Consider the following 144,179-nt stretch of genomic DNA (forward strand, 5'->3'; position numbering starts at 1 on the left):
TCCATGTAAGAAACAAAATTTGCTTTCATTATTGATTCTATTTTAAATTAACCCTCTTTCAATTTATTACACATCTGCCACCGATCTGCTCATGCGCGAATCACGTGATATGGACGGTCACGTGACCCCCTCCGTAGCGTTCTGTCACAAAAGCTGAAAGTTTTTTTCTGACTTTTATATTTATTTCCGTGTAAGATAATTTTTATTACAAAAACAGCTCAATTGTCAGAAACGGTCAAATCTCGGCATCAGAATGGGTGGATAAGAATATCTTTTCCAAAAATACGCATGGCGACCATCAAAACCCAAATCTTTTGTCTCTGGAGAGACGTTTATTCAAGGTGGAAATAGTATGGGTGCCTACTTTTTATCATATCTTATATGTTTTATATATATAAAGTAAACGATATCCTATATATTTATTAATTATGTTATTGTTAAGATATTCAACTATTTGGCAAAGTGTAAATTGGAGGTCTTTAATAGCAAATTGCTGAATTAAAAACACATGTCTTTTCAAACTTGTTTTCACTGGGCACTGTTACAAATATCATTTTTAACAACCTGTCGTCCCTCAGTATAACGATCAATCCAATCATCGTTTAAATTCATAGAGAGTTCTTTGCCTTAATTAAATGTGCAGAAATTATTACACCCTACTGCAAAGGATTTTCTATCATATACCATACATTTTAAAGTCGTTCGTTGAACGAGTACGACTGACACAATCACTTTTTTGTCACAAGTGACCTACATTGTACGTCATTTTCATGTTGTGACGTATCAAACAATTGCAAGGAGGAAAACCTAATTCAGCATATATGTGTATACCAATTTTTTTTTCTAATCTGAATTTTGGTTTTGTAGATATAGAGATAGTTTGCAAACTTTTTGATCACCCCTCGTATGTGTTAAAAAAGAGCATGGTACAGGCGATTAATGAGGAATAATTTGATGTTTCTTGTGAAAATTTGTTAGAGGAGCTTCCCTTCCAACCGAATATTGCTAGGAAAGATTTATGATTATTTTGATTTTCAACACAGATGTTGAGTGGAAAATACCCTTAGATTTGTCGGTAAGTTGAAGTTATTGTGAAATATTTTGTACCAGAGTAATAGTATAACTTTTCTAAAGCACATTTCTTGTTCTCAAGGATGCAACAAGTTTATTTACATGACAAAAAGTTAATAATGTGTTACAGGGCTGCTCCTAAACGATTCATGTAAAGCACTTTATAAAGGTAAAAACGACTGTCACGTGATCATCCAGATCATGTGATATCCTAACAAATATGTTCATATATAGCCTGGGGAACTCTATATGAATTGGCCGTATTTAGGTACATAACTTAAAAATAAAACTTGAAATCTACCTTGCAATGCAGTGTTACGTTTTAAAGGCATTTAAAGCTATGGGAAGCCTAAACAATACAGCGTGAACGTTTTGTATCTTAGAGTGTTTGACAAAATGAACACTGATGATATATTCATATTCCATTTGTAAACATATTTGTTGTTCATGTTTTAGGATTTTCTTTAAATCTTAATTCTTTTTGTTGAATGAAGGAAAAAAAAAATAAACAGCAACAATAAAAAAAAGTACCAAGTATATCATTTTAGCTTCATGCTAAGGAATAAACTTTAAAAACAGACGAGACGTTCCTTAATAATAGATAAAATTTTCCAAGAGTTTGTCATTGAAGTTTTGATACTTAAACATGTTTACTCACTAAAAAATGAGGTACCTTACCAGGCATTTCTGCAAGGCACCAGAGGTAGTTTTTCTTATATAATCCTTTTTGCAATTTCAAAGGTTTAAGTGTTTGTGTTTTTTAAAAATGTTTTGAAACTGGTTTAAAAATCAGAATGCTATTGAAATTTTGAATATTTTTCATACATTATGAAGATATACAAAACAGATATTGAGGAACGTCTCGTCTGACCTTAATGGTTGAATATGGTACTAAATCTGCATTACAAATTACTCCATCACTTCCTCGTGGTTCACTACATATACTTTTCCTGGGCACCTGATCCAGCCCTGGAATTTGTTGGGTCCATTATTTATTATATACCTACTGTGTATCACTCAATTTTACTGTTGAATTTACGTAATCACGTGACGACGTGATCAGACTTTCCGGATCACCACACTGTGGTTTTCTAAATCCATATCACCATTTCCTGAAACTGATGACGTAGTACACAAAAACGATGTTATTTTTCTTGCGCGTTAAAAAGTCCCTTGTAAGTATGCTTTGTTTTATGAATAAATGTTATACAATTGATCTATTTAGCTAGTTATGAGGGGGTCTATAATAAATTTATCATTATATAACAGTAACTTGATCCGAAGAGCCGTATCATGTTTCGTTGACAGGCGCGGATCATCAGATCAAACTCGACGATTCGCGTCTCGTTAGATCTGATGATCCGCACCTGTCAACTCGACGTGATACGTCTCTGCGGATCAAGTTACTGTTATAATGATATATATATTTTTTTTACTCGTTCAAAGTTTTGAATTGTTGATTTAAACAAATGAAATCTAAATCTTTTGCATTATGCCAATAAATGCTATACGATTCGTTGGAAAAAAATACAAAATCAATTTAAAGAACAAAACTTAATATTTATTCATGATACATTTAATTCTAAATTATAACACATATATTCCTTGACTAGCCTTATCAAATATTAATTAGTTCTTACCTCGTTGATCTTCAAAACCAAAACCAATGCTTTAATACAATCTACGCAGTATTCCTAGGGTTGTTGTGTATTTCAAGGTTGTCATAGGAATTTCAAGCATTGGTGTATTTACTAACCTACCCGAAATAATAGTTCTTTGTGCAGACGTGTCGTTTTGGTGGGTGAATATCACAGGCCTTTAAATACTTTGAATGTAAGTTTAGAATATAAGAAACATCAAGAATATTTGAAACCTGGCTTTCGAAACTGAAAATAAAAAAAATAAAGAAAATCCCTTAGAAGAATAGAACTGAAAACAGGTGCCTTTTATGGAATGCTTGTCACGAATTAGTTTATACATTGTGTTCTAAATGAGTAAACCATAGTTACCAAAGTAAATATAAAGTAAATATTCTCCCATATATTGACTTGTTATGACATTAATCTGAAAATGTCTTTTTAAAAGTAGGATTCGTTTTTCTAGGTAGATGTTTCTTAAATAGAAAAAATGAACAAAACAATCATATAGGTAAAACAAATAGGGTAATTTAAAAGAAGTTTGAAGGAGTTATAACTGAATAGTGAAAGTTGCATGAATAAAAATAATTTGGATAAGGTAGGTTAAGATTACAAAAGAAATTCGGTCTCTTTAATTCTTTAATGCAGTTGACAGCAATTGTTAGTCAGTACTTTCACACTTAAATACGCAAGTGGCGGATATTATTGGCGACAAGAAATGCATTATACACTTATCCCATGGTTGTGAGTGGGATAGCTCTTTTATCAAACCCGCGACAGAAACTATTCCCCGAGGGCTTGCTGAAAGAGCTATCCCACTCACAACCATGGGATAAATGTTTTATTATACTGATGTAAATTATAATTTCTAAGGTTTGAATTTTCTTTGGAATTAGATAATACTGCAAGAATGAGCCGAAATCCCGATGACGTCACAATGCTTCTGAAGTCATTATGACATCATCAGACTATGGTTTTATCTCTGGAAATCAAAATTGGCGTCAAACATTGCATGAAAACTTTCCGAGGGGTGGGTAGCAAAAACTATACCCCGGGGTATAGCTTTCTATGCGGGGAAATTTTCAGACTATGAAGAATAGTTATTTTACCCTCTGAACTTTATATAGGAAACATTTTAACAGAAGTATAATAAAGCACCTTATCCTACTTCTGATCTTTTTAGGGATCCGTGTTTGCTCTGCTCCCAATTTGCATTACTTACATGAATGCATAATTATTAATTCACATTAATATTACATTATTAAAATTTATCATGGGGGGAGTAAGCAACATTAAAATTTATAAAGGTCAAGACTATTACTCAAGGCAAAACCATGGTAAATAATCATAGCTGGGGGGAAGTATAATATTGCTTACTTGAACATACACTTTTTAAGCGGTTAGCGTATTCGCTAATCGCTTTATGGCAATTTTTATCTACACCGGAAACTCCTTAAGGCACTACGGAAACTTTAACAAAGCGCTACCTATGGTTTTTTTACTATTACTCGGCGTAATACGCCCTCTGGTGAGAGATTCACAAAATGCAGTGCATCTGTGTGTGAAAAGTGACTATTATGCTGAATTCTTATTAATATCATTATTTACCAACGCATTAGCAATACCCTAGAACACTAACTTCAAAGAACTAAGAATTGGGTTCTATTATAAACTCTGTAAATCCTGCAAGTGTTAGTTTATTTTTAGAAGTTGAACAATATGCATTAATTAAACAGCACCCGACATGAACAATTATAATTTTGACCTAATTATGCTACCGGGCACTGAGAGAACGGGTTCATTGCTGACTAAAGGGGTTGAGGGTTATTACTGCAAAACATCGGCGAATCTCTCAATTGATTTTGATTTTCCTTGCCAAAATATTACTGCATACCTTTTATTAACTTAAGTTAAATATCACATGAAGAAAGCTTGTATAAAACACTGAATACATCTGTACGTTGTACAGTTATAGAAACAATAAGATTACTTGCATAATGAAACGTTTGTTTTTTCTCCTTCTTTCTCTCTAATCAATTAAAAGATTATAAAAGCTTTGTTCCCAGGAATACATTCACTCAGTCTTTGATACTTTTATATTACAAACGATCACTTACTTTATTTTTTGAAAAAAAAAAATAATTGAACTCTGAACATACTAAAATTAATTTTTAAAAATTGGAAAAAATAAAAAATTCAATCGGCATCATGATCCTTTTCTAATAATCAAACGATATAGATATGCGCAGAAGAAAGAACCATAAAAAAAATCTTGACAATTAGCAAAAATTTAAAATTATATATAGTTAATGAGTATTTATTATTTTTGAAAATTTATTTAATTCCTATGGAAGGTATATAAGTTGTAAAAATACTTCTTATATTTGAATTTGTCCACCTTGTTAATAATTATTTTAAGCCTTTTAGAAGAAATAAAAATTAAGATACAGATGTTTACAGGTACATTGGTAGAAATTCGCACACTTGTTATTAGTAAAAAAAAATCAATGTAAACTGCTTATCCGACATATTGAAGAAAGTAACAATGATAACTAGATAATTCTTGCGATGGACAATTAAACTGTTTTTCATTCACTGACTTTTAGTGTACGTTTCAAATTTTAATGCTAGTATTGGTGGAGTTGACAACAACTTTCCTTGAAAAGTTTGTGCCAAAGACTCAGTATATGTCCCCTCATACATATTGTGCAAGACTCCCTTTTAAGGTTATTCCACTCTCACAATTTTATAGGTTCAAAGTACATAAACTGCATTTATTTTCATTTAATATACATTAAACTTTCCAATTATTGCAAAAAATGTATAGGTCACCATATTATTTAAGATGCAAAACATTAATAAACAGAAGTGTATGTCAACATAAAAAAATCGCACATTTTTTGTAAATAGTATTATGAAAAATATGTAAAAACTGGTTAAAATGCATAATTCTGATGCTGAGTGTTCCTAAATACTTCCTACGTAAAAGATACTTTTGAATTGTGAATATCAAGGAAACTATTTTACAATAAAGCAAATGCCTGAATGAAGAGACCTTGGAAGGAGTTATTGCCCTCGTCAACATGTTTTAAAGATTGAATAATTGATTAAATATAGAAAATATGCATTTATTAAATTTTTTAACTTAACAATATTTATCATTACACCTATTGTAAAGCATTTTTCCAAGAGATATTGTTCTATTAGGTATGAATTTAAACTAATTACAGTTTTTGCGAAAACCTATGACATCATAGGAGAGTGGAATTACTTTAAATGATTGTCATACATGTATATACAAATGTATCTAATTTAGTTTGAAAAGTCAATATGTACATTTCTTAAAACTTTATAACCTTGTTTACTTGTCTGTCTTCCAGTGAGAGAAAAAGTTCATAATATTAATAAACGGAAGTGACTTAGTACTCACACCTGCTGACCCGCAGTGAGCCTTCATAACTGAAGCTCTCTGAAATTAATTAATTCACAAATTCTGTGCTCATCCATCCGTTCTTCTCAGACTAGCCAGCTAAAGATCTAGTACAGTACTCCCAAGAATTTGAAGTATCATGTTTTTTTTAGTTTTGAGTTGGTTGCTATAGTAGCCTTTACAATTACCTAATTTCAGAATCAATAGAGCATGGAACACAATTAACTTTGTAACATCAACATATCTTTTTTCGTCCTGAACAATTTTGGACGCCACCAAGGGAGAAAATTTTAAAATTGAACTTCCTGTCTATTAAACTGAAAAAATCTCCTGTTGATCTCATTTTGAGACATGCATCTGTGACATCAGTATGGGATGTTATTGGTTTTACTATTTAGTAAAGTTTTACAAAACGTAGTATGCCTAGGCCTGTTTCTCTTCTCTGATGACCATTGAACAAAGATACTAGTAATTATGCATGCTTACTTCAATGCATTTTGTTGGTTGTTCTTTTATATATTAGATGAAAGCATGCTAACCGCTTTTCAGTGCTTTTAGTACATTGATTCAACTATGGAAAGGCGAATTCAAGTTCCTCAGAAGAGTCTGTTAGCATCCAACGTCGACAGATCAACGCTCTTTGTCTTCGTTGGATTGTTTGAGGAGTCAACTTAAGACTGTGAATATGATAGCATATTTTGCATTCTTAATCTCTGTAAATATGAGATCAAAGGACAAATAACGTCACAGTAAGGATTTTGAAAACAATATATATGTACAATTACATAACTAATACAATAAATCATATGCAGAACCCAGGCCTTTATTAAATCGAAGCGTATACTCTTTTGTATAGAATCAACTTGCAGACAACAAAGCTATATAGCGTATTAATTGACGTCATTTGTCCTATGATCTAAGACGATAGCAAGGTCGAGGTAAACGTATACCGGGTACCAGTATTGATGATAAAATGAAGTAAACATATAGTGGACTTCATATATATAAAAATAATTAAATAGGTTGTTTACACAGTACCTGATTTTGATGGTAGTAATGGCATATTTGTCACAGATCTAAAAATTTACGTGATATATTTATAGAAAAAAAGAATGTCACTGGACGAAAGCTTTAACATGCACAATGCTTAGTAAATGAATCATGTACAATTTATGTAAAATAACTTAATCTAATTTTGGCTATACAATAATTAATGAATGGTACATATAGTAGTGAAATCGCATTGCTGTTTATTTCCCCGTAAACGAAGTATCGGGGGTATATAGTTTAAGCCGTGTCTGTCCGTCTATATGTCTATCTGTCCAACTGTCTGTCTGTCTGTCTTTAACCTCCCCCGTAGCTTTTGTTTAGTGGAGCTGTGACATTCATATTTCACATCTGTATTTCTTATGACAAGACATTTCTTTGGGTACCACCAAATTTGACCTTTTGACCTAGACCTTGGAGTTTGCCTCGCTTTTACACAAAAATTTTGAACTTTTACTTTGGCCATATCTTTTAAACAGTAGATACCAGGACATTATTATTTGACATATTTATTCTTGTGGAAAGGCTTTTCATTGGCTACCAACAACCTTGACCTTTTCACCTTGACCTTGAAAATTTTTGTACGTATTAAAAAATTTAACCTTGGCTATAACTTTTGAACGATAAGAGCTAGGCTTTACATAATTCGCATATGTAATTCTTGTGAGAAGGACCTTTATTGGATGTCAAGAACCTTGACCTCGTAGACAGACCCCCAAAAAAAAAACAATCTTGACCATAATTTTTAAAGGGTTAAGACTTTTCAAGTTTCACATGTGTAATCCATGAGACAAGACCTTTCATTTGATATCAAGAATCTTGACCCTTTGTCCTTGGCCTTTGAGTTTGACCCAATTTTACCAAAAAATTACTTACTTTCACTTTGGACCTAATTTTTAAAAGTTAGATACAAGGAATTTCATATTTCAAATATCATTTTTTTGGGGGGGGGGAACTTTTCATTTGAAACGAAAAATTTTGACCTTTTGACCTTGACATTGGAGACTTTTGTACTTAGGAAAAAACTTTAACCTTGGCCGTAACTTTTGAACGATAGGGGCTAGGGCTTTCATTCTTCATATATATAATCCTTGTGAAAAGACCTTTCAGGGGATATCAACAACTTTGACCCTTTGACCTTGACCTTCGAGTTTGACCTATTGTGTTCAAACTTTTACCTTGACCATTACTTTTGAACAGTAGGGGCTAATTAAAGCTTTCATGTTTCACATATGAAATTCATGTAGTAAGACCTTTCCTTGGATATCGAGAACCTTGACCTTTGACCTTGGAGTTTGATCTACTTTTTACAAATTTTAACCTTGGCCATAACTTCTGAACGGTAAGGGCCAGCGCTTTCATACTTCCCATAGTTAATCTTCGAGAGAAGGACTTTCTTAAGAAACCAACAACCTTGACCCTTTGACATTGACCCCTGAGTTTGTCCTACCTTTAAAAATGTTATTCTTGGTCATAACCATTGAACACGTGGTACTAGGGTTTATATTTTACATTAGTATTTCTTGTGAAAAGGCCTTACTTTAGGTAGCAACATATTTGATTTGCATTTGAGAAAGGTTAATCTTTTTATATCTTCAATATACATTTGATATTTATTCCTTGTAAATGCAGCTTATAGTTTAAAAAAAAAAATGTCTTCAAAGAAAATGTGTGACATAAAATATAAGAAAATAGTAACGAAAGTAGCTACTGATTAGCAAAAAATCTATGTATATCGTTTATGATTACCGTATATACTCGCCTATAAGTCGGTCCGCCTATAAGTCGGTTGTCCTTTATAAGCTAATATTTCAGATGGACTGACCTCATATAATACCATTCTTTTTATAGCTCGCCTATAAGTCGGACACAGAGTTTTGGACCAGATATTAACTCCCAAAAAACCGACTTATAGGCAAGTATATATGGTATGTGAAACTGCAGATAAAATACTTGATTTTTTTTTTTTAATATTAATTAAAAAATCTGCTTCAAAACGTACATCACAATCGATACATTGACCGTGATGTGTTTATTATGAAATAAAACGGATCATGACGGGTGTAACTAATGTGTACTTTATCTCGCTGCACTGAGAATTCAAACTCAAAGTCTATGACGTCACTGACGTTATAATGCAGCTTAAAGAAAATGATGAATGGGTTTAGTATTGTCATAAATACGTGTTGGCAAAATCTTTAAAACTCTTCAATAGGATTTTTTTAAATAAATGTAAAAACAAAGCTCAATTTTAGAATAGCACTTACACAAGAACTGTTAATTTTAATGATTTTAACAGCGTTTAGTATTTACATCAAAAGAGACTATGACGTAATCTGTCATTTGAGTCATGTGACATGTGTCCTGTCTCCCCTAAAAAGTTCTTGGAGTTTAAAAACACCTTAGTATGTACGTTTATCTACATCTGAATTACACCTCTGTTTAGATATAGTAGCAGTGATAACTCTGGAATTTTCTAATTTATAGCTATTAATTTTCGTGAAAGTAAGGAAAGAGACTTGATAGAAAACTTATTTCAGTCATGAATGTATCTTTTGTGGTAATGATTTTAATTAAGATTTAGAATCCAGAATAAGTATTGTAATCCAAATTCATTTTGATTGTTAGGCGTTAAAAAATCAAACCGGTATTTGATGTGGAAGACTTTGCTCCTTCGAATGAGAGCAATTGATATAATTTACATTATTTTTTGCAGAATTTAATCCCATTTCCTCTAACATTCAATTAAAATAATGAGCCGAGTCAATGTGAATATAATGTACTAGCCTTGTCAGCTCGGACAATACTGATCTTATAATCTATCGAATTCTTTTTCTTAATTTTGGATTATTGAGGACAGAAGGGCAAATGGTTTATTTCATGTTGCTCCTCAATCGCCCAATCTGAGATTTCAACATTTATACGATTCTTTTAATCCATTTTGTCAAAGTTTGTGTTATTTATTTTTTTTCATTTTAGTCCATTTCCTGGTGAACTATTCAACAGAATTAATAATATTCATACAATTTTAACCTTAGTTAAAGGATTGGGGTTCAAAAAATATTGACCAAAGATTGAGTTAAAATCTGGAAAAAATGGAGAAAGGGGGTTAGGACTCTTTTGTGGTTAGAGATATTACTTATATTAATTATTCAATAATTCCTTCATTGGGGTAACAAGAAAAAATAGATTATTAGTTTAAAACCTTCTTCCTTAATATCTGTTGGTTTTAAAAGCCTATGATCCGAAGCATCTAAACATTTATATTCACAGATCCGAGCCTTACGGTATCAAAAAATCCAAATAAAATTATGGACATTCTTTGATTTTTTTTTTATAGACCTAAAAATATTCTCAGAGACAGCATAAAATTTTATGCAAATAAAAGAAAAACTGAATTGTTTCTAACCAAGATGTTGTACAATAGTGAATCAATGGAAACATTATATATATAATAGGTTAATTTTAAGACTAATATTCGTAACTAGGATAACATCTCTGGGTATTGTTATCATTCCCAACACATCAGTATTTCTGCACTGTGGACTTGAAATATATCTGACAATATCCACATTGTTATTTCTACCATATGATAGGACAAAGGAAAGTAGAAATGTTTTATTATTGTTTTTTTATATTATGAAAAAATAATTATTTCTTTCATATTTTATAATGCATTGAAGTAGAAAGTGTATATTTCATTTTTACACTCTGATTTTAATCTTCAAAAATGAGACTGTTGAACACTAATATTTTATTTCATTCCAATATTTAGATGCGTCTCGTTTAGTCCAGCAAATCCAGAATGGTATTGCCCTATTGAAAGAATGTAATATACTCTACATAACTGGACATAGTACAGCTTGGCAACTCTGTCTCCACTTGCGGGAAACAAATAACAGAAGAATACGTAAAAAGTAATTCAATGAAACACGAATTCTGTAACTACTTAGACATTGAACAGAAATTTTTAGACACTCGCCAGGAAAAGGTTTTAAGTCTCAACACTGTTTATTTCATTGATGGATGGGGTGGATTATGTAACTTTAATCCATGCGAAAAGCAGACTACTCTTGACACAATAAAAAGAATTGTCGCCGAACAACAAGAATCCACTGAAAATAAAAAGTTCGTTATAGGACTTCGCGCAGAGGTTCAAGAAAAATGGAGAGATGAATTTACATGTTGTGGAATACACATGGGAGAAAGTATAAGATTGCTGCTTGTTACTGGCTCAAAAGACAAAAGGAAAACCATAGAGGAAGAAATAAAATCGCTTCAAATGTCGTGTTTAGAAAATCATTGTTTATGTAAATCTCTAAACTGGCAAAAAGTGTCAGGAATCAATCAAGTACCTATCGGTCTATATCTGGTTCCAAGGTTATTGAGTTTAGACCATACATTGATAGAGAGTTTTTTAAGAAAGGACGTACGAAGGTCCATTGAAAGCAATGTGCTACCACTTTGAAAGGCTTATGGAAGGTGAAAAAATTTGGTCTTGGCTGCCATATTTTGTGTGTTTGGGTTATTTTGATGAAACTGAATTTAGACTAGAAATAGCAAAAGCTTTTGGCATTTCAAAAACCACACTATTTGTCGATGAAAGAATAAATAACTATACAACATCATTAGAAAATCTTGATTCGATGTGGTCAGAGAGATTCAGTGAAGAGAAAAACCTTGACAAAGGACAAGGACGAAAAAAATATCTTGTTTTCTGGCATAATTTTCTCTATATTTGTGCCTTTCACGCATGTTACAAAAAGTATCCTAGAGAGATAATGCGTTACTGTAATTTGGATGCAATCCTTCAACTAGTCCGTACAAAACGTTACACTGATCATGCTGATGGTCTCGCTATAGAAGCAAACGAAGCTGATGTGGATTTCTTTTGTGAAAAAAGATTGAAATATCTTGCGAATGACAATTCTATGGTAGAACATCCTTTATAGTCATAGACTGGAGAAGTCGAAAAAGCAAGAACAGAAATCAAACGATATTATATAAAAGATAAGGAGCTCACCAGCGATATGGTTTAAGAGTTAACTTGTATAATGACTTTGTGGTGTTGGGTTGTGTTTTTGTGCTCTCTTCAATCAAGTAATTTAATTGTAATGAACAAACACATGTTGGGTTGAAAAGGGGAGAATATTTAGGAAATAAAATGAAATGAATTTCATTGCTAGAAAGGAATCTTCGTAAGAGCGAGGGAGCAGCTTAATTATTAGTGCTTACCCTCTAAATTGAGAAAAGGAGTTGCAATTCGTAATTATTTCAAGCAAAAAATTATTATATGTATACAGTCAATTTGAATAGAAATCAGTCCATATAAAATCTAACGGGACAAAAATGAAGACAAGGAGAAAAATGTTTGCCTATTGATTTTTCTGATCCAGAATGACCTGCTCTGCTCTGGATTCTAGGCTTGAGGTTCATCAGCGTGAATATTTCCATGGCTGGGAAATAGCAAACTGTAAAATATCTAACTGTTCCAACTTCTCTGAACTACATATCATTAGGTCATCATACCATGTTAAGTCAAGTTACCGCACACTTAAGATCATATGACTTGGAAATAGCTTTTCACATGAAATGTAGATTTCATTCCTTGTTTAATTTAGGTGTCTGGATTGTTTTACATATATTAGCTCAGATTCTCTGTAATGATATTAAACATTCCAATATAATATTGCTGCTCTTTTGCGCCTACGTCATGCACATTTTTTTTCAAAAGCAAAAAGATGAATGTCTATTACACCTCCGTAGACAAAATGAGAATTTATGAGTCCTGTATATATTTGTCAGAGACACATGATTGATAAAGATAAATTGATGATATCATGCGTGAATCTAACAGAGAAGATTGTCTGCCAACTGAATTTTACTGTGGGCGTCTCTGAAATTTATCTAATTTTGTATAAATTTCGATAAAAATGGAAAATGATTCCTCTTTTGTTTAATTGATCGTAAAATATTTTCTTAAGAAGTTACATTCAGATTGCCCAGAACACTTTATGTGTAGCAAAGATAATTATAATGATTTGATTTATGTAATAAAAGATAAAAATAAATATTTCGCACATTTGTGCCAATGCCATTTTTTTTATACAAAATCAAGGATTCATTTGCAGTTCGTAACGTGATGAACAAAGCCATATTACATCCCAAATATGCCTTATTATAAAACATGATTAAACTCCTACACAAGCTTTAAGTTGACAGTAAATTCATGCATGATCCTAAATTAAATATCAATCTTATTAATAAAATGTAAATACTATTATGATTGTTAGTGCAAAGTAAGCATTCGAACAGCCTTAATATAGTGCGTCCTTTTAAAAATTGAAATTTTATTAAATGCTATTTTGAATATTTTTGAAATAGAGCATTATAAAAAAAACGGTCCTGCTTAAACAATTACTGGTATTTAATTATTACGCATTGTGAGTAGAATAATGTGTTATGGAGGAGTGTCCAGTTTCAAGCTCCCTATGCACCCTGAGCTAAAAGGTTCAATTAAAAATCCGTAGTCAAATCAGAAAGTAAAGTTTTTAAAACTTTCTAAAATTTTAGTAAACGAAGTTTTACATTTTCCATTCAAAAATCCGAAGTTAAATGAACCTTTTTCACTATATAGAGCCATACAGTAGAGATTCCTATCTTTGAGAAAGTCTTTAATAGTATACATAAAACATTAACTTGATAAAAAAAAACGATAGCTGCATATATCTCAGATTTTCTGTTAATATATGCCATTATCAAACTTTTGTTGTCATAATATTGTTTGCAGCCAATATTGATGGTGATATATGTATGTTGTTGATTTGAAATAATAGTTTATTTAGTTGATTACTTTGTGTATCATTCAGTTGCGTAATCCGGAAATCAATATATTTTTTGTACTTTAAAACTGTAATACATACATTGAAGCCATTTGTTTTCTTTGATTCTTAAACTATTTCATGAACGAAAAGAAGTTGGTATAATTATGGAATAACTGCATAGATTCATCGAAAGAAAAACCTCTTTGTGGGTAAAAGTGTAATAATTTTTTTTATTATACTTTCATGTTAAATACTAAAATCTGATTGGTTTAGACGCAGGTAACAATCCGTTCGATTACCCTGAGCCTTAGCAACACACGTGACAACGGGTAACACAACGCTAATGCCACATGCGTGGAAATTATGCGCGTACAGTTCACCGTAGAATTCTCAAAATGTCAGTTGCGTGTTTGAAAGAACCGGAATTAACTTGACGTCAATAAAAGCTTGCGTTCGATAAAGCTTATTTGAAAACAACAAACGACAGACGATACATGCTTGCGAGTGTAGGAAACATGCTTGCGAGCCAGAAATAACGAAACTTTATATGATAAATGACTCGAATTCGAGTATCAAACAAACAATAAGGAGATTAGTGAACCGGTGAGTGTGAAAGCTTTCTATACATGAACGTAAAGCAATCGACGTTTTTTTTTTTTTTTTTTTTCTTGCTGACGTCCTAAATCAATAAGACATTCAGTATAATAAAATAAATGGTGCCTGTTTTTTAGGGTAACATTTGAAATTGACACCCCTCGGAAAACCATTGTCAACCTCCGCTGACGCGTCGGTTGACAATGGTTTTCCTTGGGGTGTCAATTTCAAATGTTACCCTACAAAACAGGCACCATTTATATAATGGACAACTTCAAGTAACAAAGATTTCCGCTGTGATTTTTTTCTCTCTACTGACAAACCTTATACTCAATGAACATGATTATTTCTCGTAACTACGAATAGTATATATAAAGTGAACATAGCTGATAACTGACAAGTTGCATTACCTCCAATCATTATACATTTTTCATTGATTTCACATTCTTTGCTCGAATAGGGACCTGTTACATCCTTTAATAATATCAACAAATTAGTTTTAACTTTCTTCTAGCTTTATTTTTTTTTTGGCAGACCTGCCTACCCTTCCGTAATTTTCCGGGGTTTTTTTTTCAAAAATATTACACAATATACCATGAGTATATTGTTTTTACGCTTTGAAATATTTTAGTTAATTTAATTAATAAAAAGATTAATAAAGATTAAATAAAAGGCGATCTTTAATGGACACAAGTTGAACGATACTAATTGTAGAGGGAATCATTTCTTTAAGATATGATAAAAACCGATACAAAATAACACTAAATACAAAATAACACTAAATCAAATAACACTTGATATTAATGTGACGCAGAAATCAAAGTACTTAAATAGATATAGAGATATAATGTTTTCAAAATTTATCAAACTGAATCTATTTTATCAAGTAAATTGACCTTGTTCGAATCTTGCCGTTCACTGTATACCCATCCTGCTCCTTGCACTAATTTTTCTTGGGCAGTGATCCTGTTTTCATAGTTAAGTTCACAGTAATTCGCCCCTCTATAATAACTGACTGATTTACATCGAGTAGTTCTAAGGCATTCTTCAACACAGTCTAAAATGCTAAACTCCAGATAGGAGTTTATCATACATTTATCTAGTCGATATCCATATTGTAATTTAGAATAGCCTGTAACTAAACTTCCAATGGAAAGATAAGGTATTCTGAACAAACTATACAAGATCATCATACGTGCTAGATTACACATCCCTCTCCGGACACATAACTCAAAAAGCAGACTGATCAAAATATTTCTTTCAAAAATCGATTTGTTCTGTTTGAAAATCAGATAAGTTAAGTTCATTTATGTATCCATTTTGATCCATGAATTATTGATTGTAATTCCAAAGTAAGACTTCATTTGCGTTTACCTGCTCAGATTGCTTCAATTAACCAGAGTTATGTTTTTAATATTTAAACTGAATCCTTTTTTCAAGATGCAATCTTTTGTTCTCTTCGCATCCTGAATTTAAAAAGAAAAAGAAATACTGATGTCAGGAGTGATATTTAAGACAAAAGACATGCACACTAAATATTCACGTTATCCGACCTAGTACTGTTACTTATTTTTGTAGAAATTATTGCATGCATTAAAATCGTAAAAGACTTTCTTTTGCACACACGATCTCAGACGTCACTTTTAAAATAATACACAGAAATTTCATTAAAATTTATCTATAAATAACTCTTTTGTCTGGAAAACGCAACACCAACGACACCAACGACGTCTTGGTCCACCAAACTCATCTCCCATCGGACGACCAGTTCTTTTATCTATTAACTCTTTGTAAGAACCTGTGATCAATACAAATGTATTGTGTTATTCTTTTGTTTCGTACGAATAGGACCCGGAATCATGAAGCAGACCTAGACTTAAAAGTCAAATTTTCTATCGCCTGTAAATGTTTTATTAACTGTTGATTAAACATTTTAATGTGCAAAAACACAACTTTTCTGAAGCAATGTTAAAAAACATATTCCGGACTTCTTTAATATCTGCGTACAACGTGGATATTTTGACTGAAGCTCATGAGTCCGGGGCCAGTAGTCAAATCCCGCTTCACAAAAAAAATAAATGAAAATGGACACATGAATTAGGTCATACGAATATGAAAGTAATTACATGCATAGTTATATATTTAACAGCTTATGTTTTTTTCTTTCTTTCTTTTTTTAAGAATTTCAAAACAATTTAATCAGAACTTTGTAAATTATGCACTATTTTTATAAAAAAAACTTTTAAAAATTAAATTTACTTAAATATTTGACCGTCAAAATATGCGATTTGTCAGAATATTCATTTTCTTCTCAATTTTACTACAAATGACAAAACGATTACGATGGAAACAAAACAGCTCTGGTAGATTTTTTTTTTCAATCTGCAAATGCACATGTTTTATTGTTTTACATTTTTAATGAATATATAAGCACTGTTTTTGTCTAAAAATGTACAGGAAAATGTAGTTTTGAATTCAAGAACATTACTTTACTGATATTTTGACACCAAATATATATTATTATCTTTAAATTTATTTCAGCCACAGAATTTAGTTTCGTATTATTCTCCGATTTTCGTCTGATAAAGCCGCTTTTTATTAACATTTTTTTTTCTCTCGGTACCATGTTAAAGATCTTATTGATATCTACATAGTTTGTGCTTATACATGTTAACCAGCCTGCATACTAAGATCAAAAACATCTGAACGTCCAATTTTATCATCGTGCCTAAACTTATATAACATAGGGAGAGGGGTTATTCAGGTAGATGGCTGATTCCGATGCTCAACTTGCATTATTTACAAAAGAAAAAGAAAACTCATTTTAATAAACTTGTAGTTCCAGGCTCCAGAATCATTAAACACACGTACAATAATTCAGATTTTCATGGCCTATAAAATGTTAAATATTAAATATTGCATTTATCTCAAACCTTACGGAAAACAACAATTTTGCGATGCAATATATAAAAGAATATTGTCTTGCTTGACCTTTAAAAGATCATGATAAAAATGAAGATTTTGACTTAAGTCTCAGATGTCTTATGATCCCGAGACTGGATATTTAGCCCTGTTCTTTTTATATTTAAGGTTATATTTAATATTTCATGGTTGTAGAGACCGATCATTTCTTACATTTATGTGTCGTCCGTATGATGCAATGGTAAGGGTATCTATTCTACAGAAGTGGGTTAAAACGATGATTCGTGTTTTTACATTGCGGGTAAGAAGACTGATCTTTCGGATGAGACCATATAACCAGATGGCTCTTGTAGCAGTGGGTGCTGGCACGAACTACTTTCGTAGATCCCTCACTGGTCAATAGCTATGAGTGCCGAGAATTGACATATAAATTTTCATTTCTGCACCATCGGCATCTATTGATGCTAAAATCAAAACACAGTGGTAATATTTTTTCACATAAAAACATGAAATGTTCCTTGTTCTTTGTTGAAAAAAAAAATGAAAACAATACAATTTGCATAAATGAAGAATATTTGGAAACTGACATACATTTTACTATCCTTTGAGCTTTGTATACCCCATTACTTAGAATCAAAACTTACTTATTTACGAGGGGTGACAATAGGTTTCGAATTATTCACTTTTCCACTACTCCTAGAGACATCACAAATCGGAGACGAATAGGAGGTTTTAACCTACCTTTTCCTTCAGTGCACTTTATCATTGCATCCTTGTAACAGTATTTTAAATGCCCGATTCATTTTTCTGTGTATTCTCAATGCGTATAATTTTCGTATCGCCATAAGCCTTTTCATAATAAATCTCGCACATGCGCACAAATGCTTCCGGACGGCAAACTCATTTTGTTTATATTGGTGACCTTGTAACAACTATGTCAAAGCTTGAGAGTTTAAACAAGTTAAAAGTAAATGTGTTACGTAAGCTTGCTGAAGAGCACGGAATTAATGTTACTAATATTGCCTGTTGAATTTAAGTAAATCTTTAAAGTTAATGCAACCTATATAACATTTTAATAATTGAAGCTAGAATGATCTGTTTCAACCAAGTATATATACAATGATTGATTGTTTGTATACTGTTTAACGTCCCTCTCCAGAATATTTCACTGATATGGAGACGTCACCAGTGCCGGTGAAGGGCTGCAAATATAGGCCTATGCTCGGCACTTACGGCCTTTGAGCAGGGAGGGATCTTTATCGTGCCACACCTGCTGTGACACGGGGCCTCGGTTTATACGGTCTCATCCGAAGGACCGCCCCATTTAGTCGCCTTTTACGACAAGCAAGGGAGTGCTGAGGACCTATTCCAACCCGGATTCCAACGGGGCTATATACAGTGTAACGAAACAACATTTCTTCAAAAAATACTGCTAAAACCCTTTGGTTTAAACTACACTGAAACAAATTCAGCTTTAGCCTACAGCTACTTTAAAAGGGATAACATTTTACAAACACATGTTGTTTTAAAATATACGCACATACATGAATGATACATAGATAAGTAATCAGAATTTCAAGACATTAAGAGGATTTAATCAAGACAAAGAATCAAAGAATCTGTATGTTTTTGGTGTAAGCATACATAGTATAATTTCAAAGTCCGTTTCAATTAACTATATTTGTATTTACTTTCTGAAGGTTTTGCAAGGAGTAGAAGTTTGGAAAGCGAATCTCATGCACTGATTCCAAAGGGTTGGTATTAATTGGAGTTGAAGACTCGATATGTTAATCAGAAATTTAGAAGTAGTTAAACATGTTTTATCTTTATTTGGAATATATGTGGTAGGCTGTATTTGCTTTCTCCAAGTGCATCCGGCAAAAATAATAAATTGCACAAACATGACATAGCTTAGTACGTTGTTTGCTATTTCATGAAACCATTTTCTATGTTGGTTATAATTTTAATTTTTTAGCAAGTGACATCTGAACTCCTACAATTTTATAAATTGCTTTGATTTACTAATGCTTCAATTTTTTACAGTATCTTAGACTTTATACAAATTAAGTGAATAAATTTGCATGTTTTTGAATTATTATTAGGTCTTTCCACCTTTCTGTGGAAAGACCTCTTGAAATGCTTATGTTTATTAGGTCTTTCCACCTTTCTGTGGAAAGACCTCTTGAAATGCTTATGTTTATTATTATTATTAGGTCTTTCCACCTTTCTGTGGAAAGACCTCTTGAAATGCTTATGTTTATTATTATTTTTCTTCCCGGACTTTTGAAACCGCAAGACTTATCGAAAAACTTTATAGTTCATGAAACTGGAAATCAAAAATTATTCTGAAAAACGACAGCCCTTGTTTGAACTTTGACCCCTTTCGAAGTTATTTCCCTTTACGCAAGAAATGCTTGTTATCGCTACTCCTCCGAAACCGTAGACCGTATAGACACCAAACCTTCACTAAAGTCTTCGACTAATTGAGAGGACTCTGGAATCTATTCATTGCGAAAGTATTCGGTGACTCCTTCAATGAGTTATTGCCCCTGAAACTTTTTGAATTTTAGAAATTATTAAAAATTTTCAAAACGAGAAGTGATAGAGACATGGGACCAACTGCATAAGATTCATTGAGCTTTGAGCTTAAAATTCATGTAAAGGTCAAAGGTCAAGGTCATTCCAAAATTGAGAAATTGAGCCCTTTTTATATCTTTTTTGTCTTTTAACATATACAAACTGGCTTAGCATCATTAATATGTACTCTTAAAACTATTTTAAAGATTTAATTTGTATTCCGTAAGATTGACTCTATTAATAGTTATCGCCCTTTGTGCGGAAAACCTTGTTATCGCTACTTCTGCGAAACCATAAACCGTACAAATATGAAACCTTCACTAAAGTCTTCGATATTTAGATTTTCGGATTTTTAAAAGTGCCACAGATTTAAAGTATGTTTTAATGTTACCCTAAAGCCATATTTCTATTTTAGTTGTATGATAAAAAAACCATGCAATGTATGCATTCCCTTTAGTGTCAGGCGTGTTACATGTAGTTTTAGAATACTGAATGGTAAGATCAGTTTAGATAATTTCTACGTCTTGTAGTTAACAGTCACATGATTTTGAATTTTAAAAACATAATTATATATTACTTCTACTAAGCTATTTGAGGTAGTCATGGTATAAAACATGACAGAAATATACTTTCGTTGATCTAACGTTATGAAATATGATTGTCACAAGTTTATGTAAAAGCTTTCTTTTTTTTTTTAATGAAACTATTTTTTACACATCTATTTATGTTTTTCTTATAATTCAGACTGTTGCTGCAGTGTTTAATATATAATCTATAATCGTGTTATACAATGTGCAAGTCTTCCTCTGTACTAACACTCTCTCTGATAAAGCTTCTTTGTCTTGCTTTTATAAATAAAAAGATATCTATAATGGGTTTTTCCTGTTCCTTATCTGTGTATTTAATGTGTGAAAAGCAGTGTTTGAAATAACCGTGCGCCTGAACGCCGAAGAAGAACAAATTTCCCTGCAGGCTAACAGATTTCCATGTATCGACGCCCCACTGGACTTGTTCATATTTCTTATTAATTAAAATTCATCAATTTGATTATCTCTCCCTAAGCAAGTGATGATATTAGCAGTAAAGAGTTGCAAGCAAAATACAAGTAAAACTCGTTGTAAGGTTCGATGATCTGAATCCCGTTTAAACAAATTCATAAAGACAATTATTTTCTAGAGGTAGTACATTTTGTCTAAGGCATAACACTTTCACTAGCAGTCAGTCCTGCATGCCTAGCTATATTTACAGTGAGTTTCAAACTCTGATAAAAAGGTGTATCAAAAATTATACGGCTTTCTAGAGAATTGTAAACATTGTTTGTTAATGGCCCTACAGAGGAATTTAAATCCGTATTTGAACAATTCTTGCAAGAAAAAAATACTCTATAGATTTCTCGAATAAATGTATGTCCTCCTTGAGACATCCTCTTCTTTGTCTTTTAATTTTTGTCTTATTTACTTTAAATCGAAGCAGGCTACTAACAGATAAGATGATCTTACAGAGATTTAAAAGTCGGTATTTCGTATATTCTATGGCCGTTATACTGACCTTTTTAAGAAATATAACCTATCGTTTGTGCGTATTTTGGCTGTTATATCAATTGATAGGCCTTTGTTTTATACTAAATTTTACATTGAAATCGACCTGATCAATCTGTGGGGCACGTGGCGGCTGTGATCCGGAAACCAGGGTTGCTTACTCTTCCTAGGACATTGTTATTGCTTACTCTTTCTAGGACATTGTTATTACTTACTCTTATTACTTACTCTTCCTAGGACATTGTTATTACTTACTCTTATTACTTACTCTTCCTAGGACATTGTTATTACTTACTCTTATTACATACTCTTCCTAGGACATTATTACTTACTCTTCATAGGACATTGTTATTACTTACTCTTCATAGGACATTGTAATTACTTAAAGGACTTTCTGGGGTCCTTGTCTTATGCCCTTTTCACATAATTGAATTGTTTCCAGATTTCTGAGATAGATCACTTCTCGCTTTCTGCATTTAAGGGTGGTACACACGGTAGAGGTTGTCTTATAATCATGGAACTTACGTTTTTCCCTTACCGTTTGTATATCTTTGATACACGTTTTTTTTTCGAGCCTTAAAAGTCTGACCTATGAATAAAGCACAGTTCTTTTTCTTATTCTATACTTAGCTGACATTTTCTTAATTCTTATGAAAATCCATCACCCCAATATCAATCTCTATTTTTTACCAAATCATACACGTAGGAAGATTGAAGTAAACAAAAAGTATTTTCCAATAACATAATGAATGTGCCTCTTCTATTTGGCCTTCTCCCCTTTGAAGAAGTGTAAAATCATCGCTCATAAAAATATTTACAAAACCCATATTATTGATTCTTCTATTTCAAATGCACGGTGCATGGCTGAGAAACACGTAAAATATACACTAGACAAAATTGCTAATGCACCACCTAAGAGAAATAATATTTTACTTTTAAAAACCTGTATATGATGTATTTGATATATAAATAAGTAACTTTAATAAAAAAAAAAGACATATCAATGCCAAACCTTATAAATAACTATTATGTTTACTGAAGTATGACCAGTTCATTGATAAAATTAAAATTGAGTCTTTTCCATTTTCGAAGAAAAAAAATTCAATTTTTCCTTTGTATTTGTGTTATTTACATTTGTATCAATTAAAAACTCAGAAAAAAAGTTGCACCGTTTGCGGCGTTTGACGCCAGAAGAGCGTGCTAAAGTTGACAGTTTGGCGTCTGCAGTGGGTTTCTTTGAATAAATCTGTAAGTAATGAAAATGATAAAAAGCTTTTGAATTCCACTCATGATATATTGTTGCAAATCAATTAACAAACTTTAAAATGTTTACTATAGATAGCGACTGCATTAAGTTAGCAACATACATTAAGTTGAAAATTGTTCCACAAAACTGGGTCAACCGGAAGCTGAGTGGATTTGATATGGACACTAAGGCCACAGATTATAACAGGCGATATGATAGTCAATGACTGTTGTTATGTGATTTATAACTGTGGAACTACTCCCGTGGCAACCTCACAGACCACCTTTAGTGATCAAGAATTTCATATCTGGGCAAGAAATGGTGCGATACGCACATTGGAAATGGACAAGAAGGCCATCCAATGGTCTTTTCATGATACAGTATCAAGACATTTGTCAATCCCACTGTTTTGAAAATAATGGTATATTATATACACTAGTACCGACCACGCAAATGTTCAATTCACAATATATAGATATTGCATGTAGTTGAGTGTAACATTGAAAATTTTCACCTCTAGAAAACCATTGTCACCGAGGCGCAGCAGAGTTGACAGTGGTTTTCGAGGGGTGAGAACTGGCCTCAACAGGCTTCCGTTTGATTTTTATGATTGACTGATTAACACGTACAAATTTTTTTTTTAAAAATAAGAAAAAAGAAAAGAAATTAAAATACTGTAGAAGTACTTTTTACGCTATTATTAATATTACGGTATTAATTTAAGCTATGTACGCGGTCACAAATTTTCCGCGGAAATTTCTCCACGCGTTCTTAATATAATTGTAAGGCATAAAGTGATTGTCTAGGAAATCCGCGTACTTTTCTACATGCGGATTAAACAGAAATGGAGATTCCGTGGAATTATGATCCCGTGGAAAAAAGTACGTCTACAGTAGATTGATACACTTTTTCAAATGCTTCAAATTTGCAAAAAATTTAATATGATAGGCGTTGACGAAGGTGAATTTTGGAGTTTAGAGGGATAGACATCTCTGGATATACTGCAGAAAGAAAGAAAAACAACCCGCTTTCGATGTTTATTTATTTCTTATATGAACAAACAAAGGTCATTTATTGTTTAGATAAAATATCAATTGTGAAAAATAGAGATACTGTTGCAAATGCCTATACAGTACATGTATATTTATTTACATTTGAAACATGTATATGTAGAATATACGTCAAAAAATTCTAGATATTTCCCTGCACTTCAGTGATCGTAGGGGATTTTTAAAAGGCCAGAAAACCCATAAGCTATTTTTAAACAGTGTATTTCAGTCCATGACGCACGTTTTAATGATGTTTTATTTCTGACTTCCTCATTACCCTTTCAGTACAAAATGAAACGAAAATGAAAGTTAATGTATGTAGGAGAAAACCTCTTCTTTTCATCCATTTTTTGCGGAATTAACATACAATTTAATAGGTATTAGAATTCTATTTAAATGATAACTTTTCTTATATTGATAAAATCCTTTAACTTATTTTTTTCTGCTTATTATGCTGTTTAATAATTATATTTTATTTGCTATGGTATGCTTAGGGTAGGATGGTGTTTAAGTGGACACAATAATGAAATAATCGTAATGTACTTCTAACCTAGATTATTTTTTCTTGCAGTACATCAATTTATATGTATATTAATAGAAGGACTATATGTATTTACACCACTTATCGAGTTGTTACACACTATTAACAATTAGATTAGAGAGAGTCGAGCCAGACATGACATTCATAATTAATTAATTAATTCGGGTAAACTGTAGTTAACTCATTCAAATCGAAAATGAAACGTCATAAAATTAGTCAGTTCTATTTAATTTATTAAAGCATTCGTTAATTTTGCAGTTGAAGTATTGCTATAAAGCATATTGAATTCATAGGAAGAAAATGGATATTTTAACATTCCTTTTGATAATGATTTCCTTTACTGTTGGTAAGTTCATATAACATTTCCTCAATACTTAGTGATATAAATCAAACGAAAGTAACATATCATTCTAACGAAACAGAGAATTATTATGGACAATACCTTTAATATATTTGAGCATGACAAAAAAAATAAACAAAGAAACTATGATAGGAATTATTCATGCTTCAAACTTCTTCTTTATTCATTGTACATTTGAAGAAAGAAGTATTAAATCTGATGTGAAATTGCTAATCATCTTGTCTTTCTTTTTTCAACAAAGTTCCATTTTTATAAAAATAGGTAAATTTACTGTATTATTGCAGGTGACTTATCAACAATAATTTGCCCTTTGAATGAAACTGAATGGAATGTCAGGTCCAAAACGAAAGTATGTCAGGGCAAAGATGATTACCACTGTCTAGTCATGGAGGACGGGAAAACAAGGGAGGAGAAATGCATAGAAAGAACATTAATAATGAACGGTAAAAAACCCTAGTCTTACTCTTCTTAGAAACCCTCCACTGGTTAATACATTTTATGATTAAAAACTGGAAAATAAAAAAAGAACGCCAAACAATATTCAAAATTAGAAAATAGTGGGAAAAGACGTGGTTCAACTAGGAGATATGGGTAAGAAGTATCGGTAAATATTTGCATACACTAATAAAGGGCTGTGAGAATGAATGCACATTGAAATGAATATGAGGAAATATGTAGAAATTCTACAATTTTTTGGTAAAACTTTGGGCTTATAAACAGTTGACAGGTCGGTAATTAAGTTGACAAGTAAAAAGGAAGATAGGTCGACGGGAAGACATAATGTTTGATTGACAGGTCGATAGGTAGATGGGTTGACTGATTGTTTGCTTGAATGATCAACATGTATTCAGGTCGAGAGGCTGGCTGGTAGACAGTTAAACGAATTGACAAATCTACCTTTGTTTTAAGGAAATCAGTGTGCCAACGGGATGTCAACTTTCGATCTTTGAAAGATCTAGCAATTCGATGCCGACCTGCTGATTTTTATTTTCAGGGATAAGATTTAACAATAAGATGTCAACTATCGACCTGTAGACCTTAGTGTTATCACAACAGATTACGTTTCAAATTGATAACCATTTATGAAAAATTAAATGCATTTATTTAATGTAAGTAGGCAAAACACCCACTTTTTTATTTATAAAAAGGAACTATTGTTTTCCCTTTATTTCATATTTTAAGGATGTTTATCGGTCTTTCGGATCTACTTTTCCATATACCCTGGTTGAACCAACGTGCAATAAAATACCGAGAACGACATATATTAATTTGATTATAATTATTTATTGATAGGAAACTGTCCAATCTTCACAAATGATTACTATCTTCACTGGAGGACTTGTAATAAAACTGGTTGCCCTAGCATCCCTTACAGAAGTGACGAGGTGTACAATTGTAAGAATATATTATTTTGACGATGTGAAAAAATAATAGAACTTTTTATCATTATTATCATAAATCAGTGCATATATATATGTGTAGGACTACAAAGTGCGAATGGACTCCAAAGTGTAAGTCCCATGGTCTGCGCCAAACCCCGATGGTTTGACACGCAATAGTCCGATGATGCTCAAACTAGTTAACGCTGATGACTTCATTATAATACTGTGCCAAACTGTCATGCGTGCGATGCCAGGGTCACTATGCTAAGTTTAAACTTTATTTCTCGGATAGGTACGGATCTTACCCTAATTGCTCGAAAAGTGTGTAAAATCTATAAACAAGATACCTTGGGTGGGTGAGATGTGTTTCTCCACACCATTGGACTTTGGCGTGTCAGACCATCGCACTTTAGCACAGCATGTCTTATGAAAAACAAGCAATTGGATTTTGGCATAACTCCGATTTTGGCGTCCGTATCGACAACAGATCATCGGGGTTTGGTGCAGACCATCGGTGATTGGCAAGACCATCGGTCTTTTGCGTCACCATTGGATTTTTGAGTCTTTAATATACGTATACATGTATATAATTTTGGCAGTTCCTGTTTGTTTTGAAATTGAAAGTGAAGAAAACAACCTTCATTGGAGTCAGCAATCAAGGTAATATTCTTTATAAAGATTTTGAGCAGTCAATATATATTTAGAAATAGGAACATGCAATATACAGGGGAAAAGAAATCTCTTTTATGTTTTCAATCAATGGCTTTACGGAAGTTTATCAGTATATAAGCAAGGAAGATGAACATCCCTCAAGAGAAAGGTGAAAAAATTCTAACTTCATTTATTAAATTTCGCATAAATTGTCGTAAAAAATAATTTCCTGAAATGCATTTGTACAGCACACGGATAAATTTGAAATATATGTTAATTAATTAGGTAGTGCTTTGTACTTGTCATCATTTTTATTCCTGCTTGATGTGTCTTCCTTGCTCAGACTAAAAAAAAATCTTTTATGCACATCTTGTCATTAAATCGTAACATCTAACTTTTCCGTTGAGAAATTATTTAGTTTCTCCCTTGAGGATGTTTAACTAATATATTGAAATTAAAGCTTTACAATCTTATTCGCCTTAATGATAAATTGGGTTTACAGCTGAACAAGAAATATGCGTTTATTAAAAGCATCATAAAAGTATAGGAAAAATATATTTTTCATGTATTTGCATTTTATCGTGATTTATTTATTAGGAGCAAGGACGATGCATTTGCCTTAAAAATTGGCTTACCACTTGGGCTCATACCAGCTGTATTGGTGATATCTATTGTGGTGATTTTAATAATTAAGAAGAGACGACAAACCCTGAAATGTAAGTATTATATCTTATACCTCTATTTCTTAATTGTATCGGGGTTAGGCCAGTGAAAAGTAGAACCCCGAATTTAATGGGAATTAATCTGGTCAAGATCCAACTACAAGTAGTATTTTTTACGATCATATGTCCCTTACTTCATGATTACGACAACTTTCATTTTCATGACTACTAGATAGAAGCTTTTAGCTCATCTGAGACAAAGGCTCAAATGAGCTTTCCTGATCAAAGAGTGTCCGCCAACCTTCTTTCGTCTGTGAACTTTTTTTTGCTTCATCTGAAGAACCAATATCCGAATATCATCAAAACTTGCCAAAATGCATCCTTGAGGAAGAGGATTTGTTCTTGTATTGAAACATTTTTCGTAGTACGGAAGCCCATAAATCAAATTCGTTATAACGATTTTTAGAATTCGTTATAACCAATTCAAAAATTCGTTAAAACAAATTCTTGAATTGGTTATAACGAAATCAAGAAATCTGTGATAAAAGATTTAATTCGTTATAACGAATTCAGTATATCTGTAATAACAAATTAAATTCATTATAACAATTTAGTGAATCTGTTATAACAAATTAAATTCGTTATAACAAATTTAATGAATCTGTTTTAACGAATTAAATTCGTTATAACGAATTCAATGAATCTGCTATAACAAATTAAATTCGTTATAACGAATTCAATAAATCTGTTATAATAAATTAAATTCCTTATAACGAATTCGAAAAATCGTTATAACGAATTCAAAAATATTTTTTGATAGGTCCTAAATGGGCTTCCGACATTTTTGACCTAACATTTTATATTTGATTTCATGATTACTATTTTTTTTTTCTTCGATTACGGAGTGTGTAGTTTTTGCCCTTTCCGTCTCTATGTCTGCCTATATCTCTCTCTGTCTGTCTATCTGTTTGTCTGTTTGTCCACCAAAAACTTTAATATTGCCCATTACTTTTGAGTACACCTAGATGGTGCTATGCATGACTATGCATGGCTTCCATATTTCACAGGTGTATTCCTTGTGACAAAACCTTTCTTCGGGTACGACTAAATAACAACAATGAAACTTTTCTTCAATGCAAATTTAATACAGTTGTACCAATTTAAAGGTCTCGTAACAAAGAATACACATGTAAAATAAAAAAGTCATAGCTCCACTAAATTAAAAGTTATGGGCAAGGTTAAAGTTTTTTGTGGATAAAGAGACAAACAGACAGACAGTGAGACAGCTAGACAAACAGACGGACAAGACAAAAATTGTATACCCTCAAATCTTCGATTATGGGAGCATAAAATACAATGATAGTGTTTATTTTATTGAAGGATTGGTGATAATGTAAAGTAATAGGGATTCATAAAATTTAATTCCCGATACTGTTAGAAAGTGGAATTCCCTTCGTCTTAAAAAAAGAGAGGCAACTTCTATCAAAATTTAAAAAAAAAAACTATCTGCAAAATAGTTATGTAAAACCTCAGAAATATTTTTTTCTTATGGAAAAAGGTTTTTGAACATAATTCATACAAGATTAAGACATAATTGTATTTTAAATTCCGACTTATATAGCTGTAACCTAATAACCAGTCCTAATTGTTCTTGTGGACTACTAGAAGATGCATATCATTTGTTTTTTGTTTGTAATATTATGTAAAAGCAAGACATTCCTTAATGAATAATCTATTATCATTTGATTATTTACATGTTATAGATATACATTTAATGCTATGGGGCGATGATTCTCTAACAGTTGGACAAAATTTTGAACTTTTCAAGACTATTCAAACTTTTTTAAATTAATGTGGTCGTTTTTCAAACTAAGTTTAATACTTTTTTCTCTTACCATCTCAAATTACATTTGTTCATTTGAAGAATATATTCTTTTCTATTGCTACGATGTTTTCAATGTATGCAGTAGACTGCATGTATATATGTTTTTTTTCTTTTTTTTTTTTTTTTTTGGCAATTTTACAAAATGTTATATATTTGGAGAGGACTATATAAATTACTGAACTTGTGTCTGATCATTTTGACTTTGTCAATAAAATATGTTTAATTCAAAAATTAACATGATTAAGTTAAAAAAAATCCGTTAGTTCAGGTTTCAACTAAAGGTGTTATGTTTTTGCAATAAATGATTATGTAGTTTTTTTCTATAATAATAACAAACTACAAGCATAATAAAAAAAGTATACGCATATCACTTTATCTCTGAAACATGTTTGATGAGGATGTACATATATAATTTTTGAAATGAGATTTTAAAGCGATATGAGCTGCATTTTTGAAAATTTTATTTTGCTAGTAAAATATGCTATTATGATTCATTTCTATGTAATTTAAACCCTTATGACCAATAAGCCCAAAATAAATTTTTACAATGTTTCAGAAGAAATATTTCTGTACGACCGAATATACAGATTTATATAAGAAATCATTATTGAACAATAATTCAATTTTGCTTCAATCAAAGCTAATAAAAAAAATTTCCATAGCAAATATGAACAACAGAAGTTTATAAATCTTTATTTTTCTGTCATTGAAATAGTTAATTACAAATTTGCAATAAAATTTTCCAATGTCAAACATGAAGCTCATATTGCTTTAAGTGATGCCAAATAAAAAACATAAATTATAGTACTTATAGAATCATTTTATTTCTCTAGGTCAAGATTCATGGCAACCCAAATTGCATTTATTTGCAGGAACGTAATTTTCCGTTGGTAAATCGAGTAAACAAAAAATCAATAAATATTAAATGTTCATGGGGATGTAGTTATTGGAGAGGGCGTCATAATACATGTTACTATGTGACAGTTAATAAAGTTGTCTGCTAATGCTTTACTGTGTTGTATTCGTGTTTTTAATATATAGCAAGGAAATAATACATTCTGTAGGTCTTTCTGGATTTCGGAGGAATGATGATGATGATGATGATGCAAATGATGTTCCTGAATTGAGAAAGCTGGTAAAGAAACGTAAGCATGATTGAAAAGGAATATTGTCCATATGGATTTTTTTTTTTTCGATGTTAATAATGCTCATGTATTTCTAAATATTTACACAAGTTTATTTTTTGTCGTTTTACCTTTAACGATGTATTCTGCTGATTAATCTGAGATGTCAGTCATTTTTACAGAACTCTTTGGGTTTTATCCATTAAAATGATCGCAATAATCCTATGTTTTGACCACTTACTCTAGCTCCCTATTATCTATTCACGTTTTCATTCTTTGTTGTTTTGAAATCCTTCTAAAAATATAAAGAAAATTTTAATTTTAGATCATAAGCTTTTTATTAATTTTTTTATTACTTGTTTATGAAACATTTTAAGACGTCTGGTTTCCTGCAAATTTTCAATGCCTTATATCTTTAAATATTCATATTTTATTTTTTTTTTCATTCTTATCTGTTGTTTCAAATGCTGAATACGTCAAGTTAAAGTACCAGAATTGAAAAGATAAATCCAAGTTATCTCAGCATAATTCATTCTTTATGTGTTTAGAAACATTTTGGAATTATTTTTAAAAAGGTCTGTTATTTAAAGTCCTCTTATTCATTATATTCACTATTTCGATGACGGATCCTGTGAGAAATAGATGAAATGTAATATAGGTGTCAATTCTGGATAGTTTTTAGTAAAAAAATAAATACATTGAAAAGATAATACCGTATGGATGATTGAAATTTTGATATTGACATATTCATAACTTTAATATACAAAGGAAAAATTGGGCTGATAAAAAACCTGACCTGAAGTTCCTCGAGAATAATTTCATTTCTTCACATTTTGATAAACTAAAGAACATATCTATCATTTCCTGATTTATAAACTTAATTAGACATATCCAATAGAAATACATATAACAAATCCAGTTCTTAAATCTGCGAATGAGATGGTTAAGAAAGAACATGCACCACCCCCTGTACTTATGTTTTTCGGGCCGGGGGGGGGGGGTTACTTAAAAATGAGTTCAATCTCGAATAGTATGGAATAATTATATAATGCTAGGGAATGTCCCTTCAATTTTTTTTAAATGGCATATTTTTTTTAGCTGAGTACATAAGCATTGCTGTCGACCACCTGAAAACAAAGAAGATAATTTACGTTATCGGACAACTAGGTAACTCAGTCTCCACTTCAGGGAAGAAAATAACCAAAATATATGCCAAACGTCATCAAATGAGCGATCACTATTATAATTACCTTGACATTTCTCAGAAATTTTCTGAACATTGTCCTGAAAAAGTTTTTAAACGTAAAACTGTGAATTTCATTGATGGATGGGGAGGACTGTGGAATGAAAATCCTTGCGAAAGAAAGAGAACTCTGGACATATTGGTTCAAGTTGCTGAACAAAGCAAATCACTTGATAATACAAAGTTCGTTTTTGGCCTTCGCACAGAGATTCACGAAAGATTGAAAGATGAATTACTGAAGCAGGAGATTCGTATATCAGAATATGAGAGAGTGTTGCTTGATAATAGCTCAATTTACAAAAGAAAGAAAGTAGTAGAAGAAATAAATTTGCTTCAGAATTCGTGTTCAGATGGCGGTTGTGGTTGTAAATCTTTAACCTTCGAAAGGGTGTCAGAAATCGATCAAGTACCGATAGGAACATTTTTGGTTGTTAAGTTAATGAGTTTAGATCATAAGATGATTCCAGACTTTTTAAGGAGAAATATAGGTCCACTCAAAGCAGTGCAAAACCTTTTTGAGGGTTTAATGGAAGATCAAACCTGGCCATGGCTCCCATACTTCGTTTGTTTAGGTTATCATGACAATAAGGAATTTAAACAAGAAATAGCAAGTGAATTCGACATTTCGGAAGACATGCTGTCAGAGCCTGAAAAAGTTGCAAAATACACAAAAATGTTGGATAAGGATAAACTTGCTCCGATGTGGTCGGAAAGATTCGATCTAGAAAAACCCAAAAAAGATGAAACACGAGAAGTACGCGTCTTCTGGCATAACTTTCTTTACATCTGTGCTTTTCATGCATGCTACAAAAAATACCCGAAACAGATGATACAGTTTTGCAATCTTGATGCCATCCTTCAGTTAGTTCGCCCTATGAGTCATCCTGACCCCCTCGCTATTATAGCATGCGAGAAAGACATAGATTTGTTTTGTGAAGAAAGGTTAAAAAATCTTGCAGACGACAGTGTATTTAAGGAGCATCCGTTAGTTCTAGACTGGAGAAAACGGAAAGAGTAAACACAGTACACAAATTGTCTTGGTTTCTCTAAAGCAAAAGTACTGAGAGGAAAACCTAGTAGACAAGTTTTGGAATCTGTAATTATGCGTTTAAGGTATTTCACTTGTGAAATTTGTTAAATCAAGGATTTATTGAGAAGTATATTTTGGATAAGTACTCATATAGAGTGACTCAAAATCGCAGAGAAAATGGGGGGTCAGTGTTCATCTTACTGATCTACGGTACAATGAAGTTGACCTTTTTGCACTAAAATTTTAACTCTTTGGTTAATTACTTAAACCTTTATTATATTTTATCAGATGTAACCATGGAAAAAAATATTATCTTATTTTACGTAAAATATTTTGAATAATATTTATCATTGAAAAAATCTTGCAAATTAATGCGCGTTAGCCGTAGATGGATTCGAATGTGAAACGACCGGGAAGCGTTTAATACTCTTCCTTCTTTGTTATTACATATAACATTACAAAAATCAAACAATATTTTTTATTAAACTATTCTTTAAAAATGTATGCTGTTGCTACCCCAGTGTAAAATTTTCATTTGTGGAAAAGGATGACTTAGAATCATGCAGTGCCGATTTTTGCAACGCGGGCTTAATACTGTAACGATATTAATACCGTACGTCGTCCAGAGCTTTTAATTTTACTCTGGTTAAAGTAATTGTAAAAAAAAATGTATGCCAATGAAATAACAAACCCTAAGACATTATTTATTCTCGTTGTTATTTTTTTAGCAGTTCGTTCAGTCTGGAAAAGAGTTCTACATTGCGCTTCACAAAATTTTAGGTATGCTGGCTGCTCCGCCCTTGACGTCAAAATCCATTTTTTTCGTTGTTAGCAGATTTCTCTACCGCGCTTAATTTTTTTTACGATCTCCGTATTTCGAATCAAAATTCTATCAAAGTTGCACAACATGAATTTGAAATAAAGCTGAAAAATTATACACTTAGACTGAATTATTTTCGTTCTTTTTATGGATCCACTAAGAGTTAGAACATTGGTATTACATATTTTCAATATCTGATTTCGTGACTGCTCCGTGTATCCCTACTATTGACGCATTTACATACTAATATATACATTTGTGGTATCTCTCCATTATGTAAACATACAGAGAGAAAATATCTTCAATTCTATATGAAGTTTGTCAGAGGTCAGAGGTCAATACGTGACCTAATCACACGGCGCAATAATATCTACCGGTACATAAATCATAAAATGACCTGCTCTAATTGCTTTCGTGTATAAATATGAATAAAATAAGCAAGTAAAATGATAATTATTTTATTTTAAATGTAAACAAGTATTTCATACAGTTTTTGGGCTATCGATTCAATCTGTGTACGTATAGAGAAAACTAGGAGCCTAGCGTTTGTTTACATTTTTCTTCACTTTTGTCAGCTGCACAGTCTCGAACATTCATCCTTATTTTTTGAGTATACCTTTGGTTTAATTTTCTTCATAAACTTTTATTTTATATTTAAATTTTACATTGTTTTACTCACGATAAATGTGTAAATCTGTTGGAAAATTATATCATTGCAATCATGCCATGAACAGCTGCCAAACTCCTCGGCGTTTTCGTAGTTCAATATAAAGCTGTCGCCAGTGTCTCCGTGTTTATCAGTGTTTTACGATAAGTATGCCTTTAGTTACTGAAACCGTGGATTATTTTTGATCAAATTGCAAATAACTGGCTCGGACAAGTGTCTCAGTCCATCGGATCTATCCATCCCTTTCCAGAGACCGAAATTCCTCCAACTTTTTATCATCAAACTTCGGACGTGTTTCTTGTGTCTCTTCAGCATCGATTATCATTTTCACGAATAAAATATTCCCAGACAACAATCTGTTCACTATTACTGATCACAAGTAGCATTTCACAAAATATTCCCTTCGAAATAGATTCCTTAGCCTAATAAATTTGAAGCGTAACCGCCATGCAAGCCGATTTACACCTTGCGTCATTTTTCCAAATCTACGACGGACGGTTAGTGCAATAATTTAAATTCGAAAATATTCAATTGTCTGTCTCAAATGTATATATAAGTAATAAATAACAAGTTTATAAAACTTCAATGGGAATTGAAGTGGGTCGGTACGTGATCAAATCTTCTCACAGGATTTGATCACGTGACCGACCCACTTCAATTCCCATTGAAGTTTATAAACTTGTTATTTATTTCTTTATTGTAGAGAAAATATTTAATATTTGTAAAATATTTCTTGCTTTTATTATTCTTAGTGTATCTCAAACGTATTTGCAAATTTTCACCGAAAGACGTTCATTAGAAAGCAAAATATACACAATGTCTCAATAATTTTCGAACAGCCCTCGTATTCTACAATTTATCAAAAGATCAGCCAAGCTCCCGTTTTATTTCTGAAAATGTAAGAACAAAATGGAATATCTTTTGGTAATCTGAACCATGACAATAGTTCAAAGAGAATGAAATTGCTATACAAAACACTCTGAAAAGGAGCGATGATGATCTTTTTATACCCCCCACTTGAAAAGTGGGAGGGTATATAGTGATCGGTATTTCCGTCCATCTGTACGTCCGTCCGTCCGTCCGTCTGTTACGCTTTATCTCTTATCCGCAACTCCTCTTATACTACTGAGTGAAATTTAATGAAACTTTCATAGAATCTTTATTTCATATTGCCATTGTGCACCTCCTATTTTACTTTTTTGTTCGACACGTATTTTAAGTTTCCCATAGCAAAACATGGACATCGCCATTAAATGTTTACCTATGACGTCACATATAGAAGCTTCTGGATAACATTTGATAGTATGGGTTATTACTCTTTACATATTACCGTAAAACAATAAATAGCAACACAAGGACATTATGGGAGGCGGGGGGTATTCTTGAGTTAGCTCATTGCTCACAGTACCTCTAGTTTATAATAAAAAAAAACGCAGCGTACTTGCACTGTACACTGATTATTTAATACCAAGATATCCCTCAGTTAAAACTGAAGTTCCATCAGATGTTCAAATTAATCTGTCTCTTCATGTTGTATTGCTTCGATTGGCTTTTATAAAGTGTGTGATTCGTTTCTTATAGGTTTATTTTTCGATGAACAAGTAATGTAAATAATTTAAAACAAAAAAATAGAACACAAAACATGGAGAGATTTATAATCGATCACTCCATTTTCTTCCTTTGACAAATGCTTTCCTATGATCATATTTGACTATATTTGGAGAGAGCTGCTCAGCTTCTTTCTCAGCATTAAAAAAAGTATTGTGGTCGGGCTTCGGTTATTGTATCCTATGAATATGCATTTTTTATTGTACCTTGTACATTTTGATTAAATAAGATTAAATGTATTCCTAAAGACCTATAAGTATGTTTGACATTTTTCATGCATTCTATTTATTTATTTATTTTATTTATTTAGTTTACATGTAATATGATGTGATATGTTCCCTGTAGGTGATAAACTAGTATGTAATACTCTACTTAACTGCAATATACTTAATATTTGCATTTAGTAAGCAATGACATAATACTTCTACAATTACCATATTCCATGAAAATCATGTTCCCTTTTACTCGCACATTTAAGACAACCATTTCGTAAATTATAATACATGAAATTATACCGTTTTGTATTATATCATATTTTGGCGTATTCTGCAGCCTATGTTATCAAAGTTTTATTATTTATTTAAATGCATGTTGTTCTTGAAATAAATTCTTAAAAAAGAATATCACAGTGTATATTTGTCTTTGAAAGAAATTAAACAATGTTTTGCATGCATTGTCAAATGCAGTATTTAGTGCTATGCAAAGTTAATTTGTCAAGAAAATGAAAAGTTACAACTTCTTACTAATAAGCATACAGCTACAATTCAGACCACAATAAACTTATTATATATAATATATGGTAATCTAACAACCAAACTCTATGATAAACTTGATGACTATAACTTTTCAATCATCAACTTCCCTTACTTATGCAACAATATGTATTACCTTAATCACCTGCATACGGAGTTTATATATCTCAGTTGATTCGATACGTAAGAGCATGCTCTACGTATGAACAATGTCTTAAACGGGGTAAATTATTGACAAAAAAGTTGATGAAATAAGAATATCAGTGTGTAATGTCGCCTTGTTCTATGGTCGATACAATGAGTTTGTCAGCAAATACAATTCATCATTGAGTTAAATGCTGACAGACGTTTTTCATACTAATGGTTAATCCATTATTAATACAGTGAATTGACGACAGATTTTTCTGTTATATCCCGATCATGACAGAGAGCAAAAAGCGGGTGTGACCGGTTGGCAGAGGATGTTCACTCCTCCATGAGGTGCCATATCCCACTGTTACAACGCACTTTGAAAAATTACGCACTTTGAAAAAAATTTTCAAAGTGCGTTGATTTTTGGGACCAGGTTAACGCACTTTGAAAAATTTTTTCAAAGTGCGTTGAATTTGGGACCAAATCAACGCACTTTGAAAAAAATTTTCAAAGTGCGTTAAGACTGTACATCATAATTTTACACCATGTCAACATTTAACGCACTTTGAAAAAATTTTCACGAAACAAAAGGAATTAGACTTATATTTTAGAAATAGACAACAGTATTACCCCCTCGCAACGTATGATGGGATATAGTGATGCGATTATGTGTGTTATTACTTTATGTGTATGTTATTTTTTTCTGTGTGGAATTGATGTAATTTGTATCGCGATCGATGTCAAATGCTGCCTTGATTTACTGAACATGCTTTTTGGGAAGGAATGCTCCGCTTTGCGATGCCCTTACTTTGATGTGTTTCTTTCTAAAAACTGATGGATTGAAAAAAACCAAGAAACGGAAAAAGAAGAAAAGACTGGCTGAATTAAGGTCTATCAGCTCAACTCTTTATCATTCCCACCCAGATGTATCTATTTCTATAACTCGTAAACTTAAGTGTCAATGATATTTGAAAAAAAGAGCATTCTAAATACAATATAAGCACTGTACAAGGAAGCCTGTAGTAAATCGAAATTTTTTTCTTTTAAATCTCAAAGTCTATTTTTGTTCATTTTCAGGAAAATCAGAATATTAATTACATTAATTACATTTAATTATATTAAGTACCTGTCTGCTTTCGATGTTAATTTGATACCATATCTGATAATCTCTCTGTTAACCTCCAGGTATTTAACTTACATGATATTTTCATAGGAATTGTTCATTTAACATGTATCTAATATCTTTTCTCATGTTTTACGCAAATAAATAAAGCATATATATTAAATTAATAAAATACAATTATTTAGTTTTAAATAGCTTCAAAATTGGTGAAAAATAAGCATTTTTTTGTCTATAAACATATGCCCCCCCCCCCCCCCCCCCCCCCCCCCCCCCCGTGAAACACATAAAGCTTTGGCATAAATTTGTAAAATAACAGTCCATATTATCTGTAAAAAGGAATTTTTGTTTCACGGGGGGGGGGGGGGGAAGTTGTTTAAAAAATATTTTCAGTTTTCCGTTGATTTCTATAGTGGAAAACACAAGTTTTGCCAAAATTATAGAGTTATCTCTCTTTGGTATCCCAAATAAGTAAAGTTTTATGAAAATTCATATAATTATGTATAAAAATTTTGAGAATCATTCCAAGATGTTAACTTTTGAGAATTGACTTATAGATGGCGGAAGAATAATACTATCGTTCGTAGTTCTTTACGACCTTGAATGTTGACCTTTTGACCCCAAATTCAAAAGGGGTCTTCCTAAGGCCACAGGGATTCTGTTATGTTAAATTTTATTGCAAAAGCTCAAAGGGTTCTCGAGATATCGTGTGGAAACGAAAGCGTTACAGACAGACAGAAAGACGGACGGACAGACAGACAGCTAGACGGACGGACGGACAGACCCAAATTAATACACCCCCCTCTTTTCAAGCGGGGGACAAAAAGTATCAAATCAGGTTCAAATGATAAGTTATCATACTTAAGATTTGTAGTAATATTGACTAAGCCATGCAGAATTTTTTTTTTTCAAAGTGCGTTAATATGGTCCATATTAACGCACTTTGAAAAAAAAAAAATTTTTCAAAGTGCGTTAACCTGGTCCCAAAAATTAACGCACTTTGAAAAATTTTTTCAAAGTGCGTAATTTTTTCAAAGTGCGTTGCCACATCCCACCTTTGATGTTTGGAGGTCCGTATTTGCTCTGCTCCTATATTGTATTGTTTTATGGATTTTTGCTATCTCCATATGTTTCATAATATTTTGTTCTATCACAACAGCAGACAAATGTGTTATTTATCACTAACAAAGTCTCTTTATCCATTATCTTCGTTTTATATATTGTCATGGGGAATTTATTTCTGTTGGAAAAAAATGGACTTGCAATCTATTTTTTTCATTAATTATGGTTTTTTCGTTGTTTTATAAATTTTCATCACAACATAAGATCCGCCCGCTATTGATCCTATAGTTAACAGCGCTCCTCCGCTCAGCCCCGTGGCTCCTACGGACATTAACCACGCCCCCAAAGATCCTGCAGCCACTCCTGTACTCTTGAACCCCGCTGTATGCAACAAGGCAGGTGCGCCGATCGCCGCTCCTCCGCCTACTAAGAATCCGCCACCAAGAATTTTTCTGTATTTTTTCACTGGAAGAAAAAAAAGTTTTAAGTTGATCTGATCTCTTAAAATAAAAGATAAAATATATGTTTTTTATTGATTTATGATTTTGTACATAAATAATTCTGTACAGTGAATGCCCTTTTAACACATTTAAGCAACATACGTGTACATTGTATCACGTGATGAAACAACACCCTTAAGTTTACTGAACGTTCACTGAAATGCTTGGAAAGGTTACTGAAGGCATACATGTTACTCTGTCATTCATTATCATTCAGAGGACTGTCAGTCATTATTATTGGCAGAGTTTCATGCTACATGTATGTATTTTTATGCGCCGGGATCGAAAAATCCGAGGCGTATATTGTTTTTGTCCTGTCTTTCTGCCTGTCTATCTGTTTGTCTGTTTGTCTGCAAACTTTAACCTTCGCCATAACTTTTGAACCATGAATAATAGAAACTTCATATTTAATATGCCTACTTCTCTAATGAAGCTCTTTCAAATGACACCAAGTCAATGACTTTGTGACCTTGACTGTGACCTATATCCTAAAAATAGAGGGTTTTTTTTGCAAGCTTTAACCTTTGCCATTACTTTTGAACCACAAAAGATAGAGACTTCATATTTGGTATACATACAACACTTATTAAGTTTTTTTAAAAGACACCATGGTCAATGACCTTGTTGCTTTGGCTGTGGCCTATGAGCGAAATATAGTTTTTTTTTGACGGCAAACTTTAACATTCGCCATAACTTTTGAACGAAGAAAGATAGAGACTTGATATTTGGCATGCCTACTCCACTAATGAAGCCTTTTCACAGGACACCAAGGTCGATGACGTTGTGACCTTGACTGTGTCTTTTATAGCTATTTTGAACCTTCGCCGTAACTTTTGAACCGTGAAAGTTAGAGACTTCTTATTTGATATATATATACTTCACTAATCAAGATCTTTCAAATGACACCAAGATCAATGACATTGTGACCTTCACTGTGTCCTTTATGCTAAAAATATGTTTTTTTTTTAATTTGCGGTGTTTCACAAACACATCTTGTCTTACTCTGGTTTGGTTCATCCTTCGTTGTAGGGGATTCTGTAGAACCTTTCTTGGTTCTGGCAGTCCCTTCACCTTTATCTGAGTTATAACGAAGTAATACATTCAGTACAGTTAAATGTCTGTCGTTAAGCCGGCATTCTTTTAATAGTTTTCCTCCTACAGAATAACTGGAAGATAAAGAAAGAAATGGCCATGTTAGGCATTCTGTAGTTCTTGAACACAAATCTCTCTCTCTCTCTCTCTCTCTCTCTCTCTCTCTCTCTCTCTCTCTCTCTCTCTCTCTCTCTCTCTCTCTCTCTCTCTGATCTGTATATTCAGTGTAATAAAAAAACATTAAATAAGAGCATATACTAAAGTATATGCATGGAAAATAAGTTTTTTTTACAGAGAATTGTTAAACACAAAATTATACACCAATGATATTATGTACAGATGATAACATTCTTTGTAGTACTGTGAAATATTTCTTACACTTGTGTAGTAAGCGACCTCATTCCGATGAGTGACACTTGTCTGTTATCTATTCCAACACCATTCATCAAACATCGGCCGTTTCCGTCACCATTCGGCAAACCTTGACTGACTCCGTCACCTTTATCTCATTATGAGGTACGAATCGACCGAGGTACAAGCAAACAAGATCACATGGTCTTTTTATTTGTCGCCTGCATGGCGCAGTGTAGCAATTGCTTAATTATATGATAAAACACTCCTCAATTAATGATAAAAATATTGTCTCTGATTAAATTTCAACCTGTACATGCTGTAGTTGAAAATGATTACATGACAAATAATTTGTCATGTAATCTTTTTCATCTTCTTTTTGAAAATTAATAAAAGACAATAAAATAAAATAAAGGAAATTTGGGATTTAGAATAACTTTTTGATATTTCATACATCGAATGGTCTTAACTGAATTTTACCCGTATACTGCCATTTGTTTTGACTTAGTTGGCTCCAAGTGCAAACATTGCATCATGTTGGAATCAAGTCTTGAAAATGTGCCGATTATAAGTGTTTGCGATCTCTTTTTGAATCTGACTGTAATAAAGAAAATATAATATTCACATGCTAAGGATTTAGTGCTTGAAAATGCAGGAAAATGAAAGAATTAATTAAGGAATTAATAATAAGAAGGCAGTTATATCTCTTGATCAAAAATGGCTTGATTTTTAATCCATTTTTTTTTAAGTTCAAATGTGTCCAGGAAATTATAAAGTGTCAATCTTCCTCCTGTAATAAAGCAATTGCTTGAATAAGTTTATTTCTGATGTATAGAATTTTATAACTCTGCAGTCTGCAGTCATTAGCCATGCCAAGAATCCTACGCAATCTTTTTCCACAGTGAAGGAGTCAACATAGTTAATAAAAGTAATTGATACATATTACCCATGACATATACATGTGTTCCCTAAACGCTGGCAAGACAATTAACGACAGCAGATTTGAGGGGTTGGACCTTAAGTTTTCAGTTTTCTTACTTAAAGAAAAATAAAATCTACTTCTGTCAGGAAGTAGCCTCCTAAAGTTCCTGTCAAAAACCTTTATTTACCGGTATTAACAAAGACTTAGTACGTAGAATGCGCCAGACACAGCTAGGCACCGATGTTGTAAAAATAGACAGGAAGGAAAATATTTCATTAAATCAAAAGAAGAAAAAAATATGTGTTAGTCTTGTCGCATGAGCCCTTGCACGTCGTGAAGTGCAAAGGATCATGGGATAAGACTAAATTATGTACCGGTGTTGTAGAGTAGGATTTCCCCCATAGCCAGCTTTCCCCCCGGAATTTGTATTTTAGAGTAGGATTTCCCCCCGAGGGGATATTTAACACCAGAGCCAAATCCCACCATTCCTTTTCGGAGTAGCCCCCCCCCCCCCTTTCTGAAAGTATTGCATTATCAATTAATATACTTGTCCCCTACCATGAAATCTAAGTAGAAATTGAATATTAATGCAATTATTCCGTAAATATTCATTGAAGTGGAACGAAATGGAAACTTGAAACTCACAAACCATAGTAGCTCAATATCACATATTCAGTACATGTGTTCAATACATCCGGTCACCATATAATAAAAATGGGACACTTGTTACAATGTACCGCCCCTCTCCCCTTCAAAACATAATTACAGCAATTATATTTCATTGGGGGAAAATTGGCTACGGGGGAAATCGTACGTACTCTATAACTACTTCACAAAGTAGGACCCCCCCCCCCCCGGAAAATTGACCCTGGCGTGGGATTTCCGTAGGAGATATCCTGCTCTAGATCCAGTTTTCCAGAGGAAAATCCTACTCTAGAGCCAGTTTTCCCGAGGGAAAGATTTTAGGGGGGAAAGCCTACTCTACAAGACCGGTATATGAAAAGTTCTATTGACTACACGTTCTTTCATCGTGTCCGATGTAAATTTAAAATAGGGGGAAAAAAAACTTCGATATGGAAACACCTTGAAAGGCATGTAATTTTTACTGAACAATAAGTCTACTACGATAATTAATTTAACTTTCTGTATCTTTTATTTAACTTTTTCATCTTCGTATGATTTGAATAGATCCCCCCCCCCCCAAAAAAAAGGGTGGGGGGAGCTTACAAAAGCTTCTGAATCAACATAATATAAGTATCTTAGTTTTAATTAAAAATCAGCAACACTTAAGATCCCTCCCTCAAAAATGCTGACATTAATTGCCTCGCACATATCAAAAACGATGTAGGATTAACTGGTGTAGTGATTTGAAAGATAATTATTATATAAGAATTTATCATATAACAAACCTTTGGGGCATTGAGATTTTAAGCATTCCCAAATTGTGAACTTGTGTTTACTAAAAAAAAAATGGCATGGAAAATTATGTAGTTCTTGATATGCCTAAAAATATTATGGTGGTTTTAGTGCAATTTATATGTGGAATTTCATCACTACTATATACAGTGTAATAGACCGGTAGATATCATGGTGAATCTGTTGAGGATCGAATTTGCACAGTTTGCTCTATAAATAATGTTGAAGACGAAATTATTTTTTTTATTCCACTGTTCTTTGAACTCTGAATACAGATCTTAACTTTTTGAAAACACTGGTTTTACTAGTAATCAAATGACATGGTTTTAGGTAGATATACTACACTGTAATATCAGTCAAATTTTCCTCCACGGGTTGCAAAATATTTGTATTTCTCCTTAATGCGAAGAGAATCATTTATTTTCAGAAAATTAGAAGTTTAAAACGTGTTTTAATGTCATATTTATCTACACCAGACTCTATGTACTATAGCATACCGAATATACTTACAAAATTAATGCATATATATACGAGGGACGTTCAATAAATAATGTCATCGGGGCTCGGAAAGAGGCAAAAGGCGCTTTTTAATGATTTCTTCTTCATGATTTTACTTATTAATCTCTTTTGATTAAAATAGATGTCCATTAAAGTTTTTATTTAATTTCTGATTGTATTTAGAACACATTTTTGGGTATGACCCTTAGTATACTGGAAAAGAGCAGATCCAATGATTTCCTGGACTTGTTTTTTTTTTTTCTCTCTGAAAGGTGGTTTTTTCAAGTTTGGAAATAGAAACAAGTCAAAAGGTAAAAGATCTAGCGAATATTGTTAATGTGAAAAAATATTAACTTTTTTTTTATCCCGAAAACCCCTTTACTCTTCAGGGGTGCAGGGTTTGGACGCTGTCATGAAGAAATTTAATGTAGTGGATTCCTGATTCTAGGTCCTTCGTCTAATAAACCTTTCGATTTTTTTGCAAAAAGATTGCTTTCTAGACTCCTCCAAAAATTAAACTGTCTCCACGAATACGAAATTGAACAACAGTACCACTAATATTTAAGAAAATTGCATATAAATCTGTCTTTGTGTTCTTGCATACCTTTGCTCTTGTCGGACCATTGCTGTTTTTATCAAGTACAACTTATGGTAAATTTTGTATTGAGTGTTTTAAGCAGTAGATTCATGTTCCAATATCTATTTGAATATGAAACAAACTTGGATAACAACAATTACTGATATTTTAAAATAATTGTTAAGACATTCCTACACGCTGTCGTTTTCACTCATTTTTCAAAATATAGGGTGATCTTTGAGTACCAAGCTTTTTTACGTCAAACGTTTCTTCAAAACATTGTAAACTACTCCCGATATGATGTATATCAAATTTGCCATGTGTCTTAAAGTCAGTCACACATCATCAGATATTATTTGTTGAAATTGGGCAAATAGTAAATAAGTTGTTATAATTTTTGTTGGCAAGGGCGGTACCCATTTTTGATGCCCATTATATAATTTTTTATCATTGAAATCCACTTGCTTATTTGTCTATAAAACAGGCATTGGATGAAGTAAATGTCACATATTTCAGTGAAAATTTCTTTTTGTTTTTAACACGTTTTACAGCAGCTTTAATGAAGCTTTTATTTTCACTCTAGTTTACTGATTCTTTACCATTCATTTATAATGCAGTGTCTCGAATAGCCCTTGTTTCCCAGCTTCTCACGATGAAACTATGTGATGAAAAGTGGTCACATAAACTGTTATCAATTCATTAAAGATTCAATAATGAGAGAAAGTCTAACTTAATGTCATATGATTTCTATGTTGTATGTCATCGAGCTAATGACATTATTTATTGAACGTCCCTCGTATGTTTGTGTCTTAACATTAGGTTCATTTGTTTGTTATGTTCCCCAAACGAAGTTGGGGAACATATTGTTTTTACTCTGTTTCTTATTATTATTATTCTTATTATTTTTCTTCTTCCTGGGAAAATTTTGTCCACGAGTGATCTTGTAAACTACACATCCGACTTAGGTGAAACCTTTTTAGGGTTAGTAGGCATGTTATGTAGAGTTGCCAAACAAAAGTCATTTTGCGCGCACGTGCTTGCAAGAGCGCGCACGTGCAATAGGTGAAATTACCAATATAATGGATATTGCCGTAACTTTTCTATTTTTTGATGAAATTTTTTGAAACTCATAATGTAAATATACATTAGTAGTATAGACAAGATAGCATGGTCAAAATAGCAAGATCTCACGCGCATGCACATGCGCTTCGCTCTGATTGGCTGAAACTAAAGTCTCAATAACTTTCTTGTTTCTTGTCATAATCCGTTGAAATTTTGAACATAGTCCTACATTATGAAGATCTACCGCACGATATATAAGAATTTTCATGAAAGCATGCGCATGTGCGCGTGCTGCAATCTGATTGGCTGAAACTTTAAATGGCTATTTCTCCTTTGTTTTTTGACGAAATTCTTTGAAATTTAAAATATAGTCATGCATTAGGATATCCTACGAAATGATATAGAAAAAAATCATGAAATCACGCGCTTGCACGTGTGCTGCAATCTCATTGGCTGAAACTTTAAATTGCTATTTCTCCTTTGTTTATTGACGAAATTCTTATAAATTTAAAATATAGTCATGCATTAGGATATCCTACAAAATGATATTAAAAAAATCATGAAATTACGCGCATGCACGTGTGCTGCAATCTGATTGGCTGAAACTTTAAATGGCTATAACTCCCTTGTTTTTCAATAAAACAGGATGGGATTTAGAACATAGATAGATGTAAGGGACTCCTACAAGAAGGTATGATCATCATGCACGTGCACGCACGTGCGTGCATTTGAAACGAGTATATTTAAAAATACTTTTGAATGAGTGATTTTTATTAATTTTGGACTGAATGCTTTAATATATAGTATATTAAAATATATAAAAAGTGTAGACAAGATGATATGGTCATAACGCACATGCATTTACATGCGCTTGGGTGCAATGCTAAAAATTGAATATAATTGGTATCCTTTTGGGAAAACGTTGTTAAAGTCAAAAATGCACAGAGTTTGTCTTATTTAATGAAGCTTACAGGGAATATGGCACCGAAAGGGAGTTGGGGAGCGTTTGGGGAACATCTGTAACGGTTCCCGTTACAATTAGGACTAGTTTTGTTTTGTTTTGGTTTTTTATCTCACCTGAGCCGAAGGCTCAAGTGAGCTTTTCTGATCACATTTTGTCCGGCGTCCGTCTGTCTGTCTGTCTGTAAACTTTTCACATTTTCGACTTCTTCTCAAGAACCGTTGGGCCAATTTCAACCAAACTTGCCACAAAGTATCCTTGGGTGAAGGGAATTCAAGTTTATTCAAATGAAGGGCCATGCCCTCATTCAAGGGGAGATAATTTGGAATTAATGAAAATTTAGTGGCATATTTTAAAAATCTTCTTCTCAAGAACCACTGTGCCAGGAAAGATGAAACTTATGGGGAAACATCCTCAGGTAGTGTAGATTCAAGTTTGTTCAAATCATGACCCCCGGGGGTAGGGCGGGGCCAAAATGGCCGACCAAAGTTTTACATAGAAATATATAGGAAAATTCTTTAAAAATCTTCTTCTCAAGAATGACAAAGCCATAATTCATCATATTTATATGAGAGGATGCTCAGGTAGTGTAGATTCAAGTTTGCTCAAATCATGACCCCCCGGGGTAGGGCGGGGCCAAAATGGCCGACCAAAGTTTTACATAGAAATATATAGGGAAATTCTTTAAAAATCTTCTTCTCAAGAATGACAAAGCCATAATTCATCATATTTATATGGAAGCATGCTCAGGTAGTGTAGATTCAAGTTTGTTCAAATCATGACCCCCTGGGGTAGGGCGGGGCCAAAATGGCCGACCAAAGTTTTACATAGAAATATATAGGAAAATTCTTTAAAAATCTTCTTCTCAAGAATGACAGAGCCATAATTCATCATATATATATGGAAGCATCCTCAATTAGTGTCGGTTCAAATTTGTTCAAATAGTAACCCCCAGGGGTAGGGCGGGGCCACAATGGCCGACCAAATTTTTACATAGAAATATATAGGAAAATTCTTTAAAAATTTTCTTCTAAAAAATGATAAAGCCATATTTGATCATATTTATATGGAAGCATGCTCAGGTAGAGTAGATTCAAGTTTGTTCAAATCATGACCCCCGGGGGTAGGGCGGGGCCAAAATGGCCGACCAAAGTTTTACATAGAAATATATAGGAAAATTCTTTAAACATCTTCTTCTCAAGAATGACAGAGCCATAATTCATCATATTTATATGGAAGCATGCTCAGGTAGTGTAGATTCAAATTTGTTCAAATCATGACCCCCAGGGGTAGGGCGGGGCCAAAATGGCTGACCAAACTTTTACATAGAAATATATAGAAAAATTCTTTAAAAATCTTCTTCTCAAGAATGACAAAGCCATAATTCATCATATTTAAATGGAAGCATGTTCAGGTAGTGTAGATTCAAGTTTGTTCAAATCATGACCCCCCGGGGCAAGGGTGGGGCCAAAATAGCCGACCAAAGTTTTACATAGAAATATATAGGAAAATTCTTTAAAAATCTTCTTCTCAAGAATGACAAAGCCATAATTCATCATATTTATATGAGAGGATGCTCAGGTAGTGTAGATTCAAGTTTGCTCAAATCATGACCCCCCGGGGTAGGGCGGGGCCAAAATGGCCTACCAAAGTTTTACATAGAAATATATAGGGAAATTCTTTAAAAATCTTCTTCTCAAGAATGACAAAGCCATAATTCATCATATTTATATGGAAGCATGCTCAGGTAGTGTAGATTCAAGTTTGTTCAAATCATGACCCCCTGGGGTAGGGCGGGGCCAAAATGGCCGACCAAAGTTTTACATAGAAATATATAGGAAAATTCTTTAAAAATCTTCTTCTCAAGAATGACAGAGCCATAATTCATCATATATATATGGAAGCATCCTCAATTAGTGTCGGTTCAAATTTGTTCAAATAGTAACCCCCAGGGGTAGGGCGGGGCCACAATGGCCGACCAAATTTTTACATAGAAATATATAGGAAAATTCTTTAAAAATTTTCTTCTCAAAAATGATAAAGCCATATTTGATCATATTTATATGGAAGCATGCTCAGGTAGAGTAGATTCAAGTTTGTTCAAATCATGACCCCCGGGGGTAGGGCGGGGCCAAAATGGCCGACCAAAGTTTTACATAGAAATATATAGGAAAATTCTTTAAACCTCTTCTTCTCAAGAATGACAGAGCCATAATTCATCATATTTATATGGAAGCATGCTCAGGTAGTGTAGATTCAAATTTGTTCAAATCATGACCCCCAGGGGTAGGGCGGGGCCAAAATGGCGGACCAAAGTTTTTAAAGATATGTATAGGAAAATTCTTTAAAAAAAACATTTTCTAAAAAATAGCAAATCCATGATTGGTCATGGGACTAGTTTTGGATTTAAACTTTACAATAAAAAGCCATTTTCTATTTTTTCCTACCCTTAGTGCTCAGGTGAACGATGTGGCCCATGGGCCTCTTGTTTTGTTTTGTTGTTGTTCTTTTTTTTTTTTTTTTGTTTTTTGCTTTTCATGTATCTCTTAGTGTTGTAAGTACTCTTTATTATTTTCTTTATATATTGTATTTTCCCCCCAAATTTGTGTTTTAAGTTTTAAGTAGCATAAATAGGCCTGATGGGCCGGGCGTTAATTGTTATATTTTATACTATTTGTAAATATAAATCTATACATATAGGCCTACACATGTCACTATGAATAAACTATTCTTTTTACTTACTCACATCTCCTTGGGAAAAATCACAGATTAATTTAACTCTAATTCCGCTTAAAATTACTGAGTTTGAACTAAACTATTTAAAATGCCTGGGATCTTCTTCTCTCTTCTTAGCATGTTTTTCTGCACTTTTGTTTGTTTTTTGTTTGTTTTATATCATTACAAATGCATCAAATTCTTTTGATATAAAATAATTAGACACAAAATGACTACCGGGCTGAGTGAAATTAGTCGGTTTAAGAGCTAAAAAGAACTCACGTTTATTGTAATACTATGTAGAAAAAGCTGACTATGTAAAAAAAAAATTAAAAAAAAAAAATACTTACTTAACTTACTTAATGCATGAAATCTGTAGAAAAAACATAACATAAATGAAACAGTAATGTGGTATGGTAAACAAAAAAACCATATCAGAATTATTTTTTTTGTGACGGGGGTCTTCTTCTTCTTCTTCCAATAAAGTACTAATCAGAGATACTGATATTTCGTACTGGCGCGTGGTGGTGCAAGGAAAACAAGGTGAATTTAAAATAAATATATTTACAGTGCAGTTAAAAATAGATTGGCTGTATTTACGGTCTGGTGATGTGGCTAGATAGCTTCGATTTGAAGCTATCTAGGGAGGTGGAAGTAACCAGGGAAGCTGGAAGAGAGTTCCACACACGAATACCATCCGGAAAGAATGATTTTTGGTATACTAAGGTTCTGGCGTAAGGAATCAGGAACATCATGCTGTTTCCCCTGGTTGTAGTGGATGGATACAGGAGGAGAGTTGAAATGTCGATAAGCTGGTACACTCTGCGGTACATCATAACAGCTTTAGCTTGACCACGTCGTTCCTGGAGAGATGTCCATCTCGGTTGTTTAAGCATGTCTGTTACGCTACTAGATGTTCTGTAGTTGGATGTTACCATGCGGGCAGCTCGTCTTTGGACCATCTCCAGTTTGCCAATACTGTCACTGGTGTAGGGATCCCAGATGGTACTCCCATATTCCAAGATGGGCCTCACTAAGGTCTGATAGCATAGGGCCTTTGTTTCTGATGGACACTGGTGTAAGTTGCGTCTCAGGAAGGCGACGGTGGAATTTGCCTTCTTTGCAATGGTGTCAATGTGGTGGTTCCACTTCAAGCCTTGATGAAGGTGGACTCCCAGGTATTTAGCTGTTTCAACTACCTCGAGGACATGACCGTGGATGACATATGGTACGTTTACCACCCTCCTTTTGTTGGTAACGTGTAAAACCTGACATTTTCCAGGATGAAATTCCATCATCCATTCTTTCTCCCATTTCTGAAGTCCATCTAGATCTTTCTGGAGCTGTGTAGCATCATCCTCATTTTTGATGTCTCTATATAAGGCGCAGTCATCTGCAAATAGGCGGACCGTTGAATTTTTGGATACATGGTCTGGTAGGTCATTAATGAAAAGAAGGAATAGGAGTGGTCCAAGGACACTCCCCTGTGGTACTCCAGATTTTACAGCAGCTGTACCTGATGTTCTTCCCTCTAATAGAACCTGTTGGATGCGTCCATTTAGGAAGTCCTCTATCCATTGCAGATGGCAGCCTCTAATCCCGTAATAGCTCAACTTATACAGGAGGCGTTTGTGGGGGACCTTGTCGAAAGCCTTCGAGAAATCTAGCAGTATGACATCTGTCTGTCCCTTGTTGTCTATGTTTTTAGCCAGATCCTGTACTGTTAATATAAGTTGGCTTTCACAGGAGCGGCGTTTCCTGAATCCGTGTTGAGCGTCATGCAAGATCTTGTGGGTATCTAGGTGGTCCATGATGTTACTGACCATGATATGTTCGAGGAGTTTACATGTGATTGAAGTCAAGGACACTGGTCTGTAGTTCTCTGCTTTGTCTTTGTCCCCTTTCTTGTATATTGGCACTACATTTGCAGACTTCCAGTCAGCTGGTATTGTACCCTGGTTTACTGATGCCTGGAAGAGTAGTTGGAATACTGGGGCTATCTCGTCTGCAAACTCCCTCAGTAATCTGCATGGGACATTATCGGGACCAGTGGCCTTGTAGTTCTTAGGTTTTAGGCCGGCAAGGAGTTTCCTAATTCCACCAGTACTGATGTTGATTGCATTCATGTCCTGGAATGGTGAAGGACCCTTATCAGGAATGTTGTCGATTTTCTCCTCTTGGATGAAAACTGAGGAGAATTGCCCATTCAAGATATTCGCTTTCTTCTCACTGTCTGATATTAGTACTCCATGCTTATCCTTGAGTGATGAAACTCCTGATGCCTCGGTTCTTTTCCCTTTAATGAAGCTCCAAAACCGCTTAGGGTTTGAGGTTGCATCTGGGCTGATGATGTTCTTGATATAATCATTATAAGCACTCTGGCAGGGGTTTTTAGCCTCTTTCTTTAGTCTTTGATATCGTTCCTTATCTTTTCTCTTCCCCGTCTTTCTAGCCTTTCTAAAGCTTCTGTTCTTCTGTCTAGTTATTCTCTTTACAGTCTTGTTGACCCAAGGTTGGCTGTAACGGGTGGAAGTAGAGGGGATGTGATCCTCCTTGATGGAAAGAAGGCTGGTTTTAATTGTATTCCACATCCTCTCAACTGAGCTGGACAAGCTGAACTCCTGGAGAAAACTATCAATGACAGGGTCCTCCCTGTCACTGGCACTAGTTAATAATGACGATTATTTTTATTTACATCGTTTATTTACATATTTACAACACAATATATATCTATAAGAAAGCACAATGTTCACCTTAAAAAGACACGTCCACACTCATTGACTTTTTGACTTGTTCTCCCTTTCTCTCACGTGTTCCCAGGGCATGACCATACCAAATCTCTTTTTCCCCACTTTCTCACACAAATCAACTTAATGCTCACTTTCATCTCTCAGAACTCTATCACGCACAAATACACAACGTTAACAGAAATGATAAATAAACAAATTATAAATTCTTCCTATCTCACTCTCTTTCTCTCTAAGAAGCTCAAATGGGACTCTAGGGAAACAGGGCTACAGCGCCTGCGCTGCGCACCTGCAACCTATCACTCACTCATTTACAATTAATTAACAAAATCGGGCTATTGCTCTGTGACATTTTATTTCGGTTTTACCCACTTCCTAAACTTTTATGTATTTTAAATCGGGGTCGAAATGATGATCCCGATGTTGACCGAAAACTATTTCGGCATAAGTCGCTTCGATTGATAAAACATCTCGGTAAATTCCGTCGAACCTTCAAATCATACTACCCATAGTCCTCTGCGTCTCCGCACACAGAGATTATTTGATATCTAACAAAAATCTGAAGACAATTTAAAAAAAAAAAGAACGCCTACCTACCTACCCAGTCTAAAAATTATAGGTCGGCAACTGCAAACAAAGATTTTTTTAAGCTTGGCCTATTTGTTATTTGTTTTAAGGGGTGAAGACTTTCGAAAGGACTTTGCTAGGATACAAGAATTGCTGGGCATTTTCCCTAGAGTACCCGTGTCCCTTTTTACAGCAACAGCATCACAATCGACAAAGGAAAAGCTGGTAAAAAACCTTGGTTTAAGGAATCCCACTTTTATTTCAAAGAATCCAGACAGACCCAACATCAAGTACTACAAATACCAACGACTACCCAGCATGCGACAAGAAGACGACCTTGACAAAATTTTAGGAGATATTGTGACAGGTCTACAAAAGGACAGAAGACATTATCCTCTCACTTTCATTTACACTGATCTGGAGTCAATTAGGTATGGCTATAGATTTTTGGAGAACAAGTTAGGGATTGAGTCTCCTGAGAACAGGTGTTATGCACAGTACCATACCCATTATCCAGAGAAAATGAAAAATTTTATCATAGGGGAACTGGGAAAATCTGATCCAATAATTAGAGTAGTTCTGGCAACGGTAGCCCTTGGCATAGGTCTGCATGCACCTGCCGTTCGAAAGGTCATTCATTTTAAATGTCCAACAAGCATCGAAAAATACTTGCAAGAAACCGGTCGTGCGGGGCGAGATGGGTTAGCTGCCGAAGCAGTTTTGTATGTTAATAAAACAGATGTCAGGATCAACAGACCTGGGATGCAACATTCCATGCGTCAATACTGCATAAGTACAGACACCTGTTTGCGTGTGCAGTTGTTAAAGCATCTAGATTTTAAACCAGATGTTGGAAACAAAAAATGCAAATGCTGTGATGTATGTGAAATTTTATGCTGTTGCTCAGACTGTGAATTGTAACATTGTGTCATAGCATTCCCAAGTGAGCACAACTTCATCATTATTTAAGTACATTCCCAGTATTACAGGACCTATTACCAGATCGCACTTCTTGTTACTACAATTGCACTGTAAAAGGATGGTGTGATCTATCCGCCTTGTAAACCTGTTCATGAAAGACCTTGACTTAGTGTCAGATGTAAAAATGAAACATTTGATTTTTATACGATTTTTAATACATGAAAAGAATTCAACTACTGGCGCACATTTGTTATGAAGTTTCAGTTGAAATATATTCTTTTACTACATATTATCTTCAATTAAATACATATAACAAAGAGGCCCACTGGCCACATTTCTCTCCTCAATCACATGGCCCTATTGTGTTTTCACATGTAAAGTTTTGATAACAGCGTGGGCCATTGCCATTCTACCTTTGAGGGTCATTTGAACAAACTTGAATCTACACTAATAAAACACTCTTGACAGTAAAATTCACTTATCATGGCTTTGCTAGCCTTGAGAAAAATTTAAAAGATTTTTCCTATAAACTTGAATCAACAATATTTGAGGATGTTTTCCCATAAATATGACTAATCATTGCTTTTCCAATTTCTTAAGATTCTTCCTATATATTTCTATGCTACACTGATTGCCCTTCAAGGCCCCACCTTACCCTGCAGGTCATGACATGAACATGACTTGAATCTACACTATAAATGAAGCTTCTACATGAGTTTCATTTTTTTTTTTCTATCTTAGCGGTTCCTGAGAAAAAGATGTTTAAAAGATGCTATTAAAATTCACTAGTTTTAAATTATCTCCCCTTAAAAAGTGTGTAGTCCAAAAGATACCTTATGGCGGTTGAAATCGGCAGAATTATTCTAAAGTGATAAAAATAGGAAAACATTAAGATAATGATTTCAACTAACAATTTTGATAAGAAAAGCTGTGACACTTGAGACTTTAGCTCAAGTGAGCTAAAATACATGAAACATCCAAACATATAACATTATTTTGACATAATACAAACAGCAATCATACACTGCAATCAGACACAATTTACCCCCCCCCCCCAACTCCCTTCTCATCCCCATACCTATTGTTGATTGTTACTGGTTGTAGTATTCAAGGTCAATGTTCTGACATCTTTTCAAGCGCTCAACTATTTTGAAAAGATGGGAGTTAAAATCTGAAGATATAGCTGAGAATGGATTTTTCCTGAAACCACTGTAAAAATTCATCTTGCGGTTATCAATCACACTAAATGGGTCTAATCGACTTAAAAGTTGGACTAGAAGTGTCACGTCTTCCAAATTGTCTTTTGTATTGTGTTTTCCACTCCTTGATACACACCCAATATTGTTCATATAATTTTCTACAGTTTCTGCCACAACAGGAGCTGCTGCAGATGCACGTTCCATGGCTTTTTTTGTTTTGTTAGCTCCTAAACCTTTTATAACATCTTTGAGAACAAGAATGTTATTTTCTTGTTGCATGTCAGCTGGCTTATTTCCTCCTTTCTTTCCATGTGGGTTAACAAAACTACCGAGTCTCACTCTCATAGCTGTGTGCTGTGGTAATAGAACTTCTGTTTTGAGGATATAATCTATGCACTCAACTGCATATTTGGATCGATCTGAATGACTGTAAAAGAAGGGAATCATTCTTTTTAAGTTAATGTTGGTCCTGAAAGGGTCTCCTTCTCGTATGCCATCCTGAAATTCACAAAAATGGATATACCACATCAGTAATTGTAAAGAGTAGTTCTGTATGTCATCTGTGGTTTCATGTGAATTAAATACTCTAAAAACTTCCCCAGATGGCAATTTCACATCAACATAGCCATTTTTGCACAGTTGTTCTCTGGGAATTATCACAGAACTACCACCAAATTCCAACTGCACTGGAGGTAAACATCCTGGGTTATGAAATTCCATGAATATTTCATTCACAATTTCTTGAACAACCTTCCAAAATAGAGGTTCTCTTGTTTTAATGTGTGTGTTTCTGATGTTTTCTGGCAGACTTAAATTTGGAATAACAGGAGCACTCTCTAAGCTGTCCATCGAAAATTTCTTCATACATAGCTGAATCAGTAGGGCCTCACCAACTGTGTGTAGGAAATCACTGTGTGCCTAAAAATATCGAAACCTCTTAAGGAATGAATTTTACAGCTACCCAAGTTATATTTCATGTATATAACTTGTGTTAGGACAGTTTACACTAGCCAATTTTAAAAAAAAAAGCATAAACTGTTCCAACCCATGTTATACCAGTATCACTTGGGAAGCTTTTAAAATTGGTCCTTATAATTTAATTTTCCATCATCAAATTAAGAGACAAAGACAATTTCTCCAATAATATGTTTTAAATGTAAGTCATTATGACATAGGCAACACAGATTATACAATATAAATTATTTTTTTATCCAATTAAATGATGTGTTATGAAAGAAATTAAATTATAAAATAGCAAAAGTTAAAACAGACAAGTCATCAATTTAAAACCAATATTAACCAGTTAAGCCCTCCCTAGGACCTTATTCATGGACCAAGGGGTTGTAAATTTCAAATTTTGATAAAAAGTTCATTCCCGTCATGCACACAGTTTGCCTGCTATCCATGAGTAATAAAATAGATTAGTAAGATATAATGCATTTTCCATATAAGACAAACTAAGCCCACACTTGTATGTGTAGAGTCTAAATCTATGAATTTCACAATTCACATGAATTAAGAAATTCATAATCTTTGCTCCCCCTTGGCCATGGGTCATTCTACTTGACTGTAGAGAATAAGCATGGACGACATGATACATACCTGGAACCCTCCTTTTACTTGACCGTTTACGTTGGTCCTCCTCAGCTGACATTTGAAGAAAGCTAGACTTCCTTCCTGTCGTGAAGTCTTTGTTGAGCAGAATCGTTTGAACAATTTCTAAAAGTAAAAATTGTTACATTCATAATAAATGTTATTTAAATACCACAACAGACATATTTTTCTCTTCACATATACTTTAAACAGCAGTATAACTTACATCAAGAAAATCCTGTTCTACATGAAACAGCTCTTCTATAACAGGATCAAAAATCTCCATTCTTTCCGTTGCAGTGTGAGCACCAGCAAGAAGATCTTTAGCTCCACTCATCCTTACTCTAACAAGTTGATCCCCTCCAAGTATTATTTTAGCTGTCTCAAAGTCATCTCCTGTCAAGCAATAAAATGTATTTAGATAAAGAATGCTGACCTAAAAAATAATGTCTATTTAGTGATAAGCATGTTTTCTAAACCTTATTATAAAATTTAACCATGCTTGTACTTTTGCATTCCAGGAAAATGTCAATTACAAGCAATTCTAAAAATTATTATATTACATTTTTTTTCGTTGACATGCTGAATATTTACTTAGTGGTAGTTAATTTTTACATGTACTTAAAACATTTAACAAAACTGTAAACAGTCTATTAAGTGTAATACTGCAATCAATACAATGAACAAATTAACTCATATAACAGTTTCTAGAAAAGTGGGTCTCAGTTTCTAGTAAACATTAATTTAAATGGTCTTAGTAATTATCCTTTGAAACAGTAACAAACATATGAAAAAAAATAAATTAAAAACAAAATTAACAATTTGTTTTACTTTTTCCGGCTTTTTCATAAGAATTCACTAACTCTCTACTGAGTTCATTGAGAACCTCAATGCACCCATCATAATATTTAGGGTCTTGAAGAATTATCTGAAAAAGTTCTTACTCAAATCAATATGAAAAATATAATGGCTTACTGCATGTTTACCTTTACACTATTACAGGCAATACTAGTACATTACATTTAAAAAGTACAATTTTTTTTTCATGACAAAGTGGAATATATTAAAAAATTGAAAATCTTTAAAAACTACCTTAAGGGGAAATATCTGTGACTTGCTTGACATCTGCTGACTATAAGGATGAGGGATATGTGAAGGAATGCAGGGTTGCATCCATTTCATAGATTTGAAATGCTTCACTAAGGTACGGCCAACCTTGAACATAAATAGAAATAGAAACAAATGTATATCTACCATGTGTACCTCTACCATTATTCAAAAGGAAATTATTATAATTTTTGTATTAATAGAATAGTTACATTGAATAACAAAGATGAGAGACAAATTCCCCCCCCCCCTTTTTTACTTTTGATATCTGAATTAAACACAGTTACACTGGATTTAAAATTACATACATACCATATAACCATACATTTCCTTCAATTTGCTTTCTTCTTCCGCACTGAGGTAAAATACATCAAAATTAATTTCCTCTGGAACTGAAGAAGTGATGCATTGCTCAAGATCCCTCAAATCTACACGATCAGGGTAGTAAGTAGAGGCTGTGTAGTGGTAATGCTTATTACCCCCAGTGAGTCTAACATCTCTTGCTATGGTCATTCCATCGATATTATCAACTGTCACTTTTCCTCCTATTCCCAACTGAATACTGCGAACAATACCCTCTGTGTTCAAATCTCCCATTTTGTCCAGAAATGTGTATTTACTGTCTGCTGAAAGGGTTATACCTGTCTTGTTAAAAATGTCTAATAGATCATTACCTGCATGGAAGCGAAGGGCAATACAGGTGTTGATCTTCTGCATTGCACACAGATCTTTATTTCTCTTATTCATGGCCATAGCATACATCATAGCAATTGTGGAATTGCCAGTAGCAGTTTTCTGTTGATCAGCATGTAATGGGGATGTTAATGTCTGAAAAACTCTAAAAACAAATGGGAAACAGTTTTGAAATTCAAGCAGACATTTATGCAAAATATCCTCTGATTTTAAGGGAGATGGATGTTGTAATGTTCTGAGGACTGATGGACCTGGTTGAATGTTCAACGAACATAAATTATCAGCAATGACTTCAGTTTCTAGTAAAATCAATTTCTGAATTTCAGACAGTAGTACTTTGTTTTTGAAAACATCATCTGCAGAACAGCATTGACTCTGGTTGGTTTTGTCGTCTTTCTTGCAGAAGAGCTCTTGTTTTGCCTTAACTGAATTCAGGTGTGTTGTATCCAATGGTGATGCAAGACTACCATAGTTATGATCTGTATGACACATCTGAGATTTATTTGTGTCAATTGGTACATCTGTTTCAAGTTCCAAAAACTGAAGTTTCTTTTTCTTTTTAGAGTGGGTTTTCCTCATAGATACATTCTCTTTATTGTTCACATCATCTGTATTTTCTTTTTTGGTAGAACTAGGTGTCAAGGTAGGTGTCTGAGAAAATGCCATTCGTTTTGTTGAACATGTCGAGGTAGATTTTCTGTTGATAGCTTCCTTCAATATATTTTGAAAATGTACACAGTTTTCTAGTTGTCTTTTGCAAGATAAACATATCTTGCAATCCTGGAATGAAATGGAATGAAATGTGATGTCTAAACACTTCTTTATATTCTGTAAAACAGCATTGTTCTCTGGGAGTGGGAGGGCTACATTTGTAATTATATTCCTTAACTTCCCTGAGGGGGAGCGAAAGCAGATAAAGCAATGCGGTTCCAGTGACTGTCCTCTAAAAATTGTCTTCAGAGGTGTGTCAGTATTTCTTGAATCACCCATAATTATATCTGTGGATTAATAAAAGTTAAGATCAGTGATTGTCTCTCACCTTATATAAAAAGTACAGAAAAAATTTCAATATGTATTACACATACCAACCTGTAAATGGATTTTGCTGACATTATCTGATACATGTATATGTTTTCCACCTACAATGCAATTGATTTTATTAATCAGTATTACAAAAGTAAAACTTAAGTAGCAAAAGCAGAAGCATGGCAAAAGTGCACACTAATATTCCCATACAAATGCCAATGGTTGCATAACTTCTCGGCTGCATTTCCTTGACAGCGATAACGAAACTAATTTAGAGGAAATTCGAAATGAATACCCCATTAAGGGCCCATTTACAGTTCGAATTGAAAAAAACAAGATTTTTGTGACTCTTTCTGATCAACATCTAATATACACGTTAAAAAGTATAATTTCAAAGATGTTAATCATCGTTATTAAAGAATATTTACCTGTGTTGCTGATACCACGGTCTTCTCGTAAAAAGTAGTTCGCGAGAATTTGGGAGAGAAACGTATCCCATAATGCCTGCCTGGAAGAGTTTGGTTTGGTACAAACGAACTCTGGCGGAAGTTTGCCTTCAAATACGTATATTGCGAAATCGGTCGAGGATTGCCGAGTAATCCTTCTACGCATCATTGCGCATTTCCGGAAATTTCCGAATGAGTTCAATAAAACGATAAACAATCCGGAACATTTTTACAAACGTAGTGAACTCGGGGTGTACAAACACGCCGAGAAAGTTATGTTGAGGGCCGCAGACGCTATAATATTAGACGAAAACTTTGGCCCGAAAGAGGAAGAAGAAAAAGAGAAAATGCCTGCGTTACATAGTACAAATCTGTAAGTAAATATTCATATAAATATTGACTATTGTCTGAAAACAAGTCGGCCATCTTTTTGTTGTTGAGATAGAGGTCAAAGTCATATGATTCTACTATCGATCATTAGAAACATTAAGAAAATATCGTACTAGGGAACAGTTTCAGAAATTATCCAGAAAGAATCAAATTCTGAAGGAATAAATTGTACTCTTTGTAAAAACAATGCGTGATCCATGCATGCACAACGCCATGACGTAACAGTCAGCTGATTAAGGCATACATACATGTATCTAAATCCAATCAATATCTACATGATATATATTAAGACTAAATTAAATTAATTGGATCATTGTGTGTGTCACATAACCTACAAACTATACAATACATTTATTAAATATTTATTGAATATAGATAAAATATGGAACGCCGTCACTGCCTTATAGCAGAACACTAATATTGCATTATGTCAGCCTTCCATTACATTATGTCAACTCTTTATGACATTAACCCACATTACTATTCCATTGTGTCAACCTTCCGTTACATGATGTCAACTCTTTATGACATTAACCCACATTACTATTCCATTGTGTCAACCTTCCGTTACGTGATGTCAACTCTTTATGACATTAACCCACATTACTATTCCATTGTGTCAACCTTCCGTTACGTGATGTCAACTCTTTATGACATTAACCCACACTACTATTGTATTGTGTCAACCTTCCGTTACATGATGTCAACTCTTTATGACATTAACCCACATTACTATTGCATTGTGTCAACCTTGCATTACATGATGTCAACTCTTTATGGCATTAACCCACACTACTATTGCATCATGTTAACTTTCCTTTACATTATGTCAACTCTTTATGACATTTACACATAGTACAATTATATTTCGTCAACTTGCATTTCGTTTTGTTTACTTTTCATGACAATCTTAGTTTTTATTAACTGATGTGAAAAGCCCATGCCATACTGTGCGCACTCTTCTACATTATGTCGATTCACTATTACGTTATGCGAACACGGGTATCCTCGGCCTTTATATGAGCATAGCGTTATTTCCGCGTTCCGCAAACACAAAAAGGCGGGAGAGAAAACATTCTCAGCGATTTGGGAATGACATCTTTAAATGAAAACTTTAAGCGACAAATGATTGACAATCTTGAAACGTGCAAAGCCTTAACACTGCGACTGTGAATTAAAGTCACGTCGAAATTCAAGGGTGTTTACTTTAATCTCATAATTAAATAAATCAAATATTAGGAGTCGTGCAGCAATCATTTTTTAGGTCACCTGAGTAAACTCAGGTGACCTATTGCTATCTGTTTTCGTCCGTCGTCGTTCGTCGTACGTCGTTCGTAAACTTTTGAACATTTTCAGCTTCTTCTCTGCAACCACTGAACCAATTTCAACCAAATTTGGCACAAAGCATCTATGGGTGAAGGGGAACAAAAATTGTGAATTTCATGATCCCTGCCCCCCTGGGGCCTGAGGGGTGGGGCCAAAACCACTACAATTAATGCAATCTTTAAAAATCTTCTTCTTTACTCCTGGACATCAAGCAGTCAAACTGTTTGCATGATTGTAATAAGCATTGAGTCCTCTACCAAAATTGTGAAATTCATGGCCCTGGGGTCAGGGGTTCTAGTGCTAGGGCAGGGCTAAATAAGTAGGTAGTGATAATGCATTATTTCTTTGAAAATCTTCTTCTCTGCTCCTGGGTATTAAATAAACCAACTAAGTAGTTAGTTATGATGAGCAAGAGTGCTTCTACCAAAATTGTGAATTTTATGGCCCCAGGGTCAGGGGTTCTGGTGTTAGGGCAGGGCTCTATTGATTATATACAGTGAAAATACATGATTTCTTTGAAAATCTTCTTCTCTGCCCCTGGGTATTAAATAAACTAACTAAGTGCATAGTTATGATGAGCAAGAGTGCCTCTAACAAAATTGTGAATTTTATGGTCCCAGGGTCAGGGGTTCTGGTGGGGGGGGGGGGCTTTATAGATTATATAGTAAAAATACATGAATTCTTTGAAAATCTTCTTCTCTGCTCCTAGATATTAAATAAATTAACTAAGTGCATAGTTATGATGAGCATGAGTGCCTCTATCAAAATTGTGAATTTTATGGCCCCAGGGTCAAGGGTTCTGGTGGGGGGGGGGCTCTATAGATTATATAGTAAAAATTCATGAATTCTTTGAAAATCTTCTTCTCTGCTCCTAGATATTTATAAATAAATTAACTAAGTGCATAGTTATGATTAGCATGAGTGCCTCTACCAAAATTGTGAATTTTATGGCCCCAGGGCAAAGAGTTCTGGTGTTAGGGGGGGGGGGGCTCTATTGATTATATAGTGAAAATACACGAATTCTTTGAAAATCTTCTTCTATGCTCCTAGGTATTAAATAAACTAACTAAGTGCATAGTTATGATGAGCAAGAGTGCCTCTACAAAAATTGTGAATAATTTTATGGTCCCTGGGTCAAGGCTTCTGGTGTTGGGGGGGGGGGGGGCTCTATAGATTATATTGTAAAAATACATGAATTCTTTGAAAATCTTCTTCTCTGCTCCTAGATATTAAATAAACTAACAAAGTGCATAGTTAAGATGAGCAAGAGTGCCTCTACAAAAAATGGGGATTTTATGGTCCCAGGGTCAGGGGTTCTGGTGTTAGGGCGGGGCTGTATTGATTATATAGTAAAAATACATGATTTTTTTTAAATCTTCTTCTCTGCTCCTAGGTATTAAATAAACTAACTAAGTACATAGTTATGATGAGCAGGAGTGCCTCTACCAAAATTGTGAATTTTATGGTCCCAGGGTCAGGGGTTCTGGGGGGGGAGGGGGCTCTATTGATTATATAGTGAATATACATTAAATCTTTGAAAATTTTCTTTTTTGTCTCTGGGTATGAAGCAGATGAACTACCTAAATAGTTATGATGAGCAAGGGCCCTAATCTTGCAAAGTTTTGAATTTCAAGGCCCCAGGGTCAGGGGTGGGGGTGGGGCTCTACTTATATACTGAAAATGAATTAATTGTTTGAAATCTGCTCCTTTGTATTTATAAAACATTTATTTATTTTTTGATAGACAATTTTAACGGTGCCTTTTTAAAATTTGTGCTATGTGTGGACCTAGGGTCAGGGGTTTATTTCACAGTGTTAGGGGCATTACTGATTATTGCTGAATATTACTGATTAGTTGGAATGCATTTTTTCCCCCTACCTTGCGTATGGGTATCAGTACCCTTGCGAGGTGATTATGAATAATTCATGAATTTCCTTGAATTTTTCATGAATTTTATTCATGAAATGTTCATGAAACGTTCATGAAGATCCTATGAACTTATTATTGGGCATATTTAAATCAATAAACCAAGCTAAGCAACTGCTAAGTGTATTGTTATGATGATCAATGGTGCCTCTTTCAAAATTGTGAATGCCATATAGCATCTGGCTTAAAACATGAATCAAATTCAATAACTGGAAAGTTGTTGCAGAATGCTCAGGTGACCTATAAGGCCCGTGGGCCTCTTGTTTCTCTTTATTTTGAATTTTTTTTTAGATAAAAGTCTTAAACTTTGTAGGACATTGCATTCGTTTCACAATAAGCTTAGCTGAATTAAGTTGAAAACTTTTTTCTATAAAACTATAAAGCCTGAGAGCTTCTCCGCTTTCCCCCTTGGTCTCCAACCATATACCGCCCCCTTCCTTGTTCAAGATTCCCATATCCGCCACTAATATGTGCCCATGCATGCTTACTAAGGCATATTCAATTGATTTAGATGAGCGACTGGTAGATTTTTGTAATAGAATTCTGGCCCTGGAATGATAAAAAAAAATTACTAACTCCAGTGACGTAGTATCTTTTTTTGAAAGAGGCGGTCAGCCAGAAAAAAAATCATTTAACCGAAAAAACTTGACAAGCCAAGAAAAAAAATGTCCAAGCCCGGAAATCCTATTTCGGGGAGAGGGGTCCAACTTCGATCAGTCCTATTTTTTTCCAGATATATTACATTACCCTTAGTGGATTATACTTCAACAAAAAGTGGGGGTGGGGGCTGTACTGTTTCAATGAACATTGCATTTTCTATAGTAAAGTTAAGTCTGGGAAAAGAGGGGGGTTGATATTATGTGCCTGTAATTTGTCCTAATCAATCAGGACCCCCCCCACCTTCTTACCAGTCATTAAAACACTGTCGTCAACATTCATTATATACTAGATATACATGTACAGCTTTGAGATAATGTAAATGTTTTTTAACATCAGGTAATGAACTTTTGGAATCAACATGATAAACAGTTAACACAATATAAAGATATTTTTTAATCACATAAGAAAGAGTTGACATAACGTTATTATATATTCACATCACGGGATGGAGTTTTGACATAATGTAATAAAGTATTGATATAATATAAAGATATGTTCACATTATGTTATACACTTTTAACACCACGTAATAAAGCACTGACATAAAGGTAAGATGTGTTCACCTCACATCATGATGCCATCGCCGTAAAATAGAGATAAATTCATATCACGTAATAATGCTTTGATATAATAGAAATATACACTCTCAAAAAGGAATGGGCTTTTGACTTCATGTACAGTGGACCTTCAGATATCCGGACGCCAGATATCCGGATGCTTCAGTATCCGGACGCTATTTCATCGGAACAGAATTTTAAAATGTTATCATGTCTTGTTTAACTGGTGATTCAGGTATCCAGACGCTTCACATATCCGGACAAATTGACTGGGAACCAAAGCGTCCGGATAAATGAGGCTCCACTGTAATGATAAGTTTAATTATAAAACGCAATTTACTTGACGTAATACAATTTCGACCTCACATATTAAAGAAATGAAATGATGTAAAGAAAAATTCATTTCACACAATACAGTTTTAACACAATGTAAACACATTATCACTTCACGTAATGAATTTTTTACTTCAAGTTATGGAGTGCTGACATAATGAAAGGATGTATTTACTTCATGTAATGCAGCATTGACATGATGTTAAGATATATTTACATCATCTCATAACAAATGGACATAACGTAAAGATATGTTCACATCACGTAATGGTAAATTGACATAATAAATGCATAGTTGTATGCTATAAGGCAGTGATGGCGTTCCATATAAAAATCTAAAATATAAACATGTAGGTCATCGACCTAGAAATCAATATGGTCTGATGATAAAGGAAGATACTGATAAGCTTGGTACATACAGTGATGAAATAAGGACATACACATATAACATGTATAATAAGAGCTGATATGTCCATCAGAATTTTTTTCCTAGAGAGATACAGTTATTGATCTATGTTAAATGTAAATCCACATGAAATTAAAACCTACGATATGGTTGATTTTCCCTTTGTAAAATTAGCCCTTGCATGAAAACTGAACTGTGGTAAAACTCATTTGCAGGGCATTTGACAAGTTTATATTGACAGATAATTATATGATGCACATTAAACAATTATTGCTTTTACCTGTTTACCGTCAACTTTTACCAAAATATATCATTTTGTACTGCAAAAGACTCGAGAGTAGTGCCGCTTGGTGCAGGGTTTCAGTCCTGCTCCTGATGTTTCCCACTCCATAAACGAGTCATTTTTAGATCTGATTTACATTCAGTTTCAATGACTTACTTTCACTTTCTCTTTTCAGCATCCCCAGTAAGCAGTATTGTATATTGCTTCATGCAGGGCCTCATGTTTCAGTTTCACTTTGACGTACTTTCACTTTCTCTTTTCAGTGTCCACAGTAAGAAGTATTGTATATCACTCGGTGCAGGGCCTCGGTCCTGCTCCTGATGATCACCACATCGTCAATGCAGCAGTTTCACTTTGACTTACTTTCACTTTCTCTTTTCAGCGTCCCCAGTAAGCGGTATTGTATATCGCTCGGTGCAGGGCCTCGGTCGTGTTCCTGATGTTTTAGTTTCAGTTTCACTTCGACTTACTTTCACTTTCTCTTTTCAGCGTCCCCAGTAAGCGGTATTGTATATCGCTCGGTGCAGGGCCTCGGTCGTGCTCCTGATGTTCCCCACGCCGTCAACGTGTCATTCGTGACAGAGGGCAGCGGCGTGGGGGTTTTAACAGAGCCCCCTGTCAGTGCTAAAAGCCTGTTTATTAAGGAAAACAACCGCAATGCACAGGTATGTACTATTTACAGGTGTGCTATCAATCTCTACCACTTTATACCTCTGTCAACGTACAGAAAGCGAAGACAAGTTGTTGCCAACAAATTAATATGAACACCCTTGTTAATTATGCAAAAATTAAATGGCTAAAAATTCTGCTTATACGGTATATAATTGTGTATCCATTTTGGCCCCTAATGCAAAAAGCAGTCTTTGCTAATTCAAGTAAAATGAGAAATTCTTGCACAAAAATAAGAAATTAAAAAAATGTGTTATAGGTAAATCAAACCTATGCTTAATTGCTTAATCAATTGAAAATTAATGTCTACCAGTCTGAGATATCATACTCCTAAATATAATACATTTAATCTATCATATGCTTTAATGGTTGTTGTTGATTTGTAGGTTGACAACAGAAGCATTTTAGCAGAAGCTCACATGTCTACCAATCTGAGCTTTACTGTGCATTTGTCTGGAGGTCATAAGGTCACCTGGGAGACCATACTGACTCGCGGAAACCTGTACGTGGAAGTTCCCAACGGAATTCTCCCGGAAGGCTCGAAGGAAAGGTAGGGGGATATGAAGCATGAATATTGCTGGGTTCAGTAAAAACAGGGTTACAAATGCAGTGTTTTCCTTTTATTTCAAAATAAGTGATAGACAGCCTGGTCAAAAGTTTGAAAATACTGTCTGAAAGACAAAGTTTAATATTCTGGACAAAGTTCTGTCAGATCAGATACAAGTACCTTACTTAGTGGCAGAGAAAGGAAAATGAATAACTGCACCAAAATCCACTACATTTATATTTTCAACAGCATTCAATCTCGCAAGTTTTGTTTTTATTCACTTTGGGGCCTTCCTATAAAGTTGAAACATCACCACAATTAAGGATTAAGAAAGCATTAATTATTCTTCATATGTTCAAAATGAAGTATAATTGAATTATTTATTTATTCACAGCTTGATCACACTTTTGGAGTATGCAGAGGAGAAGCTTTGCTGTGACCATGTAATCCTCTGTTTCTGCAAGAGCAGGAATGATCGAGGTAACTTTTTGCTCTTCTTGAATTGTGTAATGTGTTGAAATTATTAATACCAAAAAAATATATATGTATACTGGCATGCACAGTTGAACTGTGATATGATTACCATGACAATCAATGTCCTCAACACTACAATGCATTATAATCTCAAAGCAAGTTTCAAGTCCCAACTTTTTTCCTATGTATTTTACCTTCAGTATCTCAAACTCAGGGACTTATTTTGAATTTAGTTCCTTGGAATCACTGAGTAAAAGATAACTGTGTCATGATGTTAGGCTGTTTTGAAAATAAAACACATAAAGCCATCATTAGATTTTTGTTTGATGTACTCTGTCCCAATTTTTCAAGGTGGGTGGATAGGTATTTTTTGTTTTTCTTTTGGTATCTGAGTGATAATGGTCATAAAAAATCTGTAGAGGTATATAGAGAAATTGATGTTTTTATTATAATCCGTGCAAGACAGCTGATTGAACATTTATTGTTTTAAAAAAGTTCAATGGAAAAAAAAAAAAACTTAGATATTGTTGTCAGTACTAACAAGAATAGATATGGGTTACCCCATATCCAAAGATATTCGACTGTTAGGTTTAATATGTTTAACAGTGTTTATAATGACGTTAATAAAAAAAAAAACTGCACTGTCTAATTATGGAACTGTTGTAAATATCGTGATTCCATAGCATTACGGAGTCTCCTAACAAACAGTACACATAGGCCTACATGTACCTATAGCCTTGGTCTACACACGTGCAATGGAGCTGTCACACGCATCCAGCGAGATCACACGTTTTGTTTTGGAGAAGTTACGGTGTCAGACAAAACTTTTCTGTTTCCATTAGATCATATAAATACGAATTCTGATTAATAAAAATTATACAATCCCTGTTGAACTTTATATAGTTTGTTCTAACATTTGCATCTGCAACAACTTGTGTTTAAAATGGCCGGGTTTGAAATTATTAATACAAAAAAAATATATAACTGAAAACATGGAAAACCTTTTTTGTTTTGAAAATAACTGAAATATACTAATATATTTGTCGCAGAAATTACTTACATTATTCAAGTTCTATATATAATGGTATGCTGAACTTCAACACGAACCCGAATCTCCAACCCATGCAGTTCTCGTTTTGCCACACATACCCTACAGTTTACGAAGTGTACACACAAGCAGGCCAGGGATTGAAAATTCCGTCATTTAATAATACACACACACAGAATGATTAATTTTTTCTTTAAGAACAAATTGTATGATAATTAACGGACTATAAACATGTACTTAATACAATTGTTGATATAGTATTATCAATTCATTGGTGAAAAGATATGAACTTTGAAGAATGACCTAATTATTCTCTGTTATCAAACACGTAAAAAAAAAGGCTGAGGAGGGAGCGAGCGTAGGAATATTGATATTTTTTATTTGCATTTCGGGGGGAAAGTGACTTTCTAATGATATTTTGACGTTATTTTCGATTTCTTTAACGTATGACATACACAACTTTACTCTTATCATGAACAATAATGTTGTAGAGGTATATCATGATGGAATTATTTTTTATTATAATGTGTGAGCTGCCGCTGAAAACAGTTATATATCTTGCAAAGATAGTATGCATTGATCGAATATATAGAAAAAAAAAAAAGATGATTGGGTAGGGGCAGTCTGAGTACACCAAACAAATGATTTTTTTTATTGTCAGACGAATTATAATGTATGTATATGTTTTTGATGAGATAAATATCTGCTGGAAATTACAAATTCCTTGTTTGACACAAACATGACAAAACTGCATGTTACATGTATGTTCATTTCTGATAAGAACAAAAACCTCTTGTTTTTAACATTTCATGTGGTCATATGATTTGTAAACTACCAGTATGTCAGGATGATAAAAAATTCATCTGTATTTAAAACACAAATATAAATTATATCTATTGATAGTAGTTAACAGATTTTTTTAGCATGATTAAACTGCATATTATGACCGTTTCTGTTTTATAAAGAACAATAACTAATCCCGGATTTATATGGATTTCAGCCTCCTTGATCCGAACTTTCATGTTCATGGGTTTCGCGGTGGCCTGCCCTGGTGACCCCATCGTTCCCATGGTACCCGAGGTCATGTACATGGTGTACAAGATTGACCTTGACGACGATGATGACTAGCTTTTCCTTAACGAACATGGCTTTTAGTATTATGGGCCACTTTCTCTTGATAATGATTTCTTTTCTTTATTTTGATTACAAAAACTTTTTTTTTAAATAGTTGGTAGATCTTTTTTTGATCACTATTGATTTCTTTTCAATTATTTTAGGGGGAAAACATTGATATGAAAAAAGGTATTTTTGAAAGTTATGTGCACTGATTGAGTAAAGAACAAAGTCTGTCGAGTTGCCATTTTTTCTAAAAAACTTTTTATGTTGTGTATAGAATTTTTCCAACAATTGCCTTTTTGGGTTTGTTTTGTGATGAACAAGTTTGTATTGTACATACTTTGAACAAGTAGTCAACGTCAATTGATCAAATTCCACCTTGTTGACTTTTTTGCACATTTAAATTACCAATAACGTCAATCAACAATGAAAGAATTTTAAGTTCATTTAGATTTTCACACTTTTTTTCTTCTTTACTTTAAATAAAAATTTCTTGCGTCCTCTGTCATGAATAGACATGTAGATATGTGTTTAAAAAAATTTAAAAATAAAAAAAAAATGTAAAAAACTGAAAAAAAAAGAAAAAAAAATCTTTGTACTATGTAACGCAGGCTTTTTCGTTTACTTTTTAATCTATTGAAAAAATTTCATTGTACATATTTTTTTGTGTAGAAACATTTTTGCATGAAAATGCAATGGACCATTATTCATTACTTTTTAAAAACATGTTTTTGATCATAAATTGAGAAAACTTGAGCATGTTGAGCTAAATACATTTTATTTTTGTTTCCCAGCACTATGTTTTCCTATGTTTATGAGATTTTTCAAATTCTTTTTGCATACATTTGGAGTGTTTTTTTTTCTTCTTTTGAGATTTCATCTGTTATTTAGAGGTACTGGTTCATGTTGTTATAAATTTACCTCATATTTTCATTTGTTTGACTTCTTTTAATGTTGGTTTGCAAAAATGTTTCTATATAAATTTTGTTGTAAAATAAAGAACAATGAGAAAAAAATGTTTTTCTTATCTACTTCAGTTGCAGATCAAAGAGTTTTGAAAGGTGGAGGGGGGGGGGGGGGCAATTTGAGGTAGGGGTAGGGGCCCACAGCCACACCAAAGAAAATTGATTTATTAATAAATAATTTGGACACAAATTATTGCAGCAGCCCCCCACCCCCACCCCACCCCCCTTCTAAATCTGCCAGTGTACTGAGACTGTAGGGAAAAAAAGTTGTGTTTTGATCTGCAAATTAACGATTGAAATCTATGGAGCTAATATATTATGAAAAGGATAAGCCCAGAAAGTTCCCAGGGGTGAAAAGAGGGGGCTCCCTCTTTACATGATAATGCTTACCTGAGCTTAAAATTGAAGTGAGAATTTGATCCCATTTTTCAGCATCTGTTTGCCAGCCCCACTGAAAACTTTTAATATTTTGCAATCTCCTTTAAAAAATCATAAAGCCAATTTTTACCAAACTTGTCACAGAATGTCTTTAGTTGACGTGAATTGTCGGGTTTGCATGCTCGTGCTACGTACACCTGATGAATTGAAAATAGATGAAAACATTGGATTCCATTTTAAAATCTAACCAAGAATGACTGGGCCTGAAAAAAAGAGGCTTAAATATGAAAGCTTTCTGACAATGTACATTTAGGTACAGTGTATGTTACATTGGCTGTATGGACAATGTAAATGCAAGAATTTTCATGGTTACATGTACTTCAAAATCTTCAAAAAGTTATCTGATTCTGAAGGATAGCAGGGTTATGGTATAATTATTAATATTAATTTATTAAGACACATCCCTACAAGTAAAGCCTCAGTTAACGTCCCTACAATCCCTATATAAAGCTCAGTGCCAATTCAAAAGTATTTCGCCATGAATCTCTTAGCATGCTGGAGTAGCAACCTTGGGTACTGTAGAATCAAGTTTGTTCAAATCATGGCCTCTAGGGCTTTAGGATGGGACCATTAAAAAAGAAAGTTTTTAACATGGTAATGAACAGGGATAATTTATCAAATCATCCTCATCTAATTCAAAGAACAACCAATTTAAACCAAGATGACTCGGGTTTGAGTTTTTCATACGATGCTTTTTTTTCAAATCCAAGCAGACTGCTATTAACATTCACGTGTGTCTGAAATACAGTTATATATACAAGTATATGCTCGTTATGGAGTAGCTATTTTTTGATGATACACTTATAGGCTTAGGCGTCTTTTAAAATTTCCATTTAAGAAAACCCTACAAACCAATTTATGATGACAAACTGGTCATGATCAGCTATTAAAACTTTTTAAAGATACCATATCGATTAAAATTTAGTGTTGTAATGGATATGTACATAAAACTACATTAAACCATTCATTTTTGATCAATATTTCATGCATTACCGTAAATAAAGTAAAAACAACCCAAAAGTAAATTTATTTTTTAATAGAATTCTTCATTACAGATAATTCATTAACAATAAATACTCTTGAACACATTAATAAAATACACAACATTTAAAAATAAAAGCACTTATTTGAAATAAAAATAAAGTTTGATCATGATGAGAAGTAACTTTCCTGTCTATTTTTAATAACAGGAAATTTCATCAGATGAAGCACTAAAAAAATGACAAAGAGTTGTTTTTGTGTCACAGTAGTAAGTCTGTGGTTTAAAAATATACAATCATTCCATCATGTTCACAATTTCCTATCATATACTCGGAATTTATTTTATCTTCGTGAAACAGAAAGCTTTAAAACTGACAGTTACAATCGTTGACAGAATGCCAGAATTTTACTTCCAAAAAAAGTACATTTGACCTACTTAACTTATTTTGTTCACTTCAGTTTAAAAATAGACAATTCAAGGGTGCATAAATTTAAAGTCCTTGTACGTTATCTAAGATAATGTAAAGTGCATACACAGGGTGTACATGGTATGTTTGCATACATGCAGTGTATCTACAAGAGGACAAAATTGAGGTCGCTTGAATTGATAAAAGCTTTTCCTATGCGTTAAGGGCTTATCTCTACAACTTATGGTGAATGATTTTAAATCTCTGTTAAAACTGAAATCAGAAGTTATTTTTTACTCAGTTTAAAATTGTGAAGTACCTCATAGGTTTTCATTTTGTTGCCTTTCCATACTTACAATAAAAATGTGTTTGTTAGCATGTATAATACATGTAGTGAATCAACAATGAAGACAACACTTCCTGAACACAAATGGTGACAAATATTAATGATATCTATTTTGTCATTTTATTCATTTACAAAGGTTAAAAGTCTTATTACATTTTTCACTCATCAGATTTTGAGGTTTCAGATACATGTACTCTTGACTGCTAATTAATTCACATTGATTAACATGTAGTGACTGGGTGTTCAGAAAATAAATTAAATGCCCGGGTTGATTCAATAAAGAAATGGAACCTGGATGTAATAATACATGAGTGAAAAACAATGAAGACAACACTTCCTGAACACAAATGGTGACAAATATTAAAGATATCTACTTTAATTTGACATTTTATTCATTTACAAAGGTTAAAAATCTTATTACGTTTTTGACTCACTCATCAGATTTTGAGGTTTCAGATACATGTACTCTTGACTGCTAATTAATTCACATTGATTAACATGTAGTGACTGGGTGTTCAGAAAAGAAATTAAATGCCAAAAAGAAAATGAAAGAAATGGTACAAAGTCATGTCAAAGATGAAAACAATAAGTGCATTCACTTCAGAAATTTTTTTGATATTCTTAGCAGTCACATTTTATATACCTTCAATGGCATAAGCACGTTTAAAGGTAGATAACTCCACCTGGCTTCAAAAATACAAAAGAATGCAGACTGCAGAGTATGTTCACCTTTCTTTCAAAATATTTTTGATAATCAAAATAAATACTTTCATAATAAAGACTGGTCCAATTTCTAAACAAGTAAATTATCAGGTAAAAATTTTATTCAAGAATTTTCTATTTACATTGTATAGTGACATTTGCAATCTATTTAAAATGGTGTACCTGTACTGCAATATTTTGTGATATTATACTTTCATGTAAATTAGTTGAATCTGATTGGTCGAGAAACATTTGTTAAAAAACACTAGTACCCGCTGAATAATGAAGCCACGCCCTCCAGCGTAGCAACAGTCAACATTGCTTGGTATTCCAAAGAATAGCGACTGCGCGGAATTTATGCGCGCACGGTTCACCGTTATATGTATTTGTTTAAATCATTCAGTATAATATAATAAATATAGCATGTAGTTGAGTGTAACATTGAAAATTTTCATGAAACCACTGATCAACCTCGGCTGCGCCTCGGTTGACAATGGTTTAATGGGGTGAAAATTTTCAATGTTACACTCAACTACATGCAATATTTATATATTAAATACATTACATTAGTATTACTAAGGTTACCAATTTATCAGTCTACATGTTTAGGCCTAAGGGGGGGGGGGTACATGTATCCCATGGCTTGAAAAAAGATAACTATACTTTCTCATCAACAACTGAATCAACACCAATAACAAAGCTGATCAATGAACACAGCAATTTATACGAATGTATGTGTATTAATTCCTTCAAGATCAATCAGACAAACATCATACACTGTCTGTATGTGACTCTCATACATGTAATTTCTTTTCTCTGTGTTTCCACAAATTTACTCTGGAATTTGACATGCATAAAACTAAGGAAAGTCATCTTAAATTTGAATTTCTATACTACATTGACTAGGGATATTTGAAATTTCTCATGAGAATTTTGTTAGACACATAGTTCTCAGTAAAAAAACATTTAAAAAAGAGGGTTTAAAAATTCATTATTAAAATAGATTAAAATGAATTTATGTTACTTTTTAATGAACTTTTTTCTTTAATATTAAAAATTAAAAGGTCACTGAAAAAGTATGGCTATATAAAAATTCAAAAAAAAACATCAGATAATAATTATATTTGTACTATATAGGACAATGAAGATCATGTGTATCTGCAATGGGATCTTAGGCTATACAGGGGACATAGCTCTGGTGAGATCTGTTGACTCTGGATACGAGGACTGTTATGGGTGTTTTTCTCTCTGAAACAGAGACATGAAATGAAAAGAATTTTGTAAATTAGTGACTCAGCAAGTATGCATTCAGATTTCCAACATGTATTTCTTTTCCAATTCCTTTTTCTTTATCAGTCAAAATAGATTTTCAAATGATGATTGTAATATGCAGCATCAAATATGTAGCAATACCTAGATACATGTAATTTCCCTTTTAATTAAATTTCAAACATTTTTTCTCAAATTAAACCTGAAAATACATATCAACTTTAGGAAGCTCTAAATCCTAAAAAAAATTCTTTTTTAGACGCTAATGAAATTAATCATTTAGTACATCTAAGTGGCAAATTTTGCCATTGTTTATCTCTCATGTAAAGAGAGGTAACTCTTTGAATGATGTAAATATATTCAGCAATTTTTGCTTTGTTTGCAAGCATTTTAAATTGCAAAAAAAAAAAGCTTTTCCCCTTTAAAAATATATTCACTTGTTCACTGCTAAATAGCATGAATAAATTTATAGTCTCTTCCACATCTCAAAATCCTGTATATGTATGCATAAAGAAAAATACATGTAGAACAGTACACATTTACTTTAAAAAAAAGTTATGGCAAAATTTTGAAAATTTGATGTAAAGATATTAAATAGCCATGACAACTTACATTTCCGTGAAAGCCTTTCTTTTTCTGCTGTTGGAATCAAAGAATGGAGATCTGTTCTTTGCCCGAGGTATAACATTTTCAGACACTTGACTGGCGCTCTGCAATTAATGTTAATTAACATTTTTATAAGTCTGCCGTGATATCTCATTCCCAGTTTTTTTTTTTATTTTTAATTTTCAACCCTGTTTAATAACTACTGTACATTTTTTAAAATTTAAAACTCAGCATCCACTCTGGTGGTTAGTTTTAACAGAGAATATCTTTTTACACCTAGAATAATTATCAAATAAACCATTAGAGCCAATAATTTCATTCACCAAGAACAGCTTTAAAAGGAAGATATTAAGCATGGATATACATACTTACCCTTAAAACTCGACATGATTTCAAAGTTTTAGATTCCCTGCTACCTGAAGAAGACCAACAAAGTTGATTTAGTTTACATGTAAGAATTATGAATGCAAATTTTAACATCTGGCAATATCATTATCTATTTTTGTCAGAAGAATTCAAAGTAAGTAGTCTAAAATAGGACAGAATAAAACGTATACAATGTACAATGAAAGCATGCATGGTGGAGTGAATCAAAAACTGGATACAACAAAAACTTGTAAAAAACAAAAAAAAGTTTTTAATTTGAAAGACTTAATTAATTAAAATTGAATTCTTTTAAAGACTAAATGTAATCTACCTATTTCCCTGAGACATTTTTTATACTCCTTTTCACAAATCTGAACTCTCAGCCTCACATAGTTAACATTACAAATCCTCAGTAAACTCTGAGTCACAAAAGTTCTTTGCATCAAACACTGCAAAGACCCAGATTTATACATCCCCCAAATCTCTCGAACACACATCAAAGAATGGCACCGGATGCTGAAAATAACACTTCCGTATGAAATATCCAAGTCACCATGTTTACATAAAATCTTTAATGTGTGCATGATTTCCATGCTTTCCTTCACAATCTCGTTGGTCTGGGAGAGTTCTTTTTTGAACTGTTCGAAGGAAGCTGGTGTGTTGTCCCTCCTGCGGATAGCCTTGTAGGCTGTTTTTGCCATAATAAGGATCTGCTCCTCTACTTCTCCACAGGAGCAGGTGGGCCTCTTCCTCCCGGGGGCAGGGGATATGTCCTCCACATCTACTGCAATATTTATCTCCCCTGAAAAATGAAAAATCAGAAACTTATCTGTCATAATTTCTTAAATACATAGAAAAAAAAACAAGAGGCCCACGGGCCTTATAGGTCACCTGAGTATCATGTAACAACTTCCAAACAATTAAAACTGGTTCGTGTTTTAAACCAAAAGCCATGAAATTCACATTTCACAATTTTGAAAGAGGCACCATTGGTAATTATAAACTTAGCATGCTTACTCTATTTACTTAATACCCAGAAGTAGATCAGAGTAACAAAGAGAAAATGCACTTCCACTTTATAACCAGTTGTGCACCTCACCCCAAAGGAACCACTGACCCAGGGGTCACATATTTCAAATTTTGCAAATTTTATCATAAAATGGTTGATTAAAACTAAAGAGCAGATTTCAAAGCATTAATTTATTTTTAGACTATGTAACATCCCCCCTCCCGACCCAGGGGGCATAAAAATAACCATTTTGCTAGATGCACCTTTCTTCATCATAAATATATATATATCTGGATCATTGGCATAAAACCCAGGAGCAAAGGTAAAGATTTTCAAAGAGTTAATGCATTTTCACTATATAATCAATAGAGCCCCGCCCTAACACCAGAGCCCCTGACCCTGGGGCCATAATATTCATAATTTTGGAAGTGACACTCTTGCTCATCATAACTATGTACTTAGTTTGTTTATTTAATACCCAGAAGCAGAGAAGAAGATTTTCAAAGAATAATTAATGCATTTTCGCTATATAATCAATAGAGCCCCGCCCTAACACCAGAACCCCTGACCCTGGGACCATTAAATTAACAATTTTGGAAGAAACACTCTTGCTCATCATAACTATTGGCTTAGTTTGTTTATTTAATACCCAGAAGCAGAGAAGAAGATTTTCAAAGAATAAATGCATTTTCACTATAAGATCAATAGAGCCCCACCCTAACACCAGAACCCCTGACCCTGGGGCCATTAAATTCAAAATTTTGGAAGAAGCACTCTTGCTCATCATTACTATGTGCTTAGTTAGTTTATTTAATACCCAGAAGCAGAGAAGAAGATTTTCAAAGAAATAATGCATTTTCACTATATGATCAATAGAGTCCCGCCCTAACACCAGAACCCCTGACCCTGGAGCCATGAATTTCACAATTTTGGTAGAGGACTCAATGTTCATTACATTCATGCCAACAGTTTGCCTGCTTGATGTCCAGGAGTAAAGAAGAAGATTTTTAAAGATTGCAATAATTTTGGTGGTTTTGGCCCCACCCCTCCGGCCCCAGGGGGGCAAGGACCATAAAATTCACAATTTTTGTTCCCCTTCACCCATAGATGTTGTATATAAAATTTGGTTGAAATTGGTTCAGTGGTTTCAGAGGAGAAGATGAAAATGTTCAAATGTTAACACACGACGGACGACGCACGACGACGGACAAAAACGGATAGCAATAGGTCACCTGAGTTACTCAGGTGACCTAAAAAAAACTGCAACATTACCACCCTCGCCTCAGTACACTCAATTTTTCTCATTTAAATTTTTAATAAGAGATTGATTGTTGTTTTATGTTCCAATCAAAAATATTTTACTCAATGACATATAGAGACTTCATCAAGGTCTAGAGAGGGGCTTCAAATTTAGACCATTACTATGCATCGAGGGGCATTGAGCAGTGAAAAATCTTTTTCATGTTTATTGTGCTAATGCCCACCATCATTTAGGGTATCAGTTTTTAAGGGCTCATCCTTCAGATTTACAACTTTCAATTCAATGTATCAAATGCTTATAAAGGAACACTTGCTTCCATTTTTTTTTTATCAACTAAGGTCAGTGGTTCCCAGGTTTTGAACCCATGACAATCTGATCATTGAGTCAGAGCTCTACCAACTGAGCTACCATAATGGTCACATTTTAAATACATGTAGCAGAAGCTCAATCCTTTAATCGTCTTTGCTAGCCAATTGCAAGGGTTTCTAATACACTACTCTCCTCATAATCCCTTGGAATACATTGTTTAAAAAAATTACGGATTTTTTTCACAAGTTGTGATTGGAGTGGATCGATATTGTTCGATCAATCAGCAATCATTTTTTTGCAAATGACGATATCTGGGTTCGGGGACAAATTTTAACTCTTCACTCTCAGAGATGAAAAACGCAAGTAAACAATGATCACCTGCTATTAGATGAATAGAGATGGTGTCATCCAAAATCTTCAGATATGTGCAAAATAATAATTAGAATCTATTATATTGAAGATATAGATTTGCACAATAATTAACAAATGAAAAATCAATACCTTCTTGTTAATTATTCTATAAAAACTTTCCTGATTTTAATACGTTATTTATTTCTATTGATGACATAATTTCAGTTCAAAATTGGAGATCACTTTTATGAAAACAATCCTGTCTTTCCACAGCACTGTTTGGCAAGGGTTTATGAGGAGAATAGTGTATCAGAAACCCATGGCTATCGAAAATGTCCTTTTAGAAGATAAAACTTCATTGATAAAGCCTGAGAGGTACAGGTTTATCAAGTAACTCTGTGATGAACATTTAGCATTTTATCTCGTTACCTGTTTGTCGTTTTCGTTTGGGTGTACGTCTCTGACGTGTAGTGGACTCATCCAGTAAATCAGCCAGATGACCCTGTAAGGTTTTCCTAAGTGACTTGACAAATTCGTAGAAAGCTCTATCTGACCGGCGAATCAAGTTCTTCATTCATTGCTTCTCTTGTCATTTTTTCCTGTTAAAAATAAAAGAAACATTTACATTTATTTAAAAATTGTGATAACATAAAAAAATGCTCTCTGAGTTCAGAACATTCAGCCAGTCCGTGTATCAAGTATAAAATAACTTGTTGGGCTTTTGCTTCATTTTTTATAATTATGTGATTAACATAATCTAAGATGATGTTAACACAATAAATATTTGTTTGATGTCACATCAAGCTCAAACATTTTCTTTGAAACCTAAAGAGAAATCATTATATAAATTTCAATGAATAAACAGTTCTGCATATTGTACTTCTCAATTAAATACTTCCTGTTATTAAATATATTCTTAACTTTAGACAATCCCTTGAGGTTAAGTTTTTTAGGTAAAACCTGATTTTTAGTAACCCCCTTTCTGATTGGTTATCTTCAGTGACCTTTGACCTACTTTAATTCTGCCGACATCTGCCGTGGAGATGACCTGGCTAGCTATGAGGTCATTGAAGATGTCCTCCGGGGTCATGTTCTCCACCAGTGTGTCCCGGTGTAGCTGTAGTTTCTGTTTGTGTTCTTTTGACATAACTGTGTCTACTGCAAGACAACACAGTCAAGGAAGGGTTAAGTAATAAGCTCAAATTCAAATTAAAAGCAGTGATTACTGAATTCATAACAAAAAATTTCGTAAAATGTACAATAGTAATACTATGAGTAGATGTTGTATCCAAATGCATAAAATTCCTGTTTGCTACCTCTGAACATGCTGAACTAGTACCATATATACTCGCCTATAAGTCGGTCCGCCTATAAGTCAGTTATATTTTTTGACGTTACTTTGGTGGGATTTGGTATTGACCCGCTTATAAGTCGGTACAATTTTTTTGCCAAAATCTGGTGACAATTTCAAGTAAATCCATTGATGTTCAACATGGTTTCAATTAATACTACCTTTTAGCCTCCAGAAAAATACCAATCTCTTTATGACTCACCTATAATTCAGACATTTAGAGTTTTAGACCAATATTTAACTCAGGGCTCTCACACCACTTTTTGGGACTGGGGCCGGGGCCGTTCAAATTGGGAAAATTATCGTCATTTTGGGAAAAGTTGGATAACACAAATTCATTAAAAGAAAATCCTCAAATTTTGCTTTTCTAGCATTTTATCATCAATGCTAACTCTGGTTTGAATAAACAGTTAAACAAAACAAACATGGGTACGTAGGCTATTTATGAAAGTACATTAGCTTTGTCATTACTATCTTTGAGTGTTGATATTGCGGTTATGTCTTACTGCGTGACAGTCGCTAGTCACATAGTCCCGAATTTCCTCAATCACATGGGCAACTTTGCTTACCAATACAGCGCGAGACTGAACATGCCGAAGTGCGGTTATGTTTCTAGGTGCAGCTTACTAATGTTTAAATGAAATGTCTATTTTTGAAACCAAAATGCTGGTTTTTGTCGAAACTACATAACAAGATACTCTGCACTCATAGTTGTATACATTTTTGTAAAAACAATAACCTGGTTCCCCGAACCAGTTTACGAATGCATTTGGCGCGAACTAATAAAATAGTAGTACAGTTTCACTTTCATTTGCAAATGTGTTTTGTTTGGGTTTTTTGCAATTAGGTTTGATGGACTTTTATTTTTTAATTAATATTTTACTCTGGATGGAAGTTGGGAAATTTACACCTTTCTTTTGGGAAAAAAGGTACCTTTTTTGCATTGGGAACGGGGCCGTTGAACGGCCCCAATTTTAGAGAATCGAGAGCCCTGTAACTCCCAAAATACCTACTTACAGGCGAGTATACACGGTAAAACAGACAAAAATGAACCCATACCTAAGTATTAATTCATCTCTTTATTTTATTAATTCTGAATATGTGAAATTTAGAGTGACCTAAAATTCTATAACCCTTACAGTTCCTCCTGTCCTCGGAGTCTGAATCTGATTGGTCGAGGTCTCTGCCCCGGGGTGGATTCTCCCCGTGCTCCCCTGACCGCCTCTGTAGCATACGGAGTCTATCTCTCTGCTCTGTAAGAAGGCTGCCAAAGTCATTGTCCTGGGATTCCTTGACTGCTGATATAAAAAGATTGAAATCCTACATGAAAGTTCAAAAACAAAAAAATATGTTATAAAGAAATCTTCTCTATAAAATCATAAATGTAGTTCAAATACATACAAATATATTCATGATATTATAAAGAAATCACCTCTGTTAAATCTTCAGTATGTTCGATACCTTGTTTGTGCAAGGACCTGATCCGACCTAATACTTTATAAATACATCCTTGGTTTTTATTTTGTAAGTAGTTTATACATGACTTGTACATACATCATGTGCATCTGATATTTATTTTAAAAATGATTTAATCTCAAACTTTTCAAATGATATGCTGAATTAATCAAGAAAAACCTCAATAAATCATGAAATACAAGTCTGAAAATAAGGCACATATAGATTGATCAGAATGAAATAGTCAAAACTGTTAAACTGTATCTGAATCGATAGCTCATCTTAAGATTTGACTTAACCATGTTAACAGAAATATTTATCAACAATACCATGGACCTACAGTGTATAAGAATATAGGTCCCTGAGGCCTAAAATAAAAACTACCGTTAGTTTGTTTGCAGTTGCCTACCAACCCACTGAAAATGCACCTGACCCAAACTTTTATTTAGCCATTTTGTAATTTCTTTTTTTTCAATTTTCAGATTATTGAAACTGTTTCATTTTCAATTTTTGACTTTTGTTTTTATCAATCAGTGGTTTATAACAAGAGAGGAACTTACTCATGTTTAGTAGGTCTATAAAAACATGGAAAAGCTCTATTTATAATTATTTGTTACCTAACAAAAATTTGATTTAAAGAAAAAAAAGAATGCCTACCTACCCACCATTCTAAAAATTATAGGTCGGCAACTACAAACAAAGATTTTTTTTAAGCCTGGCCTGACAATACTGTGAATGTACTCTGTTGAAAATAATGAATGAAAACACAATCTATACCTCTATTTGGGTGATTTTTGTCTCGGGAGGGACTGACACTTGAGGAATGAGGTTCGTACTCCGTACTTCTCCGTAGCTGACCCACTGACCTACTTAACTCCGTGTATTTCTTCTTCATGTTCCTCCTTTCCAGACGTTCCTTTTCTCGCTCTAACTGCTTTATCTTTTCCGACAAGTCAGTTTCATCCAAATCGTCATCAGACTTGTCACCCATTACGAACATGTGTATGGTATAACTGACGTTAAAAGTGAGGATTGCAGCTAGGGATGAATATTAATTATTTGTTTTGATTTTATCGCCAAGTTCTATTTACCGAGGAAATCCGGGATAAACACATTTCCATCGTAATAAATATTATTGGTCATGTTGATTTACAGACTGGTTAAATAACAATTGTTAACACACTATCAACTGGAAAAAACCTCACACTTATTAATTGACATGGCCAAATCTCCTAAAAACTATTCTTGAAAATTAAAACTTGGCGGAATTGTTTTGATTCAGATTTTCGTAATGCCAAACCCGATTTAATTAGACAAAAGTTGACGTGACGTACATGTATTTGCCCAAACTGTCTTTACTTGTAAGAAAACGAAGTCATCTTTGTTCAGTGCTACTAATCACTAATACATTTAATCCCTAAGAGAGACGCGAGAACTAAAAACAGAACCAATGCCAGAGGCCCAGTGGCCACATCGCTCACCTGAGTAGTGTGGCTAGGAAACAAAGCAGAAATTATAGTTTAGTATTGTACTGTACATATACTGGGAAATTTTTGCCCCCGTTTTATTTTCAATCCTTTTGCCTACTCTCGGCCGGGCGAATTTAAAACTAGTCCAATTCAAAGTTAGTATAATTTCTTAAACAGCTAGAACTCTGATTGGGTTAATTTAATTAACACGCGGCAAAATTGTTAATGCACGTGTGAAAGGGCGAAATTAAAGCTGGACGGAAAAGTCTTTGGCATGAATATAAAACAATAAATAAAACTATAGAAAACTAAGGAATTGTAGTTTCAGCTGGGGGGGGGGGCAAAATTAATTTCTTATATATTTGTTGATTCCTAAATATATACATGTAATTTTTGTGAAAAACATAACTTTTAACGGTGCATGTATAGACACAGATTTAAAGTTAACATTTTCTGTATAATATCACGATTTATATATAGTAATAGCATTTCACACGAAAATATATTAAAAATCTTATTTCATCTATGATAAGTTATTGAAACTTCTTTTTTTTGGGGGGGGGGGGGGGGTGTTTTAGCTGCAGATCTGTAGCGTTATGGTTTCATATACATGTATTTGACTTTGACCATCATGATAACGCTACAAATCCCGTATTGCAAAAAAGGTGCAATTTACGGCGCAATATTTTTTGCGCACTTTTGGGGAGAATTTCTCCATTTTCAGGAGCGGTCAATTAACTACCTTCACTCCCTAATTCTAGACAATTTCTGTAGCCAATATGTATATTTTATCCACTTCCAACCATTTATAGTTTTCTCTACAGGCAATAAACTCACTTGAAGTGAATTTTCAGCCATCTAACAAATAATTTTGATCACGCGAGTTTAACACATGTAGAGACGACCATAAAGGGTTGGGAGATGGATAAAATAAACAGATTAGTTAAAAAATATGTCTAGAATTAGGGAGTGAAGGTAATTAATTGACCGCTCCTGAAAATGGAGAAATTCTCCCCAAAAGTGCGCAAAAAATATTGCGCCGTAAATTGCACCTTTTTTGCAATATATTACGGGATCTGTAGAGTTATGGTCAAAATCAAATATATAAAACCATAACGCTACAGCAGGCATGTTTACGAAGCTATCTTAAGACTAAGAAACGTCTTAAGATATACTTACGACAATTATTAATTTTGAAAGAATCGTAACTTAAGAAAGTTCTTAAGAATTATCTTAAAGTTACGACAGCTTTAGACATATCTTAAATCTATCGTAAGTAGAAATAGCTGCGTCCATGTTGCTGCTGGCTCGACGAAATTGTCGTATCAGACGTGATTGAGTATTTAAAGATATAGGAATAATTCGAAAGACTGATTACTAGTACATGTATGTCGGGACCGTTAACGACAGCTGTAAAAATTATATACCACTATAATATATAGATTTCGTTAAATAAAATGTTTGGTAAGACTATTAATTTTTGCTGATGTGTTTTATTATCAAAACAAATGTTATACAGTTTGACTGATTAATGATATTGCGCACTATTTCAGTTAGAAGAGGTATTTACTTCTCTAAGCCCCCCCCCCCACCTTTGAAGCCTCAAAGCTATCTAAAAATTCACGGATTTTTTTTGTATTGTGTATATATCAGGTGGTTTCTACCGATGTTGAATCATTACACAGTTATAGATGTACTGCATTTATACATATGACACGGACGCAGCATCGATTTTGAAGGGGGGGGGATAGAAAAAGAATCCAACTAGCATAGAAAAAGAATCTTACATTAAAAAGAAAAACTTGACAAGCGAAAAAGGACCCCGAAAAATTTGTAGCTTGAAAATCCACAGGCACCTTACGTTACTTTGTTTTACTTTAAATAAAAAAATATAACCCCTACCTAATAATAATTTATTTTTAGGTAGGGGTATTTTTTTATAAAAAGAAAAATAAGTAACGCCAGGTGCCTGTGCGAAAATCTTATTTCGTGCTGGGGAGAAGGGGGGCCAGGTTCCAACTTCTTTCAGTGCCAAATTTTACTCATACACGTCTACATTACCCTTATTTAACTAAATACAACACAAAAAGGGGGAGGTGAGATCTTTCAATAAACATTTTGAATGGTATAATGTAAATAGTATGTCTGGACCCCCTTCCCCCATGTTAAATTACGTGCCTGTATGCATCTACTTTCCAAGAATACCCATGGTTAGAATTCTTATGACCTTCAGTACCTCACGCAGAAGCACAACATATAGTAAGATGTAACGTGTTAACAGAGTAAAATTTAATCTCATTTAACCTGAGAGAGTCGCGGAGTAAGGAGTTGATCCTTAAGTCTCAGTCGTGTTCGAATCCCACAGAGGGACATGGAGACCGGTCCTTCGGATGAGATCGTATAAACCGATCGAGGCCCCGTCTCGCAGTTGGTGGTGGCACGAAAAAGATCCCTTATTGCTCAATGGCCCTAAGTGTCCAGAATAGGATAAAATTTGTAGCTCTCCACCGGCAAGTGGTGGCGTCTCCATATGAGTGAAAGATTCTCTAGAGGGACGTTAAATAATATACAATCAATCTTAACCTAAGAGAGAGAGAAAGAGAGAGAGAGTTTTCTCTGTCATAATGATTTTGGACGTCCTAACTTAGGAAAATCCATCGAGAGAGAGAGTTTAAATGGGTTTTTCAGAGTGACCTCACAGGTGTTGATACCGCCCTCTATGGCAGAGATTTGAGTATAACCAATTATTCCCACATTTTTTCTTGCGAATGGTTTAATCTTGGGGGGGGGCTCCTCCAGTTTTGCCTACTTCCTTAATTCTGATTCTGCGCTGCATTCCGTTTCACTCGTGTAAATTGGCACACTCTTCATCGTTCAGGAATTCTGAATGATCAAATGGCGCTCTATTTGATTTTGAATGTAACCAATATTACAGTGTATCGTCGAATTTAGATGATTAATAATTGATTGATAATCAAAAAATATATAATATATGAGTTGCGTCAAGCGAAAAGGGACCTTCGTGACCAAATTTTCGAAAATCGGTTTTTGACCGTTTCTGAAAGAGATAGTTTTTCTGAATATATTGTACAATATACCTTTTAAATTCTTATTAAAACTCAAAATGAAAGCTTTGAAGTGCTAACAAGATAACGCTATAAAACGTTACATAACTTCACACAACGTCATTGATAATATTGAAACGTCATTACTTATCACCCTTTTATATTAGTTAGAAATAATTTTTTCTAGATGTATTTTAAAGTTTCTTCAATATCCGATTTTCCAAATTTTAGCATTTATATGGTCGTATACGTGTATTTTGTAAAAAAAAAAAAAAAAAAAAAAAAAAGATAATTTAAAGATTGTTGAAAAAATCTGCATGTTTGTTGAAATATTTAAGTAAGGAGTAAGTTCTCAAGGAATACAAAATTCGGAACTTGCCAAACGACTGTTTATTCAACGACATCATCTCACCCTTTTTTCTACATCATCAACATAATCATGCTTTAATCACTGTAAATTTATATTTGAATGTACCTTGACAAGAGACAGACCGCTGACCTTAAAAAAATGAAAAAAGTTCCTACTCTGAAATCATCTTGCAAGGTATTCGTAACAACACGGCCATTTTTCAAGAGAAATTATTTATTGTTCACGGAATTGACCAAGTAATTACGATTGCTCTCAAGGGGGTAAAAAGAATATCTGACATCACTGTTCATGTTGTAAGGTCTTAAGGATTGATCCTGGTCAACGTATTGTTATTTCTCTTTCGGTATAATCCGCAAACCCACCTCCACAAAAACAAACTTTTAGGCAGTACCCCCATGTACGTTTTATGGTACTTTCCTGAACTAAATTGAAGGAATGGTTGAGGTGCAACTTTCAGGAATTGTAATTTTTTGCGCACCAGTTATTTCACACTTCTTTCAAAAACGATTCCCCTTTATTTTTTTTTCAATTGAAAATTATAATATTAAAATGCGGAAAATACAATAAACGTGTTTACCCCCCACCCCCCCCCCAACGATGCTACTTGCCTGTATGACAATGATTTAAGATGCTATAGAATTAAATTAAATATACCGGTTCACACATTGTATCAATATTTTTTTACTTAACTATATATCAGTGAAAGAAATAAAGTTTTTGAACATTGGGGGAAGGGGGGGGGGGGGGTAGGTCTTCTTCGAAAATGAGCCCGGCACGTTGTGCTTGGAACTAAGGCACATTACTTCGGTGCTTATAGTTCTACAATTTGATAAAGGCAAATATTGTGTGTTGTACAATTTAAAAAGAAAAACATGTTTTTTTTTTTATTTTCATGTTAAAAATATTAAGGAATTTAATTTGTTCTGCAATTAAAAAAATACCGATAAAAATACCTAGGTTACGTATATATCTAGGCTTGATGCAACAAAATCAATTCAAATCAGACGTCAAATTCGACTTTCAGAGTACATGTATAATAAAATGGTTACATATAATTGACATGTTTAAGCTTTTCTTATGTGCCACCTATTCTCTAAGTTGGTACGTTGTTTCATGCAATATTTTATTGACCAAGTCAAGGGTCCCGGATGACATTCTAACTTACAGATGTACATCTAAGCACTACTTGAATAAAGAAGTTCATACACAGTTACATATTAAATTAAATAATCAGTTAAATTCATATTCGGTGTCAATGAGAATAAGATAATATATGTTTAGATGGTGTGAAATGGGCCCCATCCCCTGAAAACCAAACAATATACACGCTCTTATCGGTAGAAATTCTCAGCATGTGATTAAACGCAAAAGTTTCAATTATTTGCTTTTTGTACTTTTTGAAAGATAAATCTCATTATGCATAATGTGCACATTCGGTAATTCTCGGCTTACTCCGCTACACTACATTCAAACAGGTACATGTATACGAGCCATCCGAGGAGCTCCGAGTGATATGTGTACGCCGTACCCCCCCCCCCCCCTCCCAAATGAATAAAATACAATAAAATAAATGAAGTCAAAAATTAATGATGGTTGTAGGATATTATTAAAAAAAAACGTAGTTTAAAATTTTAAAAAATCTTAACTTTTCATTCTTATAGTCAGGTTATGACAGGGTGGGTAATTCTGAAAACAAAAATGTCAAAATTTCTTTCATTTCTGATTTAAACAAAATTTGAATCATATGCAGTAAACAGACATGCAGGTATAGAAAGCAACTTCATTTGTGGGAAAGGGCTTTATATAAAAGGTTATTATACAGAGATAAAAAAAAGTCATCAGACAATATTATTAGAGTTCATAAAAAATAAGAGTTCGTAAATATAAGCATTGATTTTACAATCGCACTTGTAAATTGAGATAGTTATTCGGCAACACCACAGGCCTTTAGATCGCTTAGAAAAAAAATTGAGGTGTTGAAAAAAATATTACACACACAATTTTTTTAAGCGATCCAAAGGCCTGTGGGCAACACCTAACAAAGGGAGTGCACAGCTTCCCAAACATCAAATTATCATGATTATCTGCAAATATCATCTACAATTAAGAAAGAATACGGAACTATCGAGGTTTGAAAAAATATCTGCATGCAAAACTTTACTGATGATGTGAATTTCAGGACAATGATCCGCTACTTCATTCATCGATCATATACATGAGCAATATTTTTTTTTAGAAGGAAGGGGTGGGGGTGGGGATATGGTGTATACATGTACAAGTGTTTTCAAAGTGGTTATGGTCGAACTAAGAAAAAAATTAATAGTAAAATAAATACTTAAAAACGAAAATGAACAATAAAAGCAAAATTGAAACGAAGAATAAATTAATTTTTAAAAATTAAAAGAGAATAAAGAAATAAAATTTCAGAATTTAACCTTGAAAGGCTTTCCTTTCTGTAGTAATAAAAAAAAATTGCAGAAAATAAAACTAACGGCCTGCATTCGTCTGATTTTACATGACCGATTTCGATCTTAATTTTCGACTTTAACAACATCAGCTTTACCTAAAGTTACCGTGTTTAGTTTTGATTTATTGCAATTAATTTAGGCAATAAAAACAAGACCACAAATGAATTTTGAAAATTACCCACTGTGTATTATCTTCACATTTTATTGCGTCATGAAGTTTTCAAACCTCAAAGTGTTGCGCCAAAGGTGACGTGTTGAGTAAATATGGAAGTCCGTCAGTATGACATTCGCCGCTTCATCCTTTATAACATGGCTACAGACAAAGGTTCCTAGCTGCTGCGTTCATATTTTTTTTATATAATATGTATTGACAAAATGCTATTGCAATTATCCTAGAATCAGTGAACTTGAATCAAATATTTAATCTCTGATTACAAACTTTTGGCACTGAGTCGCCAATTCTCGGACCTTTCTGTCTAACGGAGAAACAACCTGGGATGTGTTACATGTAACCCCCCCCCCCCAAAAAAAAAAAAAAAAATTGAAATGAATGCGAGGACCACTTGCTTATATGTAGAGACTGAAGCTCAGCCGGAAAGGCCAAAGAAGCGATTGTTTTCAGAGCTTAAGGTAGACACGTACATTGATATTTTGATGAACATTTTTGACAGCTCACAATTATAACCATTCATAATAATCAAAAATTAAATTTATTTAAATATTATTTTGGAAAAATTACCTGTAAATCTACAAATTGACGATATTGTGCATTTTTTCAAGGCAGTTTAAGGCGTGTCTATTTTTTAAAGATTTGTATTACGCAAATATATTTTTGTTCTGCTTTACGGTATGATTTTTTTTCATCGGCAAACGCACCGGCGCGACGTCACGTCTTTGAAGCGTCATTGTGACGTAATTACGTTTATGTCACGAAGGTCCCTTTTCGCTTGACGCAACTCATATTCATAAATTAAAAAAAACCCCTCAAATTCTTTTTTTTAATTTTCACTCTTTTAAATATTTTCCTTATGATGACATAACGTGTAGCATTATATATAGCAAAAATGGTTAACAATGGTTAAAAGCTTGGAGTATTTCTATGTCATAAGAATTTAAGACGTCTTAGCTTTGGATAATCATAAGATAGCTTTGAAAAACACCTTAAGATAATCTTATGATGATCCTAAGATTTTCTTAAGATTTATCTTAGGAAATTTCTTATGAACAATCTTAGGAAAGTTTCGTAAACATGCCTGCAGATCTGCAGCTAGGTTTGATTGACACATCCTTGCACTTTCACAAACATTTTAATTTTATTCTTAATATTAAGGAAAATTGGCAATCGTGTTGTGTATAAATGAAAAATATTAAAAACTTTAATATTTTCGTGTGAAATGCCATTACAATATACTATAAATATCTGTGCGCAGCACTGTTAAGGCTTAATTAAAGTACTATGAGAAATCAACGGAAAATAGAATTGCAAAAACGGGTATTGTTTTTAAATCTGAATATATTTTTATTCAGCTGTTATATTATCAAGCAACTTAAATACTTACGGAAATAGCATAGTATAACCTACTCTGTACTGAATGAAGTTTGGTCCCATCGATGGACAGTCACGTGATGAATGCATAGTATGTGTACTGAATGTAGGTCATTAACAAATTTCATTATCGCAGGGGCATAGCCTAGTTGAAATTAAAGATTCAAGCAAGCTATTAATTGTTTTTCCATACTTTGTACTTTCTGGAAAGTGCTGCTGCTTTGAAAAGAATTCGCGTTTTAATGATTAAATTTTCAAGTAAATAGGCCAATGTCGAAATATGTTTGACTTTTACCAAATATTTCTTGTACTTATAAAATCACGCCTTCGATTTAAAGAAAGCAGCAGCACTTTTCAAGTTAAGGAAAATATCCTTTATTTATATTCAAGAAATGGTTAAGATTTATTTAGTGTATACATGCCCTTGCGAAAGAACGATTTAATAAGGCACCTTGATGTAAAATATACCTAACCTGAACATAAAAACACGACATTATCATTTAAATACATTCTCTCGATAGTTCATGAATAATTACACTCAACAAAGAATATATAATGGTATTAATAGCTATTTAAAATCTGTAAATAACATTCTTTTTTATAATAAAAAGCATTTTTCATTGTTAAAAAATTCCCCAATCTGCCTCTCACAGCACATGAAATACGTCATTTTTACCAAAATAACGTCACGGTTGACAAGTTCATCGAGATTTGTTTCTAACTAGCAACTTTTTAAAATGCATTGATAAGTTTTATTGATGTTTATTAGGCCTATACTTACGCAGTTTAAGGATGCCGTTTACTCACGTTTCAGAAAACGGAAAGGAAATTTTGTAAAGTATATGATATGTTAAATTAAAAATTGCCCTAAATGGATAAAATCACCCAATTTTGACATAATACCAATTTAAAAAAATTAGATATTTTATTATTTGAAGAAAATATACCTGAACAAAAATCAATGTATGGCAATTAAGAGGAAATTCGGACTAAATTTTTTAATTTTTCATTTTTGTCAAAATCATTTATTCCTTGCAATATTAATCACAATGTAAAGGTTACATGTGTTTTTGAGCATCATTTTACAAATATTATATGCGTTAAAGCTAATGAATTATTGTAAATAATTGAATGCTATGAAATAAAGAAATTCAAAAATATGAACAAAAACCATTCCAGACAACATATCTCAATTATTTGATCATTGACCCCATATAATGATAATACCATGAGAATTACATGTAAGACAACAAAAGTAACCTGATGCTATAAATAATTTAGAGTTCTTATCAGTCAGATTTTTTACATATTCGATTATAAATGGGGAAAAAAATATAAATATGACAGAGGAAATTCGGACTGTAATAATTATCAAATTTATGGCCAAAATTCTAATCGTTTCTGTATATGAAGCAACGCTTTTCAATTGCTTTAATATTTCATTATCTAAAAAGCTTTGTTACTTGTAATATTTTGTGAGTGAAGAAAATGTTGGTCATAGTGTGAAAAATTGAGGTTTTTCTCGTGAAATACTCAGGAGCCACGAGCATGAAAAGTAGGTCATTGACCTAGTAATTTGAAACGGAAATTTTTAAAACACCAGAATTATAGGTTTACAATGTGCAATAGGTAGTTTTTCGTTCTCATCAGTGGAATATTTAGGCCGCCGAGTAAAGGTATACCTTAAAGTTGAAAATTATTTCATTTTTTTTTTTTGGTATTATGAGGAATACATAAAAGTCAATATTTTATGGTGACGTCACAGTAAACTTTTCCCGTATAAATTAGGCCTCGCCTCCTTATTACAGCCTTAACAATGCTGCGTGTCTGTGCACCTTTAATAAGAATTGTAGAGTTATCCTTCGTTGTTTTCCCAAATAAGTCATGTTTTGTTAATACTAGTATTCAGGTACATGTTTACAAAAATACGAATCAATCAAATCCCAATGTAATTTTTGAAAATTGACTTAGAGGTAGTATCATAACAAAAATTGCACTAAAATAAGATTGTAACACGTTTTTGTGTATTTTGCACTCTTTGGCGGAGACAGATAACGCGAGCTCTGAAGACCTAAAAATAAACTTGGATTCTGGTCACACTGGGGTGACCTTTTGACCTGATCGATTCCCAGAACATGCGATTCAATAGAATGCGGTTGTTTACTTGTTTATCGGAAGATGTATTTGGTTTGGAGGAAGAAGGAACCAATAGTATTGAAGTGACCAGAGGTCAAATATTTGGATAAATTAGCTACAACAAATAATATTTGAAGATTATGCAAAAGATCGGAAATTATTTTAAAAGTGCATTAAAAGTTTAAAAAGTATTCAAGTTCAGAATAATAGTAATTAAAATTCAAATTAAAAATTAAAGTAATTATTGCAAATTTCGAACGAGTTACAAATATGGAGATGAAAATCTACAAACGTAAACCTAATATGAAATGAACGGCCGGGATAGACAAGATTTCAGTGGAAAGCTGAATCTTGACTGTCTTGGTTGTATTTCATACAGGTGAGATAATTTTCTAAACTTGCGCGGTTTTTGTTAAATTATTAAAATTTTCACATGGCTTAATTTATTTACAGATAACATTTTTTTTTGTATTAGAACTAATGATGTTTAGTATAATATTTAGTATATTGTGTGAAATTATTTATTGCAATCATAATGATTACAATTAGATTTTATAATTTAATAAAGAGTGGAAAGCTGAATCTTGACTGTCTTGGTTGTATTTCATACAGGTTGGGTAAAATCGCCACTCCCCAACCATAACAGCCGCTCTGGTCCACAAATGTAGAAGGAATTTATAATAAAAGAAATAGCTGAATTGAAACATCCCGGTACCTCCACAAGCCAAGCGAGAGTTCAGAATGAATTAAATAATAATGATGAAGAGCTAGAATGAGTATTAATTCCCAGTACCTCTTCACGAGTTCCAGTGAATGAGATAAACAAGATTATGAAAACCGAGCATTATTTCTTTTTATTAATTTTATGAAAAATGGTGGAGAGTCCTTAAACTTGACGTCAGATTCAGAAGGAAGTTGGTTAACCTTTTACGGCAGAATTTAATAGGATCCTGGTGGATATCAAAAATATCTATGATCGGGTCAATGTCATGCGGGACTCTGCCTTCCTAAACCTTTGCTGGTTAGGATTTAGCATCAATTAAGGCTGGAGTCCAGAATGAGGTTGACCCGGTTATGATAGTAGGCTGAAAGATAACACTGTCTTCTACAGTTCTTTAGGATTTTAATTTCTTTCTAGTATTTCGTTTTTACTTAGGGTTGGAAAAATAAAGTGTATCGGGGGATATGCATCCAAAACGTCTACAGTCTCTGAGAAACAATGTAATTAATGTTTATTCTTGAAATCTTTTTGCAATTATATTTAAATGAAACACAATACATGTATTCTGAAAACTTTTCGTTATATTTCTTATTGAATTCCATGGACGTTCTTCTTCTCCATTTTTTTTTTTTTTGCATAATTCATTTTTAGTTGCAAAAAAGAGGAGAGAGAAAGGTGGTTTAATTGATGTAAAATGCCGAGGATGGAGTCTCAAATTGGAGTGTCACAAAGTGCATGCAAAGAGTGAAGCCTCCTATGTCAATTTTAATATAAACTTTGCTTATTTAATCTTTCATTCAATATATACGACATTAAAAGTAAAAGTAAGACTTCATTAGTGATAGGATAGCAGCGCAGACCTTAAATTTTACCAATGCCAAATGTTTCTTTTATACTCAGCATCTGTTATCTAACAAAATTAAAATCAAAAGCAAAAGGTGTATGCCCCTAATGTCTCCGATATACAGACTAAAGTAATGTTTTGAACTGAATCTCATTTTGTTTTTTTAAATTGTTTCTTTTTTTTGAGAAAAGAAAATGCATTAATGCACTATAGTTTGTATATAGGATTATACATGTAATGATGATTTTTTTCAGTTTCATGCAGCCTCTGTTATTTATAAATAAAAAAGCAAAAGCAGAGCTGTTTCCCCTTGTTGACATGTAAAGGTTCTAAATTTTTTCACAGTTTCTCATATTTACATTATATTCCAAAAGATATTGTCAAATGGTCTACACAAAATTGACTTTAATGGCGTAAAATAAATTCATTAATGTAACTTCAAAGGGATTATCTTTCAATTGTTTGGATAGAATGACATTCTAAGAGGTTCTCATGGAAAGAAGGAAATTGTGTTGACAGATTTAATACGCATGATAAGCAAGAGCGAAGATTTTAACAAGACTCTCTGCCCCTTGACTCAAGGAGGATCCACACCTTGCACTTTGTGACCCTCCATCGTAGAGACTTCATCCTCAACATTTTACGTCAAGTCGAGAAAGCTTTAAAAAATTAATACGCAAAACATCATCCTAGCTTTATTACATGGACACATTGTACAAATACATTAATATTAAGCGATTATCAAAAAACAACTAGACAACTCTTAAACTTATAATATGACTCGATTACATTTCAATAAAAAATATATAAGTACTAGTTTTATTAACACAGTTCATTTAAATTGTAAGCATATAAATTAATGCTGTTTGCAATTTATTGATATGAAGCACTGTATTCTTAATTAATTTATCACACGTATCTATGAAAAAGGTTACCATGTACATTTTTTGTTCGGATGCTCGACCATTACTTTGCCTGCATATTAATGCCTACCCGACTTGAAATTAGCTAAGATAATTTGGTAGATCATATCAAACCATCAATATACAGTGTAATCAGATAAGCAGAATTTTCATGAAAATATGATATTACAGTGAAGTCTTAAATATAATATTTTAAATAGGTTTGAATAGGGGATCAAAGTGATGGGCACCAATGTAATTGGTTTTTACTATTATAATAATTAATAAGATATAAAGGAACTATGTTTTTCTTACTCTCAACTGCTTCGATCGAATGGAAATGCTGTTTTGTTTGTTTAAATGATTTTCATTCAACACTTGATTGATAAGCATCTGTACAATGAGTTTGTTATTTTTCTCAACTGCAATGTCAAGTGGAGAATGACCATATTCATCAAATATATTAACATCAGCGCCTTTATTTAGGAGTATTTTCACAAAAGGAATTTTATTTTTTTTAGCTGCAGTATAAAGAGGTGAACAGCCGTGAACGTCACATTGATTAACATCAGCTCCATGGTCTAAAAGAATTTTAATACAGGATATTTCTTCTCTTTCAATTGCTAAATTTTCTGGACAATCCCCGTAGTTTTTACATATGCTGACGTCAGTATCATCCTTAAAAATATTTTTTAAATAATAACCGGGATAGGAAGTTCTAATTTTATTAATGAGTGAAGTGTTGTCATTAATGTCACATTTGTTGCAATTTTCACAGTGTTCAATAAGTTTTTGTTTTACTCGAATATTTGGTGTTGCAGACGACGCTATGATTAATGGAGACATGCCATCTTTATTGCACATGTTGATGTCTGCACCATGGTCAATGAGCATCTTTATACTAAAAATGTTTTGTTTTTCAGCTACAATAAATAACGGGGACCTGCCATCTTTATCGCACATGTTGATATCTGCACCATGGTCAATGAGTATCTTCATACTAGAAATGTTTTGTCTTTCACACTCCTTAGCTGCAATAAATAATGGGGACTTGCCATCTTTATCACATAAGTTGATATTAGCACCATGGTCAATGAGCATCTTTATACTAAAAATGTTTTGTTTTTCAGCTACAATAAATAACGGGGACCTGCCATCTTTATTGCACATGTTGATATCTGCACCGTGGTCAATGAGTATCTTTATACCAAAAATGTTTTGTTTTTCAGCTACAATAGATAACGGGGACCTGCCATCCTTATTGCACATGTTGATATCTGCACCGTGGTCAGTAAGCATCTTTATACTAGAAATGTTTTGTCTTTCAACTGCAATTAATAAAGGGGACTTGCCATCTTTATCACACAAGTTGACATCAGCTCCATGATCAATGAACATCTTTATAATAGAAGTGTTTCCTCTTTCAACGGCAATAAATAAAAGAGACTTTCCATCTTTATCACGAATCGTGATATCAGCACCAAGATCAATAAGCATTCTTATATAAGATGTTTGTTCCTTTTTTGTTGCAATGACTAGGGGAGATTCACCATATATGTTGCATTTATTACAGTCTGCTCCATTTGCTATTAGCTTTTTGAATATAAGATACTCTTTTTGATTTTCACACCAGTATTCACTCAATAACGTATGTAATGTAGACAAACCGTTTTTTTCACACTTTTTTACATCTGCACCCAATTGTATAAGTTTATCTACGACTGAGACAAAACCGTTTTTTACTGCTAGATGTAAAGGAGATTTTCCATCGGCATCACAATCATTTACGTTTGCTCCGTGCTGAATTAATGACTCCACTATAGAAGAAATTCCATGTTTTGCATTTGACATGAGCAAAAGTGGAGTTAATCCATCTTTATTTGTTGCATTGCAATCGGCACCATGCTTAAGCAAACTTTTGACTATCAGGGTATGTCCCTTTTCTGAAGCAAGATGTAATGGCGTGTTACCACGTATATCAGCAATTTTGATGTCTGCTTCATTTTCCAAGAGTAGGTTAGTTATAGAAATGCAACCATTTTCTGCAGCTAAACTTATAGGGGATTTTTTACTTTTGTTTAATGAGTTACAGTCAGCGCCATGTTGGATAAGTTTTTCAACCACACATAAGTAATTTTTCTTCGAAGCCAAATGTAATGCTGTTTCTCCATTTTCATTATCATTGTTGACATTGGTTAAAAGGTCTATAAGTTTACAGGCCACAAAGACATGACCACGGCCAATAGTTTTCAGTAATAAATTTCCAATTTGTAGTTTATAATTGGTAAAATCAAAGCCGTGTAAGATAAGAAAGTGGACTATAGACAAGTGACCATTTTCTGTTGCTGCACTTAAGAGTTCGAAGACGTTATCTTTAGATTTCTTAAAATTTACATCACTGTCAATGATTTTTCTGAAGATGTGAAAATAGCCCTTTTGTGATGCAATTACAACAGGCGTTTTTCCTTTATCGTCACATACATTGCAGTCTGCACCATAATCAATAAGTTTTTCAACAATCAATAAATTGCCTTTATTAAGAGCATTGTGCAAAAGATGTGTCATTCTGGTCGAAGGAATATTTACATTAGCACCATTACGAATTAATACTCCCATTATTTCTACCTGTCCGTTTTTACAGGCTTGAAAAATTGGTGAATCTCCTTTCTTATTCTTTGAGGAAATATCTGCACCATTCTTCACAAGACTCTCTGCGATATCGCAAAATCCGTTTTTTGACGCACAGCTGAGAGACGTTTCTCCGGATACATTGGACTTATTGACATCTGCGCCAGAATCAATTAGCTTATCTACGACATTTTTAAGACCATATTCAGATGCATAAAGCAGTGGCGAATTTTCATTTTTATCACATAAATTGATATTTGAACCTTGCCTGATCAGGTAGATACAAAGTTTTGAGTTCTTCTTTCTAATAGCAACAAATAAAGGCGATATGCCATCTCCATTACATTGATTGCAGCTAGCGCCATGGCTTAAGAGTATTTCGACAACTTCCTGAAATTCAAAGTAAACTGCATAATAAAGAGGAGAATTGCCATTAACATCGGAGTAGTTTACATTAAAACCGCTATTAATAAGTTTTTCAACAAGTTCTGGTAGAAATGTTTGAACCATCTCATTGTTTTTATTTTCCATTGCATATATCAGTGCAGTTTGAAGGGATTCCTGGTATGTACCTCTTTCTACCTTAAATGTAGTTAACTTTTCAAAAACATTCCAAAGTCGTCTTTGAAGAGCATACTTTATTGAGGATATGTAGTTTTCCTTGGAAATGTATATATCTGCTCCATATAAAATCAATTTGAGTGCTATATTCTCATAACCATTTCTTAAGGCATAAATCAGAGGCGAATCCCCAAATTCATCAAGTTCATTACAGGAGGATCCATTTTCTATCAAAGTTTCAACCACTTCTAAGAAACCATTTTTCGAAGCTGCATGGATCGGCATTATACCAGAAATGTCACATTCGTTGACATTGGCCCCTTTTTCAATAAGTTTAGCAACAACTGACAAATACCCACGCTCCGATGCCAGGATAAGTAGCGATTCATAGGAAATATCTGCACCGCTTGAAATTAATTTCAACGCTATATCACTATGCCCATTTTGCAAGGCAGCTTTCAGTGGCGTGTTTCCATGTTCATTGCAAGAGGAGCCATGTTCGATCAATTTTTCCACAACTTCTAAATATCCATTCTTAGATGCTACATAAATTGGACTTTCGCCAGAACTGTTACATATGTTGACATTGGCTCCTTTCATTATAAGTTTCTCAACAACTGACAAAACGCCACTACCTGATGCCAGAAGAAGTGGCGATGCTTGTAAATTTTTCCTTCCTTCTGATCTTTGATTAAAAGAAAAATATAGGTCACTATCATCATCTCCATAAGTACTGCACATGTTTACATCGGACCATTTGTAATCAGTCGTTCTGCAACAAGCCACATTTGATTTTTACATGCACTTAGCAGCGGGGAGGTCTGATTTTCGTCACATATGTCTATATTGGCATTATTATCAATAAGTGTTTGTATCAGTAAGAGCAAATCCTCAGTTTCTTCTATAACGTCAATCTTGATATTGTCATGAGGATCAATAGCAAGGTGAAGTGGGGTGCATTTTTCAACGTCACGCTCATTGCAGTTTGTACCTTTCTTTAACAATAGATTCACTGTCGGTAAAAGGTGTTTCTGGGAAGCAAGGTGTAAAGGCGTTCTTTCTAATAGACATTCCTTGGCCTTGCAGTCTGAACCCTTGTTGATGAGACATTCCGCTAAAATAGCATTGTTCCTCCCTATAGCAATGTGGAGTGGTGTCCAGCCGTCTTTAAAAGATGCATTTATTCTGGCGCCGTGTTCTATTAGGGTCTCTATAATTGAACAATGTTCACCTTGACAAGCTTTGTACAAAGCTAAATCAAGACTGCTTTGAAATATTCCTCTTTCTTCTAAAATTTCTTTACACCTTCCATTAATTAGTTTGAACACAACATTTTCGTTTCCTTCCAGTGATCCTTTTTCTAAAACTTCACTAATTCCTGCACCATTTTCCAGAAGAACGTTTTCTATTTCCAAAGCATTCAATTTCATGGCATAAAATAATGGTGACCTAAAATTTACATCAGCTCCAATTTCAATCAATTCTTTTACGAATGATGTGTCACGGGACAAAATTGCTGCCTCTAAAGGCGTTCTATTGTCTCCATAAATCGAATTTAAAGATAATGTGCTTCTACTATTTACACATGTGTCAAGATAAAATAAGTTCCGTCTTTCTTCTATATCATTTAAAATCTCTTTCACCAATGGCAGACTCCTGCATAAACAAGCCGCTGTCATGAGTGTGAAGCCAGATGCGTAAGAACTCTTTTCTTTCAATTTGGGTGACATCTTGGTGCCAATGATTTCAATGAATTGTTCCTTTTTCTTACTCAATGTCAATGTATCCATAATCAAAGGTTTAAAACTTGTATTGTCTTTGAAATACTCCAGCTGTGGAAAAAAACGTATGATGGAATTGTACATGTCAACATCTCCATTGAAACAAGCAAGTTTTACCATTCGAATATTTTCAACTTTTTTTTCCCCGAGCACGTTTTCATATGAATCGCCATTTTCGTAAGCAGAACTGAGAACAAATTCTACAATTCTTCTATGACCAAAAGCAATAGCCCAACTTATTGTTTTAAAATCCGGATAAAGCCATTCCGGGGTCATTTCTCTCACATCAGGACATCTCAAAAACAACCACTTTATCTCCTCGTATTTTTTCATTTTCAGGTTATTTATGAAAGAATCAACGAAAACATTGCTCTGAAGTACTGTGCTATTGAAGACATCGTACAAATTGTTGTCCATTATATCCCTCAAAAATCGCTCTGCAAGCGCCTGGAATTTTGATTTATATAACAAAATCCGCATTTTTTTCGTATCCACGTCTGACTCATGAATTGTGATATATTTGGAGAGAAATTTACAGGATGCATGTTTGATGATAATTGTTATGAACTTCCTTCCATAATGACAAAGTAAGATATCTTGGATTGATATGTCAATAAACTGATAGTCTTCTTCAGATTTCTTTAAAAGCATTTTATTATATGATGCAAGAGATTCCATATAGCACCATGCAGTCGGAGGGGTACACACATTACATGTTTTGCAAACATTTGTGATAATTTCCGAAAATGTGCTATCCTCAAAACTCTCCTCAGAGAAGGCACGGTCTCTGAGAGCTAGAGTTACTAAAGCTGCATAATGAATTTTGCTTTCTGTTATTATAACATCAAATATTTTCTCCATAGTTTCAATATAATAAATGAAGAAATCAGTCCCAAAATCCCTAATCTTTTCACAAGAACAGAATAATTTACAAAGAAATGGAAACATTGATACAGCTTCGAATTCAAACCTATCACTTATCATCTCAGATGAATAAGTCAAATTATTCATTATACAATATTTTTCAAAAATGGACTTCCTGTCCTGCAGATTTAAAGCAAACGCCCTTGATTCTAAATCTATTACGTAACTTTCATCAAAGAAAAAATATTTCATTAAATGTTTTGATTCATTGTAAGCCGTTCTCTGACAGGTAAGAAATAACTTTGAATTCCGAACAGCGAGGATAGCTTGTATTTTGTTTTCTTTGTAATGGATTTCTTTTGCTATTTTATCATCTAGACACCATACTCCAGTAGCATTATCTAAAATGAATAACTGCTGGATATCTTTGATAAAAAATGATTCCAGCTCATCAATATTTTCTAACTCAACAACTTGAAAACCATTCTGCAAATGAAGTTTCAATGCTATATGATGCATTAAGAATTTTTTTCCACATTTAGGCCCACCAAGAAATACCACAATTGGTTGCTTGTCTACTTTGTTCCTGATATCTGGAAAGGCATGCGATTCTACAAATGAAACGTCCTCCTTTTTCCACTGCTTCATACTGCTTTCAGTTATTGCTATCAAACACAAGAAAAAAATATACCTGTATCAGATGAAACAAATGAAAATGAGATTAAAAAAGATTTTATTAAAAAAAATGAAAAGAAAATATGAATCTGAAGCTGTATACATGGATATTTTCGCCCCATTTCATTTTTGCGATATATCACATTTGAGCGAAATTAAAATGGGGCGAAACCAAAGAACACTGTACAATATCTTAAACAGAACTGTTTATTTGTGAATTGGTGAATTCTAAACCGGGCAAAATTTTTAACAATTGTAAAAGAACGAAAATTATATGGGACGAAAATAACCCTGTATACAGTAATTCTCTGCATGATTATAAAAAAGCAAATACATCAGACATATATCTTTGTGTTTGGAACCCTATCAAAACAAATTCTAACATCGAACTGCTAAGTGTATTTCAGTTTTTTACAAGTATTTAAATAAGACAATTATTTATGATTTTATATTTGCCCCCAAAACAGTCCGACACACACACACACACACACACACACACACACACACACACACACACACACACACACACACACACATTACAATTCCACTACAAAATTAACAATATTTTAACAGCCAAAAAGTTATGGCGAAATGTGAAGCAACTCCAAGCATCATAAGCCTTGTTTTTAAGTAATTATTCAATGCTAATTATATTGTCTTACAGATCTTTGAATGTTTGTTTTAAAATATCTATTCTAAATTATTTTGCGTAAATTTGAATATATATTTAATGATAAAAATGTTCAAATATATTTCAACTACTAATTTCTTTTCTCTGTGATAACTGTTTGAAAGTTGGGGGAAATTTTCCTTGCTAATTCTGCCGGAATGTAAATTAGGCAGGTCGATAGGTCAGCAGCTAAGGAGACCTAATACGCATGCAAATCTCGTGCGCATTTGTCTCTGTGTCTGACGCTAAGGAGGCCAAATATGCATGTAAATCTCGTGCGGTTGCCTTTGCGTTTGACGTAAGTTTGCAAGGACTATTGAAATTGGCATGGAAGTCCTAGTGTAATTTAAATCTATTAGTCTACATTTTTAATGTCTAAGTCTACAATTTTATATCATAATGAAATGGAAATATAAGGAATCACTGTCTAGTTTTGAGAGTATGCCAGGGACATCAACAATAGTGGGAAACCTGGGATAATTTTAGCATAACTGGCTTTGCCCGTTATGCAAATTATCCCATGTTTCCCACTATTGTTGATGCCCTGGCATACTCTCAAAACTAGACAGTGATTCTTTAAAAAAACTTAAGGCAGGAGGTGATACATGGGTGATGCATGGAATTCTCAAAATTTAGTGATTTTTCACACACAGTTCTTTCTTGCACGATAAGCCATGTATGTGGAAGGAAAAATAGGTCGAGTCATTGTACCTATGGAAATCTGATATTAAACCTTATTTTGAAGTATTTATACAAAAGGTAAAAAATGTAATTTTTTTCTTTTTATTGTCATAATCAAGATTCGCTCTTGAAGTCTCTGACAAAGTAATAAAAAAGAAACTATATTCTCTAATATATCTTCAAAAGATGCAGATAAAGATAAATGTTTCCTATTTTTGCTGAATCAGCATTTTGCTTGATTTCTTTCTTGATCAAAGCAATAAAACTAATTTATTAAAATGGTGAAATGAATAATATCAACTTGATTTTTTTGCCAAAATCAAGAAATTTGCTAAATCAGCATAAGAATGGGAAAATATTGAATAAAAGTTGTTGAATAATACTCATGTGACCTATGAGACCCTGGGCCTCTTACTTTTGTTTGAATTACAGCTAATGCCTTTTATAAAGATTCAGTTTTACGAAATATTTGCTTAACGTATTAAGAATCGTATTGCAATTTTCTCGAAATTAAAAAAAAGCTTATAATTGTTGTAAAATACCAAAATAGCGTAAAAATATTTTTAGAGTTTTGATATTTATTTAATTATCTATATATTTGGGGGGAGGAGGGTCGATTCACATTAAACACAAAGCACGGTATCATTTTTTGATTACCAAATACAAAGTAGTTTTTGTGGCATAACATGACTTTAGGAATAACATCACTGAGGATCAAACCGTTTTCTACAATAGAATAAAATATTATTATATCCGGTACTTACCAATACGTCTTTCCATTTTTTTGTTCTCTGGAGTATCTAAAAATAGGATATTCAATTATTCCTTCATGTTCCACCTTTTAGTTAAAGAAATATTTTTAAAAAATTATCCTCACATATATGATTGGTAAATTTTATTTCTATAAATGTATCAGAATTGTAAATTATGCTAAAAACTTTGTTAATAAAAAAAATGATAAGTGCTGCATTAAGAAAACAATCAGTTTCTGAAGAATGTGCCAAATTCTTAAATTTGTAGTCTTATATAGAATTAGGGGGTAAAAGTGTATGATAAAAAAGACGATCTGAAAAATGCACAAGTAAAACAAATCGTTCTCGACAATGGAATACACTTTGATATTCAGGTGATAATGATAAAGAAAAAGGCACAGTTTCAATATAAATCTGGCCCTGTATTTTTCTAAAATTTAAAATTGAAGTAAGAAATTAAAATTCATCCTTCTGAAATATTGAAATTAAACGCAACAAAAACATTCAAATGGTTTTTTTTTTTTCAATTTGACCCTCTGAATGCTAATTGTGACGTCATGAACCTCTGCATTTTACCGTTTTTTTTTAAAGTAGCAAAAGACTTCATTTTCAATTATTTTTTGCTTTCAGAAAACATAGTGCATACGTCGACCACAAATTTTAGGGATATGTAAATTTTCAAAGCAAATTTTACAATATATCTAAAAATTGGAGTGCGCGAGAGCTGAAGACACTATTTTTTTTAAAAAGGAAACTAAGCAGGAAAATTTTATTTTGAGGCTTTTCTGCATAAACCTAAGAAATGTAATGACGTCATATTTCCAGAATGGTCCCTTTTATCCATATTCTTGAATGAATCAAAATACTCATCTAGTCAACTCTTTTTATTGTTATAAGCAATTTCATAACTTTATATATATATATATATATATATATATATATATATATATATATATATATATATATATATATATATATATATATATATATATATATATATATATATATACGGAAGCCCATTTAGGACCTATCAAAAAAATATTTTTGAATTCGTTATAACGATTTTTAGAATTCGTTATTACGAATTTAATTTGTTATAACAGATTTATTGAATTCGTTATAACGAATTTAATTTGTTATAAAAGATTCAATGAATTCGTTATAACGAATTTAATTTGTTATTACAGATTTTTTAAATTTGTTGTAACGAATTTAATCTGTTATAACAGATTTGTTGAATTCGTTATAACGAATTTAATCTGTTATTACAGATTTGTTGAATTCGTTATAACCAAATTCTTGAATTGGTTATAACGAATTCAACAAATCTGTTATAACAGATTAAATTCGTTATAACGAATTCAATAAATCTGTTTTAACAAATTAAATTCGTTATAACGAATTCAATTAATCTGTTCTAACAAATTAAATTCGTTCTAACGAATTCTAGAAATCTGTTATAACAAATTAATTCGTTATAACGAATTAAATGAATCTGTAATAACAAATTAAATTCGTTATAACGAATTCAATGAATCTGTAATAACAAATTAAATTCGTTCTAACGAATTCTAGAAATCTGTTATAACAAATTAATTCGTTATAACGAATTAAATGAATCTGTAATAACAAATTAAATTCGTTATAACGAATTCAATGAATCTGTGATAACAAATTAAATTCGTTATAACGAATTCAATGAATCTGTTATAACAAATTAAATTCGTTATAACAAATTCTAGAAATCGTTATAACGAATTCAAAAATATTTTTTGATAGGTCCTAAATGGGCTATATATATATATATATATATATATATATATATATATATATATATATATATATATATATATATATATATATATATATATACTCTTCAAAAAAAGAAACGCATAGTAGGAACAATGCCCTGAAAAATGTATGATAGATTTGTCATACCTTTTATTTTTGTATGGATACGATATATTCGAGTGAAATGCATGATTTTTTAATGCAATTGTTAATTTTACAGCTATTCTTCAAGTCTCACAGACAAAAAGACCTGATTTTGCAAATTTCCCCCAAAATTTTTATCTCAATTTTCATCTGTTATTTTCCGATGCAATTCTTTCAGGTACAAAGGGGCTATCAAAAGCGGGGGTTCTCGACATTTTGAATCTGGTTTTATCTGAAAAATGACGCTTCCTAAAATTGCTGCATCTGAATATTGCGTGGCACAAAAAAGGAAAATGGGCGACTGGAAGCAAGGGTACTGCAATCTACAATTGCAAGAGGTTTTAATGTTACACACAGACTATATCTAACCTATAAAACATAAACCATTAACATCGAACACCCAATGTTAGCAAAAAATATGGTAGACTACGAGTGACATCAGCAGCACAGCATCACTTCCGAGGATTACGTTAGTTGCATAAATGTAATGCAAGGACGTCATCTAAAGCATTAGCTATCCCTGAACTGCACAGGTCATCTAACAAAACCGTTTTCAGATGACTACGAATTATTGCAAGAGGATTATTCATGTCATTGTTCCGACCCCACAACACCCCAAATATCGACTTCAAAGATCTCAGATCAATAGCGTATGATCACAGCATCACTGCTGAACATTTTGGTTAACCTACAAGTCCAGAAGTTTATCTGAAAGCCTCTCATAAGTTTAAGAGTGCTAATGCTTTGTAATGAATGTTAGACAGATAACTGCCTCCAGGACGTTAAAAAAGTTGGTGGTGGTAGTGTAATGATATAGAAAATGGTATTATAAGAAAGTAAGATTGATTTGGTTCGAATTCAATGGACTTTGATGGAAAAAGGTACTCTAACCATGTTCTACCTACACATACCCATTCAATTTTGCAGCATCCTAGAGCCGTATTGCAATCTCACAATACACAGCCACATATGGCTCGTGTGACACACCTATTCTTGCAAAGAAACAGCAACCTGTTTCAGTCACAGTCATCTAAATCGCTAGATTTAATCCAAATTAAGCAGCATTGGACAAAATGGATTGACATGATTTGCCAAAGACAATCGCATCCCCAGACTCTGCAACAGCTGACTAAATTTCTACATTTGGAGTGGGAGAGTATTCCTATACAGTTTTTGTTACACACATTTGCTTCCATTAGATGCCGTTTGTGGCTATCATTTGTGTCTGCGGGGGGCATACCAGATATTGATCTTTAATGGTCTTAAACTGACTTTAATTTTAAAATTGTTGAGTAATTATGACATTTAGATAGTATTCCTGTTGCTTACCGCATTTCTGTTTTATCAATGCATCATTTTACTAAATTATCTTTATGTCCAATGCGTCACTAAAATTGTACTATGCGTTTCTTTTTTTGAAGAGTATATATATATATATATATATATATATATTGACAAGTGTAGACAAGAAGACATGATCATCATTCACATGCAAGCACATTGCGCGTGTGCAATGATTGAACTGACAAACATACTTGATATAACCGTATAGATATTTTTAAAATTATATTCATGCACATGATTGAAAACTGATAAGCTGATGCCAACTTTGATATGTGCTCATTATTATACCCCCTGCATATTTCGAAGACGTATAAATTTATTGTATCATAAATGAAGTAAATGGAATTAAAAGACACTTGGTAAGTGTTTGGATAATATCTGTAACCGTCTCTTGTTAAAATTCTGTTAATGTCCGCTCATATCTTTACTATTTTAAGCATTACTCAAGTGTGTAGACAAATTTAATTGAAAAAAAAACAAACTTTATTTTAACATTTTTTACAAACCGATGCGAGTCTCCAATTTCTGAATCTGTCTGGTCACTGAATCTGAAAAAAAGCTTGTATATTTTAGATACAAAATAATTCGTGTATTTTAGTTTCATTCCTCCAGCAATGATACATGTATAAAAGTATATTAGGCCAACGGGTTCAAAATTCCAACTCTGTATTTCTTAAAAAGTACACTTGTAAACATCAATTTTTAATTTGTAAATCTTAATTCCATAAATTCTCAATTGTTCTTTCAAAATTTGTTAATTGTAAATTACCCAACATAACTTGATAAGTGTAAAAATGTAAATGCAAGTTATGTCAATGAATACGTGTAATTCGTAGACCTGCGATTCGTCAACTTGTGCAATGACTTTCGTGATTTGTACATTATCCAAGTCTGCATTTTAAGACGAAAGAGGGCGCTATAAGGGTGGCAAGTGATTTCGCCCCAAAGCTAAAATAGATCCTTAACCAACCGTGCATGCATAGCATGCCTTCTAACAGTCTCTTAAGCTGTTTACAAATAAGATTTAACTTTTATACAGGAAAGATCGGGGATCTAACACTCAAATTTTTGCTAGTGTATACAGAGGGCAGGCTCTGATCTCGGGGATTTTTTTTCCAAGGGGGGGGGGGCAAAGTACACCCCAGTCAAAATATTCCAAACCAAAAATTCTTCGACATTCGACAAGCAAGAAAAAATCCTATTTCGTGGTGGTGTTTGTGGTTGGTGTGTGTGTGGATGGGGGGGGGGGGGGGGCAAAATGCCGATGGAATAGAACCCAAAAGTTTATTTTTTTTAGATTTATAAAGAAGCGTTATGACCGGGCACGCATTATCGGAGGGGGGTTTCTCCCTTCTCGCTTTCTCTCGAAAATGTTTTACTGTTATTCAGTATCAAAAACCATTTAGCTATGGATCGAATTGTCTTGAGAAAAAGTAAGACCCATATACCACACCCTTTCAGATTTTCAGATAAAAGTGTCAATTATTTTTAGTGCCCCTTTCAAAAAAGCTGCAACACGCATGAGGGCTAGTAATCTCTGTTGAGACTCTGCTGGGCTAGATATTTGGACTGACGCCCGCAGAATGACTCTGGACAACCATTCACAATTCACGTCTGGATATTAGGCCCCGATTTCGGCCGACTATAGCAAGTATTATTCACGTAGGCCACACTGCCGTTCGCATCGATTAAGTCATTTGGTTGTTTATTTGACTTGCTGTCACTATATAATATTTCTACATTGCTTACCGTTTAGGCAGGTAAATCCAAGCATAAAAATATTAACTAAAATCTTCGTTCTGTGGGCGTCAGTTCAAATATCTAGCCCAGCAGAATCTCAACAGAGATTAGAGGTATGGATTTTTAGCCGGGCTTATTGCTCAAAGAGCAATTGCTGGCTTATGTCATCCTGTTGAAGACAGGAAGTCAACCCCATAGTCGCCATATAAAAGTTACGTGTAAAAATATAGTTCTTACACTCAACTGCTTTTGAGATAATGCAAACTCTAGATAAAGCATCAAAGATAAAAGTTTTTCCTAAATAAATAATCATTAGTAGAAAACTTCAGTCTTAGGTAAAAGAACATAGTTCATTTGCGGAAGGATTTTCGATGATGAGTTTTATCGTAGTTCTCTACACATCCGAGGAAAAGCAGGAGAGGAAACCAGATTGGCCTGTTTGTTTACATTCAGCTGCAGCACCAGATTAATTCGGATTCTGACAAAATCGGACCGACGTAATAGGATCGAAAACTCACTGTCATTGTCTTATCATTTATATTGATAGTTTCATCAGGATTTTAATATGATATTTTTGTTATTTCTGTGTTAATACAATATAAACATATGATTTATGTAAGAAATTCATTCTACTCTGTAACAGTGTGTAAATGAGCCCGGCTCTCTGTACTTCTGAGTACTTTGATTTTTCCACGTGTTCCGTTTTTGTGTGATCGTTGGTCTTTTTCCTAAATTTCATTTTGTTTCTTGAGGATGCATAGAATAAACTATATGTAACCATGGTTACCCATCAAAACTGAGATGCTCCATACCTTCTGGGATTTGTTCAGCTCTATAAGTCATGTGATTAATGTATACAAAGTCAATGAGTGGCGCAAAGAGAATGACCCCCCCTCCCTAGTAGTTTGTTAGTCTTGAATCTTACGAAAGATTATAAAATATACATGTATTAATAATTATTTATAAACGGATTATCTATGAACGCAAAAATAGTTATCTGTTTGGAAGAGAAAAAAAAGAAAAAAAAACTACGTACTTAATTAATATATGATCATTTTCCAAATAATTATTAATTATTTAATAAATTAATTAAATATTAAACTAATTTAAATTTTATTACTTTAACCTTTTAACCGGGACGGTTTTATTAGGGGGCGCTTTGACCAAAATCGGGGACGTTTTGACCATTGCTTGGGGACGATTCCCAGACGATTTTTCCTAAGAAAAAATGTAAAGGAGCGCTTTGACCAAATCAGGGGACGATTTGTCCAATATTTGGGGGGGGGCGGTATTGTAACATCATTTTACTGTAAAATTCATGTTTGTGGTTTAATAATCTGTCATCCAAATAATTTTATTTCTTTATTTTATGTGACTGATATTGGTTTCCATTTTTATTTTTTTTCATAAAAATTTAAACTTGAATGGCTTAATTCCTACCATAGTAACTTTATAATTAGATTTTTTAAGTACAGCTGTATAGCTATAGACCACGGCGCTGATTTTCAAACTAATGACACATAAATTGATGATGTTACACTGTTGATATTGACACGACGAAAGAAGAATATCATATGAAAAATATAGGATCTTTGCTATCTGCGTCTTTTAAAACATGTGTGACAATTAGTTGGAGGCTTATTTTCATGACTGAAAGTTGTAAGGACCGAAGGAACATGTAAGGACCGAGGGAACATGAATTTTATACTGGTGTCATTTTTTCAACGGTGGAAGTGAAAACAATGATAGGCTAACGCACATTGTAGATCCTGATCCATGGTATGTTACACATACATTACTATAAGGTGTACATATTAACATTATATAAGAAACTTAAGCATTTTTTTAATTTTCAAAGGAATTTTGCACTAACACTTAACTGATAGGCCCTTCGTTTCTCTTAAAATACCTTCGGGGAGGGGTAATATCCATCTGTAGTAACTAATACAAATACATTGTAAAAACTTGACACTGTTTTTGAAGTATGCGAGTCTTTTTCTAGATTTAACAAAATTCTTGCACATTATCATTTATTTTATAATGCAACATTTCTTACAAATCAAAGCATGATAAATTTTGATTTTGAAGCGACGCGAAAGGGTCTTGTCAAAACCGGAAGTGCTATTGATAAAGCACCTACAAGTACTCGTGGATAAAGCATAGGTTTATCTCACGGGTAGTGTCATCCACACGCCTAACTTTCTTCATTTTCTATACATTTTGAAGGACATTTAAAATTTTTGCTGATCCCAACTTCACCATTAACATACTTGTAAGAGTAAATAAAAGCAGATCCGAATGATTTTTTTCTAATGCTTCAAATATAAGAAAGTGGATTTATATCCGATTTATTACTTTGTGGTCGTCCTCCAGGAAATCATCCTTGGTTTTATCAACCCAGAATTTTATATACATTTTATTATATCAAGGCCATGCGGCTCTAAATGTACCTGGACGTCGAAAGAATGTACATCTATATAAAATAGGATCAATGAATGATCTCACCTATTTTGTTTATCTTAATATCAAGTTTATTATTCTCATTCGATGTTCTTTTCTTCAGTCCCCGTTTTAAAGGAATGGTTTTATCACAGTTTTAGTATAATTTCAAGCTGCTTATCTAATTCAATGAAATGTGCCGATCTATCAAAATTAAAGAACACCGTGCTTACAGTAAGTACAATCGAATTAAATTCTCGGTCTAATTTCACTTAGTATTTACATTGGCAAACTTACTTTCAAGTTGTTCTACTTTTTCTTTAATATCTTTTTCTTCTTCGGCCTGTCTCTTGATTTCTTGTCTATTTTTTAAATCGAGGGCGGGATCCATCTCTACACTTCGTAAGTAATCTGTCTCTTTTCTACATTTTCCTCCATTTCCTAGATACGAATCTAGCTCTGCAACAACATTCTCTATTTTGGACCAGAAATCATTGAATTTTATATTTGGAGTTGATGCATCAGGCGAATGAACACAACTGTTTCTTTCTATACGTATTCTCTCTACATTAGCAGAGAGAGACCTGTCACTTATATCTGGCTCATTACCCCATTTCTTTTTGTGTTGAGGAATATTGGTTATATTCCTAAGAAGAATGTATAATAGCGAAATGTCCATATCGTTGTATTTTCCGGTGTATGAACCACTAACTGGGTAAAGAAGCGCTTTCTGTGCAGCATTCAGATGTGAAATATTTTTTTCTTTCTGCTTAAAAATAAAAGAGAATGTATTTGGTGGAACTTCCTGACGTAGGACATCTCGTAACTGATCCGTACAGGGGCCTAGTAAAAGTCGGTTTCTTCTATTGACATTTGTTGTTTCCTCAGTGGTAGGGTATGATGAGGCGCTCATTGTTGCACAAAGCTAGGAAGGTAAAATATTTATTTGAGCTACAAGAAAAAACAAATATACACGATTATTTATCAAGTTATGCAGTGACTCTCATTTAATAATGTTTTATCTGAAATTCTATTAAATACATTTTCTTTATAGAAAATAATTAACCAATTGGAAAATACAATAATTCACGAGAGACTTATTCTACAGGTCCGGTGTTTCTTGCTTGGATTAAAGTTATTTACATGGTTTTGATTACTCATCAAAGTATTTTTTTTAAAATTTTGATCCTTTCAGTATACTTACTTTATACGAAGGAACCGACAACCAAAGACACATATTTTCCATTTCAAAGTGTAATTGATAACCCGTACGCTTTCTTACATGTGTATTGTTTATTAAATAATGGATCAGATCTGGAGAACACATTTTGTGAGACATGTCTTGATATTTAATCTAACATTAATGTATACTTTATATAAGAACTCCACATTTTGCATAGATTCATGCAGATATTGTTGGTTTGTTTGTTTGCCTGTTGTTGCACGCCCCTTTTGAGATTTTTTAATTATATGGAGATGTAACCACTTGCCGATGTCTTTCTACTGGGAAGCCATTAGAAATTGATCCCCCTTCAAGAGTGCTTACTTCTCAAGAATGTGATATGACTTTGACTTAATGGCATTCTTCCTCTCCGTAGCTACAAGGGAAAATCTACTCGTTGATCTGCAGCAAGCTTGCTTCTACTTTCTAATTTTAATTTTAAATTCTTGTTTTATTCTTAGGTTTTATTTCATTTTATTTTACTTTGACAATGTCGCTTTCTTTTGTACGTTGATTCTATAGTTTATTTTCAAATACATACATGTTTTATTATACCTATCTGATTGCTATTCTTTGGAAACAGCTACAATCGAAAGTTTAAACGAGAAAGTAGGACTATTAGTGTTAATTAAGCTACGAACTAAGGGCGGTTCTGTCTTTTTATACATGCATGTTCATTTTCACAGAAATCCTGTGCGTATCAGTCTACCAGGACACTAGGACAAAACAGGTTTCCTGGTACATCTTTTTTCGTCGTTTCTCAGAGATAAGACAGTACCTAATATAGAAAGGTCAAGAGCACAAGTCAAAACAAAGTCATCTCCTGTGTCTGGTGTTAATTTTCACAAATCACATACAATCCTTATTTATCAGAAAACAAGATGTGTTTGTGAAACACTGGTGTATGACAATATAGCAAAGATTAAACTTTTCTTAAATTCAAATTTAATTAATACTCCACTCAGCTATGTTAAGGACCGGTATGGAAAATGTGACCTTTGCGCCGTTTTAATATGTATTACTTCTTTTAAAAAATGTTACAAAGCAACTGAAAATTTGTATAAAATGTAATATAGCTATCAATAATGGATAGGACCGGGCCGTAGTTATTACCAGTTATATCACATGTATCAGCTGTTTGTCACGTGACTTGTATAAAAATAGAACTGTTAATTTGAATGTAGGAAATGAGGATAGTGCAAGGGCATACGCTTGTTTTTCATGAAAAAAAATGATACACATTAAAAGATGTTAGTTTTCTCTACCCAAAAAGTGCTGGGAGCTAGTCTGTGCTGTTTACGAAGTACTGAAAATTTTATCGTAAATGCTTATAATAGCTAAAAATTTCCACTTCGCTTAAGTTCTGTTATAAATAAAAATAATGTTATGCAGACCTGGATCAGCTCCCAGCACTTTTAAAAATAAACACAATATAAGCAATAAATATTCCAAATTTCAGCTAAAACAAAATAGTCTATGCCCTTGCACTTTTGATGTAAATCACGAATATGCTTTATATCGTTGTAGCGATATTCTCTACATTCCTTGCCCCCGGGCAGCTCCAATGCTACTAGATAAATTCACATTCTATACAAATTATATTTCATAAATTATTTTCTTTTAGTTTTAATGATTAGGTCTAAAAATTATCAATGGTATCATATTTATTCAAGCATTCTTGTAATTATTTAACCAGTGAATCTAGGCCTCTGGATCACCTGTGCTGCGTCATGTCACGACTGATGACGTCATATTTGACGAAGGGCTTTCTTCTATTACTTGACTGTATTGCTATCAAATATTGTAATTTTATAAGATTTTACAAATAATTGATAAAATAAATAAATTCAAATTGCTATTTACGCATGATCATGTCGTTAATTAATTCTTATGGCTTGTCAAATTTCAATGACGTCACAATCAAAGTTCCAATACAGTGTGCAAGGAATGTGACCTCTGACCTTCCTTAACATAGCTGAGCAGTCAATCTAGCTCAAAAACACCCAAACCTCAAACAAATTGCAACAGAAATTATTCCACTAGAATTTTGTTATTTATAATGTGCCTTTTGATATATCAAAACTCTAGAAAAAAATATTTGTCCAAACATAATTTTTTTCAATTATGTAAAAACCCTATATTTGTTAAAAAATGCCAATAAATCTCCTTTTGAATAGACATTCTATTTATGCATTAAAATAGCTTTGCCAGATATATGATCTTGAAATTTTTTTTGACAGTCATGCAGAAATGCATCTGCAAACTGAAATCGGTGATTATTTCAGTAGTTGCTATGGATTCCCGTTCCCATGGCAACAGAAATAATAGAAAAATAAAACCTTTCCAATTCCTTTGTACGGTTTTGTGCAGGGACAAAAATATGTAGCTACAGTAGGTTTCAATTAGTATTGTTTTAATTTATTATTAAGAAGTAATAGGGAATAATGTAAGCACAGCTATCCAAGATTTTTTTTCAGGGGGTTGGGGATCAAATCTCACAGATGTTAAGTCTCATAATTTTTTGACAAGCAAAAATTAATAAACAAACAAGTAATAAGAATTTAAAATGAATAATTGAAATAAATTTATTACAAGGGATATGCGATTTTTTCGATATACCGGTATATCCCAGTTTTTTTTTTTTGGGGGGGTGGGGGTGGGGGTGGGGGTGTGTGTGTGTGGGGGGGGGGAAAACGTATTGTGATGCGGAGACCTAAATACCGGTATTTAGGTACATACAGAAATTATTCATTTATTTATTCAATTTTTCAAATAAGAATTAAGGAAAGCCTTAAAAAAATTGTAAAAGGTGAAAAGAACGGCACCTTACCATCCAAACATGACCAAATTTATGTAGATAAACATTTCAAAAAAGTAAAATTTTGTTTTTCTAGCATATTTTTTAAGAAAAATAATGTCATCTAAAATCATTGTAAAAATTGATTATAAAAATATCATGATATTATTGATATTTTCAATTTGGAAAAAAATCGTGATAAATCGTGATACGAAATTTCTGGCAATACTCATCCATATATAAAATTACCTCAAACTTTAAAACCTATTTCAGGGGATGGGGTGGTCTATTTTTATTAGATATATGACTTGACATGTTAATGAGTCCTGGGAAATAGGTTCATGGATATTACACACCGGAAGAACCTCTTAACTGTAAAAATTTCAGAGGGAGGGGGCTCTCCCCGACATATCTACCTTTATAGCAATGCATATGCATGGGAAATTTATTCGAAATATGCTATATCTTTAGTTAAGTAAAACCTGAACAAAGTCTTAAAATTCAGATCCCCCCATTGTTTTTTATTGAAACGTTAAAGATATAAAAGAAAAACAACATAAAATCCACTGAAGATGCCTCGGAATCTCTAAAAATGCATAAATGATTATCTTGAAACTGGAACTGGTTCCTCTCCTAAATGTTAACCTCAATATAGTATCCGAATTGCTTCTCACTGTATTCAATATAATGTCCATTGCTAGTTTTTATATTCATTTGGATTTATTTTGTAATTGTGTGTGTGGTCGGGGATATCACTTTACTAATTAAGCTCTTGGCACTTTGAGGTAAACGTTGCAGGTCTTCAGGATGAGACCGTGATGATGTAGGCGTTGGCATGATAAAGAACCCTAACTGCTCAATGTCCCTAAGCACCGAGTAAAAGCCTAAATTTGAAACCCTTAAGTATATGGTAAAGTTTTTATTTAAGTAAAAAATTCTCAAGCGAGGCGTAAAACATCACACAATCAAGCAATCTGGGTCCTTTAGATGAGACCTATAAACCGAGGTCCGAGTAAAGGACAAAATTTGCAGCCCTCCACTTGCAAGTGCATGGTGGCGTCTCCACAGTAGTGAAAAATTCTCAGGAGGGATGTTAAACAACAGTGAAACAAACTAGCACTATTTATCTATGGCATAGAATCTTTCTTATTACAATTAAAATTTTCTATGCAGTTTTAAATTATAAATTCTACATATTGTGATAGGAAAATAGTTTTTTTAATAACGTTTCCTTTATATGCATGTGTATTTAAATAATTTTCATTTAAGTAAAAAGTTCTCGAGCGGGGCGGAAAAACAACATACTATCAACCGATCTGTTGGGCCCTGTAGATGAGACCTATAAACAAAGATCTCCCAATCTGCTGTAATTTGGATAATATGAAAAAAAATGTGTAGTTTTTAAAAAGCTGAAATGCACGAATCTATTACATAATAGGATATGATTTAAAAATAAAATATATGAAAATCTTACAATGAGGCCTATTTCAAAGACTTCCCATAAAATTGAATCCCTTGTGTGACCTTACTTGGCTCCAGGGTTATGTTCAGAAATAACCAGAAGCCAAATGTGAATCAAAGTGATGCCTAATGTTTCAGAAATATGTTTACAAATTACAAATACAGTAAAATAAAATTTACATAATGAGCACCATTGCAATACTTATTACAGACACACACAGGTCAAGAATAAGGCCATCTTTAAAATGATGCTTGTTTAATGCAAATAAACAATTTATTAAACAAATAATGCTTCTCCAGATTCAGGATAAAATTATTTGTAAAATCCTTTTCCCAGAAAAATTCAACTAATTTGATGATGAGATAAGAGGAATAAAAAATATTTCATGTCCTGGAATGTAAAAAAAAAGTTTTGAGATTGGCCATTTTAGTCAGTCGGTCGGGAGAGAGTAACATTTTTTTAAGATGTTCTAATCTATGCTACATGTATTTTTTACAAGTAAAGTATAGATCTCACTAATAGAATCAATATTCTAAAGAAGAAAACGTTCTTTAAACAAAGTCAAACAACAAAAGTTGAACTTTTAGATAATAAAATATTTCTATGTTGTAATAAAACCACTGACGACCCTCCATAGATTATTTCCCCTAATGTTTCAAACATCTAGTAAAGGAGAAGTTAACACTACATTTAGACATATATAACATTCTCAAATCTTATATCTTCAATAAATAGGTGAAATACATATCCTGGAATGTTTACAAAATGAATTATTAATTTTATTATGCTTGTTTAAAATGAAAAGAGTGGCAAAAATTGTCTCCCTTGTTGCATATGGTAGCACATTTCTGCAATACATATATTTTCAAACTAGTAAATATTTATTTCTAAAAAAGACATCTTTCGCCTTTATATATTTTTCTAGAGTTTTTATATGTTAATTAGAATACAATTTACTAGTTATAGATAAAGAAAAAAATTCTGTTGCAATTTGTTTGAGGTTTATGACAGTTTGACTGGACTATAATTGGTACCAAAAGTAGGGTATTCTCACTGGAAAACAATTGCGAAATTTGAAAGTAGGCCAATTTAAAAGTTTATACAATAAGTTTAAAAATCTCCAAATTCAAGGTCAAAAGTCAAGGTAATTGGTATCCGATGAAAGGTCTTGCCACATAGAATATTTATGTAGATTATGGAAGCCCTAGCCCTAGCCCTTACCCTTCAGAAGTAATGGTCAAGGTTTTTTTTTTTTTTAAATAGATCAAACCCCAAGTTCAAGGCCATAGGGTCAAAGTTCTTGTTATTAAATGAATGGTCTTTTCAAAAGGAGTAAATATGTACAGTATGAAAGCACTAGCCCAAACCCTTTAAAAGTTATGGTCAATGATTGCTTTTTAAAAAAGGTCAAACTCAAAGGTTAAGGTCAAAGGGTCAAAGTTCTTGGTATCCAATGAAGGGTATTTTCACAGGAATTACATATATGAAGTATGAAAGTCCTATCCGCTACTGTTCAAAAGTTATGGCCAAGGTTAAAGTTCTTCCAAAGGTAATTAAATCTACAATGTCAAGGTCAAAGGGTCAAGGTTGTTGGTATCCAATAAAAAGTCTTTCAACAAAAAATACATATGTGAAATATAAATGTCCTGGTATCTACTGTTCAAAAGATATGGCCAAAGTAAATGTTAGAAATTTTCATGTAAAAGTGGGTCAAACTCCAAGGTCACGGTCAAAAGGTCAAATTTGGAGGTACCCAAAGAAAGGTCTTGTCACAAGGAATACACATGTTAAATATGAAAGTCAGGCTCCACTAAATAAAAAGAAATGGGCAAGGTTAAATTTTATGCGGACAAACAGACAGCTAGACAGACAGACGGACGGACACGACAAAAACTATATACCCCCGAAACTTCGTTAATGGGGGCATAAAAATAAAAGCACAGGACATAACGGATATACTATAACTGTTTTAATGTTTTGTAATAAATCATTCTTTAGATTTATTTGTTTCATCATTATATTTATTTAATTTTTTTTTTGGGGGGGGAGGGACTTTTGACATATATCTAAAAAAATACATTAAATATCTGAAATTTAATTCAGATTTGCCATTAATTGCTTAAATGAAGAATGCATGGTGTATTTAACTCTCAATCTCGTGCAAGCATTTACCAAAATATTGCAAACTTAAGTCATACAAGACAATTTTGGCATTTTCTTAAACATTTTGACTTTGATTCGTTTTTTACTTCCTTTTCACCACCAATTTTTTTTTGTTCTATTTAAAATGCTTTATAGAATAAACGCGTACCTGTCTGAACTGAAAAAATATACCTGTCTTGAAATTTAATATCCTGAACAATCTGGTTTAAATGAAGAACACTGATATTTCTCTCTTGCCTTAGTGTTTAAATCACGGGAACATAACACAGACAAAATAACAAATTAAAATCCAATCTGAGATTTTATCTTGGCTATAGAATACTGGTTACGCAGTACAGTTTAGGTGATGCATGATAATATCGGCAATTTATTATATTGATAATTGTATGGATAAATATAAATTCTTTAGAAGAATTTTTAGGACTTAACTGATATCAGACAATGCAATGGGGTTTTAATCTACATGCTCTAAAATTGATTTTCGTAGACTTGTCATATTAAATTTGAGTTGCATGATTTTTGCACATGAACGTGCAGCGTTCAGGTCAACTATAAATTCCAATATTGCAATATTGTATATATTTGTTTGTTTTTTTTTGTACAATGAAATATATACAGTATGTACACTGATCAGAAAAATGGGAACTGACAGTTCTCAATGAAGAAATAAGAGAACTAGAGTCAAGCATTCGACATCATGAGAATGTTATACACTAAATATCTAGATCCCGAGGATATGAGACGTGTGGTAGATATTCTGGCATTGCCAGTGGTTCATCGTCAGTTGTTCCAAATCAAAGTACTCAGAAGTACAGAGAGCCGGGCTCATATACAGAGTAGAATGAATCTATTACATGAATCACGTTTATTTTCTGATGAAAAAAATATTTTAAAACTATTAATATAAACAGGGACCTATATACTAACCAGGTCCCTGATATAAATGATAAGACACTGACAATGAGTTTTCCAATCCTAATACCACGGTCCGATTTTGTAAGAATTAGAATTAATCTGGTACCGTAGCTGAATGTAAAGAAACAGGCCAGTCTGGTTTCCCTCTCCTGCTTTACCTCGTATGTGTAGAGAACTACGATAACACTGATTATCAAAAATCCTTACGCTAATGAACTATGTTCTTTGACTTAGGACTGAAGTTTTCAAAGGCATAACTACTAATGTTTATTTATATAGCTCAAACTTTGTTTTATTTTTGTTGCTTTATTTAGCTTTGTATTATCTCAAAAGTGGTTGAGAGTAAGAACTATATTTTTGCACGTAGCTTTAAAATGGCGACTATGGGGTTGACTTCCTGCCTTGAACAGCATGACATAAGCCGGCAATTGCTCTTTGAGCAATAAGCCCGGCTAAAAATTTTAATTGGTTGACTATTTTTCCGGACAGTGATCCAAATAGACCGAGTACTATCTGTAATCACAAGGAAATGGAGGCTGGAAATGATGTAATCGACAGATAGCATAGCCGATAGATTTGATAATGGTAATATCACAAAAGACATCACCGAAGACCAGTTGTCCCTTGTAATGCAACTATAGAAAATAAGTAGAAATGAATTCAAAGCAATCTACGATGGCAGTGGATCGTGGTCGGATTATTTTAAGAAATCAATGACCTTAATTAATGAGTAGACAGAAGTGGAGAAACGCTGATTTCTCGCAGCATCTCTTCGGGGACAGGTTAAAAGGGTTCTTGAAAACTGGGTTACAACACTAATGATCATTATCATTATAGATAACTCATCATCTGAGTTATACAGAATGCGCTAAGGGAGGTGCGTAAAAGAGGCACAGAGACCATAATTGAATTACAATAGGCTGTCAGAAGATTTGCAAATGTGGTCTTTCCAAAAGACCCGTCTGAGGTAAGGGAAACATTGGCCATGGAACAATTTCTAGATGGCTTGTCTGACTTGGACATGCGAGTAATGATTAAGCAAGCGAGCCCGAAAGATCTCACTGACGCCATTGAACATACAGTAGAACTAGAGGCATATATATCTAAAGACAGAAGACAAAAAGGGTACAGATGTTATCAACATCAGTTTAGGGAGGAGGTAACTTCAGCTGTACAAATATCGGAATTAAATATTCTATATTGAACTGAATCCCACAAATGGAAAATAACATGGCAGTCTTAAACAAGGAAATTAAAGAGCTCAGAAAAGACAGAGACCAATTGGAAAGGAGATCTTACAAAGAGTCAAGTCTATCAAGTAAACATGGGGATATGGTAGAATTTCATTTGTCTGTACAAATATCGAATTCGTTTGAACAAAATTCTAATGTGTTCAAAGTGTCTGAACAAATTTCTCACGAATTATTCGCACAAATTTATATATATATATATATATATATATATATATATATATATATATATATAAATGAATAATTTCTCCGAACTAAATTCTAACTGGTCCGAACTAATTTCTAATTCGTTCGCACAAATATCGAATTCATTCCAACAAATTTTAATTCCGCCGTCATTTTTTTTTAACCGGATCCTCCAGTTACACCCTAGTATCAAAATGTGGAGAGAGTACTATCTTCAGAGATAGTGTGCTATTGATAAATTGTAAGTTTGACATTTAATTCAAGTATTTAATTAAAGTATCGAAAATAGGTTCAAATTTGAGGCGACGAAATTTCTAATTTTCATAGTGTCTCCGGTTCTGACATTTTCCGGTCATATCAAATTTCAAATAGTAAAAAATGTCTGGAAAATGCCAGATATTTCGGACTGTTAGAGACCTAATACGGAGTCAAAAAAAGTGAAATGGAAATCCGTTTTGGATTAGGCGAAGCTAATTCTCAATACTTATTTCAATTTCACACCCTGACTCCGTATGAGATCCCTAACTGGCTATGCAATGAATTTATCCTGCTAAACACCTTTTGATTATTAAATATTAATTATTAATTAAATATTAAAAAAATTATATGAGCGTGTTAATAAATTATCCAGTTTTTATCCAATAACAATTAATATAATGTATCATAAGAAATAAAAAGTAACAAGAAATGCTATTACCTATGCTAACCGTTTTTAAGCCGCCATTTTGATCAACAAACATATATTTAGTAAATGACGACGCTTCAAAATGAATCCCGTGCCCGAATTTTATGGAAGATGATCGTTTTCAAATATACAGATATGTAAATGTAGAGCCAAAATTTAAATTGTATAAATTTCATAGTCTTCATATGTAAGAAAGCAATTCCTACGTTCAAGGATGTAGTTCCAAACATACAAGTGTGTGGACTTTTAATTTATACAAGTAGAGCTTTCTTTTTTTTAATAAAAAAAAAAAGCTTACCGTCTTTGCAACAACTATACGGAAACATACTTAAAAACCTATCAAGCATTCTTGAAAATTTCTTGGTTTTGTATTTCCACGTTAGCATTAAATAAGTCTACGAAGGTTTTCATGCGGCTGTCTTCGGAAACTCCGACTATTCTGCAGAGATATTTTGGCAAACCTAGGCTGATTCATTACCTTTTAAGCAAGATTGGTGAAAAGAATAGATACAAATTGTTAAATAAGATCTAATTTGATTACAATGAAAATATATATATGCTCTCCAGTTATTGCTGTAAAAACATGTATTATGTGTATTCGATTACAATCAATTACTATCGAGAATTCTACCAGCTAAATTTTGACGCACTTGTATACATATCACACATATATTTACTTATTTATGAAGAGTCATTAGTACCAAAAAATAAATGAGAAACATAATTATTCTGTTATTTGTCGGGGGAACTTGATATTTGATATATAATATACACTTATCAATTGGTTTTGAATGGGATAGCGACAGAGAACTATTTCTCGAGGGCCTGCCCGAGGGGAGTAATCCCTGTCAAGGGTTTGAAAAAAGAGCTATTCCACACATATACAGAGGTATGATATAATTTTTGAGGTTTGAATTTTTTTGGAGTAAGATAATACTGCAAGAATAATCTAATATTCTGATTATGGCACAATGGTACTGAAGAGATTATGACATCATAGGTCAATAGATTTATCTCTGGAAATCAAAATTGGCAGCAAACATTGCATGAAAATTTTCCGAGGATGGATAGCAAAATCTATACCCCGGGTTAGCTTTGCTATGCGTGAACAATAAAAGATAGATTGTGTAGGTTTATGATAGTACATAACTGCGCTCGCCCCAACGGTCACACCGTAAAACATATTACAGAGTCAAAAAATGTGAAATGGAAATCCGTTTTGGATTAGGCGAAGGTAATTCTCAATACTTATTTCAATTTCACACCCTGACTCCGTATGAGATCCCTAACTAGCTATGCAATGAATTTATCCTGCTAAACACCTTTTGATTATTAAATATTAATTATTAATTAAATATTAAATATTAAAAAAATTATATGAGCGTGTTAATAAATTATCCAGTTTTTATCCAATAACAATTAATATAAAGTATCAAGGTTCTTTGAACTTCTCAGAAAGGTATAATTGGTATAAAGTGTAATATAAACTAAAGAAATATATACCAAGCCAGGTGAGTTTTTAGAGGAAGATCAAAATGACAAAAATTAGCAATATCACATAGACTGATTTTAACCATTTAGCTTTTCCTAATAAAATTCACCTGGCTTGGTATATTTTTCTTAAGCTTATATTACACTTTTAGCACCATGTTAACATATTCTGAAATTTGTTTTCACCTGTAAACCTTTACTTAGTGTGATTTGTCTATTTTATTTTTTTTTATTGAAATATTACTAATATTTTCCAAGTCTTTTTCATATTCCAGTTCTTAGGAGAAAAAATTCTAAGAACCATCCACATTTCTAAACTTGTGACATGATATTCAATCTTTTTCAAAGAAAAAAATTGTTTGTATCGATCATCTGTCCTTAAATCCTACTTTAAATGATTATTTAAACATATATATATATATAAACAATAAAATGTCTTTCTTTTTTTGTAATCACTGGAATTAACGGTCGCAGCTATTGCAGAAAAATTGTACATAACCCGCGTAAGCGGGTTATGTATTTTTTCTGCAACAGCTGCTTCCGTGAATTCCAGTAATAACAAACAAAGAAATCATTTTATTGTTTAAATAATCCAAAATTCAAAAATTATAGGCTTAATCCTATTGAGGTTTCTGAAGACACTACACCTTTTAGCCTCATTGGAAAAGGGCGAGAAAAAACAGAGAAGGTAAAGGAAAATTAATTTTGTGATGTACTCGGTAAATCTGAAGAATAAAGGCTGAAAAACACGAGAGGACGCAGACTATATGTGAGAATTGAGACCTGCATATTTGTGTAAATTTTATTTCTTTAAACAGTGATATAAAGACTGTACATTTGAAACTACACGTGATACAACATATTATCAGTGATATTATGGTTTAAGCTTTTTGAAAGTTAAAAACGTCAAAATCACCAGCTTCATATGAATGGGAAATTTATGAAAGCATAATTATTATCTAAATATTCAACGTCGAAAAATGAACTCTGGGGGCAAAAATTACATAAATCACCTTCTAATGATTCTCCATGATACCTTTTAAATCTAAATTGAGCAAGAATACATTTTTAAAATTTTTCGAGATCCATTCCAAGGTTCGCAGCACTGTTAAGGCCTATTATGAGAAATCAACGGAAAATGGACGTGCAAAAAAGGAGACCTTTTGAAAATGAATTTATTTTAATTATGCTGTTTTATTATCACACAACACAAATACATAGAAATAGCATAGTATAACCCACTCTCTACTGTATGAAGTTTAGTCCCATCAATGGACAGTCACGTGATGAATGCATAGTTCTTGTACTAAATGTAGGTCATTAACAAATTTCAATATCGCAAGAGCATACTCTAGTTGAAATTAAAAATTCAAGTTATTACTAGTTTCTGCATACTTTGTAGTTTCTGAAAAGTGCTGCTGCTTTGAACAGAATTCGCGTTTTAATAGTTAAATTTTTAGGTAAATAAGCCATTGTCGAAATATGTTTGACTTTTACCAAATATTTTGTGTACTTATAAAATTACGCCCTCGATTGAAAGAAAGCAGCAGCACTTTTCAAGTTAAGAAAATGTCCTTTATCTATATTCAAAAAATGGTTAAGATCTATTAAGTGTATGCCCTTGTGAAAATGCCATTTTATGAGGCATCTCGATGTAAAATACACGTAACCTGTACATAAAAACACGACATAATTAATAAAATACATTCTCTTGATAGTAAATTAAAAATCGCACTAAACAAAAGATATGCATTGGTATTAATCGACTATTTAAAACCTGTAAATAATATTCCGTTTAATAATAAAACGCTTTTTTCATTCTTAAAAAAATCCTCAATCTGCCTCTCATGAAATACGTCATTTTTACCAAAATGACGCCATGTTTACAAGTTCATCGCGATCAGTGCTTTGTCTATAACCAGCTACATGGGATTTAACTAGCAAGTTTTTTTTAAATGCATTGATAAGTTTTATTGTTGTTTATTTGCTAATAAAACAGTTAAAAGTTGCAAACTATTTCATTTTCAGGTATAATGAGAAATTCATAAATAAAGTTATATTTTTGTGTGACGTCACAGTAAACATTTCCGGTATAAAATAGGCCCCGCCCCCTTATTCAAGCCATTACAATGCTGCGTTGTTTTCAGTATTTACAGGTGTTTTAAAATCTAGGTATTTGGTTTACCTTAACCAGTCGTTCACTCTCATGTTAAGAAGCAATATTTATTCAGGTTAACAATTTCAAATGGTAATATCCTGTAATAAATATTTTTAGCATTGACTGATTCAAAATAATGAACAGATTTGCTACGTTCAGCAATATGCATACTTTAATATTTGTTTATATTCATAATGTTCATCTCAGTGGAAGTTAGTCGCAAGTGAAAAAGCTATCCAAACCTAATTTTATTATTTTGGAATTTCCATATCTTTTTTTTTTTTTTTTTGTTTGACCTATGTAAAGAAAATAAATGTTTATATTCACCAAAAATATCATGTGCAGGTAAAAGTAAAGATTATTTTTTACCCGTGAACCTGTTCTTTGCATTTATATATAGAAGTTTTCCTGGAAACATTCGGCAAACCTCGATCGAAGCTGTAACCTCTGAAGTAACGAACGTTTTTTATTTCAGCTATAAAAAAATCGCATATGTAATATAGATACGATCTGTGAACCAGTAGTAAACCAGCGAAATGACTGCTCAAGTGCATGGCTTGTAATTGTAAGCTATTTATTTTCGTTGAATGTACTTTCGGTTTGTAAACTTTCGAACATCTGGTAAGTTTAAAGTAAGTTTATTTGATGTCGAGGTAATTTGGGTGACATTCATTTCATTAGCAGAATTTTGATAAGATTTTTTTGATTTTTAAGATAAAACCTTTCACTATTTGCTAATTGTGCTTTTCATTTTTGTTTTAATGTTCACACCTGTATTTCACAGACTGGTCTCTCAAGAAATTTAATTCTTTGGTCCATCTGATCATTAGATAATTTGATCATTTCCTTTTTTACTACAGTTGTCTGATCTTAAACTTTTGTTCTTACTTTCATTGAGAGTTGCGTGTTTTTATTGGTTTACCAACTATAGGCGATTCAAATGTAAATACATGTAATACGTAAACAAAAAGGTTTAAAAAATAATTCATTTGTAAGTAATTTCATTTGCAAGTGTCAGTCAGATAATTATCAAACTTTAACTGTATTTGCTTGCCGAAATAATATTTCCAGGTAAGTTGGGTAAAAAGATATTAATCATTCAAACTGTTATCACAGGCTTCATTGTCTTCTGAAAGGACTATGATACATGATAGGACACATGATAATTTTATATCTTTATTTCTTATTATTTTCTATGTGATAACTCTCGGCAATTCAGGTGAAATGATTTTGGATGTTCAACCGGAATGTAAAATTTTCCAGGTGAAAGGTCATGAGCCTTCATTGTGTGTCAATTCCGTACGGCTATCTTTGTTTTTTATGTCAGTAGGCGCGGACAATGAAATAAACATGGGTGGCTGGTGTATTTTATAAACCTAAATTTGCAATTTTATTACAGATATTAATCTAAAAAAAAGAAATTGTGCCGTGGGAAATTTTATGCACAACGAACTACGCCCTTCTGATCAACAGAAAGCGATTTTTAACCATATGAATAATTTTGGTAGTAGCTTGAATAATGGGACATAATTCAATCGTCGCTACTTCTTAAAAACATAAGGTCATATACAAAAATGAAAACATATTAGAGTATGGAGCACAATTGTGGCAACTTAAGATTCCCTTTAGCAATCCAATTCAAATGCATGATATTAATGCTTTGAATTCAAATGAGTTACTTAATCTCAATGAAATTTAATTGCTTTTTTTATGCCCCGCCATGAATATGGCTGGGGCATATAGTGTTCGTCATGTCCGTCTTCCGTCCTTCTGTCCTTCCGTCATTCCGTCTAGCTGTCCTTCCGTCCTTTCGTCACACTTTGCGTTTAGCTCTGTTTAAAGCTAAGTTTCAAAGAAACTATCCAAGATATTTTCATCAAACTTCATATGCTTATAGATATTGATTAGGGCTATGCAACTGCATCAACATTTTTTTACCTTGATTTTTCTTTTGACCTTGACCTCACTTTTCTTAAAATAGTGTTGAGCTCAGTTATAAACATACCATTCAAGATGGTGTTATCAAACTTAACATGTTGATACAAACTTTCACGGATGATGCATGTAGGGATGAACACTACCAGACTTGCTTCGGATGCTGGATCTGACCTACATTTTCCAGATGAGTGACCAGGTTAAAGTTTTTGGAGCAGGTCCATTTACAAGGAACTATAAGCCCTACCTAAACCTAACTTTCATGGATGATGCTTCAAGGGATGAACACTACTAGACTTGCTTCGGATGCTGGATCTGACCTACATTTTCCAGATGAGTGACCAGGTTAAAGTTTTTGGAGCAGGTCCATTCCAAAGGAACTATAAGCCCTACCCAAATCTAACTTTCATGGATGATCCTTCTAGGGATGAAAACTACTAGACTTGCTTCGGATGCTGAATCTGATCTATATTTTCATTCCCTAATAACTATAAGCCCTGCCTGAACCAAACTTGCATGGATGATGCATCTAGAGATGGACACTACCAGACTTGCTTCAGATGCTGGATCTGACCTATATTTTCATTCCAAATCCCTGTCTGAACCCAACTTGCATGGATGATGCATCTAGGGATGGACACTACCAGACTTGCTTCGAATGCTGGATCTGACCTACATTTTCATTCCAAAGTAACTATAAGCCCTGCCTGAACCAAACTTGCATGGATGATGCATCTAGGGATGGACACTACCAGACTTGCTTCGGGTGCTGGATCTGACCTATATATTTTTATTCCCTAGTAACTATAAACCCAACCTGAACCAAACTGATCAAATTTTATACACATACAAATTTTCATGTTGCTTTACTAAAATATCTTCGGCGGGGCATTCATGTCCTATGGACATATTTCTAGTTTGATATGTTTTGGTTTTCATATAACAAAATAATTAAAAAACAAGATAATATTTATACATCATTGTTTGTTGATTTTTCTACATCAGCCCAAGTATAGTGCCATTTATGAATTAAACAACTTGGTTCTCTGAATTTGATTCCAGTTTCTTTTTGTATTGTGATAACGTAACAGGTACACATAACAGTTGATTGGAAAGTTGATAATGACAACCGAAAAGAAGAAACATACTTTACATCAACAAGTCAATAATGAAAATTATACATTTGATAAAAGCAGTGATTTTGGGTGTTGTCTTATAATTAAAATTAACAAAACAACGAAGACAATAGGAGGTGGCCATTCAATACAGAAATTTCGAACCGGTGCTGAGGCAGAGGTCCAGGAACTACAAGATGTTTTTCGAAAGCCAATTTACGAAACAAAAGTAATCGAAGAGAAAAATGAAATAAATTATGTGATTCCTGATGTAGAAAAATATATCATAAAAAACGATGGTAAGGGAGTTAATGAACTTTTCTATAAAAAACATAAAAATCAAGATAAAATAATTTTCAGAATCAGTTCTGGAAAACTTTTATGAGCCCATTCATAAACAAACTTAGCATGGCTTACGTAATTAGTGATGCTAACTACCACAGATGCCTCAGGTTCTGTATCTTTTATCTTTGAAGGAAATTTCCAAGCATGCAAAATTTTTGCATGTGTTGTATTAGCGTTTGGAGGACAAGGGTTTTTCTATGACAGCACAGGCAACAAAATTTCAATGTCCACAGTCGTGAGGAAATTCCAGTCTCGTCCAGCACTTCGACTTAAGCCAAAGTTGTTTGTTGTTCAGGTAGATATTATACAGACCCTGAGACGTGCTACTACCCCAAAAAAGCGTGTGACTTTCGTGTACTTTCCGTTTCGTGCAAACCGTGTAGCGTTTCGTGCAAACCGTGTAGCGTTTCGTGCAAACCGTGTAGCGTTTCGTGTAAACCGTGCAGCGTTTTGTGTAAGCTGCAAAGCGTTTCGTGCAAACCGTGTAGCGAGCGTGCGAGAAGCGTGTGAGAAACGTGCGACTTTCGTGTACGAACCGTGTGAGAAACGTGTGACTTTCGTGCAAGAATCGTGTAAGATTCATTCGACAGTCATTTCATTTTAAATATGGCTATCGATGGGTCAGGATGTGAAATTGTATTAGTATTTCATTATTGAATTAGTTATGCTTGTGATATTTTAGGAGTAAAAAAAAATGGAACAACAAAATGAAATTACAGGGTAATGTATAATACATAATTATTATTTGTTTGTTTCTTTTCCCTCTGAAGAAAATGTGTTCAAATTAATCAACTATGTACAACAATTTTAAGGGCATTGAATTCAATATACTATCAACGCGATCATGGCTTCTTAAATATTTTTTCTCAAAGAAAGAAATACCGGTATTATTCTTTTTTTTTTTAAAGCAAAAATATACCAGGACTCCGCTGTTGTCTTTACATGTAAAGTACGTGAAAGAAAGTTTCGAAACGATGTTTCATTTAATATCTTTTAATACATAAAATTTGTTGTTCATTATTGTCAAATAAATGGATTATAATTTTAATTCACATGCATTGACGACCACATGTTTAGAAACGGGGGGGGGGGGGGGGGGGGGGGTGTTAAATAAATTACTAGTACAGTCTTTCATATTTTGTTGTCACTTGAAATCTAATGTTAGTTTAAATAAATGCTTAATTTTCTATTCTTTTTTTTAAATCCTTTGTTAAATATGTGCGCAGATACACCCCTTAAAAATATATTGGAATCTTCTTTCCGCCTTTCAACTGTGATCAAGGTCATTTACAACGGCAATCACGGGCTCCGAGTGCATGGCAACTGAAAACCTGTTTTGCTATGTGTACATGTTGAGTTCGCGGCTTAATGACACCTGACGACTGGGTTTTATTTATTTTTTTTTATTTATTTTTTTTTTTTGAAATAAAATGGTTCTATTAATATTTAATGGGTACAGCTCATATATCAGCGGATTTCATCTTTTATTTGTAAATCCGAATTTCTAGCCGTAAACAGTAAAATAAACAGAACTGATTTGGTAGTCTTTTCATAAAAATCATTGTAAGAAAAGTTTAGGAGTAAATCATGAATAATTGTATATTATTTGTTTTATAAATCACGTTCTTCTTATTTCATCTAAAATGTTTCAGTTTTCTTGTTATATACCTGAATGCCGGTGTAAAGATGTACAATGTACAATGTATAGTCAAATGCCGCGACTATTAATTATGTACACTTATACGTCTAGTCGTGTTTTGAAATAAAGGACTTTACTGTATGATGGGTATACTGATGTTATTTGATAAGCTTCATCTAAAAAGAGAATAAATATAGATTAAGACATCACATTTACCCCCCCCCCCCCTTACCGGTGTCCCTCCTAGTATAGATAATGCTTACGTAAGATAAAAAAATCTTTAAAAATGTATCAATAATCGTAAGTAGAGTGTATAGACAAATTTAATTTTATTACTAAATCAAAATCAAGAAAAACAATCCCCCTACGGAAATCAAACACAATATAATCATTAATTAATGTTATTTAAAATCAATGAGTACATATTCCTGCAGTAAGAAATCGAATTTTTGTTTAATTTATCAAACTATACTCGTAAAAAATATCTAAATACAAGAGATACATTGTAATGAATGACTAATATATAAAAATTGTATTTCATCAAACAGTCATTCATATAATCGGCATTTCGTTTTTAAACATTTTAATAAATAAATAAATACGAAATGACAATTATTTATTAATTTATTACAACTGTCAGAGTATGAAATATTTCTATTGGTTTATATGACACTAATGTACTGATATTTAATTTAAGCAGCTGCTAAATTTTACTTTGTGAAAGATTTCCATTTTATTAATGATAAAAAGGTAATAAATTTTTATTAATGTCCGAGATATTCCGAGTAGTAAATCCAAACCAAGGCCAAACGTACGAGAATCGTGTACAAAGCGTGTGAGAATCATGTACAAAGCGTTTCGTGCAGCCTTTCGTGTAAACCGTGCAGCCTTTCGTGCAAAGCGTTTCGTGTAAACCGTGTAGCGTTTCGTGCAAACCGTGTAGCGTTTCGTGTAAACCGTGCAGCGTTTCGTGCAAAACGTGTAGCGTTCGTGTACCGTTCGTGCAGCGAGCGTTTGGGGTAGTAGCACGTCTCAGGGTCTGTAGAACCTAAAATCACATTGATTAAATGTTAATATCAGTGTGAAAGCCTTTGAGATTCAAAGCATTAAAATCTCTATTTCATTCTTTTAAAATTAGACTATAGAGCGAACAATTCATTTTAGCTATTTCACAAACTTAATCAAATAATTTAATTAAATCAAAGAGCGTTTATTGACCCCAACTACACGTAGCAGTGTGATGCATGATATTTTGAATCATATTTAATTGATTCGGGCAGAAGAATTGAAAAAAAGATGTTATGTTCGAAGCTGAATTATTCATTATTTCATATGTTAGTGTTGCGGTGTTTTATATACACTGTATACTGATTGCATTTCCTTTTTAAATATACTTTCTAGTTATGTGACATTAATTTACAACCTGTTGGGAAGCATGTTTTTGCTGAGGTAGAAGGGGGATCTTATCAACCTTCGCCTCTATGGCCTCGAGAAGCAGATGTTCTTATCTATGAATCCAACATTACAGATTTGTCATGCTCTAGATTTGTACATGGCCTTTCAATTGATTTCAAAGTACACTTGAGCAAAAGTTTCTAAATAATATAATTTTTCATAAGACCATTCCGAGTTTTATCATGACGGATCGATTTGAGGTTATGAAATTAAAAACTCACACAAATCAAAATTAACAAATACTAATCTTTGAAACCAGAGTGTTCAGAATAAGTACTTATACTTTCCTTATCTAAGGGCTAGCATGATAATCAAAATTAGTGTAATGTTCAGTTAAAACTGAATTGACAGCAATACTTACATTACCAATCTATCTTTAATGAAGGAGAATATGAATGGCATCCAGATCTGATCAAACATTATGCAGGGGAGATACCAGGGACTCTTCGATCCTGCACTTTCATCAAATACTTTTGTAATACTATGAAAAGTTTACAAAATAAGATAGATTCCGTAGAAAAAAAAGAAGAAAACAGAGGAAGGAAAGAAAGAATCTAAGGATGCAAAGGAGAAAGATTCCAAGGCTGATTGACAGAATGATGCGACAGCTGAAGGTAGGCATAATCCCAAACAAAAAGAGAAGAGAGATCTCAAGGAGGAAGCGAAGAATAATACCAAGGCTGGGGAGCTGAATGATCCCAAAGGTGAGGAGATGAATGATCCAGAGAATAAGGGAAAAAATAGCACAACGAAGGAAGAGAAAATGGACCCCAAAGAGGGAATACAAAATTACTTTGAATTTAATGAGGTTATTCTGAGAACAAATTCAAAATTGTCAACTTTCATTAAAGATAGAAATAACTAGGATCTGAGAGATGGAGCATGGAGCACTACTCCCAGAGTGCCTGTTGTAACAGATCAACTGGTCAAGTACCTGTATCCTCCTCGATTTTATCCCCCTAAACCGGAGAAGAAGGGGATATAGTCAAGCAATTATACTTGTTTGTTGACTGGTAAGCTAGTTACTTCTGTGCGAACGAAAGTGATTAAATTTGCATGTTCTTATCGAGGGAGTGCTCCCTCTTGCGGTGTCCTTGTAATTAATTCATTTCATCTGTGTTTCTAATGGCGTCATCAATTTACAATATTCATCTGTAAAACCAAGCCTCAATTAAAAAAAACAGCATAAAATTTTCATGGTACTGTTTGTCTGTTTTTTCTTTAAAAACCTTCTCGAGAATTTTATTTATATTGACACGTCACTACTTGCCAGTAGAGAGCTACAAATTTTTAAGCTATACTCGGCACTCTGGGCCATTGAGCGGCGAGAAAGGTTTGTCATGCCCGAATCTACTGTTACCTCGGTTTATATGGTCTAATCGTAACGACGGTTTTATAATTAGATTTTTTCTCTTATGTCAAAAATCAAAACCATCAGTAAAAAGTTACTGGTGTTAGTGTAGTTGCTCATTAGCCTGTTTATCTCCTTTTTCCCCTGTCGAAGTTTTGTTTTGGCTGGTTGAAACTTCCCCTTCACTGTACTGCATTTACTTGCCTGCTTCACATATTATAATATACTCTGTCTTAATTATTTCTAGGATGATAGGTTGTTTTACTTTTGATGTATTTTTCAAAATATTAAATGCATTTTCCATTGTCATCAAAGTAGTGAAATGATTGTACCTTCTGGTACAAAATAATGACACTATTCTGAGACATTTTGTTTCCTTTCAATGTACATTCAAACTTTGTTATCTCAAACCTGATAGGACTGTAAAAAAACTTCGAGAAACTCGAGGATACAAGATATGGAAGGTTAAATACTTAAAGAATATGTGGTTTGGACTTCGCAATCACTTCGACATATCCAAGGTATTCGAGATATCGGAATTCGAGATACAAAAGTTCATCTGTATATTTCACAAAGTCACACACAACAAATGTGATAAAAATAAAGAAATCAATTAAATTTCGAAGGTAATGATGAGATTGAGCTGTCCCTTATCTTAAAATTGTACAGTTTTGTTGAAAATGTCTCAATGAGCACGTCTTTTCAATAATTTCTGTACAGATTAGATTTTAAATGATACCTATATCTAAAAATTATAGAATTGGTTCACATTTTTACTAGATTGATTGATTGTATACTGTTTTACGTCCCTCTCCAGAATATTTCACTGATATGGAGACGTCCATTTTTACTAGAAGAATAAAGCACATATAAACATTTTTACTAGAAGAATAAAGCACATATAAACATAAAAAACTAATTCATTTCAAATTATAAGATAAAGACGTCTACTCTGAATGAAAATATAAATCCTCGCACCTCATGATCGCAAAGCATTTTCATGTTTCTTTACATATTTTGCTGAAACAGAGAAGAAGGTATTAAATAGTCCAGTATGCAAATAAATCTATTTTTATTTATACTGCATCGCCAATTTCAGATACTTCAAACTATGAGCTATGGTCTATTATTAAAATCATTTAAAGAGGCTGGGTGGTCGTGGCCATTTTTAGACTATTTTGATCTCAATTAGAAGAAGAGCTTCATATAGAGATATAATACAATGATCAAATTTTAAAGCTAAGATTTATGATTTTTTTTCTTTGTCAAATGATAGTAGACAGCTTAAGATATCATATCCCAAAATTTAAGTTATATCAGGTGGTTAATAAAAAATAATAATTAGTTGACCCACTAGCCTCCTTAACAGTAAATGAAATTTTGAATTTGCATGAGTTAGTCGGTTTGCATGATCCAAAAATTTAATCTTTTGCATTAAAAGGGGTAGGGTATACCGTCATTACTTGTAAGTTAGGGATATAGCCATCAAAAATGTCAATCCGTTACTTAATTTAATCTGCCTGATTTTATACTAAAGTATTAGAACGCGTAAGAGATGTATTTATGTTGTTTAAATACACTTTACATTTTCAAAATTATTAATTCATGCCCAAAACATGATGAAAAAAGGAGCCTATATGCAATATTTCTGACCTAAGAGAGACAACCTCTAATTACATAAACATCGCTAAATCAAAGTACATATGAATACTTATAGAATTGATTTTGTTTTATTCAATAGAAAATAAAGTAATGAAGGTAATTGGGGGTAGTTAATTTATTCATTATTTGAATCGATGAATTCTGAACACAACAGGAAGAATCAAGACCTTTTAGTTAAAACTGAAAGGCGGCTTTCAATGACTTTTCAGTTTCAGTGGCCAATCAGCCACTGAATGACACATACATATCAGGGACCTTTCATTAATAGTTCAGGTACCTTTTACTCATCATTCAGTGAACACATTTCCGTCGACTTTCCGTGACATTTCCGCCGACTTTAAGTGACCTCTCCGTAGACTTTCAGTGACCTTTCTGTCGTCTTTTATTGACCTTTCTGTAGTTTTTTATTGACATTTCCGTCGTCTTTCAGTGACCTTTCCGCCCCTTTCAACAGTGACTCTTTAGTCTCATTTCAGCCATATTTCTCAATGGCTTATTAGTTTATGATAAGATATTTTCCCCTAACAGTATTTTGAATAAATTCATTATTTGTAATTATGGTTATAAGTTCCATTGTCTTAAAGTGTTTCCTAAATTGTTAAACTGATTTTAGATTTTAAGAAATTGTCTAAATAATTATCATAAATTTATGAAATAAATGATACTTATTAAAATTGATTTCGAGCTTTCAAATTAGATTTAGAAAACACGAGATGTTTAAGTGATATAAGATAATGATCCGATAGTAAATGTGGTATAGAGTTGTCTTAATTTTTCTTTCTGTTAATGTCTGAGTCGGGGATAAATATTCAATTTAATAATTTATTAAATTAATAAGTATTGAGTCAATCTGAATTTAAAAAAAAAAATCGAGGATTTCAGTCAAAATGCTCTAAATGTAATCAAGAAAGCAAAATTTGTAGAGCTCAAATATAGATTTCATTATTCTTAATATATATGCAATGTGAAGACATACGTGTATACACCTCTTCCTCCCGCTCTCATACCGTGCTTTCATTATTCTTACATGTACATGTATGTTAATATAACACATTTTATTGTGCTTATATTTTTCAAGGAAATATCTAGTATTGAACGATGAGACAGAAATGATATTATTTACCTTTTCTAAATGAACCTTAATATCATACATTTAACAGGTTCCTTGATGAAGTAAGACACTTCTTTGACATATACATATACGAGTCTTTTTCTTGCTTTTAACGATACTAACGCTCTTCATTATTCATGTTATTAGGGCAATGATTTTCACAAATAAAAGTTTAAATACATGAAAATCTTGAATGTGTCAAAACCGGCTGAGCTATTGTTAAAGCATCTACCCGTTCATAAAGCTCAAATTTATCTGATGGGCTGTATCCCCAACACATATGAGATAAAAAATAAAATCTTTAGAAGGTAAATAATGTTATTTTGCTCTTAAGATGAAGAAGAAGACAAGTACCAATTCTTTTTAAATTTTCTTAAATAACAAAATTTCGAGACAATTTAATACCCTTACTGAAATTTGGAATAAAAAAAAATTACAATTATCAGAGAGGTGGAAATATATACTGTGACTGTTTTCATTATTGAATAATATTGATAGGGTCTGAGAAGAATAATTGCAGAAAACATACAATAAATACGATGGGATAGTGAACTGCGTGGCCCTATCTGGATTCCATATGTACGTCAATAAGAACATATATTACAAAAGCAAAATGAAATTGGAGACGTCACTACAGAAAGTTTAAACAACCTGATGGAATCGATTGGGAATACTATGAATGTATGATTTAATTAAATAAACACATATTTTGAACAAAATAAAATTCGAAAATAGAAAGTAAACTATAAAGAGTTGATAAAAAATTCGAAAAGTTTATGAATTTGTCGACGAAAGTACAAAGCATAAAAAGGGATCTTCATGGAATGAACAAAACATCTAATGATTTCAAAGAAAGTATTCAAGGATTAAACAATATATTTGATGACGGAAAGGAAGGCGTATCAAATTCTATTAAACAGTTTCTTGACATGAAATCTCGCATGGGCATGGAAGAATTTTAGAACAGTTTCAGTAAATGAAGATTTGAAAAAAAAAGAAAAGAAAGCACATCTAATAATGAACTTCTTTCAAAATTAATAACAGGCCTGAGATGCTGGTCAATGAAGTACAATCTAACTATCATAGGCATAATGGAGGTCAAAGGCGAAAACACCGAGGTAGTGCTTAGAGAATTTTTCTTCAAACAACTCAGAATCATAGATTACAAAGAAAGAGCCGATGTACACTGAATTCGAAGGAAACACATGAATAAGCCACGACCCATAGTAGAAAAGTTGATATACCGACGGGAATTTGACTCTAGCATGAAGTCAGCGTACTAATTGAAAGACAAACCTTTCCAAACTAAAAGACAGTACCTAGAAGAAATAGAACAAACCAGGGAAATTCTATTCACAGTAATTAAAGAACCGTGACAGAATGGCGAACGAGTGTAGCAAGTCAGAGATGATTATATGTCAATGGGCAACCATATGACCCGATCGCAAAAATTGAAGTTACCTCAGAATCTGTGTAAGAAACCCATAGTATACTTCGAACTCCGGGAGTCCAGGCATAGAAAGCTTATAACATCTTCTTCGGAATGGAAATATGGGCAGGCAGGGGATCATGTTGACACTTGTAAGAACTATCCGTCTGGTGTTCTTATCTAAGATAGTTGTGACTTTTGTAATGTGTTAGTTTATTTTCAATTAAAGTAATTTTTTGCCGGACGTATTGATAGGGATTGGTAAATCTATTTATCTATAGAGGTATATTATTACCTTTTAGTATAAAAAAGAGATTTACATTCATAGTTTGGTACTTTAAATTTATATCTAATGAGCGTAAAAACCAAGCAATTTAAAGGAACATTTAGGAACTTTCCATTGAAACCTAGTGAGCGTAAAACCCAACAATTTAAATTCGTATCGGTTTCGTTTTATGAATACAGCTGTTAGTATAAATGAAGTGTGAGAAAAACGAACAGCAAATGTTGTTGACATAGAGATGAAATATTCGCAGTATTTAAATGTCGTTTTACCGTCCTTTTCCTCCATTGTAGTATTTTTTATATTTTACATGTGTTTCACAAGAGGGGTAAGTATTATTTAAACTATGTCTTTTTGATTTTTATGTCTCAATTAATCATTTACTTTATTCCTCTGAGGGGACTTTTCTCCTCCAATTGGCACCTGACTCTTTCATTTGGAGTTTCGGTGCGAAGGGGGGTAGGTCCGTTTTTTAAGTCGGTCTTGTGTGATTTTGTAGGTTTTTGTAGATCGATCCAGGTTAGCTATGTTCATTTTTTTAATATTAGAGATTTTTTTGGTTGAGTCACTTCATATAACTAAATATAATTATAAAATAATGTGGATAAATATGGCTTTATATGTATGCGGGTAAAGAGCTAGATTGAATCTGAAGTAATAAAGGAGAATATAATACACTTAGTATATCTAGTATAAAAGTGGTTTGTGCGAATTTATAACAAAAAGAAAAGTATTTGTTTAAATTGAGAAAATCGTTTCTATGATTTAATGAACAAGTGTTATAGACGAAAAGTATATATTTTATTTTTGGTATGAGCTGGGTTCTCGCTTGGCTAATGAGGGATGGCTTTGTAACTTAGTTTTCAGCCTCTGTAATTGCTGGCCTTAAAAGAAAACAAGTTGTATGCTTTTACGAATTTATTAAATTGAGAAACCGCAACTCTTAAATAAACAATTAATTTTACAAAACATTCTGAAAAAGAAACAAATTATTAATAACATTTAACAAAGGTTTAGTTGCGTTAACTTTTCAACAGTATATAAATATGATTAACATAAAGATGATATAACATCTGGCCTTGTACTGGTTATATTGAATAACTCATTGGAAATCAATAGATATTGGATTTGTACTCAACTTTCATAAAAAATGGTAAAATAACACAAAAATTCTATATTACAAGTAATACTTTTTTCGCCCAACATATCCTTTGAGGTTAACACGTAAGTCTATCGATAGTTATATTTAGGTATTTCTCCATTCAAACCTGATGAGCGTAAAAACCCAATTTAAATTCTTTATATCGGTTTCGGTTTCTATTTATGAATACAGCTGTTAGAATGATATGTAAGGAAAATGAACAGCCAATTTTGGAGATATAGAAATGAAATTTTCGCAGTATTTCCATGTCGTTTTACCGTCCTTTTCCTCCATTGTGGTATTCATTATATTTTACATGTGTTTCACAAGAGGGGTAAGTATTATTTAAACTATGTCTTTTTGATTTTTATGTCTCAATTAATCATTCACTTTATTCATTGGAGGGGAATTTAACTTCTCATATAGGACCATGATTCTTCCATTTGGAATTTGGGGTGGGGTCGGTGGGTTTCCGCTTTTTATGTCAAGATCTTTCGTGTTGTTTGTAGATCGTTTTTATATATTTACATATTAGTTATCTTCTCTTTTTTTCAGATCAGATATTTTGTATTTTGAGTCATTACTTACACATGTATCCAGGCGCGTAGCTGCCTATACGCAAGTACGCAAGTGCGTACACATCATTTTCAAAAAAATAAAAAGAATTTAACAAAAGAATAAAAGAAAGAAAATAAAAGAAAGAGAGATTTATTCGAGAAAAAAGGGTCTAGGATTCGTGTTTCAAATTATTTTGCGTCTTATTGTTTCGATTCAAATTTTGTTCAGCATATCTGTACAGTCAAATTTAGTCTTTTAAATAATCAATTTCAAAAACATCTTCCAAAATTCTTGAGGGAGAAAATATTTTTGAACCAAAATTTTCAACTGTTTATCGGCGTGATCCTGATTATAGGACACATATTTGGTGAAGGAAAGCGATTTAAGGGACTTTGATCTAAAGAAAAAGTTTCAAGAATTTTTGACGAAAATGAAAGATTTTCAATTTCGGATCCATTGAGGTATAATGAATAAATGTCGTTAAACAAAAAATGGTAAAATTAAAATTACGCTAAAGTAAATAATAATATAGATCATGTATGAATATCTTCTGTTACTGATGTTACCAATTTATAAAATTATATTATAAGCATTCTCACATTGTTTAAGCTATAAGAATGTAAAGGTAATCAAAATGATACATGCAACCCCCACCCCCACCCCCCAACACCCCTGTTTTTTAAATGAAATATTTAAACTCCAATGATTACGATATTGAAATTATTTCTCTGTTTTATCTTGTCACGTTGTAAACTTTTTTTCCAATACTAAAATCTCCGTGAATTGATTTGATTAAATTATCGTTCTCTTCCTGAAGTATCCATGGAAGTATAACTTTGCTAAGTGCTTGCTCGAGAAAAGATGTAGCGTGATTTCTTTTCAGGGAAATTACTAAAATTTTTCGTAATATCCACGAGCTTCCAGGGGCTTAGCCCCCTGGCCTCAGGTCGGCCCCCAGACCCCAGACCGTTATCTGCGTACACTTCATTCCCATGCTGGCTACGCGCCTGGTATCATACTTGATACATACCCCCTCCGTATTATTTCACCTTCACTTACCGCCAAAAACTCACGTAGTCCCGATTGCCTTGTTATGTAAAACTCCGTTTAATCACTGTTCGCTTCCTATCGCTTTTTTATCTAAACTAAAATTTTGTGTAACACCTAGGCCTCGAAAACAGAGTTTTCGTTCTTTTTTCAACAAAGGGATCGATACGTCTACATTATAATAAAATTATTGACAAATACAGAATAGATAGACACGATTCGAAAGAAATACATTTCAATAATGAATAAATAGACATATATTTCTTTTTTAGCTCACCTGAGCTGAAAGCTCAAGTGAGCTTTTCTGATCACCCGTTGTCCGTCGTCCTTCCGTCTGTCTAGCTGTAAGTCCATTCGTCCGTCCATAAACTTTTCAGATTTTCAACTTCCTCTCAAAAACCACTGGGCCAATTTTAATCGAGCTTGCTACAAAGGAATCCTTAGGTGAAGAGGAATCTAAATTGTAAAAATAAAGGGTGAAGTCTCTTTCAAAGGGGAGATAATCAAGAAAATACAAAATAGGGTGTGGAAGAAAAAATCTTCTCAAGAACCACTGGGCCAGAAAAGCTGAAACTTATGTAGAAGCATCTTATGGCGTCGGTAGTCCATTGGTTAAGGTGCTGGACTCCAAACCGAAATGTTGTGAGTTCGAATCCTGGTCACGGAAAAGCACTTTACTCGAGTTTCCTCACCCCACCCAAGTTAAAAATGGGTACCTGGCTATAGACAGTGAAAGATATTGTCAGAATGTTAGTGTTCGATCTAGCGCTGATAACGGCAGCTTGCACTGAGAAATATTCTGGATTGTTATGGTCTGCTGGGGTAATAATGTATTGTGAAGCGCTTTGAGTAGCATTTATGCTAGAAAAGCGCTATATAAAAAAAATCATTATTATTATCCTGGGGTTTTAATTTGTAGATTCTAAATGAAAAAAATATGACCCCAGGAGGTAGGAATGGGCCACAGTAGAAAATCCAAGTTTTACATAGAAATATGTAGGAAAAAAATTAAAAATCTCCTTATTAAGAACCATTATGCCAGAAAAACTGAAACTCATGAGGAAGCATCCTGGGGTAGTGTTGATTCTAAATTGTAAGAACATGACCCCCTGGGGTAGGGTGGGGCCACAACAGGGAATCCAAGTTTTACATAGAATTATAAATGAAAAAAAAAATATTGAAAATCTTCTTCTCAAGAACCATTAGGGCAGAAAAGCTTAAACTTATGTGGAAGCATTCTGTGATAGTGTAGATTTTTAAATTTTAAAAATCATGACCCCCGGGGATAGGGTGGGGCCACAATAGGGAATCCAAGTTTTACTTTAAAATCTTCTCAGTAAGAACCATTGTGCCAGAAAAGCTAAATCTTATGTGGAAGCATCCTGGGGTAGTGTAAATTCTAAATTGTCCAAATCATAACCCCTGGGGATATGTCTTGGTCTCAATCGTATTACAAAGGGGGAAATTTGTTAAAAAACAACATGGCCAAAGGTGAGCGATGTGGCACATGGGCCTCTTGTTTCAAATCCCAATCAAACTGTATTTTACACTAATGTATGAATTCTACAAATTTGTTGCGTGTGCCATCCTTCACTTGTTTGTAACAAGTAATGATAGTATTTTCTCTGGTTTTTGCTTCATGAAATTATTTATTTATCACTCTCGTTCTAATGATCAAGGTTGAGGGATTTTCGCAATATAACGTTCTTTATATTAAACGTTTAATTTAAGTAGATTTTAATGACACTGTAAGTTTAGATTTCTCGAGAGACTAAATATTTTAACGTATTTCATTGAATATTAATATCTGCTAGTTTATAAAATGAGTCAGGATCAAATATATGTAGAGGTTTTTTTTTTTTTTTTGCATTTTGTAGAATTATTCTTACCTTTTATAAATCAGCACTTACTCTACAATCAAGTCGGAATATTTTGTACAATTTAAAAATTGCTTTATATTTCTTCTTATATTTAAGGGTTACAAAATGTCACTTTATGCATGTGTAAATTTCGTAAGTTTTTTAACTTCACCTAAATTAATCAGGTGACAAATTGCTATCTGCTTTCGTCCGTCATGAATTGTTCTTTATGGGTCCTGCTTCGTGTGTAAACATTTAAACTTTTTTAGCATTTTCTCTGCAACCGCTCAACCGCATTTTGGTACATATAGAGAATACAATCATCGTCATGTATATTAGAGATAAACTTTGTCTTTGAAGACAGATTAAATGACAATTTTCGTCACATTTTTATTTGACAATAGACGGCAATGCCCACTTCTGCTGAATAAGGCCTTGTTACAACGCACTTTGAAAAATTACGCACTTTGAAAAAGAAATTTTCAAAGTGCGTTAAATTTGGGACCAAATCAACGCACTTTGAAAAAAAAAAATTCATTTCAAAGTGCGTTAATATCGACCATATTTACGCAATTTGAATAAATATCTATGGCTTGGTCAATATTCTTGCAAATCTTAGGTATAATGAATAATTGAACCCTTTGATAACTTTTCGGTGATGTGGTCACTTCGGAATGTGAAAGTGAGCGATTTTGATTTTCCATGCTTTGAAAATTCTTTCTTTCTTAAATGTTTACTGTTTGCGTATATTTTATGAAAAGTAATTTATTAAAAGTTTTCAACGTCATACCGGTTATATAAATACATGTATATATAAATATAGGCATTGAAAATTGGGGTTTACCTGGGGGGGTCCACTTTCAGTTTCCTACAGACAGATATGTACAATATATATGAAAAAAGAGGTTGGCTGAGAGGCCATCTACTCGTCTTCTCCTTGTTCTTAATGAGGTTAAATGATTGCATTTCATTTAAAAATTTTTGCAATAGATATAACTATTGCAATTTGTTTTTCCTATAACTAAAAATCTAAGTCTAGAATTTTTTTGTTTGATACATATTCTTTTCAAAGTGCATTAAATGTCCCCATGGTAAAAAATGTTTATGTACAATCTTTACGCACTTTGAAATTTTTTTTCAAAGTGCATCGTGTGTGTCCAAAATTTAACGCATTTTGAAAAAAAAATTCAAGTGCGTTGAATTTGTCCCAATTTTAACGCACTTTGAATTTTTTTTTCAAAGTGCGTAATTTTTTCAAAGTGCGTTGCCACAGGCCTTGTCATCGTTACTCAATTATTTAAAACAAAGACTAAAGACGTCTTAAATGTATTTTGTGGAACATGGATCTCTGTATTTCAGTCATTTAATTTCATATGTTTGGTTTTTATAGGACCATGATACGTTAAAGGGGTATGATTTTCCTGTGTTCAGGACAAACCATTGTCCAGAGGATAAATCGGAGTGGTTGTCAAGAGAAAACAAATTCAACTGTACACGAAAAAATGGATATTTCTGTATACCGACGGAGGACCTAACAATATTAGCTGAGTTTTGCTACAAAAAGCCTGGAACACCCATCAATGAAGGTATATTTATTATATTCCAAAACATTAAAATATTAATATTTTACAATTCTTTAAAAAAAAAGTTGATGTTCAATTTGTTTTTTTAGAGAAGCTATTCAGAGAAAAATTGTTAATGAACCAAATTTAGAAAATAAAATCATTTTAATTTTCTTTTAGAGAAAATATTATACACACAAGGACTCATTCTCTCGTTGATGTACAGTGTGCAGTATGCCAAAAAATAAAAATATAAGATAGTAGTGTGCTTTAACACTTTGAGAACTAATAGTAATTTTACTTGCAGTTGCTATAAACAGTAATAGAGACGCTTATTCAAGTCTCCAATTACGCATTAATCTCGTCCTTTATCGATGTAGATAAAAAAAACATTTTGGAGATGACTAAGGTCACAAACAATAAAGATTTGAAAAATTTCGGGACATCCTGTCCCTTTTCCAGGACAAACAAAAAAAAAAGCACCACTACTCATCTACCAAACACAAAATATTGACAGTGTATAAAGCTTATTTTAAGTTTGAAAACAGTTATAAAGAGTCCAGTCTATCGGGTGTTACTCTGGTAAAATGAGATGACGCATTAGTCTTGTCCTTTATCGATGTAGATTAAACCATTTAGGACATGGCTAACGAAACAAGCAATTCAAATTATTTTAAAATTTTCGGGACACCCTGTCCTTTTTTCCGAACAACAACATAGCACCACTACTAACGTGGTTGCCGGTGTAAAGAGGAATAATGACCCCCATCAAATAATGACCGGAAGACATCATTCGATATGCTAGTGAAATGGAATATTTTTATTCATATTAACATTTCATTTCAAGT

At 33.0% G+C, this 144,179-nt stretch overlaps 7 protein-coding genes, 1 long non-coding RNA gene and 1 pseudogene across 11 annotated transcripts; 4 read left to right on the forward strand and 5 right to left on the reverse strand.

The window, feature by feature from the left end:
* Nucleotides 1-24,225: 24,225 nt before the first annotated feature.
* On the forward strand, nt 24,226-33,862 carry LOC134278880 (uncharacterized). Of its 2 annotated transcripts, XM_062761179.1 has the most exons (8): nt 24,226-24,312; nt 24,735-24,822; nt 25,122-25,280; nt 26,131-26,232; nt 26,819-26,879; nt 27,468-27,586; nt 30,482-30,562; nt 31,640-33,862. In XM_062761179.1, exons 2-8 carry the CDS (start codon nt 24,777-24,779, stop codon nt 32,800-32,802), a joined length of 1,731 nt encoding a protein of 576 aa, XP_062617163.1. In that variant the 5' UTR covers nt 24,226-24,312; nt 24,735-24,776; the 3' UTR covers nt 32,803-33,862. The 2 variants fall into 2 exon arrangements, with proteins under 2 accessions (XP_062617163.1, XP_062617164.1); XM_062761180.1 differs by lacking the exon at nt 24,226-24,312 and having other exon boundaries at nt 24,710-24,822.
* Nucleotides 33,863-39,195: 5,333 nt separating this feature from the next.
* Nucleotides 39,196-41,105, reverse strand: LOC134278875 (uncharacterized). Its single transcript, XM_062761175.1, has 3 exons — nt 40,946-41,105; nt 40,478-40,641; nt 39,196-39,440 (listed from the first exon to the last, which is right to left on the reverse strand). Exons 1-3 carry the CDS (start codon nt 41,011-41,013, stop codon nt 39,196-39,198), a joined length of 477 nt encoding a protein of 158 aa, XP_062617159.1. The 5' UTR covers nt 41,014-41,105.
* Nucleotides 41,106-53,546: 12,441 nt separating this feature from the next.
* LOC134278881 (uncharacterized) lies at nt 53,547-59,415 on the reverse strand. Of its 3 annotated transcripts, XM_062761183.1 has the most exons (7): nt 59,351-59,415; nt 58,986-59,035; nt 57,516-58,894; nt 57,189-57,311; nt 56,323-56,492; nt 56,106-56,222; nt 53,547-55,421 (listed from the first exon to the last, which is right to left on the reverse strand). In XM_062761183.1, exons 5-7 carry the CDS (start codon nt 56,431-56,433, stop codon nt 54,396-54,398), a joined length of 1,254 nt encoding a protein of 417 aa, XP_062617167.1. In that variant the 5' UTR covers nt 56,434-56,492; nt 57,189-57,311; nt 57,516-58,894; nt 58,986-59,035; nt 59,351-59,415; the 3' UTR covers nt 53,547-54,395. The 3 variants fall into 3 exon arrangements, with proteins under 3 accessions (XP_062617167.1, XP_062617166.1, XP_062617165.1); XM_062761182.1 differs by lacking the exons at nt 53,547-55,421; nt 56,106-56,222 and having other exon boundaries at nt 56,340-56,492; nt 57,878-58,894; XM_062761181.1 differs by lacking the exons at nt 53,547-55,421; nt 56,106-56,222 and having other exon boundaries at nt 56,340-56,492.
* A 78-nt stretch (nt 59,416-59,493) lies between these two features.
* Nucleotides 59,494-65,677, forward strand: LOC134278882 (uncharacterized). Its single transcript, XR_009994542.1, has 2 exons — nt 59,494-59,741; nt 65,632-65,677. It is a non-coding gene; the product is annotated as an uncharacterized LOC134278882 (long non-coding RNA).
* Nucleotides 65,678-65,734: 57 nt separating this feature from the next.
* Nucleotides 65,735-69,280, forward strand: LOC134278876 (ornithine decarboxylase antizyme 1-like; the record flags this gene model as incomplete). Its single annotated transcript, XM_062761176.1, has 4 exons — nt 65,735-65,914; nt 66,305-66,468; nt 66,860-66,945; nt 68,988-69,280. Coding segments are annotated over 4 exons (558 nt in total), but the record flags the coding sequence as incomplete, so codon positions are not given.
* Nucleotides 69,281-74,012: 4,732 nt separating this feature from the next.
* Nucleotides 74,013-82,177, reverse strand: LOC134278873 (uncharacterized; annotated as a pseudogene).
* Nucleotides 82,178-94,739: 12,562 nt separating this feature from the next.
* On the reverse strand, nt 94,740-99,135 carry LOC134278883 (ankyrin-1-like). Its single transcript, XM_062761184.1, has one exon. The coding sequence runs from the start codon at nt 98,368-98,370 to the stop codon at nt 94,741-94,743; it is 3,630 nt and encodes a 1,209-aa protein (XP_062617168.1). The 5' UTR covers nt 98,371-99,135; the 3' UTR covers nt 94,740.
* On the reverse strand, nt 98,373-111,423 carry LOC134278877 (ankyrin-3-like). The gene is made up of 4 exons (XM_062761177.1): nt 110,808-111,423; nt 103,065-103,100; nt 100,833-100,939; nt 98,373-99,461 (listed from the first exon to the last, which is right to left on the reverse strand). Exons 1-4 carry the CDS (start codon nt 111,421-111,423, stop codon nt 98,373-98,375), a joined length of 1,848 nt encoding a protein of 615 aa, XP_062617161.1.
* Nucleotides 111,424-127,864: 16,441 nt separating this feature from the next.
* LOC134278878 (uncharacterized) lies at nt 127,865-132,193 on the forward strand. Its single transcript, XM_062761178.1, has 4 exons — nt 127,865-128,188; nt 128,366-128,529; nt 131,275-131,421; nt 131,924-132,193. The coding sequence occupies exons 1-4, from the start codon at nt 127,897-127,899 to the stop codon at nt 132,191-132,193; spliced, it is 873 nt and encodes a 290-aa protein (XP_062617162.1). The 5' UTR covers nt 127,865-127,896.
* The last annotated feature ends 11,986 nt before the right edge of the window (nt 132,194-144,179 follow it).

This window comes from Saccostrea cucullata, unplaced genomic scaffold, assembly GCF_032062105.1.
Source record: "Saccostrea cucullata isolate Sc308-1 unplaced genomic scaffold, CSIRO_AGI_Scuc_v1 ctg485, whole genome shotgun sequence".
Lineage (NCBI taxonomy): Eukaryota > Metazoa > Mollusca > Bivalvia > Ostreida > Ostreidae > Saccostrea > Saccostrea cuccullata.

Coding starts and splice junctions, on each gene's coding strand:
- LOC134278880 (XM_062761179.1), top strand. CDS start 24,777: ATGGATATTTTAACATTCCTTTTGATAATGATTTCCTTTACTGTTG. Junction 24,823..25,121: donor AATGATTTCCTTTACTGTTG/GTAAGTTCATAT, acceptor GTATTATTGCAG/GTGACTTATCAACAATAATT. Junction 26,233..26,818: donor AAGTGACGAGGTGTACAATT/GTAAGAATATAT, acceptor TAATTTTGGCAG/TTCCTGTTTGTTTTGAAATT.
- LOC134278875 (XM_062761175.1), bottom strand. CDS start 41,013: ATGAATGGTGTTGGAATAGATAACAGACAAGTGTCACTCATCGGAATG. Junction 40,642..40,945: donor AGGTCGCTTACTACACAAGT/GTAAGAAATATT, acceptor TTTATCTTCCAG/TTATTCTGTAGGAGGAAAAC. Junction 39,441..40,477: donor GAAGGATGAACCAAACCAGA/GTAAGACAAGAT, acceptor TTTTTCTTCCAG/TGAAAAAATACAGAAAAATT.
- LOC134278881 (XM_062761181.1), bottom strand. CDS start 58,886: ATGGGTGATTCAAGAAATACTGACACACCTCTGAAGACAATTTTTAGA. Junction 57,312..57,515: donor AGGAAATGTATGGTTATATG/GTATGTATGTAA, acceptor TTTATGTTCAAG/GTTGGCCGTACCTTAGTGAA. Junction 56,493..57,188: donor CACAGATATTTCCCCTTAAG/GTAGTTTTTAAA, acceptor ATTGCTTGACAG/GAGATGACTTTGAGACAGCT.
- LOC134278883 (XM_062761184.1), bottom strand. CDS start 98,370: ATGTGCAGTACTTATGGAGATGATGATAGTGACCTATATTTTTCTTTT.
- LOC134278877 (XM_062761177.1), bottom strand. CDS start 111,423: ATGAGCGCCTCATCATACCCTACCACTGAGGAAACAACAAATGTCAAT. Junction 103,101..110,807: donor AAAAGTAGAACAACTTGAAA/GTAAGTTTGCCA, acceptor TCCTATTTTTAG/ATACTCCAGAGAACAAAAAA. Junction 99,462..100,832: donor TAGACAAGCAACCAATTGTG/GTATTTCTTGGT, acceptor TTTTTTCCACAG/CTGGAGTATTTCAAAGACAA.
- LOC134278878 (XM_062761178.1), top strand. CDS start 127,897: ATGACAACCGAAAAGAAGAAACATACTTTACATCAACAAGTCAATAAT. Junction 128,530..131,274: donor CAAAGTTGTTTGTTGTTCAG/GTAGATATTATA, acceptor TATACTTTCTAG/TTATGTGACATTAATTTACA. Junction 131,422..131,923: donor ATTTGTCATGCTCTAGATTT/GTACATGGCCTT, acceptor GCTGATTGACAG/AATGATGCGACAGCTGAAGG.